The following is a 109869-nucleotide window of genomic DNA, read 5'->3' on the forward strand; positions in this document are numbered from 1 at the left end:
CTTATTGGCTAGCTCTTACATATTGTTCTAACCCATTTCTAATATTCTGTGTAGCCCATGAGCTGGCTTACCAGAGAGGATCTTAACCTGCGTCTGTCTGGAGTGGGAGCATCATGGCGACTCCCTCTCAGCCTCTCTTTCCCAGCATTCTCTTCTGTCTACTCCGCCTACCTAATTTTCTGTCCTATGAGGGCCGAGGCAGTTTCTTTATTATTACAAGACCCACCTCCATCAGTTTGGCCTATTGTTCAGATGTATTATTAACTAGCTCTTATAACTTAACTCATATTTTTTACCTATGTTTAGCAACATGGCTTGGTACCTTTTCTCAGTGAGGCATTTATATCTTGTTTGCCCTGTGTTTGGCTGGTGACTGTGTCTCTGTTTTTTCTCTTTTTGGAATTTTCCTAGTCTGATTACCCTGCCTATAATTCCTGCCTGACTGCTGGCCAATCAGTGTTTTATTAAATCAACATGAATGACCAATTGTTACAGTGTACAAAAACATTATCCCACAGCAATTTTCCTTTTTATTTCTTTTCAAAAACAAGACCCTGAATCTAATCTTATTTGTTGAGCCTTTTTCCTGACCATTGTCCATAACAACTTGTAACCAACACACTAAATAAATCCATTTTTTGGAATGTAAGAATAGTTTTTTAAACTACTTCCTGATGATTGGGGGGTGCTGGTAATATTATGGGGACCCAAAAAAAATTTAGGGTTATGATCAAGTCCTGACTAGAGTATTCTGTGAGGCTGGATCATCTTAGCGAGCAGTCTTGAAGCTGTTCTGAATGCTGAACTCAGAAGAAACCGCCGCAGAGGTGCTCTCAAACATTATATCATCTGGGACATCTGTTCCCACTGGAGATTTTTTTAGGTGGTCTTTTTCAATTAAATCTTCTTTTCTTAACCCAGAATGAATGGATACATAGCCAAAAAACAGCCAGACACAGAGGAAGCAAGATGAGAAAACCTCACTGAGAAAAGCTGCAGGACAGGGCGGGACAGAAACTTTTGTCTACATTTTTTATTTAATTTTATATTAAAATTTATTTTTTGTGCATGCGTGCATATGTGTGTGTGTGTGTGCATGAGAGCAGAAATGGAGGGCAACTTACAATTTTTTTTTCTCTCCTTCTACCATGTAAGACCTGGGGATTGAACTCAGGTCACTGGGCTCAGTGGCAGGCTCCTGGGTCTACTGAGTCATCTTGCTGGCTCTGCTTTTTTACTTTTCAGACAGTAAGGACATTAAGTTGCCCAGGCTGATCTTGAACTTGATCATCCTGACTCAGCCTTCTGAGTAGGTGGGATTATATGCCCAGGCATGCTCAGAAGGGGAAACGCTAGCAGGAACCACACCTGGAAACATAGATGAGGTATGTCAGTGGAAGGAATAGAAATTGAACTAGTGATGACCGATGGATTTTCAGTGGTAAATAGAAATTAACATCTTAAGTAGGCAAAAATTATAATTAGTGTGACATTATGAATCAGAGATTCATTTTGAGACTTTGAGACGATGGGGCTTTAAAATCTCCAGAAACTTGGAGGAACGATGGTCACCATCTCTCGGGGTGAGGAATCTTAGTTTGGTATGTGAGATGAGAACTGGAATAAGCTGGCGACCAGGAGACCGACAGGCAGAAAGCTGTGACGCAGGCCCTGCTATGTAGCCATAAAGCCATTTTGAAGGAGAAAAGGGCAAAGTAGAAATGATTTCAAAGGGAGAATCTGAAAGAGCCAAAAATTCCCATTGAAATCTCTTAGTTACAAGAAGTAAGTCACACTCATTAAACTCCCTGGACATGGTAACCGGGAGGAGAGCTATGTCACATCCACAGCTCTCTGACACTGCAATTAACATGCGTGAGGTGCAGCAAACTTGGACCGGGAATCCTGACTGAACGCCCTGGTCCCTGTGGACAGCACGTTTCTAGCTGTGCTAGCAACTAGAACATTCTTCTTTGCTTTCATCTGTCAGGCATATCCATGTCTAAGCCTCTGTTTCTTTTAGCTCAGTTGTAGTCTGTCCCCACAGATCCACATGTTGAAACTCTAACCCCGACTCCTCAAATATGACCACACTTAAAGTGGCTAAGGTACAAATACAGGTGGGCCCTCATCGGACAGATCTGGTAGTCTGTAAAGGGGGAGATTAGGGTACCAACATGGAGGGAAACTATGGGAAGACAGAAGGAGAAGAAAGTTGTGCTAGTTTTCCTTTCCTGTGACAAAATAACTGAGGTGGGCATCTTTTAAAATGGCAAGGCTTATTTTGGCTCATAATTTTGGAGTTCCAGACCATAGCTGATTGGCCCTACCGCTTTAGGTGTATGGTGAGGTAACAGATCATGGAAAAAGAGATTCGCCCACGGTAGTACTAATTTTCCTGTTGCTGTGATGAACCACGATGACTAATGCAACTTCCAGAAAAAGGGCTTTGTTAGACATCTGGTCCCAGAAGAACAAAAGTCCATCGTGGTAGGGAAGTGTGGCAGCAAGCAGCAGCATAGCCCATGGAGTGGAAGCTGAGGACTCACATCTTGAACCAAAAGTGCCAATCAGAGAGGGCACACTGGATGGTGGATCCATTCTTTTTACTCTCAAATCCCACCTCAAAGTGATGTAATTTTTCCAATAAGGTCACACCTCCTTAACCGCCTAAACAGTACCATCAACTGGGGACCAAATGTTCAAATGGCAGAGACTAGGATCATGTTATCTTATCCAGACCACCGCATCCTCCATGATGGAAAGCCATTCACATTATGGCCGACACCTGGAGAGAGAGGTGGGTTGGGGACAGGATACTACAACTTCCTCCTCTGTTGGCATTCTCCCAAGATTTAAACCTCCCCTCACAGTCCACACCTTAAAAGCTCCCATTCTCAACAGTACCAAGCTGGGGACTGAGCCTTTTTAGCACACGGGCCTTAGGGCAGCCTTCTGGATTTAAACTATCACAGCAACCATTTACAAGCTAAGGAGAAAGATAGACACAAAACACTCTGCTGTTATTTGGGTGTGAGACTTCTAGCTTCTAGAACTATGAGAAAACCAAGTTCCACTAAGCTACTGTGTGCAAGACACTTGGTTATACAGTCCTCGACGAAACAATAGACTGCCTCACTCACGGCCACTTCCGAGCCCGGTATTTCCAGGAGGCCTTCTGGATCCTCATTTTATGAGATTTTTGCCTGCAGCCAACTCATGACTCACTCTTTCAGTTTTTGCACATTTCTCTTATTCTGTTCTTCCCGGAGAAAAAGAAACCTTGCCATCTGAACACACCAGACCTCTAAACACGGAGCTCCTAGTTACCTATGTCAACCTAACAGAATTTAATGAAATGATGTTTGTTCTAGTCATATCTGATGTACGCCACGCGACAGTCTTTTGTGACGAGAGGTGGCTACCTTAATGGTCACAGCAAGTGCAGAGCATCTCCATCATATCTGCCAGAAGGTTCTAGTAGACAGCACTGCACAGGTGTAGAAGAAAGTATAAAATCCCCATAAAGCCCTTAGTGTTCAACCATGGTTGATTGTTAGGGGTTACATTTGTAAGCAGCATAAAGCCATTTTAGGTGGCATAATAAGAAAGGAAGTCATAGAAGAAGGGGTAGTGAGCCCTATTGGTATATCCTACAGGGTCTGCGGGGCTGGTGAGAGGTTCCAGAGCTTCAGCAGAAGCTCTCTGGGGACATTTCTCTTTGGACCTGCCAATGGTATGTACTTTAATTTATTATTATTATTTTTAAAGACATGGTCTCACTTTGTAGCTATGGCCAGCCTGGCACTTGCCGTGCAGAGACCTGGTTAGTCCTAAACTCACAGTGATCCTCCTGTCTCTGCCTCCCGAATGTAAGGGTAAATGGATAGCCCGTGACTTTTATATTTAAATTTTAAACTGAAGAAAGAGAACCCAACATGACTGACCCACGAAGAACTGCCTGGCCGTATGGGATGGAAGGAAAGGTGGCAGTTAGAGTCTCAGGAACAAACCGCCAGAGGTTTGCCTTCACAGAATCTTCCCAACGAAGAGTGACCATGAGTGGTCTACCTCTACAAGTTCCTCTGTTATGGCTAACGATGATGTTGCTTTGGTTGACCCAGAATGTTCCATTGAACAATAACCACTGAACATGTTTTTATCTTTACTTTTAGAGTGGCACAGCCAGCAAGTGCCTTTCTCTTTACTCACTAAAAAAGTTGTTCCTAAAGACTTCTTGGGTGTACAGATGCTGGTTCTAGACTCTGGCAGATGGTAGAAAAAAAGATCTACTCTGTTTACTGTACCCAGCCCCGTAATCAAGTCTGCCCTTCCAAAAGAGCAACCCGAGAACTGAAGACAGTGGAGTTCTCTAGATTCTGGATCCTTACTTTAGTCTTCTTAATACTTTTAGAAGATAATTTTCCCTGTTAGCATTAAAGAGGACAAAAAAAAAAAAAAAACCCAATAGCTTTCAAATTTGAGGCCCCCCTTCAAACCAGCCATCTTATTTTCTGTAACAAACTCTTACTGCCAAGATAAAATATGAACATGTCTTCTCATAGCCCCAAATATTATGTTACGGAGACAAATCCTGTAATTTTCCACTTTCATGAACAGTTCATCTAAAAGGAGTTTTCCAATTTCAATCTCGCACATTCTATTTGAGTCAGTGTGGATACACCTCAATCATCCCCTAACCCCAAGCTCTGGTGACTGAAGGTAAATGCCACACAAAGACCTGAAATCCCTTTCAAATCTTCCATCTCCCACAAAGAGGCCATTTTATCTCAGGAAACTCAGTTTCAATTAAAATCTCTTCTATGTTAAAATTTAAAAAGTTTCACAAATGAATAATTACAATGACCACTTTCGTGGCTAAAAACATAAGTTACCAATAGTCAGAAAATAAAGGGCAGAGTACATGGAGGGCATAAGAGTCTCAAATGAATCTCTTAGGCAACAGAAGAGTGCAGGTTTTAATTTGGCATTAAGCCCCACCCAGGTCTGCAGCAATGGCATGCATCCACCAAATTTCCAAAGGAGATGATGCGATGCGATGCAGGTTTAGCATGCCAGCTGAGCGCTGAGTGAGGCTAACAGTATGTTCCCACCAGATAGCGGGAACTGCAGCCACAGCATTGCCCCCTGGTCATCTCTAATTGCACTGACAAAGAGGTAAATGTTGCTTCAAAGAGAATCCGGTTCTTTAGTTATCTGCACAGTGCTTCAGAACCATTCCGTGATGCTAGGGCTATTTGAAGGCTGAACTTAAAAGCAGCAGCGCCATATTTAAAACTTGAGTTATTCCAAGAAAGCTTACGGTATGTGAGGCACTCAAAGAAAAAGAAATCTGCCAATCATTTTTTCTCATTGAGATTCCCTTTTCACTGGTTTAACCACCTGTATTTATTCTTGCATTTTTATCTCCCCAGTTCCATTCTTTTTTTGTGTGTGTCCTGTAAGAGTATTTATTTCTGCAGCTGAATTATGTCCTCTTGATTGCTCGGGAAGAGCAGCTTGCCTGTTATCCCGCATGGGTGGGAAAGTGCTCCCTTTTGAGTGGTTTCTGGCCGTGAGTATTAATGCAGCCCTCACAGGGATGGCATTATCGTCCACTGAAGCCACTTCGAGTTCATTTGCATTGTACAATATGCATTTCTGTATTTGTATGGATTTAAGACGAGCCGAAACTCATTAAAATTCAAACTGTACTCCATGCTTAAAACTTCAGAAAATTCATTTACTGTCTCAAGGGTGCTGTGGTGTCTTACCTGGAATGCATTGTCTGTGTTTCTGGAACTGGTGAGTAGCCGGACTGATGAAGTCAAAGGGGTTAAAATAAAATCTCTAACTACAAATAACAAATCAAAAATGTGACATTCGTATTTGTAGCGAGTAGATCTGTGCTTACAGATGCACAGTTAGGGCTTTGGGTAACTGAGTAGTTATGTGTTTGGGAATATTGATAACAAATAAAGGATGAAGCCATTTGTGGGGGGGAGAAGAAAGAGAGGGAGAGGGAGAGAGAATGAAAGGAGAGGGAGAAAGAAGTATGGGCACGCTCTTGATGGTGTGTGTGCATGCCTATGGAGGCCAGAGGCTCATGTCAGGGCCCCCTTTACTCTCCGTCTGTCTTAGTTTCCTTTCCTGTTCCGATGATACAATGCCCTAGAAAAAGCAAGATAGAGAAAGTGATTATTTTATTTAGTTTATTTTAGGGGTTTGTTCCAAGTTCAGTCCACCTTTGTAGAAAAATCGAAGTGGCAGGGACTTGAGGTGGCTGATCACATCTGCAGTCAAGAGCAGAGTGAATGGACTCACATATGCCTGTGCTCAGGTGATTCTCTCCTTTTAATTCAGTACTATGCCCAGCCTTGGAAACAATGCTGTCCATATTCAGAGTGAGTTTTCTCACCTTAATTGACCTACTTAAGAAAATGTCTTATGCGTATGCCCACAGATCCACACGATTCAGACAGTTCCTCACTGTCACTAGAGTCTAGATTCTACCAAATTGGCTATTGAAACTTACCATCATGGGCCTAGAGAGGTGCCTCAGCAGTTAAGAGCTTTTATTGCACTTCCAGAGGACCTGGGTTCAAGTCCTAGCACCCACATGGTTGCTCATAATCACATGTAACTATAGTTCCAGGGAATATGATGCCCCTTTCTGTCTTTTTTGGGTACCGGACACATGTGTGGTTCAGAAGCATATGCATATGCAAAAACACACATGCACATAAAATCATAAAATACTTTTTAAATAAAAGAAAGTCACCCCCATGTAATCTTAATGTTTTTGAATAAAACAAGAAGTCTCATTGAACCTGGGACTCACTAACTCACTAGGCAACCAGCTAAGGAGCCCCAGGGATCTACTGTCTCTATCCATTCTATGAGGTTAACATAGTACCAGGTCAACTTTTTCTTAAAACATATTTTTTATTGAATCTTTGGGAATTTCACATCATGCACCTTAATTCTGCTCACCTCCCAGTCCCTCATATCTTCCCCTATAAGTACCCACCCAAATGAAAAATTTAAAAATCAAAACAAAGTAAGCAAGCAAACAAACACAAAGAGGAAAACAAACAAAAGAACAAAAGCAAAACAACAGCAACAACAAAGACCTCTTCACTCCTTCTTCTTTCTGGCTCTCCAACACCTCTTTATTTGTCCTGGTGGCAGTGGAAGCTTTGTACCGCAGTGCTTGGGGGCAGGTCCTGGGGCTTCTGTAACAATCACTACCCACTGAGCAATCTCCCCAGCCCTTCCTTTCTGTTTTAAAAATTAGATATTTTGGTATGACCAGTTAGCATCTTATTTACTCCACATGAAAAACAAAAACAAAATACAAGTAGTAAGATACCCATACCTGTAGCGATTAGCAGGTTCAGATATTGCAGGCATGATATGGGAATAAACTTGCCAACGCTTTAACTGACTTCCTCCCTGCCTTCATTCCTAAAAGTTCAAACTTGACTTCCTTCTTTTTTCTCTCCTGTCTTCTACCACGGGATAATGCTGCAGGAAGACTTTCACTAGATGCCAACCAGATGGCAGCATCATACCTTGGCCTGCCAGCCTTTAGAGCTGCGATTAAATACATTTCTCTTCTCTATATCACCTAATATTTAGCATTCCTTTCTCATATCCTTTCTCACAGAGTGACAAAAACATGGCAGGAGGCCAGAGATCAAAAGACCTGGTGTGTCCCCAGGTCGCAGTGGAAGAGGACAAGGTTTGGAACAGAGCTCAGTGAGGACCACAGAACTAGAAATGCAGAGGAAGGGCCCGTGAGGGAAGGAGCCCAGGGCAACAGCAGAGTGAACAGGTACCCAGAGGAGGAGAAAGGAGAGGAAGGTGTTGAAAGGGTGTTCAAGAAAGCCTGGAAATGGTAAGGCTATTTCAGGAATGATTAGCTGATAATTGGCCAATGATGTGGAAGACAGGGCCAGTTATGCAAATCAAGCCTGGGAATTTAAAGAAGCTTTGCACCAGTCACTGAGGCTTAGGGACTTAGAATCTCTGACCTCAAGGACAACGAGGGAGCAAGTCCTCATTTCTGAACCGTGGCTGTAGGCGTTGAACAATTGCAGAAGGTGATGAGAAAAGACGGGTGGAGGGTGGCGTGGACCGTGTTCAGTTCTCTTCTCACATGTTTTATACTAAATTGAATTGAATTAAATGGAATGTAATAATGAGAAAATAATAGAACTGATTTGTCCAGAGAAGTCATTCTCACCAGTGCCGTCAAACACTGGATAAAACATTAGACTATGGCCTGAACCAGCTGGAATTTCAGAAGAAAAAGCCAACATGTTGTCCGGAAGCAACATGTAATTTTTTTTCCTGAGAAATATACTTTTGGTAAAATTCCTTTTAATTGGCACCTCCGCCTACCCTTTGTTCCATTCTAGGACTTTAAACCAAGAGGTATATGGACACCATGCTTGGTTATGGGACAATGGACAGGAAGGGCTAGTCAGTGGTCTATGTTGTCATGGCAGACGTATGCTCAATTCTAGGGGGGACATGCCCAATTATGGACCTCTGTCCATCTGTAAAAACAAATAAGATTAACTATAAAAATCACATATGTGTGTATATATATATGTATAAATGTTTGCATATTGATCTGTGTGATTAGAGAGTATATAATGGGAGCCATAAATAAATACATATTTATTTATGTATTTCTACTATTTATTACGTATAAATAATAGAAGCGACTGTGTAACAGACATGTTTAGACAACCCCTAATTTAGGAGATGATTTTAATAGTTTTTCACGGAAGCATCTATTGATGACACAAACTTCCGCCTCTTCCCTTGGGAAGTTGCTGTTTCACAGGAATGGTTTGAACATAGCAATAGCAAGCTAGAGAGAGCAAAAATAGGGCTTGGGAGATGCTTCATTGGGTTAAGTGCTTAGTACACAAGCTTTGGGAACCCTAGTTCAGATCCCCTAAACACACACAAAAACTGAAAGGGCATGGTGGCCCACCTGTAATCCCAGCAAAAAGGAAGCAGAAACAAGGAGATCTCTAAATAAGATGGCTAGATAGGCTAGACAAAATAGCAAGCTCTGAGTTCAGTCAGAAACTAATTCAATATATAAAAGAAGACACCATGTCAAGACTTCTGGCATCCAACACATGCACACAAGGTGCATATGAGCATGTTAATGCATGTATCCACATACATGCAAGCATGTACAGATATACATATACCGCACAGATACATATGCAAAACCAGACAGAAACACCTAGAACCATTTACATATCAGGTAAGGCTCATCCTGGAAGCCTAAGCTGCAGACATCTTGTTAGAAGTGTCCGAGTGAGATCCATTCTCTTCTGTGGCTACTGATCAAGGGAAGTTTATTTCCATTTTGTTCTTGAGTTAAAAGTAAAAAAAAGCAAAGAAAATCACAAAGTTGTGATTTAAGTATGATTCATATGGACTTTTTCCATAATTGAGAGCCTAAAATAGTTATTCATTAATTAATTGAATTATGAACTGTGTAACTACTTCCAATGGTAAATACCCCACTGAAGTTGTAACTGTTTATCTTGAAGGCAGAGATACTTACATGGGTCACTTTTGTACCCACTTTCCTCCACATCTTCTTAAAGTTCTAAAATACCTTGAATTATTTACGTATTTACTCAGGACCACAAGGGGTGCACCCACACACCTAGTCAATAGGGATGTTCTATTGGGAACTCACCAAGGCCAGCTGGCCTGGGTCTGAAAAAGCATGGGATAAAACCTGACTCGCTGAACATAGTGGACAATGAGGACTACTGAGAACTCAAGAACAATGGCAATGGGTTTTTGATCCTACTGCATGTACTAACTTTGTGGGAGCCTAGACAGTTTGGATGCTCACCTTACTAGACCTGGATGGAGGTGGGTGGTCCTTGGACTTCCCACAGGGCTGGGAACCCTGATTGCTCTTTGGGGGGATGAGGGAGGGGGACTTGATGGGGAGGGGGAGGGAAATGGGAGGAGGTGGCAGAGAGGAGGCAGAAATCTTTAATAAATAAATAAATAATAAAAAATACCTTGAAAATGTATGTTTTAAGACTGAGGTTTAAAAGTAGACCACTCGTGTATAGCTGAGAACTCTCCCTGTATTAGGAAAACCCATTATGTCTACTTGGCACATGGGTACTACCAAGCATGTCATCTGTTCACAGGTCATGTTGTTTGCATAGGAACATGCCTTGTTCACTCATGTAGGTGAGAAACTGAGTGCATCTGCCTTTGAAGTTCATACTTTCTCTGGGTTGACCACTCTTAGGACCAGATTCTAGAATATCAGCTGCTCTTACCATGATGGAGCTCTGTTGAAAGCCTTCTATGACCTCTCTTCCCAAAACGTACAGCATCCGTGGATTATTAAACAAAACAATAAGACCACTACAATTTTCATCGCTAGACCAGTCTGCGGATGCTATTTGTTTTTCCTGCTAGACAGTCAGCTAATTTTACTTTCTTGAATCTACCCCTTGTCTTTGGATGACTGTGTTCATGTGACCATGGCTTCAGAGGACATCTTAGTTGCTTTTGAATTGCTCAAATCAAAATACCTGAGAATAACAAAAGAGGAAGATTGATTTATTTTGCATCCTGGTTTCAGCCCAGCATAGCAGGGAAGGCATGACAGAGTGGCTCTGTCTGTGAACACAGAGGGATTGTGCGACAGAAGCTGTTCACATCCCATTGAGCCAGGGGGCAGAGGACAGGGAAATGGAGGTGCTATGCCGGCTTTATCCTTTTGCCACCTTTATTACTTCTGGGCTCATAATGCACAGGATGGTGCCACCTATGTTCAGGATTGATCTCTCCGCTCAGCTATTCTTTCTGCTAACACAGACACACCCAGAGATGTACCTTACCATATTCTCTGTGATTTTAAATCTAGCCAAGCCAACAATGAAAATCAGAAATCACAGAAGACTGATTCATACCTCAATCCTGGTAACTTGCCCTTTATTCTACATCATCAGGGCAATAGGGACCAAGCACAATGTTAATGACAAGCACAAAGCATCATACTCATCATGGAGATTGTATCCTTTATTGATGCAGTTATATCTGTTTAAATACATGTGTTACAGCCTAGTCTTCCGTAATGAACTGCTTACCACCTCCAGCCAGCCATTCACTAGCTTGCTCACAACTGATCTGCCCGACGACCTTCCACCCCATTCTCCTGTGCATTACAAATTCTCAACCTGATGATATGGTGCTGATGTAGAAGTCCTTCAAGTGACTGCTCTTCTGGCTAATGCACAGGCAGCCCCAGCGCTCACGTTTCCTTATTTGGGTGTGGTCATAAACAGTAGTTTCCAAATGACTACCTCAATTATTTTAAAGTATGACCATGCCATGTCAACTTCAGGGAGGCCCTTCCTATGGGGAAAAAGTACATCCTCTTTGATCCTCCATCTGAAATCTGCAATGAATCTAAATGACCTTGATGTGAAACTCTTTTTTCTTACCTTGGAGAAGTCATCCTAATTTTAAGTTGTTTAGCTTTTTCTTAGATCAGCAGTTCTCAACCTCCCTCGTGCTGTGACCCTTTAATACAGTTCCTCATACTGTGGTGATCCCTAATCATACAATTATTTTCATTGCTACTTCCTAACTTTAATTTTGCTACTGTTATGAATTGTAATATCAATATCTGATATACAGGGTATCTTATCTGTGACCCCTGTGAAAGGGTTGTTAGATGGCTAAGAGGTCATGACCCACATGTGAAGAGCCACTGTCTTAGATGATAGAAGTTGGCACATGAGAACCCTCCTGGACAGTTTTCATGTTCTGTCTATATCTAATTGTTTATTATATCCCACTTCTCTTAAGCTGCCTTTAAGTTCCACCCCACACTGTGTGTTCTACCACCCAGTTCATAGATGTGTGCACTGGTCAACAACCCTGCAATACATAGCATGCAAACCGATGCTCGTTAAACTCTCACAAACTGGGTACCACTGTGAATATCTGTATTAATTCTTCAATCTCTGCAACCCTGAAGCATGACTGATAAAAACTCAAAGAGCAATATTGGGGTTCATCTTGAACATCCGAAAAGCAAAGCAGCCAGCCACTGGTTCTTACCTCAACTTCAGTCTGAAATGGTGATTCCGCCTCCAGAAATCTCAGAATGAGACTGTGACTGTAAACTATCTCCTCCCGTTTTATAATCCTCTCTAGGGCTAGGATTAAAGTCATGCACCACCGGGATTAAAAAGTATGTACTGCCTGGTTTCTATGGCAACTAGTGTGGCTACTGGGACTAAAGGTGTGTGTTACCACTGCCTGATCTTTAAGACTGACCAGTGGGGCTGTTTAACTCTCTGATCTTCAGGCAAGCTTTAGTTATTAAAATATAAATGAAAAATCATTACATAACTCTGTGATGTAAATATCAGGGAGTTGAAGCTCAGAGCCACTAACCTCCCGTTACAGCTACAGAAGACATCTAGGGAACAAACTAAGAGCTGCCTACTTCTCAAACCATAAGGATATACTGTTTCCTCACATATTTCCAAACAGACCCTTTAAACCTAGAAACTTAATATTTTTCAGTCAAAAGAACATATGTTGTGAAACACACCCAAAGTAAACGGCTGATCTAGTCCCAAATTCAAACAATGATTTCTCATGCCTGCTTTTCCAGCTTGGATCTATTAATTTGTTATTTTTCCTTATTATCAGAAGTGCTATTTCTGTTTAAGTGCTGCTGATTTGGAAGTCATTCTTATGACTAAATATCTGTCCGCCTGTAAGAGCCCAGGCCAGGGCTCTGCTGCCAGTAGGTGCTCAGATTAATGGATGGCTGTGTAGGTCTATGTGGGAGTCTGGCACTTAGGTTCTGCCCAGCTCCTCGAAAGCAGCACAAAGGATTCGGAAAGATGAACATCGCAGATCACCACCCCACTACGACGATGGGTTTCCGGACTGCACTGTTAGCTGAAGCATCCCAAAGGCTCAGTTGCACCAGTGAGAATATCACTCATGTTTTTCCCTCTCTTCGGAAACAGTGCGGGATGTTGTGAGATGCCACAGCCATTTTGAAGACTAATATCAAATATCAGAGAAAATTTGCTTTCCTGATGAGCATTGGGGAAAGCTAAATATTTTTAATTGACACATTTCCTATTATTGCATATATATACATATACATATATATGTATATATATGATGAGTAATAAGCTACATCAGATTTTTTTTTCAAACTGTCAGAACGAGAGATGAAGCAGAAGTAGCTCTCCAGAGAAGCTGCTGTGAACTGGAGCAGTAGAAAATAACAGTAAGCAGCCATACGTTCATTTACTACCGAGACATCCCTGAAAATTGTGAAGAAACAAAAGCTGTTTTCTTCCAAAATGCATGGTGGGGGCATTTCTAGAAGAGAAGAAGGAGGACAATGACTTCAACTTACTTCACAAAGAAAAGGTCACATGCTCATGTGTTCACTCAGAAACATTCCTTTGGTAGAGTCTGTCCGCCTAGGGACTTAGGAGACCGTGCCTACATTCTGAATGAGCAGCACTGGACATCACGGGAAACCTCAGCCGAGTTCTAGGATGTCAGAGCACTTGCCTGCAATATCAAACTCTGCGTTGTCTTAAAAAGACAGTGGTAAAGGAATGCCCCTTGTTACCATCCTGCTCAGGCTGGGCTAGATGTACTAATAATTTGTAGAGATCATCCTAGTGAGCTCACCCAAAGGCCCTGACTCTGCACAGGTCTGGCTCTTCCCATCTGCAGGAGAAGATGAAGACTCTTTTCTCAGGGCTGATCTTGACTCTAGTATGCCACATTCTCCTTGGTGAATTCTCTTATGAAATGAGCATCTTTAATGGGAAAGCCCTTTGTGTCTCATCCCAGGCTTTTGATGAGCATTTCTTTATCTCTATCTTTTAAAAACTCCTTTTATTGTTTCAAACATCCTCTCTATCAAACTCCTTTGTTAATTAAGAAACTTGATGAATTGGGGATGTTTTGGAACATGAAAGAAGAGTTTGTTTCATTACTATATTTCTTTACACTGTGGACATGCATCATAGCTTACCAATTTCTCATCCCAGAGAAAGAGCTTTGAGAAAAAGCAACCAAAAAGGTGTTAGGGAGGTCGGTGTTGGTATTATGGCCTGGAGTGATTGGTCTCTGTGTTTGCTACTTAAAAAAATATAGAAATCGGGAAGCTCACATGAACAAAAACTTGCAGAATATATATGCCAAAAGTATTGATGCAAAATTATAAAAACCATTATCCTAAAATGAGAGTTGAAAAGACATTTCTCATTACCCGTGGCTAGAGCCCTATCGGCAGCCTGATTGGTGGTGAGAGAGCATGAGGAAGCCCTACCATGGGAAAGAAAGCCCAGTTCTTTAGTGTTGACTCTCCCAGGAAACCCTCAAGGAGCTGCTGACATTCCTCTCCAAGGAATCAATGAATCCGTTTCTATCTGTCTGTTCCCTTGACCTTACTTTGTTTTGAATCAGAGAAGGGAATTAACTGTTGCGATGGGGAGCATAAGGAGAGCCTGCAGAATCTTGAAGGAGATGCTGTGCTGGGGATCTACGTGCGAGACCACCATTTGCTGATAGACACCCCGGATGTATTACTTGTTTGTTATATTATTATTTGTGCCTGTTTCTCATTTCAGATTCTCACCCTGTTGTAATAAATAACTGTCTTCCCAGCCATCATTCCATATTGACAAGCAAATGTCACCCATGTTTGATTGACATCTATTGCTCCTGAATGCAGAAGTATGATTTAGGAATCAATTCAACTTATTTATTTAAAACCATTCTTATGTGTCAAATGTATTTGTTGGTCGTATACCCCTCCTAATACCCACTTTGGGGGTCTTCTATTGATATTCTAAATTCAGAAGGTTTCTTCATCCAGAGCTTTCACTGTTAGGGGTGATAGCCTTTCTTTGTCATAATTTTCTACTTCCCCTCCCCCAATTCACATCTGGGGAATGGCTATTGCACCTACAGAACTCTCTCTGTGTCTTCTGAAACCTGGCACTTTTGCAAACGCCATTCACTTTATTGTAAGACCTTCGAAGGCATATGGAAAGTGATTATTTCTCCTGCATATTGCATCTTTAGGCAAATGCAACTTCAAGTTCAATGACGGTTTGACGGAATATTCTGAAGGGCAGCTGCGATTGGAAGCCCTTAAGTCAAAACGCTCATTGTTTGTCACCTTTGTGTGGCACGCATAAGAAAAACCAGCCCTCCTCCCTTTGGGCGGTGGACATGTTCATTTAAATCAGGAAATGTCCCTTGGTTTTTAAATACATACTTTACTGTTCTCGGGGTAACATCTTATTTCATTTAGGATGCTGTGGAAGCAAATGCTAAGGTTAAAAAAAACCCCGCACATCTACTGTCTGGAAAAATTGGAAAGGGCCATCCTTATGTTAAAAGTGGCATTTGAAAAACACCTGAAGCACTGATTGTGGATGAGCCAGGAGAGAAATATTGTCACCAAACCTCCCTCCTTTCAACCTTCACTTCCATCTCCAACAAGGGCTGCAGGCTCTTGGGAAATAGATTTAGGTGTGACCCTTGAGTCCCGAGAGCTGTTGCCCAGCTGTCTCACTCCCTTAGTATGTCCAGCTAGGGCGCTGCCATCGCCTGGGTTAGATGAGGGAGTATTCAGGATTTCACTGTTCATCCCTTGCAGAGAGGGGGAAAAAAAAAGAGAGGCCGAAAAAAAAAATCCCACATTGTCAGAGTAATGCCAAACTCTGTGTGAGTGGGATGAGCAGAGCAGATGCTGCAGAGAGATGCCAAAGCGGCTCCCCTTCCTCTGTGCCTTGGGTTCCTATAAATTGCTCCGGCGCGCGTTTGTCAGCCTCCTCTTCTCCTGGCAGGTGGTACCCAGGCAGAATTCTGCGTTCAGCCTCTCTCGTTCGGCTCTCGCTGTTGCTGGCTAGCTCCTATCTCCAACCCTGAGCTTCTCTGAGCCGCTGATCGAGCACACCGGCACCGCTCCGCACATCTCGGGGGCGCCCGACCTGAGCTCCCTCAGCCCACTAGGGGCTTTGGGGTTGCACTTCTATTAGAGTTGTGGTGGCTGCAAAAGAGGAAGAAAAAAAGAAAGAAAAGAGGCAAGGGACAAACCCAGCCAGAGAAAGAAAAGAAACAAGGTCCAGGAAAAAAAAAGGCAACTTCAGACGGAAAGTTGGTGAGAACTGGCGCAGTCTGCAAAAAAGGAAAAGTCGATCACCGGCAACAGCACCATAAAAGTGTGAGACGCCCGGGGCGAGCTCAGGAGGCAGCGGCTGGCTCTGCCCTCCGGGTGGGGTGGCCGTGCCGGCACCCGCCGCAGCTACAGGTGCGAAGGGGCTGGCTGGAGGCGAGAGGGCGCCCTGAGCACCCCTCCCCCAGCCCTCACCCCCCGCTCGGGACTTCAGATCAAGTCACTTGGCGCCCCAGCTCCCTCCCCAGCCGCAGCCTCAGCGGGGGGAGCAAAAGCCGGAGAAGAGCGACCGGCGCGCGCCCGCCCAGGGGAGTTGGGGTTCGAAGGGGGATTGTTTTCGGCTCTGAGGAGGTCCCCGCCCAACCTTCAAAATTTTGTCCAAAAGCAGACAAGAGGATCGGCCCGCGCTGAGCCGGCTCGTGGGCAGCAGGAGGCGCCTAATCGCCGCCGGGGCGCTGGGGGTGGTGATGGTGCTTCTGCTGGTCATCCTCATCCCGGTGCTGGTGAGCTCGGCCGGCACGTCGGCGCACTACGAGATGCTGGGCACCTGCCGCATGGTCTGCGACCCTTACGGGGGCACCAAGGCTCCCAGCACCGCCGCCACTCCGGACCGCGGCCTCATGCAGTCCCTCCCCACCTTCATCCAGGGTCCCAAAGGCGAGGCCGGTAGGCCGGGGAAGGCAGGCCCGCGTGGGCCCCCCGGAGAGCCCGGACCACCGGGCCCTGTGGGCCCCCCGGGAGAGAAGGGCGAACCTGGCCGCCAAGGCCTGCCGGGCCCGCCTGGAGCGCCCGGCCTGAACGCGGCTGGAGCTATCAGCGCGGCCACCTACAGCACGGTGCCCAAGATCGCCTTCTACGCTGGCCTCAAAAGGCAACACGAAGGCTACGAGGTGCTCAAGTTCGACGACGTGGTCACAAACCTCGGAAACCACTATGATCCCACTACGGGCAAGTTCACCTGCTCTATCCCGGGTATCTACTTCTTCACCTACCACGTCCTGATGCGCGGAGGGGACGGCACCAGCATGTGGGCTGATCTCTGCAAAAACAACCAGGTGAGCGCGAGCAGGCAGTGGGGAGGGCGGGGAGCGAGTGCGGGAAGGTGCGAGCAAGAGGGAGGAGACCCCGGAAATGGGGGTGGGAGGCCGCTGAGGAAGGGCGCGGCAACCCGGCTCCTGGGAGCGAGGGCAAGGGAGACTCTGTGACAAGCTGGAGAGGTGGGGGTCGTACGTGAAGGAGCCCGAGGAGGGTGGTTCTAGGGTGTCAGATCCGTGCTCGGTGCGCGAAATTGTGAGCACGACCCTCGAAGGGTGAGAAACTGGGAACTTGTCTCTGGGACAGCTTGTGTAAAAGGGGAGTCCTGGAGCTGGGCAAAATTCCTGGCCGGTGAAATCCTCAGCGGCTTAGAGTGGCTTAGAGTCGTTTACAGCTTTCCCTGAGAATGTTGAAGGCTTTCGGAACCCGAAATGGGCGTGTCTGGGCTCCAGAGCCAGGGGAGATAGACCTGAACCCCAGGGAAAAAGGAAGGACCCCTTAGAGTGAGTCTGAGATAGCACTCCGGGGCTCAGACAGCACTTTGCCGCGCGCGCACAAAGGTTTGGTCCTCCGGAGCTCTTAGGCAATGAAACTCAGAGTCACTTTACACTCCAGTTAGTTTCCCAAGGAACGACTGCTGGGAAAAGGAAAAGTTGGGTTTACGCGGTACAAGTACAGCAGCTCGCACCCAGACACGAAAACCCCACTCCACTGTTTGGAGTAGGAAAATACACAGGAATATGGTTGGGAAGGTGGCGGGGCGCAACCTTTTTACTACCCTGGAGCCCCCGGGATACTCTGGTAGACGCTTTCTAACCCTAACCTTCTTGATCTCAGCTGCCTTGCCTTGGCTGTCAAATAGCATCAGATGAGCCCCAACCCGGAGCTGCTCTTCAGAGCTGGTGGGTGGTGGCACAGAGGCCACTGGTCTGCAGTGCCGGCCAAGAATACTCTGCCTTTGCTAGAGTCAAAGGCAAGTCAGTGCAAAACCGAAGCATTCTTGATCTTTTAGCCACAGGAGAAAAATACATTTCCATCTAAAAATGTAATCGGATTTTCTGCACAGTCCAAGTCGCTGACACCAGGGCGAGGCCTTGACACTTGTAAGCCTGCTGTGTGAACGTAGTTCCTGAGCCCTTAAACTTTGCTTCCCGACTGAGAGGAAGAAAGACCCCACCATAGCCCTCAAGATGCCTCATTTCAGGCAGTAATTTTAACTTAACAAGAACTGGTGTGCTGCAGGTCTTCAGTCCTCCGGAAACCCGAATTTTAGCTAAATCCCAGTCTTTTCCTGAGCACCTTGAGGACCGCTTGGTTTTGTTTGTTTGTTTGTTCATTTTATCCCTTCTCAAGACCCAATTTAGTGCCAGAAATTTTTCAAAAGTAAAAGATGAATGTCCTAAATGTACGATACACTTTTTAAAAGTCCCTTGCTTCCTCTTTCCTGCAAACCCCTTAAAGAACCCCCAAGATACTAGGAACAACAACAAAAAGAAACATGGCCACCAGGAGGCACTGACAGGGTTGTTCGTTCCAGCCATTATGCATGAGAATAACACGAAGATAAATAAAAATTGTTCCTGGACCAGTGAGCTCGGTAGTTGCAGGTATGTGGTTACAAAGATTACTATACCAAAATAGAAGTGTTGTATCTGGCTGACCAAAGGGCTTGCGAATGCCAACCCTCCTCACCCTCCAGCAGGTAGCCATAGGGCCCCCCCTTTTTTTATTTATAAATTGACTCTGTCTGACTTAAAAGTTGGATCCATAAAACACTACTCTATTGGGGAGATATTTTTAGAGTCACCCACTGAAATGTAGTAGAATCCCTGTTTGGTCAACAAATGTAGAAATGGTAATTTTTAAAATATCCGGAGATTGCAAAGGCAGGAAGTCCTAGGAAGAAGCACAATGGAGTTAGTTGAGACCCTGGTGCTTAGAGGGTAGAGTCTGGCATAGATCCATGAAGCAAAGGATAGCAGTCTGTATACGGATTCTCAAGTGAAAACACGCACATGTTTTGTTCTCTAAACCATTGGGGCATGAACTGCTCGCTGTGGCCCCCGAGCATACAGATTCTCTTGGGATCGGGAAAGCAAGGAGGTTGAGCACCTCTAATGCCCGTCATTGGCTGCTTATTCAGTTGCTGCTACTTCCAAAAGTGGGTACCAGGTACTTCAGAAAAGTATATGACTAATGGCATTCAGCATCCTTCTTAGGTCAGTGTGGGCCGTCTTAGAAAAAGGTTGTTGCAATATTACAGCCAAGGAGTTTTGTCTTTAGAATAAAACTGCTTTGTAAAAGTCTGGGCTGCAGCCAGGGCCAAGTGGGAAATCTTGTAAAATCTCCTTTTTATTAATTTTAAATAAATATTTTATTCTTGATTTTCAATTATAGTCTGTATGGTTGTTTCTTGCAACGACAGTACCCCCCTCTGAGTGGAACTCATTTGTTTTGATCAAAACAGAAACTTAGAGCTCCATGTCAGAGAGGTGTTCTGTGGATTGAGTGGGTTGTGAGAAGCACTGAGAGGCAGCACCACAGGAAGAAAGCGGTTTTTCACTGTAGGAGGGGGCAGTGTCTGGATCGTAGCCATACGAGGGCCGTCCTTATTTATGCTTTGTGCTGAATGTAGGGTCACAGATGGAAACATCAAAGGTCAATACATTAACCTGATGTACCACTTAACCTTTTGTTTATGGTTCCACGGGAGTGCAATGAAAATGAAATCACCAGAACATCAGTTGCAATTAATTAAATTAGCAAATGTTACTGTAAATATTTTGTATAATGATAATCCCTCCAGAATAAGACAATGCTAAAACTATACAGCCTATTAGATTCTCACAAGCCTATCACTCCCTATAAAGGACCATAGTTTTCATATTCCCCATGAAACCATTAGCTTACACTTAATGGTATCAATTGTTCAGAGGCCATCACATTGCCTATTAAAAGTAAAAAAATGGAACTTAAATAGCTTTATATAGATACAGGAAGAATTCTTAATGCTTGCATTCTTGTAGTTAAAGACCTGGAAAAAATAGTTTCTGAGTATAGTTACTACATGTCATTATCGTAAGCCACCATAATAAAAACTAAATTGGCAGAAGATTAGTCATATAAAATAATTAGAGATACGCCTTTCACTCACAAGAATTTATTAGTTATGGTAACAATGGACATGAACTACATCGGAAAGAGTGAATACTGTGTGGTTTTATACTCATTTGTCAGAAAGAGTGATGATATGCCATGCCAAATTTATTCTCTCTTGAGAAGCAGAGAAACACATACTAAAGATAAAGCCGAAATGATACAGTTAACATACTAAGAAAAAGATATTAAAGAGAATTTAGGAAGAAGTAGATATACCGGGCTGAGAAAAGGATGCATCATACTCCCTGATAAAATGCTGAAATAGGTGCACATTTCGGAATCCGAAAATAGCCTTCAGGGTGAACACATTACCTCCCTTAATAGTGTGATGGCTTCAAAGAAGAATTGCTGAAGTCAGTGGGATACATATCAGAGCTTGAAATTCCAAGTCCCATTATACTCTGAGAGTGTGACGGGTGGGCAGGCTTCCTGACATCACGGACACTGGCAGACGGTGGGTATTTAACTGAAAAAGTCCTTTAGCGCTGCATAGGTTAAATTCTAAGGGAATTGCTCTTTATTATGAAGCCACGATACTGGCCTTCTCCAACAAAGGAAATAAAATGTGCTAAGGATAACTTTCTTGTCTGTGGAATCACACTAATGCATTAGCAGGATTCTGTGGTTTTACCTACTGAATTAAAAATGGTAATGCTACTTGGTTTTGTGGCTATATTCTATAGAATAAAAACTGTATTGTATGTTTTTAAAAGATTACAGCCTCTAAATTAAAGAATTCAATGAGTCCTGGTTCCTAAAGTTTTCATGTAGACAACAATGATAATGGATAACATTCATAGAACATATTCTAAATATTCAAAATGCTGAACAAACCATATTCTCATTAATAATAGCTGAGAAGTATAATAGTTTGATGATTAATTAACATATTGCTAATACAGATAATTTATAGTTTGTATTTTAATTTTTCACAGTCATTAAAAGTCCCCATGTTCTAAAAGTCAAGCCATAATGATGATACTCTCATTGTGTAGTTTTTCTTCACTGGGATTTAATAACTAGATGAAATAAATGAACTAAAGCCTTCAGCTTCTACAAACTGAAGATTAATTCCTAGGAAATATTATGAACTCCAAATGCATTATTATGTAATGGTTAAAATGGATCACCTCACTAGTGGTGCACACATTTGAATCAAGGCTTTTTAGTATAATCATACAACATATTGGTTTCATTATATTAATGCCAGTTAGCATAGTGATAAGTAATTCTAAATCCTTTAAGCCCTTTTCTCCTTTTGCTATATGATACTCAGAAAGAAAAAAATTAGAGTACTGCTCAAATTACTTTCCAAGTTCAGTGGTGTCCAAGAGCCTTCTCCTCTTATGGCATTTCAGCATTGATGTGAGAACATATCGTCCCATGAAAATTTAATTTGAAAACCCATCAGTTAGATTTTGAAAGACATGCATGGAAATTCTTGACTTATGTCTCATTTCTCTCATTTCGCCAAGTGATAAAACCTCGCATATTATACCCCAAGTCATACATTATTACATAGTGCAGGTTTACAAAAACCACTAAATCACTTGCTATGTTATTCAGGGAAATACCATTATAGCAGAACCGAAACAAGCCACAGAGTAGAAGACGTGTTACTGAAATAAATCACACACAAGCCTGCCTTTTGAAAGATTTTTTCCCCCATGGTGGAATCAAAATATGTCTAAAGGAAGCCGAAGGACAGAGTGCGACAGAATGTCTGTTTGACATGATAGGATGGGCAATTTGACTTTTTGCTAATGTTGATCAACTCTCTAATGAGACTAAAGGCAGAACATAAGCAGATTATAGTCAGCTCCCAGCCTCAGAGCCAGATGCATTTACAGTCACACAGTTAGGAAAAGCTAGGCAGCAATACATACAGAAATCCTAGAGGACTGAGCAATTGTGGGTCACAAATTTAATTCTTTCTAAAACTTTTGGATCTCATGAGATTATATTATTGATTTAAAGGAATATGTAATTAAATGTCAAAAACATAAAAAATAAAAGGAAGTTTGGAAATGTGGGATATATGAACAAAGACATTTACATGAGCTAAGCTGCTCTTAGGAGCATGGTTAAAGGGGGCTTTGCTTGTATCAGATTTCCAAATCTCTAAACAAAAAAATTCTCCCCTGCCCCATCTATATAGCAACAGAGTGGCATTTCCCTAGGTCTTTTGCCACTTGAGATATCAGCTTTCTAATAATTGTGATGAACCATTGACGTATACAGCTGGTTGGAATGTTGTTACTTGGCTTAAATTAAAATGCAAAACAATACTGCCATTTCCATTTCAAAAAAATGACTGAAAGTGGAGAGTCAAGGAATTAGAAAAAGCAGTAATCAAAGAGAAAATTGGATTGGTATGCTTTATTTACAAGGATAGAAAAGATTGCTGCAATGTCCTTTATTAAAGCGACATTTTCTCTTCTCTAGTAACAGAGTTGATACATAACATAATTGTTACAGAAATTCCTTCTAAAGCCGTGGGACCAAAGGCAGCATCACTATTCTACATTCTATGCTATAGTAGCAAGTCTGCCGTTATGCAAAAGGGGCAACTTGAGGATTCTCTTTTGCAAACTCTAATTCTTGTCTGTTTCACATAGGTGCGTGCTAGTGCAATTGCCCAAGATGCTGATCAGAATTACGACTATGCCAGTAACAGTGTGGTCCTTCACCTGGAACCAGGAGATGAAGTCTATATCAAATTAGATGGTGGGAAAGCCCATGGAGGAAACAACAACAAATACAGCACATTTTCTGGATTTATTATTTATGCTGACTGATAATGCAGAAACTGAGCTTGCTGTTCTGAGTTTGGACGCTGGATTCGTGTGGCTAACGTCAGTGAATCAAGGATCCCGGGGGATGCCGACTGCAGGGCATCTCGGTTGTATAAATGTGGGGAGATCAAATGCTACCTGACTCACATCTGTATCACTCACACACATTATGTAAAAAAGTATTTAAGGCAAGATAAGCAGATGTGTGATCCACTACCGCCAAAGCAAATATTCCTTATTGTTAGTGTCCGTGTGAATGAAATCCTATAGAGACCACAAATTTTTATAGAAAAATCTAAGACACTGAGTTATTTCTTCGATATCTCTAATACTTTGGTGTACTGTGATCTTGCTGCCTTTATCCATGTGTCAGCTTTGGTTCTTGTGAGTTTACCTGCTTATTAAGATACCTGGAGTCTATCTGTAGTGTGGGGAGTCATTTTACCCTGCAGGAGAAGGTCTCATTGAAGTAATGCTGCTTGTCCCCAAAGATATTGTTTGCCTTGTACTCTCGTTAACTTTAGAGTTAGACCTGGGAATGATTCAACTTCAAGCCTTAACCTGGAATTTTCTGGATTTGTGGGAATTCCCAAGCCTGTGATCATTTTCACAGTTTTTCTTTTCATGTGAATTTTAATTTTTCTCTCTTCTGGTGATAGTCTTAAGAAAATAGAGATTGAAATTGTATCATAGGATTACCCTCTAAGTGTGAAAATGTGTAGTTATGTATGGTACTTTAGAAAATTCCACGTGTCCATTTCGTCGATAGAATACATTTAGACTCACTTGAACAGTCACAGAAATTTATTCTTTGGTATGAAGTCAGATAGAGGCTTTCGCCTTCTCTGGAACAAAGGATTGTTCGTAAGCTAAGGCATCAAGGTTTGATTTGAGCTGCTGCATGCGTCATCAAGGGGACAGTAAGTAAGGCCTCAAACAGTTACCGAAAAATCTGTGGCCTGAAGTTATTTCAAAATTAACAGTTTCACATAGAACCAACATGACAGTAAAGTGTATATATTTTATATAAATATCTGTCACACACTTATTTATATACATATGTGTTAGATGAAATATTATATATACATTGCTTCAGTCCACTAGGTACAGTGGCTGTACAGCTCAAAAAGCTAATTTAAAAAGTATATATGTATACACACAGAACCATGGACAAATTATTTGACTTATTTTAGATCGAACTATATTTTAGATGATACAAATATATAGAGTAGCAAAATAATAAAAGTGAGTTCTCTTTAAGAGTTATCCAGAAAATGAAATCTCAGTAGATTCAAATGTGCCCCCCTCCATGACACATGTGTGAGTTAGTTGATCCCATGATTACTGGATTCCATGTGCAATCGATATTTTAATGGCCTTCTCTGGCAGGCCATTAATAAGGGACTTCAGGAAGCAAGCAGAGCTCCTTCACGATGTTTATGGAACACACACATGTGAGCGGTCAGTTCTTTTCTTTCTGGAGGATTGAAGCTGCCAGTGTAGAGCAAACCCATTCTCTCTAGTTAAAACACACTGCCAAGCGCTAGCTCTTATCTAAGGAAAAGATAAAAATGCATGCGAATACTTCCTCCTAGCTCACAACTTCCCCTCGTAACATGGAAAATCTGTTTCCCTTTTCATTGCCTTTAAACACTCTTTGACAAGTAGATTTCAAAACCAGAGATTTGAAAGTCTGCTTGCTTTCCTGGTGAAGGACATTTGCATTTTTCCCTTAAAGGAATTGGGCTGCTCCCCTGACTCATCTCACTTCAGCACTTTTTGTTCTAATACACAGAGTGCTTGGTCAACTATGATCAACTAAATAGCTTTAGTTTAGCAAATCTCAACTTTCCAAGAGTTATGCATGGTGTTCCCATCTAAAGGCGGTGTTTGCTGTGTTTAAATGCCTTGGTCTGAGTAACTGTCATGATTTATATGATTAAAACAAACCACTTGGATCACTCATCGAGAGCAGTGACTAATTCGATTTGGCCCTTCTAATATGTATGGTAACTCACAAATGACTTGCCACAGTTTTAATTTCTATTTAACAGCATATATTTATCAAAGATGGATTGGCGGCAAGGGATTAGATTTGTCTTAGGTATCAAATCACAGAGCGAGGATTCAAGGGATAACTTACACACAACAGTGTACATCAATTAAGCATTTTAACTAACATTTTGAAAGGCTTCCTTTGCAAAGAACTTCATAGCTGGAGCTCTTCTAAAGAGGAGTATTTACAGACAGACTGTCATTTCCAATAGACCTGACCTTTCCTTAGATAAATAAGCATTATTTTCTCTGTTTAGGCCTGAGGAAAAAGAAATAAAAAGTAAATGAAATAAAGGGACTATATCTAAGGCAAGCATTTCTCTTTTTCTTTGCATTATACCTTATGAATTGATTAAATCGTGGCCTTTGTTATTATTACTGTAATGATCCATTAAAATATATTATGTAATATATTTTTATTTTTATGATTTCATTTTTATAACGCATTGTGGTTATGTATCCTCAGACAGACTTTGCAAAACACAACACAATTAACAGCAAAACTGGAGACGGGAAAGCCAGAGTCAGCAAAACTGATTTATTATAAGTTTACATAGATAGATGGAAACCACAGTTAACTTCTCAAAAATATTTTTATTGTTGTAAACTGGTAATTTCATTGCCATCTCCTCTGGGAAAGAGAGCCTCAGAATTTAACTTCCCCTGTTGCAAAAGTGATTTTAAAATGCCATATTATTCATTAAGCATTAATTAAAGAACAGCAGGATAATGAGTAGGATCATCAATATTACAAGAAACATTAGATTGCTCCAGAAGGGGGCAACTTAACTAGAAACACTTTAATTTTTCTCAAGTAGTGTAGTGAGAGTCGGGGGGGAGGGGGGAGATGGAAGACATCCACAATGACTCTTGGGATATATAGATGTTCGGGAACATAGTCTTTTGTATTTGTTTTATAAAGGTAAAGCAATAGGACTCACTTGAGCCCTGTAGCCCCCACCAGAGCTTTCCCTGTGATAGGTATCCAGTTTCTCATAGGAGGGAAGTGATCAGTCACTGGTCCCGTGGAGCTTGGATTAACGTCTCAGAGTAGATTTGAAATCACCGAATATCCACTGCAAATCTTACCCTGGAGGTCTGTGTTCAGAAACAGCCACCCTATTTAAAAGTTAGCCATCGCCTAGGGTTTTCTATGAGGATCTTATCGACAACCCTCTCAGCTACTCCTCTAAGGAGCATCTTAGGAACAATGTTGGTGAGAATATGTGAGTAGCCATGACCTCCGTACTTCATCAGTCGGTGCTTCGTGTGTATGTCATGCGCCATGAGAATCCGATCTTCATAGCCCTCATCCACCAGGAAGCGGACCCTAAGAAAAACACGTTAACTCGTGACAGGCCACCAGGCTCACATTTTAGACGATAACCTTTCACTCCGGAACACACTGTGCTTCGTAAAGATTCTGCCTTTCGCTGCGGCATATGGACCAGGAGATTCTAAATGAACACTGCGTGGCGAAGATGCAGGTGTTACTTCATGCCAACATGAATGAGATCCTTATTCTGAGCACACAGCCATTTCTACCCAATGAGATTTCTGACAGTGTCTGGCAATGCTGCACCGAAGAGAGCTTACAGTGGTCAGGCCGTTTGAATGAATGGCCACAATAGCAGTTCATTGAATAATTTTATATTCAGCTCTCCTCCCTCAAATGCTTGACTTAGTCTCAATTCTGAAATACCATTCTCTCTCTCCCCTTTTAAAGCCAGTGGGCGTTTGCGATTAAAATAGAGAAACAAAAGGATTCTTCATGTGAATAAAATCCTGCGAGTAAGATCAGCTGATTGTCAAGTGCAAGGCCCGTGCCATGTGGTTATGTAGTCAATGAAGACGGACTGGCAAAGTCCTCTGTATTCGAGCCATCTGGTCCTCCGAACACAGGAATTCTGACTTAGTGGTAGCCTCTGAGCGTTAGCAGAAACTGACCTAAAGTTTTTTAGTCTATCTTCCTTGTCAACAAGGAAGCTCAAATAACAAGCTGCCCCTTTAAATCCATAGTCGGTTGACTAAAAGACAGCTCCCTGACTGTAAAAAATAAATAATAAAATAAAAGTAATCCTCTTTGCCTAGTTAAGAGCTGTAATCTGCAGCATGAGTCACCCCCTGACAGCCACCATCTGTACGCGTCTGCACTCCGGGCAGTGTCTTTCCCTGACCGCAGTGGACCTTTGATGTCAGAGGTGCAACTTGTGAACAATGGCTTTTCTCTGGGATTCTGTGCAGTCTTGTGAGGATCGCCTATCAAATGGATGTAGGTGGATGGATCTCGCTCTTCCTCTGGGGCTTGGCTGAAAACTCTTGTTTTGATGGATAGATAGGATCATTTCTTGGCTTGCTCAGGCATGAGTCCTGTTTAATAACTACTGTGGTACTCAAGGGACACTACACACAAAAATCCATGGCACAAAAGCCTGCCCTCATAGAACCTTTAAAATAAGTTACAATTGAATCCTAGATCTATCTGAAGGTCAAAGGAATGTAGGCACCATAGTGAAGAACCAGTCTGGGTAGTCAGGGAAGAAACCAGCATTCAGCAGGCACAACCCATAATCTCATTTAGGCCACTAACGCTATTTGGCTTGCTAAAATTGGTCCTGAAGTCCTGATCTGCAGGTACTTTTTGAAAACAAAACAAAACAAAACTGTAGTTCAGGGGGATTCGCTAAGATCATTTGTATGGCCATTTATCATACACAGGGAGAAGTTTGATAGAATACACGTGCAATCCAGAGCCTAGGACGACACTGATCAGAATGGAATGTCGCAGTAATGGGGTCTTTTCGGGTGCACTTGCTGCCTGACTGATTTTCCTGAGCAGTTCTCAGGGTTGTACATATTTCCTTATTATCTGAGAACTGTATCTCCTGTTGCAGGTGTAGCAAGCTTAGGCCTAATGCATCACAGACTCTGGGCTCAGTCCCCAGCACTGCCTATAAGGATGGGGTAGAGACACACAGGTCTGTAATGGAATCCCACCCAGAGGCTGAAGTTGGGGGAGCTGGAGTGAGACTTCAGGATTACCTGGCCTTAGGCCACGTCAGGGTTGCACGCCTGACCTATTTCAGACTTTGGTTTCCCCAAAACAACAAAAGAAAAGCTGGGTCATTCCTCCTCAAGCTGAGGCTGTGATTCAGCAGTAGAGTCGTTGCTTCTCCGAGAATTTTGATGTGTCATTACTATGACAACATACAACGAAAAATTCCTATAACATACCTGTATCCCACCTTGAAACACAAGGTTCTTAAATGGAAAGTTATAAGAGAGAATAATAGATAGATTAAATGCATGTAATTAAAAATGAGAGCCATACAAAATTGTAACACCACCCCAGAAAAGGAGAAGAGAAACTTGGGGACCTTCTCTTCCTATTTTGGTTAAACTATGAATAAATTCATTTTCGGGGGCAGGGCAGAGGAAACGTGTAGAAAGCACAATGCAGTCACTGCGCCAGAGCTGTGTTATCTCATGGGCACAATAACGTTCTGGTTCCAGAAACACAATCATGCCGATCGGGAGCGGAATGCGCCTGGACATGCCTACCCTGAGAGTTCAACTCTGATGGTGCGGCACCGTGCAGAAGAACAGGCATGACAAAGAAGCTGCCAGAAGGGAGGAACCACTACAGATGAGAAGACAAAAAAAAAAATCGCAGTAATTATAGCAATACAAATGAGTCCATGTTTTGCAAACAAATATTAGAGAGAGACTACAAAGTGTGAAAAGGCAGAGATATAATAAGATTTGAGAAATGGAGCATAAGATTGAAAACAGGTGTTAGACACAAAATTTCTGGTTCTGAGAACCAGAGGTAGGCAGAAGCGTGTGCCGACATTCCTGCACTCAGGAAGCTCCAGATTCCCCCGGCTGGGAAAAGACTGTCTCTGAGTGTTGCAAAGCAAGTGCTCAGCCCATGGGGACAGTCAGGGCCGGGGATGCACACAACCCCAAAGGTCACCCAGTCATCATCACTAGCTGGGTAGACTGAACAAATACACAGTATTAATTTAAGAACAAATAAGCAAGAAATACACAAGCATACGTATAGCACATACAGATATTTTTACATGCACACATATACACATTATTCAATGTTTAATACATAAAGAATGCTTACACTGGCACAATAAGAGATAACCAAAATTAGATTTTTTGTTCTTGAATTAATAGCCCAACATAGTTAAGAAGGATTAATTGGGAAGTCAGTCATTATCATATCCCCCTTATCACCCCTCCCTTCTTGCTCTAAAAGGCCTGGGAACCTCACAGAAGGCACAGGCCACAACCCATTGGCCAAAGAGCTTTAGAAAGAAAAGTCAGATCAGAGTGGAAACCTCTCTTTCCAAACTGAATTTAAAATATGTTGACATTCATCATGAAAGAGTTATTGAAGATCTATTTGAAAAAGAATTTGTGTGTGTGTGTGTGTGTGTGTGTGTGTGTGTGTGTGAAGCACACCATATGCATGCAGGTGCCTGTGGAGGCTAAAAGGGGCATCAGATTCCTTGGAACTATAGTTACAGGTGGTTGTAAGTCCCTGAAATGGGTGCTGGGAACCAAACTCCAGCCCCACGAGACAGAAGTAGTGTTAATTGCTGAGTCATTTTGCTAGCCCCAAGTTTGTCTTGTCTTGAGATAATGCTGCATAAGAATGAAGATCACATAAGAAAATATGTGATATAGTAACCTACTTGTAATGCCAGCCGTGGCTTGTGGAGTCAGGGGATCCCTGGAGCATGTTGGCTAGCTAGACTAGCTGAGTCAGCAGACTTTGGGATCAACAAGAGACCTGTTTCAGTTCATAGGACCGAGAACCACGAGGAAGACACTTGCCATTAACCTCTGACTGCCACATACTCAGGCATATATGTTCATGTGTACCCTGTGCCTCAAAGGTGCATGCATGAGACACAGGCACACACACACACACACACACACACACACACACACACACACACACACAAAAAGAGGCCATGAATTTGTTTGCCAAAGAACTAATTGAGTATAAAAACAGAAATGACAGTTTCATTGATGCGGTTGCAGAAAGTACTTGACTCATGTGGAATAGTCTTCACTGTACACAACTATGTAAAACACATCAGCTAGCTGTCTCTACCTAATGATATTGAAATGGGAGCATATTTTACTGTTACTGGGATCACTGTAGACAAATGCCAATATACAATAGTCTAGGACCACTTTATGTAGACATAAAGGTTGGTCTCCTAAGAGAACAATCTTCAGCTTGTTTGGAATGAACATGGGGTTGAGATATTCTATTCAGCCCCATGGTGTACATGTTCAACTGTTGATATATCTCAGTTTATGGACATTACTTCTCACTTCTAGTTTTGCTCATTCCTTGATGTAGGTGGGTCATCTGTCTATCTTTTGCTTTCATTGGTTAATTAATAAAGAAAACTGCTTGGCCTGATAGGGCAGAATTTAGATAGGTGGAGTAGACTGAAGAGAATGCTGGGAAGAAGGGAAGTGAAGCAGATGCTATCCTCTCCAAGATGGACGCAGGTTAAGATCCTTCTTGGTAAGCCACCACCTCGTGGTGCTACACAGATTATTAGAAATGGGTTAATCAAGATGTGAGAATTAGTCAATAAGAGGCTAGAACTAATGGGCCAAGCAGTATTTAAAAGAATACAATTTGTTGTTATTTCAGGTATAAAGCTAGCCATGTGGGTGGCCAGGCACCGGGAACGCAGCCCGCCACTCCTTCTACATTTCCCATTCCAGCAGGTTTCTACTCAAAACCCATACTTTGGTCCTTGTTATCACAGGACCCCTCTCTCTCTCTGAATCTTAATCTTCAGCTTCCCATGCTGGCCATTCAGCCTCTTGGTACTGTCCCCACTTACCCTGCCCTACTGCATGTACTCACCCACTTCTTTAAAGTCTACAGCTTAACTTTTCTGTTACGTTATTTCTAAATATGTACACATTTCTTCATATCTTACCTCCAGCTTTGACTCCCTGCCCCTCATTTTTCAACCCTTCCTTTGCTACCAACTGCAGCTTTCAGAAAAAAATTCCAATCTAGATTTCTTTATGTGTGCACATTTAATGCTTCTACCCACAGTGCTCCACTCACACTATTATCAATATTAAAAACCTCATTTGGGAAAGCAATCAGCAAAACATGAGCACTTGTGCCAACACACAGTCATGCATCATGATTTCCAGGGTCGAATGGGTCTCAGAATATGCATGCAAACCAGTACCCATTCCTACTCTTCCCTGTGCCCCAGAGGACCTTGCCTTTAATCTACCCCTTCTTTCTCAGGAGAAAATCATGTCTGCCTCCCACCAAGATTGGAGAGCACAAAGGTTGTAGTAAAAGGAGTGACAGGTGGCTTCTCGCCCGGCTCCTAGCCGCCTGGCTAGCTTATACCCCAAAATAACAACACACAAATTGTATTCATTTAAACGCTGCCTGGCCCATTATCTCCAGCCCCTTATTGGCTAACTCTCACATATTAGTTTAACCCATCTCCATTAATGTGTATCGCCACTTGACTGTGGCTTACTGGCATGCGTCTAACCAGCGTCCATCTTGGAGAGGAGAGCCATGGCTCTCACAGCATTCTGTTCGGTCTACTCCACCTATCTGAATTCTGCCCTATCAAAAAGCCAAGGCAGTTTCTTTTTTTGACCAATGAAAGCAACACATAGAAAGAAGACCCTCATATACCAAAATGTATTTGGCTTCAGTTCTGGATATTCTTGCTAAGACACTATCTCATCAACATTATTGTTTGTGTCCTGTTTTTCCAATTCAGAGGAGAAATACTCTCTCAAGTAATGTTCACCTCACTCCCCAAATTCCACCTATTTGCCTCCTTAAGCACCTGACTCTACATTTCTTATCTTCCCAGACATTTTTGTGTGAACATTCACTGAATATTTCCATAAGCAGTACCAGGCGTTCATAGAAAAACTCTGTGTGTTGTATTATACGTAAAGTGTGTATTAATCTCTTAGAGTTACCATTCTTTCTTGGGCATATTCTTTCTGTCTCTGTCCCTCCCAACTTCTGATCTTAGCTTCATAAACTGTTCAGCTTTGGAAAATGTTTCCATGGCCCACCTCTTGTCTTCCAGTATTGATCCACCTTCCTGTTTCTCTCTGCTACTGCACTTTTGCAAAGAGTAGCTTCACGTTCCCTGCCTGCTTCCTTAGCACCTACTCATTTCTCAAGCCTTCTACTGAGACCACACTTCCTGACCATCAGAGTCTCCTAATTTGCAATCCGGTTGTTATCCTTCAGCCTTGATCCTTCTTGCTATCTGATGCCTATTGTAGGTGTCCAAGCTTTTGGCTTAAGCCTGTCTTCCCACTGAGATCCATTACATTTCCCCTGATGGTATCAGCTTGAGAACATGTCTTCCTACCTGTCCCTAAGATGCTGTTTCTGATTCCATCTATTCAGTACCTGTGCCCACAGGTCTCCGTCCTCTCCATGATCTTACGTATTCCCAAGATTTGAACAATTGATTATGCCTACTTTTATATCTCAGTCCAGATGCCAGATCTGAGCTTCACACGCTGATATGGATAACAATACTAAGATACTCCTAAAGTAAAGTCTTCTTTGTCAATCTCAGACATATTTCTCCTCTCTGACTCCCTATCTTGGCTCATTTAATCTTCAATCTTCATGCCACTCTGTGACCAACACCAAACAACGCAGCCATCTTCAACTTTATCAAAGAATGAATTCTGTCATGGTTTGCTTGATCACACATTAGACAAAGTTGGGACGGTGTGATGTATGGTGTTGACATGTGGCATTTTATCATTTAAGTTGTAATCCCCACCTTAATGGATACATCAAATAAAGCATTTAAAATGAGAGTTGCAGAAAATCTTGGCTTGAGGGAGATGAACCCGAGGAAGGAAGAACTGGTTCCACTATGGGTAAGAGGGGAATGGCTTTCATTCTCTCCTTGTCATGGCAAAGGTAGGGCATTGCCTGTCCCTTGTCAGCTGTCCATCTGCACTGAGCTTCTAAGGCTCTGATAGCTTTAGCCTACTTACTATGACTCATTTTCCTCTTGAAATAATATATAAAGATTTTCTCCCTGGAACAGCTCAGATCTATTTTTCTCTGCCAATGCTGCTTCAGCCTGCATACTATTTTCCACATCTTTGCTAATACTCACCCAGATATGACAAGCCCAAAGGACTGGCAGAAGAGAATGTGATGAGAGACTCCAGCATATTTACCTCTTAATTCTTTTGTTATCATCAGGCATATCGACATCTGGGCTCAACTGGTAATTAAGGAGCTCCGTACCAAAGAGATCATATTCCAAGTAGCAGCCAAGTTCAGCAAACTCCAGTAGCTCCTTCTTATTAAATATAGACCTAGAGACAATAAAACAGATATATTGCTAATGCTGTTATTAAAAACATATTCTCTACATGTATCATGTATATATATATACATATATATGTATATATATGTATATATATATACAGGATATATATATAATACTTTAGGGACTGGAAAGATGACTGAGTGGGTATCGTAAGCACTACCTGCCAAGCCTGATGACCCAAGTTCAACTCCTAGGATGCTCATGGTGTAATGAAAGAACTGATTCTTACAAGGAGCCCTCTGAACTCTGTACCCCCTGGATGAACATGCCCACACACATACATAAAATGAATGTTATAAAAACATGACCATTATGTTGTTCAAGTTCAATTAAACTAAGTTCAATTAATTACCAGAAATATGGAAACATACCTAGAAAATGAAGTTATGTTTCTACAGTCCTTAGAAACTAGTCCTTACATTAATTTTTCTGCTATTAGCCAAGCAGAATTTTATAACTCTCCTTCAGAATGGTTTTTAGGATATGTTCCATATCCTTCTAAAAACCTTTTTAGCCTGTATTTTCATCCTGTAGGACTGCCATAATCTATGAAAGCTATTAAATGTATTTGGTATCTGTTCTCACCTGACCAGTCAGGTTCATAATGCAAGTCTGGCTGAAACAGGAAACTCTTGCTGCATGGCGGCAGCAGGGTGATTTTCTTGAGAAATGACCCCGAAATTAACTCCAAAGCCTACGTGAGGTGAGTTTCATTGCAACAGTTTTGAAAGGGGAAATATCCATAAAAGTAATATATTTAGGGGACTGGGGAGATGACTCTGTCTGTGAAGTGCTTAAAGCAGAAGCATGGGGACCTGGGTTCAGATCCCCAGCAACAAAAATGCTGAGTGCAGACGCAGTAGATCTGTAACCCTAGAGCCGGACCAGGGGGCGGGGGTGAGGGGTAGTGGATTAGTAGACTTCGGGATCTCAGTGGCCAGCATGCCTGAATTGATGAGGTCCAGTTCCAATGGAAAAACAAAAATAAAACACATGACTCAACGTCAACCTCTGGCATCAGAGGCACATGTCCATACATGAGCTTACACACACATGTGCCCATACTCATGAACATGTATGACACGCAACATCAACCTCTGGCATCAGAGGCACATGTCCATACATGAGCTTACACACACATGTGCCCATACTCATGAACATGTATGACACGCAACATCAACCTCTGGCATCAGAGGCACATGTCCATACATGAGCTTACACAAACATGTGCCCATACTCATGAACATGTATGACACGCAACATCAACCTCTGGCATCAGAGGCACATGTCCATACATGAGCTTACACACACATGTGCCCATACTCATGAACATGTATGACACGCAACATCAACCTCTGGCATCAGAGGCACATGTCCATACATGAGCTTACACACACATGTGCCCGTACTCATGAACATGTATGACACGCAACATCAACCTCTGGCATCAGAGGCACATGCCCATGTATGAGCTTACACTTACATACTCATATGAACATGCAATATACCACTAATATACATTAGTATATTAGTATATACATATACTAATATGTATTCTTAAAATAAATTTTAATATTTATCAATATCTTGTCAGATTAATAGGTATATTAAAAGTCTTTTTATTTTAGGATACAACCATGTAAATGAATGGATAGGAAAAATTAAGATGATACAAACAGGGCAACAGAGGACAGAGCAAAAGATATCTAAAGAAATTTATTTAGTCTATAACCACTAAAAAGGAATAAATTATATTACCCCTGAATAACTCTGTAGACATTCAATCACATGGAGGAACAGGAAAGAATAAATAGACCCTGCCAGAATACAGTGTGGAAAACAATCCAGGGAGAGAAACTCAGACATGGCATGAAGGTCTAGAGGGGAAGTGATTGCTTGGGGCCCGAAATGAGCCTGGAGAAGAAATAGAAATGACAGCTCATTCTTACCTTGGAGGTTCTTACGCGCACTGATGCTGTACCACTTTGGCCACTTCAGGGGCCAAGGATTAGCGCATGATTACACGTCTGTGATTCTGCTACTAAGCATTCAGGAGTATTTCAAAGCTTTTCTCCTAAACAGTGGAGGACTAACTAGGCTCCCATGTGCTGTGGGGGTAAGGGGTGTCGGCTTCCAATGCTTCCGGGCCATCCTGAGCTATCATGGTATGACTGGTTCCTTTCTCTTTCACCAGTTTAACCTAACTTAGAGCTCAGGGTACTGTTTTAGGGGGAGGCTAAGGAGGCTTTTTTTTTTTTTTTCAGACTTTAAAACCCGAATCACCACTGTGCTAAGGTCTATTAACACCACTCCTTCTCTACCTTCTCACCATGGAGACAGACTTCTGCTTCCAAACTTACTGAGCTAAAAGGATGTGTTTTTCTGTAGTAAACATATTCTGTTTTTCCCAAAGAACCATGTTTAGAAACAAAATATATACAATTAAAATAACAGGAGGGAGAAGAGATTAAGATTAGTATTTTCTCTTTTGATTCAAATTTGAATTGTTGATTACCCAATACAGGCAAGCCACTAGACAAGGAAGCCAGGGAGGCTGGAGACACTGACAGGTCGGATTAGATTCTTTTCCTTTTTTTTTTCTGGCCCAAGCCCCCAAACTAAGTTTTCTACATTTAAATAATGTATTAAGGCATACACATTAGGCAACAAGATAAAATACAGTAGGTATCAGGCCACAGGAAAATCTTTAGTTTCAATTGAAAGAAAAACTAGGGACTGGGTGAGGGCAGCTCAAGCTGGTGAAGTGTCTGCTGCTCAAACATGAGAACCTGGGACCGATGCCCGACACCACATCAAAAACCAAGCACTGTGGCAGAAGCTGGTAATCTCAGTGCTGAGGGAGTGGATGGAGGCAGATACCTGGCCATCCAAGCAGCCTCGTCTATCTGGCAGGTCCCAAGTCCTGGTGAGAGACTAGTCTCAAAAAGCAAGGCAAGCAGCCCCTGAGGGCCAGCACCGAGGACTGACTTCTGGTCTCCACATGCATGTACATGCAAACCCACATGTGCACTTCTGGCCTCCACATGCATGTGCATGCAAACCCACACGCGCACTTCTGGCCATTGTGCTGTTTTATCATCTCATTGGATGTTTCCCACAATCCTACTGGTTCTTGATTTCATTGATGAACTAGAGAACTGATATCAACGTAATGTGCTAAACTCATTTTGAAGTTGGAAGCTGTTATTTTAATCATCACCACAGCACATAACTTTGTCCCGTTACCGTCTCTTAACTCAATGGAGAGACTACATGGACTGAATATAGGCATAGTGTATGTCATTTTAAAGCCTGGGACCTGATTCTCCTCCCGCACTATCCTGAAACTATGTGTGGAAAAAAATGGGGACCAAGTGGGAGTATATGGGTAAAGGAAGGGAAAACTCCAGAAGGACAAGACAAGATTAGCTTGTAGAGTGTTTTAATTCCTAAGTAGGTTTATAATTAATATGATAGGTATAATAGGTAATATTAAGACTTTCCAGTTATTTTAGACAAAATGAATAACGTGATCGAGGGAGGAGAAGGAACAGCCTTAGTCATGATGATTGCTTTCATTCTTGCATGAGCCTCACATTGCCCTATGTTCCTTATAAATGCTAAGGGGCACACAGGCATCTTCTTTCGCCAGGTCAGATGAGATGACTTGTTGATCTACCACCATATTAGCTGCCCCACACCCTTCTTTACCTCCTTTCATATCAACTATGCCATGTTTGGTTCGAAGGCATGCTCATCAAAGCCTTATGCGTCAAAGCCTGAGCTCCCAGCTCGCAGAACTATTAGCAGGTAGAATCCTAGAGAAGTAGAACACAGAAGAAGGTCTTCCAGGAACTGGGTGAAGCCTTTGAAAGGAGTGTATTTGGATGCCAGTGCCTTCTTTCTTTCTTTCTCAGCCTGGCCATGAATTGAAGATACTTGTCTTGCTAAATGATCTCACTATAGCATTCAGAATTTCTAACAGAAGGGTTTCAAGGTAATATATCTTCCGGGTCTCAGACTCCACCTCCACAACTATGACCCAAACCTACCTTCCTTCCTTCCTTCCTTCCTTCCTTCCTTCCTTCCTTCCTTCCTTCCTTCCTTCCTTCCTTCTTGACTTCCTATCCCTCTCTCTCCCTCTCCCTCCCTCATTCCTCTCTCTCCCCCTCTCCTCCTCCTCTTCCTCTCTTTTATTTTATTTTTGAGGCAGTGTCTCACTACATAGTTCTGGCTTTCCTGGAACTCACTAGACAGACCAGTCTGGCCTTGAACGCACAGAGATTTGCCTGCCTTTCCCTCCTCAGTGCTGGGATTAAAGATTTTCGCCACAACAACTGGCTGGTCCAAATTCTTTATAAGTTGATTCATTCCACAGTGTTGTTCTAGTCTGGCTATCATCATAGAATGAAGCAGAATGAGAATAATAATGGGTCTAGGGACAAGATAAACCCACCAAACTATTTCTTCAAACCAGGTACCACTTCCAGTCAGTCCATTCAGCTGTAAACTCATCAATAGATTATGGATGAAGTTGTTCCCCTGAAGACTCTATTACTTTCCAATGGCTTCAACAGCTGGCGATCGAGACTTCAACACATGAGCCCTTTGGGAGAACACTTGGTATTTAATAAAATATATATAATATGCATATCTCTATTTTTACAGATGGAAAAGGTAAATCTCAGAAGAAATAAATACCCAGCTCCCAGTGGTGTTGTCATGAAACACAGACTGGTCTGTGCTCAGGAGGCACCCACTTCTACCAGCCTCATCCATGCTGAGAATACCTGCTCACCAGAGAAGCTCTGTTCACTGCCATTGACTCTTACTCTGTGGAGAAACAGACTTCCTGACATTGACATCTAAAAGAATCACCCACCCACAGCTCCTTAAACTTTAACAGGATCATTGACCTATGTGAAACTGACACTCATTTGGATGATTTCTAGAGGCTGGAATCGGACTATTGTGGCTTTGTTTACACAAATGGCTTTGCTTTCACTCAGAGAATAGTTATTCTCAAATGTCAATATGAAAAAAAAAAGGACTCTACTTGAAGTCTGTCAGGTGAGATCTCAAATCATTGACTTCAGAGGACACCTTATAGAAGTGGAGGTGCTAACCTCAGAGTCCTCTTCCTTCCATATTTCATATCCATGAAGAACTCTATTCTTATCTACTCTAAGAATCCATAGATTTTAAGATAAAGGTTTTATCTATGACATATAAAAGAACTTCTGGTCTTCCAAGGTTGCTTCCTGGGTAGAGGCACTTATCACCAAGCCTGACAACCTCATACCAAGGACCCACATTATAGAAATGAGTGGCTCCCACAAATTATCCTCTAACCTACTCACATAGATCATGGTATGCACATGTCTATAAATATATACCTACATATGTACACGCACATATATATTTCTGTATATGAAAAATAAAAATTGTTAAAAGAGTTCTTAAATTCAATAGTCAATATCTTTTGATGAAAGAAATGACTACTTTGCCATTTATGAAGTATCTCAGGAATCCCAGCATGAAAATCAGACCTAAGTATTTGTTCTTGTCACCCCTATGATATAATTTCATATGCTGCCTGCTTTAAACTTTTGCTCTTCAGCTAGTAGATTGATACTATAAGTTACAAAATAACATATCTATAGAAGGAACACACATTAACTTAATGAAAATATATATTAAATAAAGAATGTATTGTCATCCTCCTAGGAGGTGGCATCTGGAGTGATCTGTCTTCATTTTCAGAACAGACTTACAGTTTACCTAGCCTTTCAAGGCTGGAGTCAACATGCATGTGAACACTGGTTTTGTTATTCTTTCTGTTCCCTCAGTATTCTAGTTTTTTGTCATGTCATGAGAGATTTAATTTAATGTCAAAATGTACCCTGCATAAAATGACAATTTGAACAAGGTTTTGGGCCTTCGTGTAGAAGAGCTAAGAGCCAGAGGAAAGGTTGTGATTCGTGAGTGCTACAAAGAAGGCAGCAGCACCTGCTCTTTGTCTGGAGGCTCCCGGGTCACGGAACTCCCAAGCACACTGTCATTTCATGGTCTAGCTATGCCCCATGAATTAACTTAGCAAACATTTACTGTCACCTGTCTTTTGTTATTCTTTATGCTGGGAATGCAAATATGAATAAAAGCCTTCAGTCCTCCATAGTAACAAAGTCTGTGGAAGAAGACAGATGTTTTAAAGTAATAATTATAATTAAATGTTCCAGAGATTTTTTTAGTGCAAATAAGTACAAGATATCATGAAAAAACCGTGAAAGAAGGGATTCGCTTGAGTCTTGAAGTATCTCATTTACACAAAGTTAGGTGGGATTCAGGTGTTGCATAAGAGGTACTCAATCCGGAGGAACACCTGTTGAGAGTTAAGAAAGGAGCGTGCTGCTCTTGAATGTAAGGCAATAGCTTATCAAAGATGAAGTACATGAGAGAGAAAACATCCATCCATTTATCCACTCACCCACCCATTCATATATCCATCCATCCATCCATCCATCCATCCATCCATCCATCCATCCATATGTCCAATAAAGCATCCACTCATCTCTCTAATTAGTAAAATATTGCTGGCCTTCTATTAGCATAACCCATGAGCTGAAAAACAAAAGACAAATAACACATAGTCCTGTCCTTCAGAAAACTTAGTATCTACTAAGGAAAAGAGACACCTAAACAGAATTACCAAGTATCATGATAAAAGTACTTCTAAAAATGAGGCTAGCAAATAGAAAAAGGCATCTTGACTGTTTAGGAAAAACTTTGGTGAGTTGCAAGTTGATGGAATACTCTTCCAAACAGACACAAGGAATAGAATAATATTACAGTAGAGTGTCACATTTGTATGAGAGCCTTGAGGCACAGGACGCCTGAAACAGTTTCTCGAGAATTATGGGAGATCAAGTAGAGCATGAAGTGGGCACTAAAGTATTTGAACCAAAGTATTTGGATTTTGTGTCTAAGCAGAGGGTACTAACTGAAGGGTTTGAGGTCAGAGAGAGGAATGTAGTGAGGGATGTATTTGGGAAGATGGGTCTAGTTGATTCTAGAGACCAGATTCTGCAGGAAGGCCAAGGAATCAAGTCCTTTTTGGGAGACTCACAGTAGTTCATTCAGGTGACAAGTGAAGGACTGGATTCAGGCAATAAGAGAAGAGTGGATAGGAAAAGCTGTGTTTGCAGATCTCTGTGAGGCGGGTTCCTGGTCGCATGCCTGGACTTCAAAGAGAGAAAGCCTTGGTGCGAATAGCACCGCCACCGGCGAGAATAAGGAGAGCAGCAAGCCGCTGGGGTGAACCATGGGGGCCCGTCAGTACAGTGACAGGGATGGGGGATGAACTCGGGGCAACTAATTAGCTGAAGTAAGTGATTCCAAGAACATGGGAGGAGCAGGTTCCAAAGCACACCATGCACTGAATATATAATTACGGCACACGAAATGTCATTACTGAAGTCGGAAGCCCAAGCATGGATCCTGCAAAGGAAGCATAGGCAAGCCTGGTCTTCCAGTACCTGGTCCAGTGTTCTCCCCTTCTGTTGTGCATAAGTCAGCAGGCATTTAGATCTATGAATTCCCGAGGTAGAGGCTAGGAACTGTGGAGAGAGAGCTCTGCCTCCCTCGCTCACTGAACCAGCACAGGAGGAAGTAAGGACTGCATTTCCCACAAAGTCGTATATTCTTGATCAAGTGAAATTTTAAAGGTTGGTGTACACGTGCAAAGATAGACATTCATACATGCATCTGAATTTTGATGAATGCCCACTATAAAAATTAAATACCAAAAAAGTATTTATTTATTCCCCTGATCCCTTGAATTTTTCACTTTAAAGTCAAGGAATGTTTGCACAGATAGAGTACGTGGAATGTTTAATTATGCAACAAAATTTTCAATAACTACTTTAAATTACTAAACTCAACTAGAATTCTTCATTTAATAACCTAAAATATATTTTTAACAACTTGGATGACATTTTACACAAATATATAACTCATTATAATCCAATGATAATATTCTACTAAACTAATACTGAAGTCAGGCCTGGTGGCTCATGTCTATAATTCCAGAACCCCGAAGGCTAAGGCAGGAGGTTCAGGATTTCAAGGCTGCTCTGGGATACACTGTTGATTTCAGGGTAGCTCGGGTGGGTTACAGCATGAGCCCTGTCTCAAGGAATGGAAATAATTACCAAATCCTCTCCTTATGTATGCTCTACACTGCTCACGGCAGCCTTACCTCAATAAAAAAGATTTAAAAAACCCTCTAATTTTGGACAAGGTTCTGGGTATTGAACCAAGGGCCTCACATGTGGTCTGTACTCTAATTTTGTAACCATGGGGATGGAAGATACTAGTTAATGAATTTTAATTAATTAAAAGTAAATGTCAAAAATATGAGGAGTAAATATTGTCAACAGATCTTAAGACAATTTTGTATTTCAATTAAATGTTTACCAAGAATTTGAGTTTCACTCGAGTTTATCACTTAGAATGGCACGTTATTAGAATATTTCTCATGACTATATTTGAGGTGTTTAAATATCAATGTACATATTTTGTAAGATTCTTTTTGACATCTTTTTATGGGCCAGCATTTCAATGTTAGTGATTAACTGGGAATAAAAGTTAAGAAGAAAATAATTTCACCTGCCATTTTTCTACATTTTGATAAACATCTTCCACACTTCCCACTTTTGGCTGGGCAAGTCCTTATTTGATGACATCATAGGCAGATCTGAGTCCCACTTTAAATATTATGACTTAAGGTTTCAGTAAAAGCAACAGAGGGCACAAGGAAGAAAAACACTTGTTTAAATTAGACTAAAACCAGAAGGTGGCTCCGAACTGCAAAGTGTAATTAAACCTTTATTTGAACAGTTTATACACCCCAAGAAGGCACTTCACAGTTTATACACCCCGGGAAGGGCTTTTTGCCATGAACTCTCCAGCTGTCATACAGCACAAAAGAGGCTACACTTTTCATGTTCGCCAGTCCACAGTTCAGGGGATGACAGTGTTGAGGACAGCGAAGATAAATCTCATAGACACGACAATCCTATTTGTTAAAATGTCACCTTTCATGTGAATGGTGTCAGAGTCATGACAAATTGCTTCAGGAAAAAAATTAATAGTGCAAGGTTTGGGTGGCTAGAATGGGCCGGGAAGAACATATGACCGGGGCAGCCTTTTGCTGTGATACCAGCAGTTCCACAAACAGCAATTTGGGGTGCCTGAAAATATCAAATACCATTATAGCATAATTTCATTTTATTGGACAGGATCTGTACATAGAAATTAAGTTGTCTTTCAGTTTGTGTGAGGCTTGGCTGGATTTCTTTCTTCTTTCCATCTCGGTTTCTGTCTTTTAAGTAGGCTCCATCTTACAAGGTAACCCATGGAAAGCAATAATAGAAGGACAGTTACATGGCACTTTAAGGGCTAGAAATATGTTTCTTGGCTGGGGAATTGGTTCAGTGGGAAAGAGCACACTTGCTGTGTGAGCAAGATGCCCGAGTTCAGATCCCCAGAACGAATGTAAAAGCGACGTGTGGCAACACACCTCTGTCTCTAGTGCTGTGGGAACTAGAGACAAGAGACTTGCTAAGATTTACTGGCCACCAACTCAGTGGCAGGCTGAATGAAAGACCCTGTCTCCAGGAGTACCTGATGTCTTCCTCAGGCCTCCATGTGCACACGGCATGTGCACATACACAAATGTTTTTCTTTAACCCCTTTGAACAAACAAATTTGGAGGCTTAAAAAAACTTTCAAAAGTCACAGCAAGTAAACAAAACATGAAACCAGGGAACCCAATTTCATCTCCTCTCTCCAGTTCCCATCTGTGCTGCATGAGTGAAAGGATCACTGTGGCCAATGTCATCACATAACTTTAACTCAAAATATATTCAAGGTTTGCATCAGTAGGACTCTATTAAAATGTATATTTTATATGAAATGCATTACCAAAATCCACATGTACACAAAAGCAACAAAGATGCCATGTTAAAAAGTACCTAGGTTATTATGTATGTGATGTACACATACTACACAGTTAATTAATTGTCTGTTCTAATGAAAACAGAGGCCATGCCAGTGAGCATTAGTCATTGTAGGAAAGAAAGAATTATTCATAAATATTTTCTATTAAAAGTTCTCACTTGCTCCTCCTTTGTTGCCTTCACCAATTTCTTTAATTTCTCACTCTGGTTGGATATCAGCCAAACAGACTGACATTGTTTTTCCTGTATATTAAATGCATGGGCTGCACATGCTACACAATGCACCCTCATTCGTCTGGATGCATTTTGTATGTCATGTCTGCAATGCATGTGCATGCCTCCTCCGAACTATAAACTGTTAAGAAATGGAGCCGTATTTACAGGCCTCGGAACACTGCACACCACCGTAGGTGCACAGCGCTCCAGTTATTCTTCTTCAAGAACGCTACTGTACTATTTAGCCATACAAAGATGTTTTGTTCAGTTCCTGTTTGCCAGACATTTGCTTGGAACTGGTTCTGAATGATTTCAAATTAATTCATTAGAATTTGTAGGAATTAAAAGGGTACAGCTCCAAGGATCCTGCAGAATTATTTTTGTGACTTTTCAAAGAAAATCTTAAGGTGAAAAGTCACCATAATTATAATTCAATAATCACTTTGACAGAACTGCAGCCCAATGTTTGATACATACATATGGTAATTAGTCACTCAAATATTTGCTGGATGGATGAAGTGATATTCCCCTCCTTTCATTTAATTAGCAGCATAGGAAAAAAGTGTCATATTTGTGTCCTTCCAAGGGTTCGGCCAATTTGGCGTGCATGATCAAAGGCAAAGAGAACGAAATGTTTTTGGAGCACTCCTGAGTTTTTCCTTCTGGTCTTTCAGATACCCTTGGGTCAAATTCCTTTCCCTTCCCCAGGGAGCAGTTTTCCAAGAGAGTGATGAGCTATCTGCCTACACTTAATTATCCAGCCCCTAATCAGACCCTGGACGTCCATCAACACTCTCCGGCTTGTTAAATAGACGTCCAAGATGAGCAAAGATTTAGGCATAGCACCTGTCTGTTGCCCTCCAGGAAGCTCAACATTTGAATTGGCAAATTGTTCCCACGTATTTGTTATTTGGACGATGTTTTTTTTTTTTTTATTTTTTCCCCATTGAGCTCTCTCTGGAAAAGAAATAATTCTGTTGCATATGCATGGTTACAAGCACTCTAATAGGGCACTGCCAGTCAATCCTGTTTGAACAGGCTTGACAAAGAGAAGAACTGTGGGGAGCATTCTTGAAACACACACAGCCCATATTAGACGTGTCCCATGGCGGTGCTGCTGATAGGCTCTACCTAAAAGTGTGGCTAGAGTTTCTGCAGGTGGTCAAATTATTATTAAATGTTTAATGGTGCAAAGAATTCCCCCATTAAAATCCCATACAAGAACACAGGAATACTGCTATTCTTTAATAGATGTTGACTTTGGCTAGCCACTGTCAAGGACAGCCCCTTTGATGTCCCTAAGGGTTAAATTCATAGCAGTCAAACTGCCCTTCCACAGACTCATGGGCCTTAGGGAAACAGATGGTTGGGGAGAACTTGGAACATGGCCAATTTATTTAATCAAGTTGTTGCCTGTTTAATGACCTTAAGCTGATAACCAATGGTCACATGGTAACAGAGTGGTTTGGAGGTCTTCAAGGAGATGGTCATCCACTAACTCTTTCTTGTCAGCATTTCAATTGCCCCCTTTGGATAACCACGAGAAGAGTTCTTATTGTTGCAGTGGTATGTGTGTGTGTGTATGTGTGTGTGCTCACAGACACACACGCTTCTCTGGCTGCCTGCCTTGGGTAAATTTTCATGCAGATTTCATAAAGCTTCAGGAAAATTTCACTGCTTCCATAGTTTTGCGAGCACACTAAAATATTTTATGTTTGTGCTCTCCCAAAGGAAATCTACATTTGAAGGGAAAACCTAAAGTAATTTTGTATGTAGTCAAGGCTGAAGATCACCCTGCTCAGTCCCAAACCCCTGTGTTCCTAAGTGAGGTAAAAGACACAGCGGCCACCCCAAGCTACCCCTTCCCAAACTTAACAGAGCACAGCTTTAGAACCTTCTCTATACTATGCCCAGAAACACGGTGGGAGAATGAAATGGCCTTAGGTTCGCTTTGGGAAGCTTTAAAGGCTGTGTTTCAGGAAATGCTCTCCTTTTTTATGTCTTCCACATTGTGTCCAGCTCTTTTGTGTGCTGTCCCCATTACAAAGAGCTGAAGTCCCTGCTCCTCCAGCACAGATCAGACTGTACGTACTGCCCAGCAGAGCTCAGGCAGCCTGTGGAAGCTGACCTAGCAAACTCCAGCCCAGCAACTGGTCTGCTGTGAGCAGTCACTTCAAATAGCCACCTCTTCCTACCTCTGCCTCCTGACTTTTTTCTGTTACTTTATTTGGTTTGTTTTCAAAAGCCATTTTCCCTGGTTGCTTCCCCATAGAAATATTCCCATGTATTTCTTTGTCTTGCACTAGAATCTCAGATTATCCATACCATGGGTGCAGAGTGGGTGACTGCTCTAGCAACTGCCTCAGGATGTGCCGGTTGCTTGGGGCTTGTGTGGTGTCAGGTCAACAATTCCATTCAGTCATGAGTCATCCAAGAAGGAAGTAATGAACTTGTAGCCAATGGAAATCAGTTCATACATCTTTATCATTATATATATTATATATAAATGTTATATGCTAGTAAAGAAACATAGTCCAACTACTAGGAAATAAATACTAGTAGTTTTTTTTATATTGTCTGATTTTTATGAACCAGGAAATATTGTGCTAGTTCAGGTTTATTTTGCAATTTACAATGAAAACTTATTTTCTATATGTGCCAAGCATAATTTTTCTAACTTAATGTCTAACTGTGAATGAAGAAGGATGGTAAGATCCTGCTTTAAGGAGAATCTTGATCTAGTTTCAAGCAGTGTGGCAGACTAAACGTTCACAGAAACCTTTCCAACAGAGTCCATGTAAAACACTGAAAAAAACTTAACAGAAAAAAAAGCCTCATGTTTTTAAATGCCTGGTTGGGGCTGCAGCAGAGCCAGGCCCTTTTCAGGGGCAGAAGCAACAAGGAGGTGAGAAAATGGTCAATAAGGTTGAGCAATGCAAGCTCTGTATGGCAGACTTGGGGAACTAGGGGAGCCAGGGCTGGGGACTGAACTGGCAGCAAGATCAGTCTGGAGCTGCAGGGAAAGCTGCCCCACCATCAGAAACAAGATCCCTCCCCACCAGGAATAGGGAGTTGGGAGAAACCTTGAGGCACAGAGTTCTCGGGAGTCCGTGCATGTCTTCTGAGTCTCAGCTGAAGAGTGGGAAAAATGGGAGAGGAATCCTGAGGATCTATAGCCACAGCTGTTGGGAGGGTGAGAACTCAAAGTGGCTGTGTCACGTGTGACAGGTTCTCCTGTCAGACACGCACACAACCATCAAAAGCTGTGTGTGTTTCCATCCATTTGAAGTATCTGGCATTCAGATTCATAGGAAGGGAAAGCAGAATCGGGGAGAAAGTGTCCTGAACACCACTGAACAGAATGCTTCAAATATTTAAGATGATCCATTTTATGTTCCGTGTATTTTATCATAATAAATAAAAGGAAACATCTTTAAATTTAATTTAAAGTTGACAACACCTAACTCCCTGCCAGAAACAATCAAAACAAACAAACAACAACAACAAAAGCAAAAAAAAAAAAAAAAAAAAAAAAAAAACACAGCAAAACCAAAAAAGAACGGCCAAGAATGGAGGTGCATACCTGCAGCCTAATGCTTGGAAGGTCAAGGTGGGAGGGTCTGGATTTAGGTCAGCCTAACTACACATTAAGACTCTGCCTCAAAAATAAGTAAATAAATAACACGCTTAAAGAAGAGGAAAGATGATTCACCTGTCATATTAATTTTCCAGGAGTGTGGGATATGCTCACAGTAAAACATTAGTACTTTAGGACACGCGAAAGCACTTCCTATGCAGGACCCTTCTATAGTGGGTCAATAGCAAACTACACCAATAAAAATCACAATAAACTGTGTTTATCAGTTATGAAAGAGATTTTGCAGGCTTAATTTTTTCTGAGACAGGATCTCACTGCATAGCCTTGACTGGCCTGCCACTTGTTATGTAGACCAGGCTGGCCATGAACACACAGAGATATGCCCACCTCTGCTAAGACTGAAGGCACACACCACCATACCTGGCTTGATGCTCATCATTAGTTTTCAACAAGAAGAAACTGAAAATGTGTTGAAGGAAATAAAAGTTCTTAAATTTAACCACACAGATTTGAAAGGTAATGAAGTGAAATTTAATAAGAAAACTTTATGTTAATATTATAAAGAAAATACACAAAGGAGAATGGATTCTTCTGGGAAGACCACAGTGAATAGATAAAACTGAAGAAATTATGGCTCAGAGAGAGAAGTGGAGGAACAATCAGAGAGTATCAGGGATAAGAAGGACAGGTATGAAGATCCTGCTGGTATTTGGTTGGAACTTACACTATGAACAATAAGCAATATTTGCAGAGACAATGTATGGAGCTTCTCAGGAGTAATGGAGATACAGCTTTATACTAAAAATATCAAGGACTTCTAAGTACACAATACGAAAAGACACAATGAAGCAGAGTAGTGGTGGTGCACACTCTAAACCCTTGCACTTGGGAGGCAGAAGCAGGTGAATTTCTGAGTTTGAGGACAGCCTGGGCTGTCGAATTCCAGGACAGCCAAGACTATACAGAGGAAAAAAAAAAACAAAAACAAACAAAAAAAAAAAACAAAAACAAAGTCAAATCAAACAAACAAGCAAAACCCACAATGAGTCAGGTCATAGAAAAAATGCAGAATAATAAAAACAACAGCTGTAAAAGATTTCAGCAAATAAGCAAAGGAACAAACAAACTAAAACCAAAGTATTTTAAAGGAAGAACACCTTGTTTCATCTGATTGTCAATAAAAGTGTACGATGGTTGAAAATGGATGATCATTGAGGGCTTAAGAAAGTAACTTGCAAGTAGAGTATTGGAAATGATTGATTCTATCATATTATCCATAACACACAAACACACACACGAAAACAGAATAAGGCTCTTTTTAGACAAACCAAAGCTAAACATTATAACACAGACATTTACTGGAGGAATTAAAAATAATGTCCTTGGTAGTGGGTGTTGGAGGGGGAGTGATCAAGATTGGCTGTAGACATGTATGGCATTTTCAAAGAAGAAATACAATAATTTAAAAAGAGGAAGAATTATATTATAAATCTTGTCAATCTAATGCTAATTTCAATACGGCTAATCTAAAGGTTTAGGATTAGCATTGGTTACATGTTTGTGTATTAACAGTGACCAAGCATCTGTTTATAAAGTCAAGCCTCTCATAAGATATGTAGTAGGTTGAGTAGCACATTCTGAAAACATGTCTGTGTTTTAACCCTAAGAATCTCTGAACGAACCTTATTTCAGAAAAAAAGGATTTGTAGATTATAATTAAGGATCTTAACTTGAGTTCATGCTATTACAAGTGGGTCCTAAATTCAATATCAAATGTCCTTAGAGATTGAAGAGAAAACATACATAAACCCAAGGCCTTGGGAAGGCAGAAGCAGAAACTAGGTTTCCAGCCACAAGCTGAGGAAGAGCAAGGTCTGCCAGACAATGGAATAAGCAAGTGAGGGTTCTTCCTGCAGCCTCTGAGCACACAGTCTGTGTGACACTGGGATTTCAGACTCTCTTCTTCAGAACCACGAATCAAAGCCCACCATCTTGGGTTGGTTGTTGTGTTATAATTGTTACAGCAGCCATAAATTCTAGTATGCCAAAATTAGAAACACCATATTTGACATTATCTTAATAATTTCAGTTTCCAAAATTCAGGTGTTGCAAAGAAAAAAACAGGCGGCAGAAACACTTTTGGTTTTCCTTTTAGGGCGAAACTATTTGTTTTCTCTTTATTTGTATTTATAGAGGCATTTATCACCCCAACTGTTGGCAAATACTGAACACGTCAAATTGGCATGTGCATGACATCGAATCATAAGAGAAAGAAATGGCGCAGTCAGTAGTGACCTGTTCTGAAGAGTTATGCAAGACCAAGGAAGTCTCTTTACAAAATGTCTCAGACAGAAGGTGGCACGCAAGAGGGATATGCACACTGCTACCCTTTTTAGTGTATGCTCATTACAAGACTTCATAAACACCGCCTTCCAGGGACTGTGGGTATGATTCAGTGCTAGCGTGTGTCACAGTTGTATGTGTGAGGCCCTATGCTCAATACTCAGAACTGGAATGAAAAAAACTTTCCAGGTAACCACTGCATCTCCTTATTAGTATTTCATTTATCGCATCACCGGTGATTTCTCTAATAGCCACTGAGTTGTACAGTGGTTTACAGCGATTTGTGAAGTACCCCACTTACCTGTCAAGGTGGGACATAACTGTTTTAGAGATGTCTGCACCTGCTTCTTGCAATATACGGATGATCTGAAATGGTGCGCCTGGGTTCCTTCCAGGGTGGATGATGACTGGACAGCCCAGCTGAGCCTGGGCATGAGCTGTAGCCTGAAGTACCTTTCTCTCGCTGTCCGTCAAAGGCCAGGAGCAGCCAATTTCCCCAATAACTCCACACTTGATACTGGTTCCATCAGCTCCGTGTAGAATTTCATTGACAAGGACATCTGTAAGCTGACGAAGAATGAGAATGAGCTTATTTTATAGACTGTGAAATACATCCAAACAAACTCATACTATATATATTTATTTTATATTTATATTTATATTTTATATTTTATATTTATTTAGAAATGTATTCTTTCAAAACTGTATTCAGAGTCAGGGAGCAGGGAGGATGGCTCAGTCAGAAAAGACTGTGTCTCACAATCATGAAGATCTGTGTTCCACCCCCACTCACATATGAAGGCTGGGTGAGGTGCTACATTCTTGTGACCCCAGCACTGGTGAGACAGAGATGGATGGATCCCAGAGGCTCACTGGCCAGCTGGTCTAGCCTAATATCACCAATTAGCTCCAGGTCAATGAGAAACCCAATCTCAAAGGAGAGGTACAGTTTTCTTAAGGATGACATCTGGTTGTCCTCCAAATTCCACACACATGTTCCCTGACATGTATTTGCATATATATTAACCTCTCTTTCTTTTCTTTTCTTTTCTTTTCTTTTCTTCTCTTTTCTTTTTTTCTTCCTTCCTTCCTTCCTTCCTTCCTTCCTTCCTTCCTTCCTTCCTTCCTTCCTTCTTCCCTCTCTCTCCTCTCTCTGTCTCTGTCTCCCCCCCCCCTCTCTCTCTCACACACACACACACACACACATTCTTTTGTGTGTGCACCAACATTCTTTTAGTTAAGATTGGGTAATGAATCACACATTTTTGACTAATTTGCAAATTCAACTAGTTATTCTAAGTGTCTTACTGAGACTATTGAGAAACTCATAGCTTAAACACTCTGTAGGGACAAGAAGAGAAAGACTGTTCAGCCTGAGAAGAAGCGTCCTTATTTTAATCTGGATACAACAGCTATGGATGCCATTGAATCTGTCAACTCTATCAAGTTCTTTAATACTCTCTTTTATTCCCACAATGTGTACTTTACTTGGTTCCTACGTCCAGTAGCATTTAAGCATTTAAGTCATTAGCTTAGTCTTCAACTATCATAAATGTAGACATTTAAAAGCTTATTGGAACATAATACACATGAAAATTTAAATTAAACCATTTTAAATATCAATAGATGTTTCACCAAGAGTCTACCTGACATTCTGTACAGGCTACGGAAAATATGCAGGATATATACTGTATGTAAACACATATAAACTGACACGTGTTTAACAAGAAAATACACACATGTACAACAGAGCCTTGCAAGCTTAGCTTTCTTCTATTCTGCCCATTCTTACTTAATATTATAAACAAGAGAACAGACCTTCTCCCACCCCTCCCGGCTTGTAATAAGAGAAGAAGCTGTATTTGCAAACGTACCAAGTCTATGCCTGCCAAGTCTCACCCTACTGTGAATTTTCATTGCTGGTTATTATAAAACCAGAGGGGAAAGCCAAAGCTGCACGACTGAAGCTTATGGAAAAATGAGGTTTACAAGCAGACTGAGGGGAACCACTGAGCTCTGCTAGAATTTGTACAAACCAAGCATTAGCTCATCAAAGCTGCCAATGACCAGTGTGTCGAGAGCCCCTTCCTCAACATTTGAAAGACATGGAATCTCACAAATTTGGGTCCTAGTCCGCAGCTGTCTTTGTGAGCTAACCATAGTCACATATCCAGTTCCTTCTGAGCCAATGGCATTTCCAGGGTTCAGACTGTCCTGAACTTACACAAAATGTCAAAGTAGTACTGTTTACCTGCTCCACTGACATGGCCCTGGTTGCTGCAGAGTGAGTTGCATCAACGTAGAACCCAGCTCCTGCTATGATGTGGACTCCAGTTTGCTCAGCTAGCCACTTCAGTGTCTGCACATCCCTGCTGAGCCCAGTGGTTGTGTTCTCCACCAAGGCTCCTCCTCCCTTAGCCTTGAAATACAACAGTTCTTCCTTTATGGCTTCTGTCTCTTGATTCAGCTGGAGGTTCTCTTGATGGGAATAAGGATTTTTCTGAATCCAAAATAAATTTTTCAGCATGATAGGCTCCTTGGAGGTAGCTTCACGGCATGGAGGGGGTGGGCAGTAAAAATTGTCGAAGGTCATTGTTAAATGCTCATGGGTCAAGGTGCGGCCCAGTTTGCTTGGTTCTACCAGGCCCAACACAGTTTGCACTTTCCCACTTAGGGAAGACATTCCTGACAGTTTCACAAGGATTTGCTCTAAAAAGGAAATAGGAAAACCGAATTAGAACATTTAACACAAACATGCAATCTGTCTGTAGAGGGCGGGGTTGTGAATGTGACTGTCTGGAGGATCAATGACAGGAGAGATAAGACCTCATTTATCATCTGCCCCAAGGGGGAATGGCTGGATTAGATGTATGTCCCCAGTGCTTCCGCCAGGTCTCCTCCGATAGAGCAATTCCAACTTTATTTACTGGAGAAATTTCTTGATATCCAGTTCATATATATATATTTTACTATTTTTGTCCCAGTTATAGCTATGCTTCTTGGATACATCAACAAAAACCATTCTCCTTCATAATTGATAACTTCCATTAAATTGAGCTATATATTAATTTTAATATTATGTCATCACTTTTAACGTGGATGAAATATACGGGGGCCTCTACTCATAGTGCTACCCATTTGTTACCATACTGGATGAACTACTGTTGACGACCTGCCGTGCGCCAGAAGCATGACATCAAATCCCTAACCCGCATGGCTTCATTGGGGATGACCCCAAAATAAGTGGGGGAGGGAGAAATACATAAGTGCCTTTTTAAAATATCAAAAGTAAGAAGAAACAAACCGTTTCACTTTCAAGAGTTTATTGTCTAGTGCACATAGACAGTAACCCTTTAACATACTTAAAAGCAAAACGTCATTGTTATAACGAAAGTGACTACAAGGTAATCTGTGATGGTTAGAAGCTAAATGTCAGCTTGACCCAACCTAGAATCACTTGGAAAGAGAGTCTCAAGGAGGAACTGTCTACACTGGCTTAGTCTGTGTGTTTGTCTGTAGGGAATTTTCTTAATTACGTCCATTGACATAGGAAGAGCCAGCCCATCATGAGTGGGAACATTCATTCCCCAGGCAGGGGAATCCTGAACCATAACAGAGTGGAGAAATTGAGGCAGGCACAAGCAAGCAACAAATGTGTATGTGTTCATTTCTCTCTGTGCTTGACCAGGTGTAATGTGACAACGATCTCAGTGCCCACCCCTGTGACTTCTCTGCAGTGATGGCCTGTCACCTGGAACCAGAGCTAAAGGAAGCTGCTGTGTGCCGAGGTATTTGTCACAGCAACAGACATGAAGCTAGAACACAACAGAAACAGAAATCAGCAGCCGTCCCTGAAAGAGCAAAGACAACTTTGTCCCCAACATACTTTCCTTTCGGACACAGATTAAGTATTCGCCCAAGCTGCTCTCAGTGACAGCAAGAACTTCAATTTCAGCACTTCTGTGTTCTGTGTACATCCCTAATGGAAGGAACTGGATGAAGAGGAAGAAGGCACTGACATTGGTGAACAGTGACCCCACAGCTGAGGGCAGGAGCAATGCGGCACTGCCTAAAGTGAAGCTCCAATCAGAGGATGGGCCAGCCATGCTCACCGGACTCGAAGAAACAGGCTGAAAACTGAGAACAGACTAGCTTTTAAAGCTTTCAAGGTGTTTCAACAGACATTCTAAAATTATCCCCCACCCCCACCATATCTTTGGCAGCCTTCTCTGTATGGGTGGAGGTAGTACAGAAGTTTGAGCCTGTGGAGGTCAGAGGTCAAACTCAAGCGTCATTCCTCTGAAGCCATGCGCCATGTTTATAAAGACAGAGTCTCTCCCTGGCCTGGAGCTCACATAAGAACTAGATAGTAAGCTCCAGCGATCCTCCTATGACAAAGCCTGACTATAAGATCACTAAGGCCTACTAACACACCGGGATACTTTATGTGGGCTCTGGAGATTGAACTTGGGTCTTCATGTCTACAAGGAAAGGACTTTATCCACTGAAGCATCTTCTAGATCCATTCTATGACTATCTGGGAGTCTTGCTTCTCATAAGTAAATCAGAGACTCCGCATTGCACAGGAATCAAGTCAGATGCTACCGGAGATGTGACAGGATACTACACACGAAACACCGGGACAAGGGCCACGCAGTCTGTGGTCAGCAAAGAGTCGAGTTATTTTGCACTTTGACTGGATAACTTCTTTCTGCAGCAGAAAGGGTATGGATCTGGTTGTGGGGACAGACAGAGCTGGGTGGGAGCAGTTGGGGGAGGGGAAACCATAATCAGAATATATTTTATGATATGAAAAAAACGTATTTTCAATAAAAGAAGAAAACTTTAAAAATATAATGGGTACAGGGCAGACTTTGAAGATAAAGTCAGAGGTCAGAGGAAAAGGTTTACAAATAATGGGTCAGTTTTTATCTAGGCACCTCAGTGACCTTGAAACACGGCAGATGAACTCAAACACTTGGGAAAATTTGCTGACAGCCATAAGTGACTAATTTAAACTTTTCACAGGGAACTTCAGGGCTGTGACCAATGTGACTGATGAGTTTTGTCTGACAGTGTTCTTGTGCAAGCCATGCTTCCAACATTAGAATGCACACATGGAGGCCATGAGGAACGTGTGGTATCTGCTCAGAGATTCACTATTCGATGGCCAGTCTCCACACAGGCCGTGTTTCTCATTGGTGATCTCACTGTTCTGAAGAGAGGTGCATGGAAGGTGGTTTGACTATAGACTGGAAGTTACTGTTCAAAGCCTTATTCTTTGCTTCTAAAAATAAACAGTACATAATTACTCCTTTGGTTGATGAGATCACGGCACCATTAATAATACATTCAGTCCTCCATATGGGTTCATTTTCTGGGTCCTTCCTTCTGGCTGACAGCATTACAGATAGTTTGGGAGCATCACAGAGGGGGCAGGAATTAGGCTAAACTGATAAAACACTACCACGTCTACTAGAAAAGGACCAAATTCCATGCTTAATTGATGCGTCTTTGAAAGAGCAACTTGGTATGCTTCAAGTTTACAAGCTGTGAGTCTTTGTAAAAAAAAAAAAAAAGTGACTTAAGAAATGTCATCCCCTCTGGGAAACTCCTCTAATGCTCTCAAACAGAGCTGGCTGCTGCTTCTGTGATCACACACAATGGAACACACTCGCTGAGGATAAGAAAAGATTAAGGAACAAAAAGGAGGCAGCAGTGCTTTAAGCAGGGATGCGGCTTTGAATGGAGCAAGGCACGGACTAGGAATTCATGGTTCTAGTGTGGCCAAGCCCCTTTTCGCCTGTGTTCTGTCTGGATGTCACTCCCAGCACACAGGCAGAGGGCTCTCAGGGTCTTTCATCATAAGGACGAGCACTCAGCACTCGTAGAAGCAGGAATGGCAGATAAAGGCTGGTAGTGGCAGTGCACATCTGTGCAGAGGGGAATGACCGCCCACACCAAAGGAGGCTTCCAGCATTTTCCAGAGCTTCCCACAGGGAAGTTCAGTATCGCACACACCTGCACTGCAAACGGATAGCTGCATCTATAAACGCACTTGACAAAAGCTCTGTTCCACATCACCTGTGAGATCTGAATATCTGTGAAAGGATAGTCTGCAAGGATGAACCAACGGCCTATGAGAGTTCATACCGCTCTTCACCTTGACAGGATCTGGAATCATGGAAGTGTCGAGGTCCAGGCATGCAGCTAAAGCATTACCTAGATTAGGTTAGCTGAGGTGAGAAGCCCAAGCCCAGATAAGAGCAGCCACATGCCATGGGCCGGGCTAGCACATGGGACAGAGGACAGCTACTGGACACCACCATTCATCTTTATCTCCTTGGCTGGGGATGCACAGCCCAGGTGCTTCTGCCTTGATGAATGGTGTCACTCTAACCCCAAATAAGTCCTTCCTTCCTCAGATCGCTTTCAACATGTCCTTGGTCTGAGCAACACGACAAGTAACTAATACAGAACCCGTTCAACCATTCTAATACTTTGTTTTTGTTTTCTGAGACCAGGTCTCACTCTGTAGCTTACATAAGCCTGAACTCATGATGGTCTTCCTGCCTCAGATGCCTACATCCTGGAAATACAGCTGTGAGCCACCATGTTTGTCAACCCATCTAGTCTCGCTGGGCATTGAATAAAAAGAGAACATCAAGCAAAAAATGAACACAAGAAGAGAGTAAGAGAATGGAACAAAACTGCCATACCACAGCTGAAACCAGAGACAGTACGTGGAATTTAATTTCTTAGAAATATATGCATGCACTACCTTTTATAAGATATATAAAAATTTACTTCATGACCAACGATCTGGTGGGGAGGAAGAAGTCTGGACATAACTTAGGTATCCATTCAGTTTTACTGGAATTTTGACCATTATTTTGATCTGGCCACTATGATTAAGCATATTCTGTTTATCTAAGTTGAATATCATTTTCAGTTGCTGTAATGGTCAATGACTCTAATTGGACTTCAATGCACCGAGGATATTGGCAAGTCACACACCTGGGTGTGTCTGTGAGGACGTTTCAGAGCCAATTAGATCATAAGGGTTTTGACCCAGTGAACAGATTAAGCCCTGAAGGATTCATAAATGACGGCATTTGGGGGAGTTGGTGGAGGTGGGGCCAACATGGAAGAAGCAGGTTACTGCCTATATGTTCTTCAAGGCCATAGCTTATCCTGTCCCCATAACTGGACCTGTGTGCTTCCCAGACACAATAAGACGAACAGCCTCCTCTGGCACGCTTTTTCCCTCAGCCATGATGGTGAGCACTACTTTGGAGCCAAATCAAGAGTCCAGAGGCTATGTGGATTGAGCTCTCTGAAGCAATGAGTCACAACTAATGCTCTCCTTTGCCCTTTTGGGTGACTTATGCCTTAGTTTGCCACATTGGTGTGAAAAGTCATGAGCACTGGTAATCTCACACTTCAGAGGAGAAAGGACATCCAGAAGTCTGGAAACTTCGTACAGACAAGTGGGAACTCTTAAGCACACATCCTCTGCACGCCGTAGGCATCATACCTTGCCCTGTTTTTACACTGGTGTGCCGGCCCTAGAGCTGACTGAAGCCACTAGTACTTCAACTGAGATAGAATGGTCAAATTGGCAAACTGACTTTTTTACTGAGATGATTTAAAACTTCCTGTCCCGAGTTCCCCCACAACAGTGAAAGGTCTAGTGCCTTTTATAAACCCCTTTGCTGCATTTCCCTCATTTTTCTCCATGAATAAACCCTTACTGATGAGGTAGAAGAGATGGAACCAAGGCCATGTCCCTGAAGAGACCTGTATGTATTGCTATAATGCTGAAAGAAAAAAATCAGACGGTGGCTCGGTCTGACGTGACACCAGTTGAGATGGCAAAAAAGCAGAAGAGCAGATGGGACTTTCTAACTGGACTTGCTGGGACTAAAAAAAATACCCTGCAAATAAATGGCCCAAATATATCAACACTTCTATTTTTTATGTGTTACATCACAGTACAGCAGTACTCTATAAACACTGCACTTAAAGCTGACATTTGATTTGTGATAAAAATATTTTAACAGCTATATAATATTTTTTAAAGCTTGTTTGAATACTTCCATCATTTAAAGGTTCAGATCTGTGACACAGCCTCTCCCAAACAGCGTGGATCTGGCTGTTGTATAATGGCGACCCCAGGAGTCCATCTTGCACATAACCTCTGCCTTTTCTCTAGCCCACGTACTGATGCTCGAATAAGGAGAGATGGAGCAGGGCATGGAGACACGAGCCTGCTATCTCAGCTACTCAGGAGGCTGAGGCAAGAGGATCCTAAGTTCAAGGCCTGTCTGGACTGCAGCGTGAGTTCGAGGCCAGCTTGTTTAGTGAGACTCTGTCTCAAACTAACAATCAAAAAAGGGCGAGAGAGGTAGCTCAATGGTAGGGCCCTTGCTTAACATGCAGAAGAATGGAGCCTGGGTATCACGTTCAGTATGGAAGGCAGGGGGTTGGGAAGGGAAAGAGATGCTATCAGACATATAAGGATGTAAGTGGAAGTCAGTACATTCTTCAGCCTATGAGACACATGAAACAAAATGGTTCAGGGACAAAAGGACATCGCATATGTAATAACTGGGCAAAAATGATTTCACTCACGAGCTCATCTTTCGGCAACCTTTAGACTTTAAAACATTGACAAACAATGTAGAAATATTTGAAAGCTGGAACCATATCAGGGTGCATGGCTGAGGATGTGGCTTGGGGCCTCATTGACCCCACTGGGCCAACTGTTCCTATCACAGTCTGTGCAGACTCTGGTAACTGCCTTGTTTTTGTTAGCTTGCTGCTTAGTGACACAACTAAAGCCATGCTCTTATTATGAAGAAGACAAAATGAAAAGGGGAGAAGTGGGGCGGGGAGGGCAATAGAAGAGGAGAGGAGGAAGTGGTGTCTTTACTTAATTCAAAACGAAGTGTAATGTGCACCAGCGACATCCTAGAATCTGGGGAGATGGAACGGTCCATACCGCCTAGCAGTTTCAACTTATGGCATTCCTTCAGAAGCAGGCCCCACCATGGATGCTGGGAGGACACTGGGGAAATGCTTGGATTTCAGTACTAACCAGAGTCCTGAAAGCAAAACATACACCAGTTACCAGACAGGCCAGTTACACCTTTATTTACATCACGGAGCATATTTCATACTGGGAGCTGCACACAGAAGGCCATAAGGCCCTTGCTGTGCTTCCCTAGTGTGTGTGCACACCCGTGCACGTGCATGCGGGCGCACTATACACACACACAAAAGAAGGAAGGAAAAAAATCTCTGCATTAAATTTAGCCCTCAGATTTTTATATATAGAGGTGCCTTCTGCAGCAAGAGGTTGTTGCCCAGAAGTTGAAATAATCTGAATAAATATTAAAGCCAGTTCTGACCTGTATTCAGTCAACAGAGAACTAAAGTGTTTATATTTAATTCCTGGAAACCACAAATTAGTATCTGAAATGTGTTAATATCTATCTATCTATCTATCTATCTATCTATCTATCTATCTATCTATCTATCTCTCCCTTCTTCCTCCCTTGCTTTCTTTTTTGCTCTTCTTTCGTTTGTTTTCCAAGACAGAATCCTAGTACCCCAGGCTTGCCTGAAACCTGAAACTCATTATGAAACCTAGGCTGCTCCTGAGCTCTTGGGTATCTTCCTGTCTCAGTGTTCTGAGTGCTAGGATCACAGAAATTATCCATCACACCCAGCATCTTCCCACAATTTTACTGAGAAATCTATCCTTGAAGGGCACAAATGAAGTTGGAAGAAGAGCAGGTCTCAGAGTCTGCCGTTCTCGGCTGTTCCACTAAGTAATGGTATCACTTTAGGTTAGCGGTGTGACCAATCTGAATCTGTTTCTCTAACTGTAAAATGAAGTGTTAAAAAGATGGATTCCCAATGCAGTTCAAGTTTCAGTTTATTCATTAAGGGGAAATACCTTAAAATATATGTATTTACACACACACACACACACACACAGTGTAGGAAGATGGGTTCAGGTTCAGGCCCTTCATCATTTAAGAGAACACCAGGAGAATGGGGCCCGGCTCTGATGTTTCTTCTCTGAGGAACAGATGAGCTTCTGATGAGCTATTTTCCTCCCTTGAAAACTCCACCATTCCCCTGAATACCACAAAAATCAAAAGGGAAAGACAAGGAAGCGAATACCCCAAAGCACTGTCCAGACTATAAAGCACCGTCTAAATGTTTGGAATTATTACAAACTTCGAATTATTTCCCAAATATTTGCTTAGTACCCACAGCCAAATGAACCTGAACTTGTTCTTTTTAAAAACTAACAATAGGGGGTTGAAGTTTATGAATCAAAGCGAGGCTCTAATTTGCTTATAAATGAATCCCTGCACTCGAGACCCGAGATTGTTAAAAGTAGATTGACTACTGCGATTGACATCAGAGCTCGTTAGGTTTTTTGAAATGCCCACCAAAGCGATTAAAGCCGCGGGGGGTCCTCATTAGCCACCGGGAACTGCGACTAGAAACGCCGCTTAAAATGAATGGACGTAATACAGTATGTTAGTCTTCACAGATGGCCTTCAGTGAGCATGCCTTTCGACGTCACCACTCCTGTGCGGTCCCCAGGCCCCATGAACCAGAGCTCACCTGCCACCCACTGCAACCAAAACAATGTGGCGAAGTGATGGACCAATGGGATGGCAATCTGAGACAAAATCTTCCGAAGCAGCCGCTCCCTTTGGGCTTTGGGGACCCGAGCTCCAGCGTAAGGAGTCTATGCTTGTATGTAAAGGAGCGGTCCTGAGAGTATGTGGAAAGAGGAGGTTCCCAGTCATGCAGTCCCTGTGAACTCAGCCCTGTGGAGGTACCAGGAAGCTGCATGGCCACCTTCAATGTTTTCGTTCCACAGAGATCCCAAAGGACTGCAAGCTCAGCTCCACGTGATTCAGTAGGGCACGGTACACCTAGAGAGTTGTGGGAGATTATAAAGCGGCTGTTGTTTGAAGCCTCTGGTTTAAGGTATCACTGTGGACCGAACCTTGCATCTTTCCCCAGGCTCTATCGATAAAATGGAATCCTCGTCACTAGTGGTGGTGGTAAGAAATTGTGAGCTTTGGAGAAACTGTGAGATCATGGCAGCAGAGCCCTCTTCAATGAGACCAGTTGATTTCCGAGCCTAGTTGCCCCGTTACCATGTAGAGACAGAACAAGATGACAGGCCTTTTATGTTCCACAAAGAAGATAAAAATCCGCAAGGACTGTTTTATACTTTAGGCTTCTAGTACTATGAAGTCGCATGTGAGACTACATGTCTGTCGTATAATACAGAAAGTCTGTGGTACTTTGTTCCTGTACACCACACAGTTGGAGACAGGCAGTATATCATTCTGCAAGAGATAACATATGTAAAGGGCAATGTTGAATGAGTAAATTTTAAAAAGGTTTAATCAAGCTACATATGCAGAATTCCAGCTCTGGGGAGACTAAGGACAACCTGGGTTGCACAGCAAAAGCTTGTTGGAAAAACCGAAGCAAATCAACGAAAGAGTTGAAAAATATTTCAAATCAGAAGAATAAAAATGTTAGTCATAATTATAAATTTTTCCTACTAATAAAGAAGATTAGTTGAATGCTGGATGTGAAAAAGGGGTGGGGTATCTTTTCTGGTAAGTATTTTTGATATTCAATTCTTATGCCATCCCGTTGATGGAAAAGGTTAGCTTCGTACAGTTTTGCTTGTGTTATATCAATTTTAAATATTGCAAATTATATTAAAAATAAAAATGGGGGACTGCAAACATATTTCAGCAATTAAGACCACTTTATTCTTTCAGAGAGCCTGGGTTTAGTTCTTAGCACCTGTATGATGCTTATGACCATCTGTAACTCTACTTCCAGGAGATTTGGTGCCCTCTTCTGACCTTCTTGGGCACCAGGTACACATACATCCATGCAGGCAAAACACTCATATACATAAAATATTTTTAAAATTAAAAAAAACCACAAAGTACAGACATCAATGCAGTGCCATATAAGAATTTGAGAGATACGTCCATTGTATACTATCTAAATCAGTTTAGTATCTAAATCAGTAACACTTTCTAATTTCTTTATGGTGAAAATGCCAAGATCCTTTTTTCAAGTTCTTAAAACACACATTAGATCCCGCAGTCTCAATCACACTGTTATGCAATGGCACCCACAGCTTCTGGATCTCATCTCACTGTGGCCTAGACTTCAGTATCAGTGTGTTTCCCGTCTCTCTCCTCCCCTCTAGTCTCCCCAGTCTATGGTGACCACCCTTCTAATCTCAACTCCTTTATATCCTATATACAAGTGAGCTCTAGTGGCATTTGTCTTTGCTCTTGGCGTTAACATAATGATTCCACCTCTGTTGACACAAAGGACAGGAATTGGCTCCTTTCGATGCCTGGCTAGCACTCTGATTTTTCTGGGCTTGCGTGTGTGTTTCACTGAGTGTCCACATACATCTGTGTACTTAGGACTTTCCTTCACCCACTGATCACTTAGGTTGTTTCTGTATCTCATTTATTACAAATAGTGCTGCCATAAAGATGGGGTCCTGAGATGGCTCTGATATCTTGACTTAACTTTCATTGAATATGTGCCCAATAGTAGGATGAATGTTTATTCTAGTCTTGGGTTTACTCGGGTGTTTTCCATATGGTTGACTAATTTCTATTTCACCAACAGTAAACAAGAGTCCCCTTTCCTCCCCATCCTTGTCAGCTCTTGTTCTGTCTTTTTGATAACAGATATTCTCATTGGAGAGAGGTAGTACTTTATTATAATGCACTTGCATTTCCCTGATGATTAGTAATTAGGAGACATTTTCCATGTATCTATTAGCAACTTGCACATCATGTTTTGAGAAACACCAGTTGAGTTCTAGCACACACTTTATCAATCAAATCTTTTCCATCTTCAGTTCCTTATAATTCTGGGCATCAACCCCTATCAGACACACAGTTTTCAAATATGTTCTCCTTTTTGGAAATCTTTCTCTTCCTTATGCTGATAAGTTTCCTTTGCTATGAAATGTCACCCCACTCATAAATGTTTGAGTATGTTCTGTGCTTTTGGAGCGTCATAAAAAATGCCCTCCTATTTCAGTATCCTAAAGAATTTCCCTGTATTTCCTAATTTCAGGCCTTCCATTTCCGGGTGCTCTTTGAATGAGGGGGAGAGAGGGATCCACTCTGACTCCTCTACATGGGCATCTGGTTCTCACAGCACCGTTTTCAGAAGACTTTCCTTTCCCCAGTACACACTCTCAGCAGCCTTGAGGAAGAGCAGCTGGCTGTGGACGCGTGGGCTTCCAGGCAGGCTCAGAGTGGTCTGTTTGCTGTATGCTCATGCATACATGCCACTGTAACTACTGTGGTTTTGTACTGTATGAAACCAAGCAGTGTAATGCCTCCTGCTTTGTCCTTTTTGTTCAGGACTGTTTTGGTAATTGGTCTTTTTTTAGAGACGCCTTTTTAAAGATCCATGTCTATTTTGAAAGGGGTTGCACTGACTGGACAATTTTGAATAGTATGAACATATAAAAATATTGTTATAGGTTTTAAGAGACATGGTATATTACAAACAACTTTCAAGGAGGGGTACAACACTATGTAAATCCCCCTCTTTATTTCAAATAGCTGTCCCAATGTTCCATTGACAGATAAGGACATTTATTTGGGATTGTCGCCACCAGATAAGACTCCAAAACATGACAGGAGGAAAGGCTATGCCACTTCAGTTTGCTGTGAACATTTCTAAAGATACAGATCACTGAGAAGGCTCAGCAAGGAAAGCCACTTGCTGCCAAGCCCCATGACCGCCAGCTGATCCCTGGGACTCATGACATAGGAGATAGCAGATTTCTAAACGCTGTCCTCTGAACTCTACTTGTGTGCTGTGATGCATGTATGTACACACAAAGAAATAAAACGTACTGTGTGACATACAAAGTTGTTTAAAAGTCTGTCATTGTAAGACCCTAACTTACATCAGCAGCAGCAGCAGCGCCAAATGACCGCCAGTGGTTTCCATGGTAGAATCTCGCTCCACTCATCGGGGAAAAGCTGTATATTGGAAATGGTAACTCGGTCCTTATGAGTTGGCAGAAGTGCGGACGCTGCAGGGTTCCTTCAAAAAAGTCCCCTTGGGTGACAGTCACAACAAATCTGCCGTTTCATTGAGTAGTTTATGAAGATAAACACCACCAAAACGAAGGCAGAAATACCACGGTCCCGCTTTCTGAATGCCTCAGAAGTGAAAGCTCCTCAGCTTCAAAGAAAAGCACTTCAGCAATATTAGCTAAATCATGGTCCGAAATGTGTTACTCTGATGTTAGGAATCTGTTTTAAGGAGATGTCTAGGCATATGCAAAACATTGACATACAAAGATTTCATTCTATCATCATCTAGAACAGCACCAAGGTCTTGGGAGCGGAGGAGATGAAGTAGTGGTTAAGTGCTCTGGTGATTCTTGCAGAAGACCCTGCTGAGTTCCCAGCTCCAGCCTAGGGAGACTCACAACTGCTTGTAGCTTCTAAGCCTCTTCTTGCCTCTCTAGGCACTGAGTGAACATTAGACACATAGTCAGGCACACATACACATTAAATAAATGTATTTTTTTTAAAGCAACAAAAACACCTTAGAAGAGAATGGCGATATATACTATGGAGCTTTATATAATCAGTGAAAAAAATTTTCAAACAATATTTTCCGTGTGTGTGTGTGTTTGGTATGGTATGTGCATGGGTATGCATATGTTGTGGCACAAGTGTGTGAGTGCACACTCGTGTAATGTATGTGCATGTACATGTGTAGGCTCAATGCCAATAGTCATTTTCTATTACTCTTCTACCTTATTTCCTAAGACAATGTCTCCCAGTCAGACACAGAGCCCACAGAAATAGCTAGTCTCACTAACTAACTTGCTCCATCTTTTTTTTTTTTTCTGAGACCAGAATTAAAAAGTGGGCCACCATGCTTACCCCGCATTCACACAGGGCTTAGGGATCTGAACGCTGAGCCTCACACTTGTACAGCCAGCTGTGTCATCACGGAGACGTCTCCTCAGTCCACATTTCCAAAGAACAGTTAATCACTTAGAAAGATGATGGTACTGTAATATGAAAGGGCAAGACGAACGGTACTAAGTATGATAAATGCAAGCCCAGTATATGCATCTGCGTGAGAACTTAAAACTAGACATACTGAAATACTGTGCTGATTGTAGGTTGGTAGAATAAACAAAGATAGTTCATATTTTTCTCAAAACAACAAAATTTTCCCTAGCTTTTTATGTTTATCTTTTATATTTATAATCAGTAAAAGAAAATAAAACGGGAAAAGATCAACACCTGTACTAAAATCACATGTAAAAATCAAACAGTTTAACTGCCAACATAAACCAAAGGCCGACAGTGATAAATGATCCCAAGAGCCATTCTTGCCTGATGTTCTGTATTGTCTCGTATGCAATATTTCACACCAAATCCAGACCTTTCCAGTGGCTGTGGGTCAGTCTGATTAAACTCAAGTGGTTTCACTGAGTATTCCAAGGTCAGTGGACTGACCTTGGAATCAGCTTGACGTGAAAGTCTGAGACGCAGGGTAAAAATTCTGGAGCCTGATCACAAATTTGGAAAATATCCAAGGCTGTAAGAATTCTTTCTTTTTCTTCTAAAGGACAGATGATAAAAAATAGTTTTAACTTGTTTATCACACAGTTTAATCAATTTCTGACTCTAATACAGACCACCATCACTCTTCTGAATCTATTTTTTAATTTCCATATTATTTTTTTCTTATATCACAATTAACTCAATCAGGAGCCAAGATTCTACTTGAATACACTCCTGTGTGGGCCTAACAGTAGAAATGGGGGCTGTCGACGAGATATTTTTGAACAAAATTATTAGAAAAGATCAAGTGTAAATGAAAAAGAGAAACCAGGCAAGAGAAATCTCAAGTCAAGACAAGGACCACAGAGAGCACCATACCTAAGGATGGTGAATCCTTGGTAGAGCAGCAGAAAAACAAAAAGGATGACAAAGGGACAGTTGTTGGAGAGTTGATAAAGATATATTTATCATCTATTATGTGCTATGCAGACAGAGAACGGGAGATTTGATGAAATGCAAGAGGGGCTTCTACCCTCACGCAGATGCCAAGAGACAACAGCAGTGCCTCTTCTCCATTTTCCCTGCCATGTTTACAGAGTTCCTTCCAAGAGTCAAGCACCCTTACGAGCTCATTACTTCTCTTCTCTTTAATTAACTATTGCTAATGCTTCCGGGTTGGTGTGACAAGAGGAAACTGAGGCCAAAGAAATTTAAGAAATTTGCTGAAGGGCTGGCCAGATGGATTAGGGCCTATTTTGAAGAATGGCGGTATTAGTTCTGAAGAGTAGTTCACAGAAGGTTTGCTCATAGTTAACCAGAGGTTAACCTATGATGAACACCATAGCAGCCTTACCAAATTCTGTGTCAAATGCAGCCTTTGGTACTTACGTGGTCATCAAATTTAGTCCCCTCACAGTTTACATGTCTACAACCTCTCTGATACCATGCCTATGAAGGCACAGGTAACTGGTTTTAGTTTGTCCTTTCCTCCTAACCTTGCCGTAGGAAACCTATCCCAGTGGGAGCCAGCATCACGTCACATTAGGCATGGACTAAGGTGAGAGCTTTTGATGGCTTTCCCATCTTTGTGGCCCATCTCGTTAAGCTTTCTGGAATGCAAACACATACCATTCTCTGCCTGAGTCCTACTAACTTTAAAAACAAGTCTCTTAAAATAGACTTTCTTTACTCTATGTGTGTGTGTGTGCATGTGTGTGTGTGTGTGTGTGTGCATGTGTGTGTGTGTGCAGTTGTTTACAGAAGTCAGAAAAGGACACCAGATCCCCTAGACTAGAGTTAGAGACAGCTGTGTTGTTTAATATGGGTGCTGGGAGTTAAACTCTGGTCCCATGAAAGAACAGCAAGTGTTCTTAACCACTGATCCATCTCTCCCGGCCCCTAAATAAATCCCAACCTAGAGTTTGATAGTTTCCCCACCTGCAGCACATATCTATGCTCTGGACACTAACCTTAAACTCACTAAGCTACCTGCTTGCCTCTGGACTTCACAAATTCTCACCTGGTTCGATGTTTTGAGTGGTTGTCTCCCTCTTTCAAATCAATTTGTTAACTCAGCTCATTCATATCCATCACCCTTCCTGGTTAGCCTGCCTGACCTTTACAACAGGGGTTGGGCGTTGTTTCTAATCAAAAGCTTCTCTGATATTTCTTTACAATGTTCAAGCAATCTGGGTAGTGTGCTGATTTTAGGTACTAGGATAGCATCTAGACAATGTACTTCTGTTTTATTTTCTATTGTACTTTGACCTCTGCATGCATGTCTATATCTTATCTGTCCTCGGCTCTCTTCAGTGCCTGCACACAGGAGCAATTGGTATCAAGATGCTTTTGCTATAACCAAGTTGTAGTCTAGAAATGGCTTACATTAAGGAAACATAAGGAAGAAAATTTTATTAAAGCCCAAATAAGAAAATTATGAATAGATGTAGACTTAGGATCAGAAAATAGGTGTTGTAAGCTGACTGTGATGGTTTTTAATCCCAACACTTAGGTGAAGCAAGGGGACTATCTGGAGTTTGAGACCAGCTTTGGCAACATCATCAGCTCTAGGTCAGCCTGAGCTACACCTGCACCAAATATACCCTATCTCAAGATAAAGAAGACAAAACAAAACAAAAGCACCAAATAAACAAAAACTCCAACATAAATATATAGTCCTCAGATGTTAAAAGCTGTTAATAAAACATCACACTTTTTCCTAGGATGAGTATTTAACATAACTCGAACAATAGAGAAATCTCAGGTAATAGATTCTCTTTGTTGAGAATTACATTATTTCTCTGAATCATAATGTCAAAAATTATTTAAAAGTGAGGAAAATGTTTTCCATCAGTTTCTGGGTGAGAGATTTGAAAACCAGGTTTGTTTCTTCGATTTGCCTGTATCTTCACACTCCAGGCTCTTGGAAGACAGTAAACACAACTTCCTAGCTTCTTCTTCTGTGCCCCACACAATACTATATAGGGATACATGACTTTTGTACACTTAAAAATAACAGTAAGTGACTTCATCCTGATTCCCAACTAAGTTGGTGAAAGCCAACTGTAAACCAGAAAAGCACGAAGACCAAGCAAAGTCACAGCAGCAAGGTCTGGCCACTGTGATGACTTTACCGAGAGAAAAATGAAGCAGTGACTCAGACTTATGTTCCTTGGGTGGATGTGGATGGGGTAGGTATGTGCACACGGGAGTGGGTATGTGCACAAGGGGGAGGGTATGTGCACATAGGGGTGGGTAATATGCACAAGGGGGTGGGTATGTGCACACATGCATTCGGAGGCAGTGGTTGATGCTGCTGGTCTTCATTATGTTTTACCTTTGTCTTTGAGATGGAATATCTCACTGAAGCGGAGGCTCACTGGCTCACTGAGGCAAGACTGGCTGGCAAGTATGCCTTGGGGGTCTGTCTGTCCCCACATCTCCAGTACTGTGACTACATGTCTATGCTACTGCCTGACTTTTTTATGTGGGTGCTTGGGTGTGAACTTGGGACCTCGTGTTTGCACGTCAAGCACTTTACTGACTGAGCCATCTCCCAAATGCCCCTCAATTCATGTTTTTTCAACATATTGAGCCTAGACCATCCACAGTAGTATCTTTTTAAAGACAGTTTAATTTTTAAAGTCTTCCTTGAAGCACAGCTTCAATTGCACAACTGTGTATTAAGAGATACTTCCTATAAATTCTTCCCACATCCTTTAATTTGAAGTAGAGATTAAAAAGGCTTGAGATTTGCTACTCTGCTTAGCTAATTTAGAGTTTAATAAGCAACCAGTGACAGCTACATGGTTTTAGAGAGTTAGGCTGAGCTTATCTAGTATAAAAAGGAAAAAAAAAATACAAAGACAAACAAAACAAAACAAAACAACACCAGGGTAGTTATACAGAAAAAGGTCCAAGAGACAGAGCAGGGTACATTAGAGATGGTGCCAGCCTTCTTCTGGCCCTCGTCCTCTTGATCTGGTAGCCTGGCTACTTCCTAACTGGACAATTGTGTGACAACCAACATAGCAAGCTTGAAGAAGGCGAGAAACTAGCTTTACTATTAACCACAAGAGTTGATTTCTGCTCTCAGAGATGTAGATGCCAACGCTGAGCTGTTACTGTGATTGACAGTTAACAGGCACTCAATAACCAAAGAACTAATATTTCGTCTCGGTTTTCCATCCTTCAGTTCCATTACAATGGAATGCATTTTAGGCATATGCTCTCTTTAGTTCTGTGCTGCCATGTAGCCTTGGAACCCATCATCACTAGTCTTAAGACAGGAAATTGTGCTATAACTTATATCAGATACCTTGACATCGAAATTCAGAAGATATGGGAAGACAACATGAGGAAGCCAAGATTTCCAGGGCCATACAATTTTTAACCTGAATACATTTCAACTCAATGTAGTTGATGTTTGCCAAGGATTTGCCACGTTCAGTGGATGATATTAAACAAAATAAAGATGAAAAGGTGACAAACTAGGAAGCCACAGAACCCATGGCACAGTGCTAGCACGTGGTGAACACCAATGAGACGTCAGTTGGTTTTCCATATTGACAAGATATTCATGAGATCATGGATAATGGTGACACCAGGACAGAGGTGCAAGGCAGACATCCTGTTGGGCATGCCTGGGCAACAATCGCCAACATGAAAGACACCAAGAAGGCTTCCTGGAGTAGGAGAAGGAACCTGGCATGGGCAAGAAAAGGCATATTAGGACTTGCAAGCACCCTGGAAGGCCTCATGCATGGACTGCATGACTAGATCATTATGAAACACAATGACACATGCGCATGGCCCAAAATGAGCCCTGCGTTACAGTGATAACTGACCGGGCAGTGCAGGGCATGGGCCAAACGCTGGAGAGAGGAACTCAAGAGTGAAGAGTTAGGAAAAGAAACAAAAGGATCAGTCTTTGTACCTCAAGGGACATTTCAGGGTACATACCAACTTGGACAAGCACCCTCTTCCATTTCCTGTAGTATGGAAAAGTGTTAAAAAGATTACCATATGAGAATAAACTGCTAAGTCTTGCAAGCTGACTCAAACCAGCATTACTTGAATACTTAGCCAATCTCTGAAACATGTCACTTAGTGATGACAAAAGTTAAATCACTTAGAAAGACCAAAAAGATCCCAGCAATCCAACTCTGAATTCTTAAAACCCAGTCATTAATATAGCACTGTCCAAATGAATGGATTTTCATAAAACCCTGGACTCCAGTTTTCTATAGAGCTAGTTTCATTACCTTCAAGAGATCACTGAGCATCAAAATAGTTATTTATAATAATAATAATTTTGGGTGTTTCCCTGAAGACCTTAAGACACTCTGCACACTTTAATTAAGTCTCCTAATGGCCAGGACAAGCAGGCAAGGGACGGAGGTGAGTCATCGAAAAGGACCCAGCAGTGGAAGACTGACTAGCCCACAGGATGTGCTCTGAGATGAAATCCACTGATTATTGCTCCCATTTCAGCAATGAGGGAATGGAGCTCTTGTTCAGACAAGGGTGAGGAACTACGGTCCATTTTCACTGAAGGCAGAACACACTGCTGTGGCCTCTGGAAGCATCCCCTGGGAGACCTTCAAAAATAGTATCACACCCATGACCTCTGAGGTTTGTCTTTTCAGAGTCAACCAACATTTATTTAAAAAAAAAAAAAAGACCCAAAATGTGTGCCAAAGAAAATATACATCATTTCACTCTTGGAAAAGAAATAGAGGAAATGAATCCCAACATGTTGTGGTACATGACATGTAACTGCTTATGGAAGGGTCTTAAATACCCCTTTTTCCTATAACAAAATACCAAACGGAAAAGAATATACAGGAATGGAGATTCATTTTGACTCCTGATTTCAGAAAACTCCCTTCATGGCTTCTTGGTCCTGTATGCTTGGGTAGATCATCAAGGCGGCAGAAGTACGTGGCAGAGAGTACTTCACCACAGTGCATTGATGGTGGTGGTGGTGGTGGGGGGGGCTGGAGGAGGCAGGGCCAACTTTAACTTCAAGTTACTTCTCACTCAGTTTCACTTCCTACATTTTCCCACCACCCTTTAGTAGCATTACATTATGAATCCTACAAGGGATTAATCCGCTCATTGTGCCAAGGCACGTAAGACGTACTGTCTCCAGGAAGGCCCTCACAGACACCCCCAGCAGTGTGTTCCATCAATCACCTATGCAATACTTAATCCAGTCAAGTTGTCAACCAGGACTAACCAGCATAAGCAGCTTGTGTGACTTCCCTGTCTAGAGTAGTTCTTATAATCCCTCTATCTCTTGTTAACTTCAGCTCAGAGAGATGAGTGAGTACTCTCTAGTCGTTAGGGGCTATGTTAGGAGTGGGATTGATTATGTTGTTGATACGGTGCCCATTATAGGACTAGATATTGAAAAACCTATGGCATTGTTTGGTTGTGGCTTAAATGTACATCCCTAGGATTGGGAGCCTGGTCCTTACTATGGAAATGTGAGGAGTGGTAAGGCTTTTAAGAGATGGAATCTAGTGAAAAGAATTGGCTTATTGTGGATTCTGCCCTTGGGCCAAGTGAGGAGTTCTCTTGGGATCCAGGTTAATCTGTATATGATGGTTATGTCACCAAGTAAGTCTGGCCCCTTCCTAGTCTCTCCCGCTTTCTCTCTGACTACGGATCTTTCCCTGTTAGAATGATGTCATGTCACCCATAATGATGTAACCATCATGGACATTCATGCCCAAACTAATTGGATATGTTGTCATGCTCCCGAACCTCTAAAACTACGAGCTATGTAGATTTACTTCTTTTACAAATCACCCAGTTTCAGTTGTTTTGCTATAGTAACAGGAAAATGGTTTATTGCAGACTAGAAAATGGAACAAGTCCTTTCTTTTACTTCTTCCCTTGCTATACTGGTATAGACCCTCATTCGGTCTATAAAGAGCAAACTTATGTGCACTGTCATATACAATCTTGTATAAATCAACTGATTTCTCATAAAGAAACTTAAGAACTGCTACTGCTTCATCAGACTGAGAGCATTCACTCAATCCAACTCCCCCTGATGTCCCAGGAGAAAATTGTGGCTTCCAGGGAAAGAAAGACCTCAGTCAAAAAGAAAACAAACGTTATTGTTTTGTGACAATATTTTTTTTTCACCATCAGGGTCTTTAAAAAAAAAAACCAGAGATACAGGCAATGAAACTTTATGACACCATTTTGACATCAAATGGATGCAGCGTCCTAAAGACTGACTGCTTGTACAGTTATCACAACAATGAGAACACAGAACCCAAAACCTGCCAGGGAATTTGTGGAACCACAAGCTTAAATAAGATCTTCTTCCAGAAGGATGCTACCAACTGTACAGGAAAGAAATTAGGTGGCAGAATCTGCTTATCCTAAGAGAACATGGCACCTGATACAGGAATGGATTTGGAGGAAAGACAAGCATTTGATGTACTACAAGTGTTTGTTTTATCAAGAAAGCGAGAAAGAAAGGAAATGGAGCTGGGTAGGTGGGTAGGTGGGAAGGATCTTGGAGAAGCTGAGGGAGGAGAAACCAGAGTTAGGGCTTTCCAGGGATTACAGATGGCCCAGCAGAATGCATCCTGATTCTAAAGAAAACCCAGCCCCTGAGCCTGGGGACTCACAACCACCTGTACCTCAGTCCAGCTCAGGGAATCCAACACCCCCTTCTGGTCTCCCTGCATGTGCACGCACGCGTGCGCGCGCGCGCGCGCGCACACACACACACACACACACACACACACACACCTTTAAAAGAAATTATTTTATCTTGTGCATTTCTATTACTGTCTCCTAAGTTCCTGTAAATCCTATATTCAGTTATTAATATTACTGGACATAATTATTTAGCTTCATTTTTAAACAATTATAAAACAGAAAGTTTCTTTAATTACAGATTAAAATACAGTTTATCAAAATTGACAAAATACCCAAGGACTATAATTTTAATCTCTTTTTTGAGATTTGATTTATGTCTGTAACTTTAAGAATTTTACTCAGTTTCTTGAATAAAAAGTCATTTTAAGTCAAATCACAAATCTACTGCCAAAACATGTCAGATGCTGAAATGCCATCCAAGCAAAGTATGGTTTTGAATTTAGATCAATGATTTTAAAGCAACTAAAAATATTGGATATTTTTATTAAATATTTAAAAAGTTGTGTTTACAATGAAGATGTTTAAGTTTCAATTAATGTTAAGTGATATGTGCCCAAGAGCTTTTAAGCTGAAAGGAACCATGAGGGTCCTTCAATTCCATCTTTGTTTTACAGATGTGAAAACTGAATCCTCTCTCTTTCAAAGGTCCAGGAATCTAAACCAGAACCGAGTCTCTTAACTTCTCAACTTCATGATTGCTTTATTAAGCCACATGAATATCACAATGAGTTCCCATGGTCTTCTTTAATATGGAAGTGCTACTCCAAAGAACATACAATTTATTATTTTAGAAACACTGTTACAACAATCTAATCCCAGCTGCACTGTTCTTGGGGCGACACAAAGTGGCCACTGGATTGCAGTGTATCCCTTTTCCTAATTACAAAAACAAGGACTTTAGTAATTTAGAGTCACCTACTTAATTTGGTTGTTGCAAGAAGCAATAATAAAAATAACCCTAAAGCATACAGCATAGCTAAATGCAAACTAGATGCTTAATAACAAAAACCCATCTCGACTATATTTAAACCAAGAAGCAATAACCACTTGGAGTCATAATTAGGAATGAGCAAAGAGGAGCAACTCCGTGTCCCTGTAACACCCGAGCAAGCCAACACGGCTGCATATCTAAGAGGCTCTGTGGCTCCTAAATGTTCCTACTTTTCCATAATCCAGTTTTGTGTTTACCTAAGCCACGTAACAATTATGGATTGAGACCGAATTTAGAAGTCAGCGCCTCCTCACAGGAGCCACAGTTCCTAAGCAGGAGGCAGGGTTAAGTAAGTATCTTTGTGGTCGCTGATACACCCTGAAGAATCCACCTGCACGTCTCCTGCAACAAAGCAAGCGCAGTCAAGCATCATTTGCTAACAGTAAAATATGACTTCCCAGGTGACATGCAAGATTGTCTAGCCTGAGCTGACCTTTAAAAAAAAGACAAACAAAAATTTACCAACTAGATTGTCTTGGATAAGAAATTGATTCTGCAAAGGGAAAGAGTAGGGAGTATCAATAATTATAAAAGTGTTATAAATGCAAATTTTGAGCAAAGGTGAGTATAGAAAATAGGGCTATGAGGGAAGGTCTGTGATAAAATGCATGTCTAACATGCAAAACTCTCTGGTTCCATCTCCAGCACCAGGGTGGGTGGGGGGGTCATCTCTGGGGATAGGATTTTCCTGTAAAAGCAATTTCTTAGAAACTCCTTTTTTTTCCCCCTTTGTTCTTATCTTTTTCAAACATGGATCATTTTGGGGTTAGGGGTATTCTATCTAGTATGCCTGAGATTCTGGGTTCAATCCACAGAACTTCAAAATAAGAAAAAAACGTATAAGCAAACACGATTTCTTTTGATTTCCTATACACATGAATATATGCAAGTGTGCAATTTTTATGGGAGAAATAGTTTGCTTCAGTCTCTTCTACTTGGCAAAGTAAAGTATGACGTTCGTAAGAGAAATGAAACAAGAGAGTTGGGAACGTGAGTTGGTGGCAGTGACAGCATAGGAACCGGAGCCAGGACTTTAGATTGGATTCTTGATCCCACTTCTTGGAGATGCTCTCGGGGTGGAGGGGGGGGCATTCCATGCAGTTGGCACTAAAAGGCAGGGTTGAAATGGGCTTCTAACCCTTTTTAAGCTTATACTCAACATGCATTCTTTCTTAAAGCCTGGTTTTCCTTTCTGAATTGCATGTCTCCATCTCAAATTTAAACAAGCATTGCTCTCAGTGTTTAATTACAATTTAATGGAAATAGTACTTGCATTCCAATTAGCTTTTAGTTTTCACATCACGAATATGCATCCAAGTTATTGTGTCATTATAATCTCATGTTATAATGGCTTCATAATGCAAGTCCCTGCAGGGTTGAATTAGTAGTTTCCTATGGTAATCGCCCATCACTATAATATCATAATCACATAAGCGCAGTCCCCTCCTGCTCCGCCGCAATCATTCTGACATTGTAAGAGCATTTTAATAGTATTAGCATAGATTCTCTGGAGAAATCATCTCATTGTCACTGCATTGCCACACAAGATTAATTGTGATGGAGCCAAGTCGTTGTGGTATACGAGCTTCAAAAGGGAAGAGTGACGCTCAGCAATAGGGAGCTCACCTCCTCCAAAGGTCAGGGCTTTCTGCAATAGGTCACCAGACAGACCTTGACTCAATATTTGTCCTTTCCTAAGATGTTAGGGTTGGGGTTTGTTTGTGAGGATTCAAACAATAGTGACGCACTGGGTCAGCGCCTTTCTGGCAGTCAAAGTGAAAATAGACATGGTTCCTATCTGACTGGGTGTGCGTTGAATGCTTTCATGAAAATTAATGTACTCTGAAGAGAGTGGCAATACCTAGAGGCTGGGTACTACTGAAGAACTGATTGTTGTTTGCAGTGTTGAGGATGAAGCCCAAGGCCTTCTGCATGCTAGGCAACTGCTCCACCACTAGCTACATCCCAAACTAGAAGGAATATCTAATAACTAGGAAAGGAGTTGAATAGAGTAAACAGGACCATTTTGGCAGAAATGGAATAGGTGCAATAAGCATCGGGATGGTTTCTTTGTATTCACTAACTCTGGGAAGAGAAGAGAACTCTGGCAGAATACATGGCCCCAGTAGCACCTAAGCACAGACTAGAAGCAGTGCTGTGGGTTGAAGACTCACGTTGGGGCATAGTCCCTCATTTAAAAATATGGAAATGGGTTTAAGATGGATGAATTGCATCTCCCAGAAGTAGGTTAGTGTCTATGAAAGTGGGTTATTTAAAAGGGGTGAGCAGGAGCTGGAGAGATGGCCCAATAGTGAAAAGCACTATTCTTGGAGAGGGCCCAGGTTTGGGTCTCAGCACCCACATGGAAGCTCACAACTGACAGTAACTTCTACTGCAAGAGTATCTAATGCCCTCTTCCGACCTCCACAGGCTTCTGCACACATGCGGTGCACATACAAACACTCCCAGTCACACAATCCACATTAAGTCAATCAATCAATCAATAAACAAAACAAGCAAGCTAATATTCCCCTAACTCTTCACTTTTATATTACACACACACACACACACACACACACACACACACACACACACACACACAAACAGTAACATAGCCCTCTCCAGATTCTGCATCCATGCTGTTTGGGCTTTCTAGTTACCAGTGTCACAATCCAAATAAACTTTTTTTTAAAAAAAATTATCTTTATGCTCTTTTAGTATTTTCCACGCAGAGAACGGAAGCTGCATTGTTCTGGATTGATTGCTCGATCAAGAAAGGGCACAGTTTTCCTCATGCCGCTTCAGATCAAGCACCAGGAGGAAAAGAGTCCAATAGAGAAAAACGCTGCCCACCCCCCCGTAGTTTCCTTGGTTTCCTGAGTTGAAACCACAGTGTAAAATGACTATCATCTTGCCAATGACAAATGGCACACATGGCAGGGACTGGCAGGATATTGTGTTCATTGGAGGGGCCTCTAATCTCCCAGTATTCTCGGGGGACCCCACAGGAGAATTGCAAACAGATTCTCATAACTCATGAGGAATTTTCCCTGCTCAATGTTGAAGTGGGAACAACGTCACAGCGGCACTTAGCGCCATGCCTGGCCCAAAGGAGACATTCTATAAATGTTTATGGATGGATGAATAAATTAACTTGACTGGAAAGAATGTGCGGGTTTCAGAGCCACTGTGGGTCTGAAAACAGAGGGAACAGATTTGAGATATGTAGTCTCTGGTGACATTAACAGTAGAATAGTTACCAACTGGCAATGCTTCTTAGATTATTGCTTGTCTTCTTGGTCATGGCACATTTCAGCCTTCTGAGGGACAGTGATTGCAGCATTCTGAGGGATGGTGGTGGCTAATTTCCCTTTCTACGATTGTGTGCACCCAGAAGACCCCAGAATCACTCTAAGACTCCAGTTTCCAAAAACAAAAAAAAAGCAGTAACACTTTTTTAATTGGAACACAGTAAGGATAAAGATATATTCTCTAAGTACTCAAAGTTACTTTTACCAACAAGCTGCAGAGCAATATAAACCGATTACATAAACAGAATTAGCTGTCCTTCCTTTGAAGCTATTTTTAACTTCATAGGTAGTCTTTATAGCCCTTGCAACTCTATTCTGCTTTGGGTTCTTGTATAGGCATCCTGTGAAATTTAATCTCATTTCCTGGCTAATTCTTTCCAGTAAATTCATCTCATGCATTTTTCATAATGTACTGGTATAAAAATGTACTTTTATTACACTTGGTTATCAATTTTTAGCATTTGCTCTATTACTAGATATGTTAGCAAGTTAAAAAAATCAGTAATTTGGAGGGACTCATGAGATGGCTCAATGAGTAAAGGTCCTTGCCCCCAAACCTGAGGACCTGAATCTGACCCCTAGAATCCACATAGTGGGGCAGCACTGACCATGGGAAGCTATCCTCTGATATCCACATGCATGCCATGCAATGTTCATACCCACAAATATACACACATGACAAATAAATACATGCAATTTTCTTAAATCAATAATTTAGGATGTTTAAACCCATAAATAGTCAATGGAAGAACAGAAATCACATTTATTATGTATAATATATCTTGCCATTTAGAATGGAAATAATTCCTGATTTATTAGATTAATTTACCAATTCAATAAATTAAGGTATATAAGATATATTAAATGATAGTGATGAAATATCTTGAATGCTAGCAAAAGCTACTGTCAACTTAATATACTTAATCAATATCTTAGTCAGGGTTTCAATCCCTGTGATGAAACATCCTGATCAAAGTCAGATGAAGAGAAAAGAATTTATTTGGCTTGTTCATCACCAAAGGAAGTCAAGACAGGAACTCAAGACAGGGCAGAAACTTGAAGGCTGGAGCTGATGCAGAGGTCATGGAGGGGTGCTGCTTACTGACTTGCTCAGGTTGCTTTCTTATAAAGACCAGGACCACGCGAGGTGGCACCACCCACAATGGGCAGGTCAGTACAACATCAATCACTAACTAAGAGAATGCGCTATAGGCCTGCCCACAGCCCAATCCTATGGAGATATCTCAATTGGGGCTCCTCTCCAGTAACTAACTTGTGTCAAGCTGACATAAAACACAAGCACAACCAATCAATATGAGAAAACAGACACAGATTGCGAACATGATGGTCTTCTGAATACATCATAATTTCTCCCAAGAAGAATAAAATCTGGAACTTTAACAACTCCATAAATATTATAAAGAAAGTTACTATGCTAAATGAGGTCCTTGTCTCTGGACCTCAGTCTGTGGACCTCAGTTTTCTCATTAACAAAACGCAAAAGTTTAACAAGGTGATTCCCTTGTATCTTCCATATTCAAGTTCTAAGGTGGTATCTGAAGAGGAATTGTGTATGTGCCTTCTATAGCTTTTCTGCAACTTTAATATTTAGACATTAAGAGAATTGGAATAGGAATATTACCAGGTGTGGTGAACCACACCTTTAATCTTAGCACTCAGGAGGTAGACAAGCAGGCAGACCTCTGCAAATTTAAGGTCAGCCTGATTTACACAGAGTTCCAGGTCAGCCATTGAACCCTGGAGAGATTATGGCTTCCACAGCCCTCAAATAAATGTTCCATTGAAGCAGCTCAACACTATCATTTGTCAAGTAACTGTGAGAGTGACCTAGGATCTGCCTACATACATGATATGTGTGTATACACATAAATGAACAGAAATTTCCAATCACTATAGTAGAAACACAGAAACTATTCTGAAGAGTTGGTGTCAACCAAACAACCAATATACACTTGATTATTTAGTGGACACTGACGTACAGTTTTAAAAAGCCAATAATCCACCTTGGTTTTGTTAAGTTTTTAAAAGTGTTGACATATTTCTCATTGCTCTTTCAAATTAATCTTAGGTGGTACATGGGCATTTTACAATGTTTTAATCAAGTACTTATTTTACTCTGTTCTAGGAAAAATATAATAAAGACCATTGTGTTTCAAGTTCATATATAGTAAGGTAAAGCTTAAGTTAAATAGTGGGTTGTCTGAAAAACAGCATATAAGAATAGCAAATACTCTTGAAGATGATGGGACAGTGAACCGAGTTTCACTGGGATGGGTAAAACTTACATTGTTCGTGAGAATGGAAAGGATTGTCAACTGTCTACAACATCTTATAGGCTTCATTTTCAAGCTTGTTAAAGAAGTAACTACTAGCCTTGCTCCTAATTCATCAGAAATATAATCTTGACTTCTTGCTAGGCAGAGAAAGCTATTATCCAATTTCAACTCTCAGACCTGCTTATCGATCCTATAATTGTGGACATTATTTTAAACAATGTTTGTTTAAAGACACATATATGATATATGATTTAAAGAATATGGATGCAGGCATTATTGTCAGACACACTAAGCTACTTTGTAAGCTTTGCAATATTTGTAGACTAAAAGTCCAGTGTTTTGTGCATCATTCTCTGTATAGAAACAACATTTAAGAATTCCCCATAATGTCTGAGGGTGGGAGTTTAGCACATTGGTAGCTGTCGTCCTGAACTTGATCCCTAGCACTAAAAACAAAATCAAACAGAAAAAAATCAAACAAAAATTGCTGTGTAGCTATTTCATTAAAAACAATAAATAATATAAACTTATTTTGGTTAGATGTTACAAACAAAAATGTAATAAAATGAAAACAATCTTATACATACACATACATGTACCCTGCAATGCCATTCATTACACTGTTTTGTATTTTTCAATAATACACTGCAAAATCCCATGTATTCTTTGAGCATACTACAGAGAGAACGAGTGGGAGCATAGATTCATGAACAGCTGTACTGCAACAAAATTGAGGATGCTCGTATATCTGGCACACATCTAACAATGAAAAATATAAACTAACAGAACTGCATAGACCCTTCAAGAAGAGCGTTCTATACCTGGAACTGTAACTTTGAAATATTTCCCTCTGTCTACCCCAAAACTTTTATAAATAAAAAGTGGAAAAGTCCTGCAGAGAAGAAATAAAGGGCAACTAAGATGGCCATTGCTACACCGAACAAAAGAGCCTTCCCTTTGTGCCTCATGGCCACCATGAATATCAAGGCAAAGTCTCAGTGACGTCACTGTTTGAGGTAGAAGATGTTGTACTACTGGAGAACAGAGTCACTACAAGATATTTCCATAAGAGGAGAAAGAAAAATGCGCTTGGCTGAGTGCTGTTGAGTCCAGTTCAAGGCAGCATAGAAATCAATGGAAACCTACACTGGACCCAAGAGTTGCGAGACTAGTGAAGTCCAGTGGGGTTTTCCGCCCTACACATGGGAGAAATGAACAGGCACTGCCAAGGGCAGAAGGAGACTGGGCTTTAGAAAATCAACGTTCTTGCCTAATATCAATCTCTAAGACTGCTCCCGGGACAGCAGAGGACAGTTTTTAGACACAGCATTGGGCAGGAAGTTCAATGCTTAGTGTACTGGTAAATTAACAGGCTCCCAAATAAAAGGCTTAATTCAAGAAACCATATCCCAAGAGTCCAAAAAATTGGTAGAAAAGCGCTGAGTTGTGGAAGTAACAGACATATCATACGACAGAAAATAAGCAAACGCATTTAGCAAGGAAAGCCATTCCCATAGAAGTCTTGCATAAGGGTTTCAGTAATACTTTTGCAGTGGATCAACTAGTAGTTTGTATTCGTAACATTCTTCATTGCTGAGGTCTGCTCAGAAACAATATAAAAGAGAAAGAAGCTGTTCAGGGCCATGGTTTGAGGGTACAGTGCATGGCAGTGGAGCCGGCATACCAGGGGAAGTGAACGTGGCTGGTCACGTGGCATCACAATCAGGAAGCAGAGAGAGATGAATGCCGCGGTCAGTTCACTTACTCCCTTTCCTCTTTTTATCCAGTTCAGGACCCCAGGGTGAGCCCTCCTCATTTAAACATTTTTAGGAAATTCCCTCAGCGAAAAGCTTATATGCAAGTCTACTAGGTGACCCCAAATTCAATCAAGCTCAAAACAAAAACTGGCAATCATACAACCAAAACGATTCTTCGTACATAAAATTTACTGAACATGTGCATGCAAACTTCATCTCCTTCAGGCCCTTAAGCATCAAATGTTGCATCACTATAGGCTGTATATATCATTCATTTCTTCTTACCTCTTTTTCTTTTCTATTTATTTGTTTAATTTCAGCCCAACCTGGCCTAGAATTTACTATACAGACAAAAGTATATTTTTGATTTAGAGAATATTCTTGGATAAAAATGGTGCAAATTACTAGGATATTTGAATGGTTGCAGTTTGGATAGTAAGGTATAAAGTTGACTATGCATATTTTGGTTGTTTCATAAATCCTGCCTCATTCACTGAATGATGTCACTTCATTTTTAATTTAATTATTTCAATGTTAAGTCACAGGCACAAAGTTCCTTTAATATTCCAGAGAAATTCTTGAATAAAGCAGACTCCGGGGACTGGCATCCATGACGTAGCAGCTCATATTTGATAAAGAAAATTACTAGCCAAGTGATCATTTTGAGAGACCATTATCATAGTACACTGGAATTATCCTGTCCCATGCTTTTAGATTCCTAACAACACATCAGAAGGGAACTGCTTCTTGAAAGGGTCTTACAGAAGAACTTTGTTAAAATGAGGTTGCCAAGGTAGCACTAACACACAGGACTGGGTGGTTTTGTAAGCAGAGGAGGTTAGGGCAAGGACACACAAAGGGAGGACAAAGGACCACATAGGAAGAAGATGGCCAGCTGCCAGCCAAAGGGAGGAGCCTCAGGAAGAGACAGCCTGGGTAGCTGACACTTCCGTCTTAAACTTTAAATCTCTTGGCTATGAGAGAGTTCATTTCTGGTTTTTAAGTCACCCAGTTTGTGGTATTTTGTTACAGTAACGGAGGCCATCTAAACTAAGCCCCAGAAATGCCCCTTAGTCTCAGGGTTCTATACATGGAATGACAGCTATAGGAAAGACAGGCCAGGCATGTGCAGTTCAACAGAACACAATGGGACAGATTTTGATGACATCAGATAACAGTTGAGGGCACAGCCTTAGACCAAGTAAACCAGGGAGCTAATTGAAAAATTAAACAAAGTCACCCAGGGTATGCAGAAACAGTATGAGAACTATCCCTGAATTGGGGTGCGGACTTGTAGGATTCTAGAGACCAAGACTGACAGCCTTTAACTTTTCAGATATGGGAGCCATGTAGCGGAGAGGACATGTAGCAGTGTGATGGGGAAAACAAGAGATAGGTTTAAGAGTTAATGAAAATATTTAGAATATTTTAAAGATCAATACATGTATAGTTTGCATAATAGTAACCAATAACAGGATAGCAGCCCTTTCAATAATACTGAAGACTTTGTGGAGACAAAAGAGCATTAAATTAACAATAATATTTACCAATATTCTGTTCAAAATGCTTTTCAAACACCGAATAATTACCCAATTAAGCCACTGTAAGATAAGCTGTTATTACTGTGGATTTAGTGAAAAAGACTAATAATAATTATTATAGCAGTTACTGAAAAGTAAGACAGTGTTTACTGTGTATAACTGAGCACACCTCACACAGTCTTAATGAGGAGGGAGCAGAAGAAACAAAAGGCTGACTATCTACATGAACTCAGCAGAACACAGAGCTGCCTAAGAGCCAAGAGTCACGGCCTGTCGACAGAGAATTTAATATGCAAAGCAGAGATCAAAATTGGCAGAAGGCTATTTATGAATATTGTCAATACTGAGTATCACAGACTGACAATCGAGAATCTTTGGTCATGCCCTGAACAACATAATTCATCACACCAGTGCTCGGGGCAGTCATGCCCAAGCGATTTATCATCATCATATTACTCGTCTGAGTACAAGGAGGGGGAGACTGTTGATTGTTAACCTCTAGGGAGGCTGGATTTATAGCTGGCGCCCCTCAGAACGTATCCTGGTTCTGCCCAAAGCAAAATGTTCCTTGCTTCCCTTCTGTTTAAGTCACCATCAAAGAGAGCACGATGCCTACAGGATTCACTGAGCAAAGCCCAAATCTGATTCTCTGATAGCCAAGTAAGATAGTCAGGAAATTGTATTTTAAATGCCCTTTAAGCCGTATGAAAAAAATATTAGTCAATGGTAAATAGGCATGATTCATTTCAAACGTCCTTTGGTGACAAATCAATTCTGGAAATGCATTCACTGATAACTACATTTGGGAAGGAATGTCTTTTCACAACTCATCCATGATCATTTTTCCATATTGGAAAAGTTGGCAGCATGCAATACACATGCACACACACACACACACACACACACACACACACACACACACGTGCGCACATACGCACACGCCCTTTTTATCCAAATAAAAATGGGAATCTTGATTGCCACCCTTTCTGGGTATTGAGTCTGCATGTATTTGACCCTGGCTGTGCTTGCAGACTGTAATTAAGCATCTGAAACAGTGGTTCTCAACCTTGTTAATGCTGTGATAATGCTTTAACAGGGTTTATCATGTTGTGGTGACCTCAACTATAAAACCACTTTCACTGCTACTTCAAAACTGTAATTTTGCTACTGTTATGAATCGTAATGTAAATATCGGTGTTTTCTGATGGTCTTAGATGACCCCTGTGACCCAAAGGGGTTGCGACACCTCAGGTTGAAAATCGTCTATCTAACTGCTATTCTTTTTATCTTTGTTTAAAATCGTGAAGCTGACTGGGGCACTGTGGGATACAGTGTGCCTGTCATCCCCCCAACAGCAAAATGGATACTAGTTAAAAAAAATTATAAAAACCCTGTACAGCACCTTCCACGCGGCTCTCAGATTAATCTGGTGAATAGGACGCAGAAATTCCTGGACACATGGTACTCAGACCTCCTAGAGTCTGTAAGGCAGCCCACGTGAGGAGGTGCCAACAAATTCTCCAGTCTCTGAAATAAAGGCAACCAAAGTGTATTCCTAGGCCACTTCATATGTCCACACCATGTTATGGTTTGTGTGATTGTCATCTTGACAAGAATGGAGACTTGGTTAGAAGGCAAGGCTTCAGGAACACCTAGAAGGAATTATTTTGATCCAATTAGTCGTCTGCCATGCCTGTACGGGATTATTTGGATTAGGTAAACTGAGGCGGGATGATTCACCTTACAAGTGTTACCACTCCCTTGACTGGGATGCTGGCTATATAAGAAGGAAGCTGGTTGAGCACCGACATCATTGTCTGCTTCCTGACTGTAGTTGCGGTGTAACCTGCTGCCTTAGGCTCCGGCTGCCATGACTGCTTCACCAGGATAGAAAAAAAAAAAAATTATCCTAAACTCTGAGCCAAAAGAACCCCAGCTATCCTTGCCACGGTGTCTTATTGCAGCAACGGTAAAATTAACTCCTTCTCAGAAGGCAAAATGGAGCTTAATTAATCTCCTTCATCTTAATCTTGCTCTGGGATGGTGTCTCCACAGGAGAGTAACTGATGGGAAAGCCTGCCCCAAGTGTGGGCAGCAGCATCTCATGGGCTATGATCCTGGACTGTGTGGGTAAAAGGAAGAAAGGGGAGAGCCAGCTGACACCAGCATTCATCTTCCTACTTCCTCACAGTGACCACAACATAACCAGTTACCTCTTGCTCCTACGGCCATGCCTTCGCTGTCATGATCGACTGGACCCACAAACCGTGAGCCCCCACCCACTCGCAAAAAGCATCATCCTTTACATTGCTTCTTGTCAGGTATTTGGACAAACAAGAAAAGATGAAACCCACATATTACCACAAAGAACTTCTATCTTTTCCCCAATTGGTCCTGCTTTTTTAGTAATTCCTAGCCCGACTTCTCAGTTTTCAAGCTAGCAAACTGAGACTCACCTTTGATTCTCCCCTTTTCTGTCATGCCCACATTCAACAGCAAGGTCAATGGAATCCAGCTCTGAGGTACTCAAAAAGCCCAGCCCTTCAGCAAATCCTGAAGAGCCTAATTCACTTACAGCAGAGCATCAGCCCTGGGGGAAACAGCCACAGAGGCAACAGGCAAAAGACCCAGTGCCTTGGCTCCCTGTGGTGGCACATACCTGAAATTCCAGCTCATAGAACACAGGAAGGAGACTGAAGCTTGAGGCTAGCTTGGGCTACATAAGCGAAGTGCCAAACCATCAGTGGCTACATATGGAGATCCTGTCTCTCTGACACATTTCAGTCCTCAAGTACAAGACATTCTTATAAGAGGGAATAAATAACAAAGTTATAAATACAGTGTGCTGTCTGGGAGTTAGCAATGGGGGGAAAAGAGTAGGAATACAACGAATACTAAGTCAAATGGTACACATCGGAAAGATGCGCTGATTATGTGATATTGTCAACCTTGCTTTCTCTGCCTCCACTGCCCCTGATGTCACAGCCCTGTTCTCAGCTTGTGATTGGGTTTCATCACACCCACCTTTGTGTTACTCCTGCTTCCTGCACTGGAAGCCACAGTCCTTTCCAAGTGGCACACATCCCAACATACCTCTCCCAACCAGATCTCCAACTTCATCTTGAACTGGACACTGAAACCTTCCAGAAGTCCCTATAATACATCAAGTTCTTTCATGTCTCCTCTGCCCTACAAGGTGCCAGCGAAAGGAATATCTTTAGGTTCTTCTTATCTTCCTACATCAGGATTTAAATTGGTGAGCCAACTCCATCACCAAATCCAGCCAGCACTCTCTCCACCAGTATCTATCCCAGCCTCCTCCCCCACTTGTAAGTTGTATCTGTAGATTAATTTGCTGGCTGGCTCCTTCACTCTCAAACAAAACATAATCTTAAGAATCTGGTGTCTTTATTTATCTTGCTCTCATTACAGTTCCCGAGAGTACTCAAGTGCAGAGTACATATTTATTGATCGAATAAAGTAACCCTTCCTGACCACCTTGTAATTTCAACACCAGATGTGACCAAAATATCATTAACTAAAAGCAGTGTCTTATTTTCATAAATCCATGGATTGTTAGATTGAGTCAAGACTCAGAGATCAATGACCTCGATGTCCCTACGAAACCTAAGTAACTTCTACAAAGCTTTGGAACTAGAGAGCTGGAGACAGACTTATTCTAGGCCCAAGTTCTTCCAACCCGCAGCCACTTTCTCTCTCTTTGAAATGAATTTATTTTTCTTATTATTGTTGAGGGTTGGACAAAAGGCCTTGTGCATGCCAGGCAAGCACTGTGTCACTGAGCTTAAGTCCCAGTCCCTTTTTAGTTTTTCTATTTTAACACAGGTCCTTACTCTGTAGCCCAAGCTGGACATCCTTTCTCTCTATGTAAACTGTAAAGGAATGAACCAAATGACTGTCTAGTCCCGGACCTTTTCTTACACAGGTTCCTTTTCTGTAGCAACGAATAAATAAAACTTAAGGCCAGGTATTAAGCGCTTCTCAACTTCCTCTATGTCGGTAGAGATTTGAAGATGTTCTCCCTGGCAGGTATCACTATACCCAAGGCATCATTATAACCACCACTCAATAGCAGGGCTGCATAAACGTCGCTAAGAGATTTAAGGAGACGCACTTAAGTGCTGGAATATATGTACAAGAAGGTAAAGGCTCCAGGCTGAGGGTTCTGATGTCAAAGCTTGTTAAAGAAACCCAAGCAAGGAACGGAGGCCTCCAGCTTCCATTTCCCCCTCCCTTTCCGGCACAGCTGCCCCAGCAGGTCCCTAGAGCACAGCAGTCAACTCCGAACCGAGCAAGCAAAGAGCAGGACCCGCCGAGGGTCGCGAGCTTCCAAATAAGACTTTGGGAGACTTGAAAATTGGGGAGATCAGCGCCCTCTAAGTCCAGGCCATCTCCCCAAGGTCGGGGCGCCTGAAGTCAGGCCCCCTAGTCTTTGAACCTCTCAGGAGACCTTCAGAGAAAAGTGGCGAAGCCACCGAGCAGCTTTTCTGCCCGGGACTCCACGTGTCTCCTTTCAAGGCGAGTCCTGACTTCCAGGCCTCCGTCCCCACCTTTTTTACACGGCCCACAGCTCCTGCACCAGCTCCGAAGTTTCCTTTCTTCTGCCGTGCGTTGCCTGCTCCCCTGGGAACTTGAGCTAGATCGGCTTTCCCCTCCCCCTTAATTGTCCCCCCTCCCTCCCGCTTCGCCTTTTCCGCTAGCCTTTTCCCCGCCCATTGACCCTAAGTCACGCCCCACTGCCTTCCAAAGCCACTCCCAGTGAGCGCTTGCCTGCCCTGAGAACACGCCCATTAGGTTCCTGCTTTACCAAGCAGGAATTTAGGTCTAGGTAGGGCTCCCTCGGCTGGAGGGCAGGTTTGCAGCTAAGGAGCTGCTCTGGAAGGCTGGGCTAGGAGCCCACCCACCCAAGGGGGAGAGAGAAAGCAGCAGAACTTTCCCCAAGTCTCAGTTCTTCATAAAAGAGCCTGGAAGATGAACTTCTTGAGTTCATCTTTGTGTCCTCCAAAACTACTTAAGAGAGCCTGAGCATTTCCAATTTGGTGTCATGTTGCATTTTGTATCCCCTGCTTGACATAGAGCTCTGATTTTGTTATGTTTTTCTTTGTCCTTGCTTTTTTTTAAATTTTTTTTTTTATCCTGGACTTGCTTGCTGTCTTCAAGTTCAAGGCCAAGAGTAAAATCTAGTTTAGTTGATATCAACTGATATCAATCACAGTATCACCTCTTCATAGGGACCCCCTGATTGGAGGGCAGGAAATAAACTTACTCAAGTCAGAAGGCACAGAAGAAGAGGTTACAGAGTCTCTTTTGCTTCTGTCCCCATTCACTTTTGAAAGCAGTGTTACAGTAAGAGAAGCCCTTGAGGAAGGGATAGTGAGGGACGGACATTGAGAACAATGTGGCTGGGGAAATTCTAGAAGGAGGGATGAGAAAAAACACAGGGCCTCAAAATAAGAGTGACAAAAATAAATGTGGAGGTAAGGAAATGTAGGGTGCCCTCCTGTGAGTACTGGGAGGGCTGGCCATTGCTGGAATGAGCTGGGCTCACACTGAGCCGCTGGAATGAATAGATGGACCCAGGGAGCCTTCTGGAGTGATTGCAATGCTGGCTGCCACTTTCATTGCCTGCTCTGTAACTATGAAGCCAAATACGTACCTGACCCTGGTTGTTAAAGAGAAGCCTAAAAGCCCATTATTTTTTAATGTTATGTGTTTTATCAGCCCATGCTGCCAGAGATGAAATTATGCATGAAGTTCATGTTAAAAACTGGCTTTTTTTTTTCTCTCTATGAAAGTTACTAAATTCTCCGCTGCCCACATACACCATAGAGCAGCATTCATGTTGGGGCTCACAGGCAGACTCCTACTTCTGTGCCTTCCCCTCCATAAAAAGAGAGTTTTAAAGAAAAGTGACCATGTACTTTATTTATCTTTGAAGGAAACAACAACAAAGAGATTTCCAACTAATACGTAAAATATTTACTTACTTTAAAACATTCCCCCAGCAAAGTGAGACCATGGGCAATAGGGACACACTCTTAGCATGTTTGTGTCAAGATGTATATTGTTATCCTGCTGTATATTACAAGTGGTTTGTATACTGATGCTAGCTAAATAACAAATACCATTAGATTTTACAAATACATAAAGTAGGGGCTGCAGAGATGGTTCACCTATCGCTCTTGCAGAGGACCCCAGTTCAGTTTCTAACACCCATGTTGGACAACTCACAACACCATGTAAGTTCAGTTTCCGAGGATCCAAGATTTTTCTCTGGCTTCCACAGGCACCTGTACTCACTTTCACAGACCCACACATGGACATACACATGGATCCAAAAGTGATGAAATACTGATTTTTATTTATTGCAATTTCATATGTAAGTATTGTATTTGCATTACTTCCCCCTTCTTGTCCTTCCCTACAACTTCTCCTGTGTCTATCGCTGCTGTAGCCTCTAGCAGCTCAGGGAGAAGTTGCAGAGCCATGTAGTTTGAATTTTCTATATGAGGGAGTTAAACTTAATTCTCTGGTGCTGGTGAAAAGGGGGGAAACAACACACACACACCCCTTCAACATGTCAGGAACTTACCTCGGGTGCTGAGGAATGGCAAGTCTTTAGCAGGTCAGAGAAACTGAAGAGATGCAGAGCAGGTGAACTACTGGACAGACAAACAGACACAGGAGGACTTTACTGAGGGCCAAACTTTAGTTCTTCATTCTACTATTCTATTTTTTATTGATTTTTATTGAGTGCTACATTTTGCTCCCCTCCCTGCCTTTCCCATCCCCTTCCATCCTCTCTCATATCCTCCATGCCCCCAGTTTACTCAGGAGATCTTGTCTTTTTCTACTTTCCATGTAGATAAGATCCATGTATGTCTCTTTTAAGGTACTCTTTGTTGTTTAAGTTCTCTGGGATTCTGAATTGCAGGCTGATTTTCTTTGATTTATGTCTAAAAGCCACTTAAGAGTGAGTACATATGATATTTGTCTTTCTGAGTCAGGGTTACCTCACTCAATATGAAGTTTTCTAGGTCCATCCATTTGCCTGCAAATTTCAAAATGCCATTTTTTTCTGCTGTGTAGTACTCCATTGTGTAAATGTACCACATTTGCCTTATCCAGTCTTCAGTCAAGGGCATTTGTTTCCAAGTTTTGGCTATGACAAACAATGCAGCTATGAACATGTGGTTCTTGTGGTATGATTGAGCATCCTTTGGATATATACCCCAAAGCGGTATTGCTGGGTCTTGAGGAAGGTTGTTTCCCAATTTTCTGAGAAATCACCAGTTTTTTGACATCCATAGGGGCTGTACCAGTTTTCACTCCTGCCAGCAGTGCAGAAGTGTTCCCTTTTCCCCACAACCTCTCCAGCATAAGTTGTCATCCGTGTTTTTGATCTTGGCCATTATTACAGGTGTAAGATGGAATCTCAGAGGTGTTTTGATTTGCATTTCTTTGATAATTAAGGCTACTGAGTATTTCCTTAAGTATCTTTTAGCCATTTTAGATTCCTCTGTTGAGAGTTCCCTGTTTAGGTCTGTACTTCATTTTTTTTATTGGATTATTTGTTCTTTTGATGAGGAATGTCTTGAGTTCTTTGTATATTTTGGAGATTAGACCTCTGTTTGATGTGGGGTTAGTGAAGATCTTTACCCATTCTGTAGGCTGTTGTTTTGTCTTGTTGACTATGCCCTTTGCTTTGCAGTTTCAGGAAGTCCCATTTATTAATTGTTTCTCTCAGTGTCTCTGCTACAGGGGTTACAGATAGGAGGTGCTCTCCTGTGCCAATATGTTCAAGTGTACTTCCCACTTTCTCTTCTATGACGTTCAGTGTGGCTGGCTTTATGTTGAGGTCTTTGGTCCATTTGCACTTAAATTCTGTGCATGGTGATAGATCTATTTTCATTCTTCTTCATGTTGATATCAAGTTATACCAATACCATTGGTTGAATATGCTTTCTCTTTTCCATTTTATATTTTTTGCTATTTTGTCAAAAATTAAGTGTTTGTTGGTTTGTGGACTGATATCTGGGACTTCCATACAGTTCCATTGGTCCTCCTGTCTGTTTTTATGCCAATACTAGGCTGTTTTCAGTACTGTAGCTCTGTAGTAGAGCTTGAAGTCAGGGATTATGATGTCTCCAGAAGTTCCTTTATTGTATTGTATTGTATTGTATTGTATTGGATTGGATTGGATTGGATTGGATTGTTTTGGCTATCCTGGGTTTTTTGTTTTTCCATATGAAGTTGAGTATTATTCTTTTGAGGTCTGTGAAGAATTTTGTTTGGATTTTGCTGGGCATTGCATTGAATTTGTAGATTGCTTTTAGTAAGATTGCCATTTTTACTATGTTAATTCTACCTACCCAAGAGCATGGAAAATCTTTCCATTTTCTACTGTCCTCTTCACTTTCTTTCTTCAAAGATTTAAAATTCTTGTCATACAGGTCTTCCACTTGTTTGGTTAGAGTTACTCTGATCAAATATTTTGTGCTATTTGTGACTATTGTGAAGGGTGATGTTTCTTTGAATTTTTCTTAACCCATTTAGTATCTGTGTAAATAGGGCTACTGATTTTTTGAGCTAATCTTGTATCCTGTTATATTACTGAAAACATTTATGAGTTGTAGACGTTGCTTCATAGAATTTTTGGAATCACTTATCTAATTGACATGGTAAGTGATATTTATTCAGAAAGTTACCATTTCCTTTAAGTTTTCCAATTTTGTGGAGTACAGGTTTTTGAAATATGACCTGATTATTCTCTGGATTTCCTCCATGTCTGTTGTTATGTCCCCCTATTCATTTCTGATTTTGTTAATTTGGATACTCTCTCTCTGCTTTTGGTTAGTGTGGATAATGGTTTGTCTATTTTGTTGATTTTTCTCAAAGAACCAACTCTATGTCTCATTGATTCTTTGTATTTCTTTGTTTCTATTTTGTTGATTTCAGCTCTCAATTTGATTATTTCCTGTTGTCTAGTTCTCCTGAGTAAGTTTGCTTCTTTTTGTTCTAAAGTTTTAAAATGTTCTGTTAATTCACTAGTGTGGGATTTTTTTTTAGCTTTTTTATGTAGGTATTTAGTGCTAATGGACTTGCCTCTTAAGACTGCTTTCATTGTGTCCCATAAATTTGAGTATGTTGTGTGGTCATTTTCATTGAATTTTAGAAAGTCTTTAGTTTTTTCCTTTACTTCTACCTTGACCCATTGATGTTTCAGGTGAGCATTGTTTAATTTCATGTATTTATGTTTGAACGCTAATTGTTAAAATTAGCGTTTTGTTGAATTTTACTTTTAAGGTACGGTGTTCTGATAAGATACATGTGATTATTCCTAATTTTTTGTATCTTTTGAAATTTGTTTTGTTACTTAGTATGTGGTCAGTTTTTGAGAAGGTTCCATGACATGCTGAGAAGAAGCTATATTCTTTTATGTTTGGATGAAATGTTCTATAGATGTCTATTAAGTCCATTTGAGTCATAACATCTGTTAGTTCTCTTACTTCACCGTTAATTTTTTTGTCTGACAGACCTGTCCAGTGGTGAGAGTGGAGAGCTGAAGTCTCCCACTATTAGTGTGTGTAGTTTAATGTGTGCTTTAAACTTCAGAAGTGTTTCTTTTACATACGAGGATGCCTTTGTATTTGGGGCATAAATGTTCACTATTGAGATTTAGTCTTGATGGATTTTTCCTGTGACTAACATGTATCCTTCTTTGCCTCTTTTGATTGATTTTAATTTGAAGTCTATTTTGTTAGATATTAGAATAGCTACACCAGCTTGTTTCTTAAGTCCATTTGATTAGAAAATTTTTTCCCAACCCTTTACTCTGAGGTGATGTCTGTCTTTGAGGTTGAGGTGTGTTTCTTGTATAAAGAAGAAGGATGGATTCTGTTTTAATATCCAATCTGTTAGCCTGTGTCTCTTTATAGGTGAGTTGAGTCCATTTATAGTAAGGGATATTAATGACCAGTGATTGCTATCTCCTGTTATCTTAGTTTATGTTGTTGGTATGTTATTTTGTGTGTTTTTTCCCTTCTTTGGGATTTGCTGCTGTGAGATCATCTATTGTCTGTGTTTTTGTGGATATAGCCAACTTCCTTGGGTTGGAGTTTTCCTTCTATTACTTTGTGTAGGGCTGGGTTTTTGGCTAGGTATTCATTAAATCTGGTTCTGTCATGGAATATCTTGTTTTGTCTGTCTATGATGATTGAAAATTTTGTTGGGTATAGTAGTCTGGGTTGGCATCCATGATCTCTTAATGTCCACATAACTCTTGACCAGGACCTTTTGGCTTTCATTGTCTCCACTGAGAAGTCAGGTGTAATTATGATAGGTATGCCTTTATATGTTACTTGGCTTTTTTCCTTTGCAGCCCTCAATATTCTTTATTTATTCCGTATGTTTATTGTTTTGATTATTATGTGGTGAGGGGACTTTTTTTTTGATCCAGTCTATCTGGTGTTCTATAAGCTTCTAGTATCTTCATAGGCATATCTTTCTTTAGGTTGACAAAGTTTTCTTCTATGATTTTGTTAAATATATTTTCTGTGCTTTTGAGTTGAACTTCTCCTTCTATATACATTATTCTTAGGTTTGGTCTTTTCGTGGTGATATTTTGTGTTAAGCTTTTGTTAGATTTGATGTTTTCTTTGACTGTTTCTGTAGTTGTCTCTGGTCTGGGCCCACTCCCACGGAGGTCCCTGGGTTGGGCTTGGTCCTGCAAAGGTCTCTGGCTCTGGTCTACACCTTCGGTGTCCCAGACTCACACCTATTATTTTATTTGTTTCTTGTTCTACTCTGTTCCTTTTCAGTTTGTTTTTCCTACCTGGTGTTTTCCTTTTGTCTCTCTTGATGTTTCTTTCTATTTTTTCCCTTACATCTTATATAAGTCAGTAAAATATTTCAAGTAGTATGAAAATTACAGTGAGGGCTGAGTGATGGTGGCACACACCTTTAATCCTAGCACTTGAGAGGCAGAGGCAGGTGTATCTCTGTGAGTTGGAAGCCAGCTTAATCTACAGAGCGAGGGCCAAGACAGGCTCCAGAGAAACCCTGTCTTGAAAAACAAAAGACAAAATAACAACAACAAAAAAGTTACAATGTAGTTACAATCTAATTTTTAAGTGAATGATTACAGTTAATACAAGTAAAAAAATCAACCTGTTTTCCATATCCCTTACATGATTAAACATTTTACATATTACAGGTGGAAAACAAGTTGTTCCAAGAACTCACATGCTTTCACACCCAAGCAACTTGTTACAGATTAACAAAGTGCAAGCAAGCAAGGTGTTTTACTCAGCTAGTTATTTTACAGACAGGCTGCATTTGTGGTTACAAAGAAAGGACCAATCATTTAAAAATATATCTTAAAAGGTAATCTTATAAGAAATCTTAAAAGAATTTATATATGAAAAAGTGTCAGCTCCATGTTAATTCCTCAGGGTACATTACCCACTCATAAACAGGTTTTTTTTTTTTTTCAGGAAGCTTAGGGCAGAAATAGGTTCAAGTAATTAATCATCACCCTTGATCACCAACCCACTGACAAGAAAGAGGCCTCTGTCAGCAATAGCCAGACTACCATCGTTCCTGCTCCCTGACCTCAACAAGTTGCTCAGCTATTAAAAGCATGCCTTCAAATTGTTTTCCAAGATTTTTTTTTTTTTTTTTAACCTCAAAGTTACTGAAAGGCCAGAAAGGCCGGGAAGAATTCCATGTCTGTGCTGAGTTCTTTTGGAACTTTTAAAATGCATCCTAGCCCCCAGGATAAGCTGAAGGCCGCGGAACCCTTGCTTGGGCTGGGGGGGGGGGTATTAGCTAATTGAAAGCCTAGGTTACACAAGGTTTCTGACTATAGCCCATTCCCCCACCCGTAGTTATACATAGATTGTTGGCCATCTAACTTCCCCTGCTGATTGAGTAATTATGGACCAATCAGATCAGTCTCCAAGCAGACCCTATATTTGCAAGGGGTCAACAGATGTCCTGAGTACATGACCAGGGACAGTCTCTGGGGGCAAAGAAACCCGCCTAAGCAGCAACAGCCTATCAGAGAACAACAGCTAAGCTTTACGAACCTTTAGCCAATTATGATAAAGGATAAGTAATTTTGTACTTTGAAACTATAACCTTGTGACTGCTTTGTGGGTTTTGTTTTTATAAACCCTTTACAAAAGTAGATGGGGTCCTTCTCCCTCCATCTGCTGTGTCAGACTGTGAGGCAGAGGACCAGTGCTAGCCTGAACTTAATAAACAAAACCTTGCTTTTGCATTTGGAAGTGTGGCTCTGTGGTGGTCTTCTTGGGGGTCTCAGGACTCAGACACAACAGTTACTAACAAAGACATCTTAACCTAACCTTAAGTCATTATTTAAAGCTTTGTTTTAGCTGCGGTGCATACTAAATCGTGTGAACATACCTTTCAACATTAAGATGAAAAGAATTTGAGCACTGAGTAGTGGTGGCACACACCTTTAATCCCAGCACTTTGGAGGCAGAAGCAGGCGGATCTTTGTGAGTTCGAGGCTAACCTGGCCTACAAGAGCTAGTTCCAGGACAGCCTCCAAAGCAAAACAAAGAAATCCTGTCTCGAGAAACCAATAAATAAATAAATAAATAAATAAATAAATAAATAAACGAACGTGAGCTAATTTAGCTTCTGGGACACAATTATTTTTTCTTAATCATTAACCAAAGCCACAGTCTAATCAGCTCCTCAAGAGAAACTAGCTGTGTGTCGTTTCCTTGTTCTTATTTTCTATCTTCTGCGGCCCCTGCTTTATCAGGGGTGGAGGCAACAGCATATCTTGCTTTTACCTATATTGTTTTTTTCCACTAAACTAAGCTCTATCATAATCCCTTAGTATATTTATTAAAGACCCTCAATCATCAAAATCCTATTTAAACGAACACTATTATTGTAGAAAATCATTGCACCATTTAAACAGTATAACTTAGGAGGAAATCATCTTCATAATAATCCACAGGTAAAAATGCTCAGTGGAATGGGATATTTCCACGAGATAATCACACTACATTAAAGGTGGTGAGGATCTCCACACGCCTGTTCACATCATGCCAGATACCAGAGAAAAATGGCAGCAGCAAACGTTGTAAAGGCCTAGCATTAACAAGAGGTGTACTGGGACAGAAGCACTCCCACCTCGTCTATCCAAGATTCACCCACCAGTGCCTTTCATGAAAGCCAAACTAAAAATACAGAGATGAGAAAAGCAGAGTCAGAAGATGCAAGGCAGTTGCTAGAAGAACAAGATGCGCTAGAGAACAGGTAAAGCCACAAAGTCAGGTGACAAAATGTAGATGAACAGAAATGGGTTAACTTAAGCTAAAAGAGCTAGTTAATACTAAGCCTGAGCTATAGCCCAAACATTCTGTAATTAATATAAGCTTCTATGTGATTATTTGAGACCAGTGGTCAGGACAAAAGAAAAACTCTGCCTCTGCTTACAGTTTCTCCCATCTTCTTTGACACGTCAGTTGGTAGTATCTGTTTTGGATCTTGTTTAGGCAGCCATATTGTTGAGATTTAGTGGGTACAACTTCCCTATCATGTGTAGAAGGCACTATGTCACAGCAGATGCCCTAAATCTTTTTTAAAATCTCAAATTACAAAACAAAAATCAACTTTCTTGCTGATCTACTAGCTCTGTATATAACTAAACAAGAGCATGACTGAAAAGGTGATGTTGTGATATTTAACAGACAGAAATACTACTCTAGCATCAGGATTGTGCTCCACCTCACTGTTAAATCTTTCTGGGGAAACTTAGTTTGGTGATATATTTAACTCTTGGGGTAACAATGCCAATGGCGAAAAGCTGAACTTGAAAATCACATTATTAAGAAACCAAAGGTTTTTAAATCAACCGCCCAGATAAGGATTTAGTTCAAACACACTCTGAGTTCCACAGCGTGCGTCTGCTTTCCGTCCTCACAGGGTCTTTGAACTTCAATTGTACCTGTACTCAGACATGCTAAATTGGCAGAGAGAGAATGAAATCAAACCCAGACCTTCATAGCCCCTTGCTGTTTGGGTTAAAATGCAAAAAAAAAAAAAATGCGCAGGTTTTCCACAGTCCTAGCTAGCTATTTAAATTACACACACATGCAGTTTATAGAAATGGTCTAGAGGATGAAACCCAGAGTAATCCAGAAAAGCATCAGGTTGGTAACAATGCGAAGCACAACCAGCAACATCAGAGCTTTACATGATGTTACTGCGGGATTAATTGTTAATTGGATGCCAGTATTTACAGGGGTCTTGGGACGTTCTTAGTTCTAATCTGGTCATAGTGTGGTGCACTATTCCTATCATTTTTAGGACGCATACTAGAGACCACTTCATAAAAGAACCTGACCCTCAAATCTCAGTGTGTCATTTTTTAGTTACATTCCTATCCATTCTATAACCCCCTCCCAAAGTAACGGTTCAACATATTTTATCTTCCTTTCTAATAATGAAGTAAGGCTGTGTGTGCAGGGCCCTGAGTTCAATCACCATCACTTAAAATAATAATACTCATAGTAATGAAAATAAATTAAAATTATTTTGATTATTAAAAATTAAATTGAAAACATATAAACTTACAGTTGAATGAAACTTTTACTGAGCAAAATATACAGGTAATTATACAATCTTTCTTAGGGATCAGTGACAAGTTTGTCTTAAAAGATATTTTGGCCTCTCATCCAAGTACTAACCAGGCCTGACCTTGCTTAGCTTCCGAGGTCAGATGAGACTGGGCCTGTTCACACGGTAGATAGCAAACTGTTAAGTACACACAGTGAACAGCAAACTGCTATGTACACAGCGAGTAACAAAGTGTTATGTATGTACACACTGTAGATAGAAACTGTTATGTTACACAGTGGCTAGCAAACTGCTATGCACACACAGTGGATATCTGTTATGTATACACAGTGGATAGAAAACTATTATGTGCACGCAGTGGATAGCTAATGTTATGTGCACACAGTGGATAGCTGTTATGTATACACAGTGAATAGCTAACTGCTATGTGCACACAGTGGATAGCTAACTGCTATGTGCACACAGTGGATAGCTAACTGCTATGTGCACACAGTGGATAGCTAACTGCTACGTACATACAGTGGATAGCTAACTGCTGTGTGCGCACAGTGAATAGCTAACTGTTATGTACACACAGTGGGTAACAAATTATTATATTTATACAGTGGATAGCTAACTGTTATGTACAAACAGTGAAATGTTAATTACACTTAGATTAAACCTTGAGCTATGAAAATATTGTTCAAGCTGAAGTAAGCTAGACACACAAGGACAGATATTACATGTATGATTTTCTTGGAATAGCTAAAATCATAGGGACAGAAGGTAGGATGGTGGCTGCCAGGTGATAGGATAAAAGGAATGAGAGAGGCAGAAATACTTTGGGCATAGAGTTTCAGTTTGGATGATGAGAAACCCAGAGAGATGAGCAGGGTTGATAGCTGCTCAGCAGCATAAATGCTGTTACTGCCACTGAACGTACACTTCAAAAAGTTATAGTGGTGAAATACTGTCTCATTTCAGCAAAAAATACTAGACCCCAAACAGCTGTTTGCAGATAACCCGTAAGCGAGTGAATTAGAACACTTCCCCTAACTTATCTCTACTGGCAGAGATAGGTCAGCCATTGAGCATGTGCCATTCTTGTAGAAGACCTGGGTTATGTGCCCAGCATGCCCAAGAAAGCTTCTGACTCAAGTTCTAGGGTTCTAGACTCCCTTCTCTGGTCTCCAAGGATAATACATGCTTCTGGTGTACATACATTCACACAAACAAACATTACACACATAAAATTTCAAAATATGTATTTTAAATATCATGATCTTAAATTGTGTCTCATTATTTATAAATATGTTTGCTAACTAAATGAATTTAATTTTTTGTCTAAAAACTTCTGGAGTTTGTAAGAATGGTGCAATTTTTATCAGATGACTACCTGACTGCTAAATTTATTTTTCCCTCTCCTCCTAAACATTGCTGTACTACAGTAGCCAATATGGTTTCAGGACAGTGGGATCTACATTATAACAATAATAGTAACAAAAATAATTGTCATTTATTGATGGTATGCCACTCCCTATTCTAATAGCCATAGCCTTTGTAGGTATAGTATAAAATACTTTTAAGATCTGCATTTTATACTTAACCAGCAGTATAAAACATTGGTTAGTGAAAAGTCATAAATGAGACTACATGAAATGCTAGAAATGTCTACAGAAGTTTTGAATCCTGGAGAAATCTTGCTGTAATCATCTTTATCAAGCACAAAATCATCACCGTGGACTTCATTCACCAAAAGAGAAGTAACTCATTGAGAAAGCCAAAAGTAAGATGAGTATAGTTTTTCTTTATCTAATATCTTTAGTTTGGATTTTTATTTTATTATTGATTAATGTTTGGTTACTTAGGTCTTGCATCAACATTATATTTTTTCCAGAAAAATCACATAGATTTTCAAAATAAATGTATGAGTCAAATAAAAAAATCTGCATTTTACAGATTCTCAGAAATGTGAAAAGTTTTTTTCTTAAAATCTCGTAATTAAATTGAGGTTCAAATCTGGGATTTGCTGAAGCCACAATTAAAACCACGAGAGCTAGTCAGCAACTCTAATAATGTGCTCAGCCCAATGCACAGCAGAGGGTTCAGGAAAAATGTGTTAGTGTTTAGACAAGCGGTTGAATATCTGGTAGGGAAGATGAGACGAAAGATAAGAGCTGAGTTAACCTGGAGACAGTGAGGCCAGGCTCCTGAAACACAGTGTGTGGAGTGGCAGATGTGTAGAGGAAGGAGGGAGGCAAAGGCCGGGGGGGGGGGGGGGGGGGGAGGGGGGGGGGGGGGGGGGGGGGGGGGGCGGGGGGGGGGGGGGAGTGATCCATCAGTGAGTGAGGTTGACTCACATTTAAGAAGTGCAAGGTCAAGGGGCCAAGACATTCAGAATCCCAAGGATTCTTCTTCCTCTCCACTGGTGTAGAGAAAAATCTGGAGGCTTTGATAACAAGGGTGTTGGGAAGGCAAGCTAGCACTTTCCTTGATTGTTCCAGATTTGGTCACTTTCAGAGCCAGGAGATGATTTTAAGAAGAGGGCAAAAGAAAACCCTAGTGTCTGGGCCTCTCCTCATGTCAGTAGGCAAAGGACATCTCTGAGATGAAAAAGAAAAAAAATCACCAGCTGCTGAGAAACAAGCAAACTCTACAGGGCTTTTAGCTCAAAGAGCCAGGAGTCTCAGGGAAAGGTTTTGACCTTGGAGAAGCAGGGGGAGCTAGGAGGCACTTCATAATCAGGACGTGTGTGCAGGAGTGAGCTTAGATTCCTGCCAGGGTAACCAGAGTGCTGGAGAAACTGGGAGATTTTTAAATTATTTTTCTTAAGATTTTTTAAACATTTTTTTTGCTATTGTGATATTTAGATAGTAATTTAATCTGAGGATGGTTTGGAAATTTTCATAAAATTTTGTTTTTTAATATAAGACATATAATAAGTAAATGCTTTAACATTCAATCATGTATGAATATTGGAAATCCTGTTTCTGAAATGAGACAGAATGATATATCAAATGCCCAGGAAATAGGTTACAAATCCCAGTATTAAATTGAAACATGAAACTTCTGCCAAATTTATTGTCCCCAACCTGCCTTACTCTGTTCTCATCCTCTTTCCCCCTCTTATTTAACTTCCCTTTAAAATCTGTTAATGGGGCTAAGAAGACAGTCTGGTGGGTAACTGACCCAGCCTGTGAGTGTAGGACCTGAGTTGTTGAAATTCTCAGGTGTGACCACAGACATGATGTGAAAGCTTTGCCCTGCGCAGGGGACAGAGACAGGGGGACAGGGACTTGCTAATCGCTATCTTTCATAGTCTGTTTTCTATTGTTGTAATAAAAACCATGACTGAAATCAGCTTGGGGAGGAAAGGGTTTATTCTGTCTTAGAGCCTGCAGTCCAACACTGAAGGGAAATCGGGGGCTGAATTCAAGGCAGGAATCTGGAAGCAGAAACTGAAGCAGAGGCTACAGGAAGAACACTGCTTAATGGTGTGCTCCTCTTGGCTCATTCAGTTCACTTTCTTCTACACCCCAGGGCCTCCAGCCTAGGGATGGCACCGCCCACAGATGTATGGACCCCTTTACATTAATCATCTATCAATACAATGCCCCAGTGGCCAATTTGATTTGGGCGTTTCCTCAATTGAGTTTCCTCCTTCTTATCTCTCTCTTGTGTCAAGTTGACAAGAAGGAAAAAAGAAAAAGAAAACAACCTCCAAACACCCCACCAGCCTAGCTCCAGGTTCAGCGAGAAATCCTGTCTCAAAGAAGCAAGTAAGAGGGTCATGGCGCAGGACACAGGTCACCCTCCTCTAGCCCTGTATTGTACACACACACTCACCAGCTAATAGTATTTTCCATACACATGAAAACTAAGGCTGAGATAACTCTGTCACGTGGCCTTTAGTGCCTCTGTTATTTCTGAGGAACGCAGGAATTCTGTTGGTATCAGATCCTCCACCGGCAGGATTTAAGTTCTCCCAAGGAAATGTGCTGACATCAGTCATGGGTAGTGGAGACCTGCTGGAGCCAATCACATTTCATGATAAGAAGATTGGTGACTTTGTCAGAGCATGAAATGGGGATGAAATAGATAAAAGGATGAAGGAAGGGAATGCTGCCTTTGTCTTTCCTTCTTTAAACTAAGTAAAGAAAGACAACAGTGTTAAATAACTCATCTTACTCTTTTGAGGGGAGCAAGGTTTTGACATCCAGGGTCTGAAAGCAATGTCTCTGGTTTTACAGCTGAATTTGACACATCGTTCTCAGTCTCTGCTTGTGTGTTCTAGACTCAGAACTTCAGAGTAGACATCTGGCGGCTGTTCTGTATCTGTTCCAACAAGATACATCATGATTTGTGTTAAAGAAGTCGTGTGTTCATGGCTACCGCTGTCTCCTACCTGCCCAGCAGGATGGATAAAAGTCTCTTGCCTTGCTTGAGCACAGGCTCCTGTGTAGAGCTGCAGCATGACCTTAGGTGTCTGTTCATTGTCCATGCCTGACCACAGGGTCACACTTGCACTGAAAGACAAAGAGGGAAAAAAGGTTGAAAAGACAACAGTTGAGATGAATCAGGGGCTTATTAAGAAGGGCAAGCTTCCTCCCCCCGCATCATTGGTTAGAGTAATAAAGACCCTACTTTCTACTTTCTGAACACCCGGGCAACTTCAAGATCTTACAATAATAAGATCTCACCAGACACCTCAGAAATAGGGTTGTTGCTTCCTTTTGGCAAGGGTAGACTCTTGGAAATGTTCATTTCCCTGACTTTTTTACTTGCCTCCTTTCCTCCTTCTGATAACAAGACAGCCTGACTTATCAGCATAAAAAAATATTTCTGTCAGCATCCAGAGAACATGGAGTAAATGTAAAAGGAGGACAGCTATGTCAGCCTATGCTTTTAACCTTAGCCCAAACACCAGTAGCTTCAGTGAATTAAAAGAAGTTGCTGAGAGCTGCCGTATTAATTAACACTTGATGAGGTGCAAATATTTTAGCGCATCCTTAGAGGGGCAGACTGAGCCTTTTGACAGGTAGTGGAAACTCCTTGTGAAGATATTTCATTGAATGTGAGTGTTAGGGCAGAAAACATGGCTGTGGCTGGGAAGAAGGAAAACAAAACACAAATCTGGTTAGAACAGGACCCATTGTCCCCTCAGTCAGAAAGGTACGCGCTGCAATGTCACAGGGGTCTTTGTCGGATTACCGTGCTTTACCCTCGGAGAGGACCTGCTGCTGCTCCCGTTCTAGAGAAAGGGGATGCTGGTGGTGTTCTTAGCATCCAGGGAACCCCTGGAACCCCTGGCGGCTGTTCCATGTCTGCTCAAAAAAAGATACATCATGATTTGTGTTAAAGAAGTCGTGTGTTCACTGAAAAACAGTGCATTTTAAAATGACAGTGGTATTTGTACATATGCCGCCAGTCTTCACTGAAGCTTTACTTAGCAGAGCAAATCACTGCTCCACAGTGGGGACCACTAAGGGTGCTCCTCAGAGGGTGCTCCTCAGAGGAAAACTCTTCAACTCCCATTAAAAGAATAAACTCCAGACAGAGAATCTAAACATGTGTGCTTTCGAGCAATGGTTTTAAAAACCGGAAAAAAGGAATCTGTTTTCTGGTGAAAAGGGAAACAATACTGTTTGATGTGGGGCCTGGGGAGATAGCTTAGCACATAAGTGTATTCTCTGCAACGTGAGGGCCTGAGTTCGAGAACCCAAGCATCCACTTAAAAATTGGGCTTGGCTATGTGTACCTGTCACCCCAGCATGAGGATAGACAGAGACAATCAGCTGCAGCATCTGGTTAGAAGCATAGCCAAAATAGCAACCAAAATAGCAAGCTTGTGGTCCATAGAGAGACCCTGCCTCAAGGTCATAAATGTGGACATTTGTAATAGGCAGGCCGCTTGTTGGTTATAATCACACGGAAACTGTACTAATTAAATCACTGCTTGGTCTATTAGCTCTAGCTTCTTCTTTTTTTTTTTTTTGATTTTTTTTTCTTTCTTTCTTTCTTTATTTATTAAATATTTCAGTCTCTTCCCCACCTCCGCCTCCCCTTTCCCTCCCCCTCCCCCAATACGTTCCCCCTCCCTCTTCAGCCCAAAGAGCAATCAGGGCTCTCCGTCCCGTGGGAAGTCCGAGGAAAACCCTCCTCCATCCAGGTCTCGTAAGGTGAGCATCCAAACTGCCTAGGCTCCCACAAAGCCACTACATGCAGTAGGATCAAAGACCCATTGCCACTGTTCTTGATGTCTTAGTAGTCCTCATTGTCCGCTATGTTCAGTGAGACCGGTTTTAACCCAGGCTTTTTCAGACCCAGGTCAGCTGGCCTTGGTGAGTTCCCGATAGAGCATCTCCATTGTCTCAGTGTGTGGGTGCACCCCTCGCGGTCCTGAGTTCCTTGCTCATGTTCGCTCTCCTTCTGCTCCTGATTTGGACCTTGAGATTTCAGTCCGGTGCTCCAATGTGGGTCTCTGTCTCTGTCTCCTTTCATCGCCTGATGAAGGTTAATATTCAGGAGGATGCCTATATGTTTTTCTTTGGGTTCTCCTTCTTCTTTAGCTTCTCTAAGAACCCGAATTGTAGGCTCAATGTCCTTTATTTATGGCTAGAAACCAAATATGAGTGAGAACATCCCATGTTCCTCTTTTTGGGTCTGGCTTACCTCACTCAGGATAGTGTTTTCTATTTCCATCCATTTGCCTGCAAACTTCAAGAAGTCCTTGTTTTTTACTGCTGAGTAGTACTCTAATATGTATATATTCCATACTTTCTTCATCCATTCTTCAATTGAGGGGCATCTAGGTTGTTTCCAGGTTCTGGCTATTACAAACAATGCTGCTATGAACATAGTAGAGCATATATTTTTGTTGCATGATAAGGCCTCTCTTGGGTATATTCCCAAGAGTGGTATTGCTGGGTCCATGGGTAGGTTGATCCCAAATTTTCTGAGAAACCGCCACACTGCTTTCCAGAGTGGTTGTACAAGTTTGCATTCCCACCAGCAATGGATAAGTGTACCCCTTTCTCCACAACCTCTCCAGCATAGGCTATCATTGGTGTTTTTGATTTTAGCCATTCTGACAGGTGTAAGATGGTATCTTAAAGTTGTCTTGATTTGCATTTCCCTGATCGCTAAGGAAGTTGAGCATGACCTTAGGTGTCTTTTGGCCATTTGAACTTCTTCTGTTGAGAGATCTCTGTTCAGCTCAGTGCCCCATTTTATAATTGGGTTGATTAGCCTTTTACAGTCTAGTTTCTTAAGTTCTTTATATATTTTGGAGATCAGACCTTTGTCAGTTGCGGGGTTGGTGAAGATCTTCTCCCAGTCAGTGGGTTGCCTTTCTGTCTTAGCGACAGTGTCCTTTGCTTTACAGAAGCTTCTCAGTCTCATGAGGTCCCATTTATTCAATGAGGCCCTTACTGTCTGTGCTGCTGATGTTATACGTAGGAAGCGGTCTCCTGTGCCCACTTGTTGTAGTGTAGTTCCCACTTTCTCTCCTATCAGGTTTAGCTCTAGCTTCTTATTAGCTAACTCTTACATATTAATTTAAACTCTCTCCGTTAATCTGTGTATCGCAACGTGGCTGCAGCTTACCGGGTAATGTCTCCAGTGTCTCCAGCAGGCAACATGGCTTCTCTCTGACTCCACCCTTCTTCCTCTCAGCATTTAGCTTAGTTTTCTCTGCCTAGCTAAGTTCTGCCCTGCTATAGGTCCAAAGCAGTTTTTTTTTAAAATTCATTGATGATAATCACAGCATACAGAGGGGGAATGCCTTATCAGACATTAATGGATGATACTGAGCATCCCTGTTCTGACTTCCACATGGGCATGCAAGGAGGTGCACACCTGCATATGTACGCATATGAAACACACACACGCACACACACAAGTACACTTGTGGAGAGTCACGGAGCATCTGTGATAGGCACTGACTCTTTTCTTCAAAATCTCTACTATTTTATTCCTTGAAATTATGCCCACTTACATTGGACTTGAGGAAGAAATATTTTATGTAACTCTCCATGAATAAGTGAGGGATTTAATGGCCCACAGAAATAATAGGTATTGGAATTTTTCTTTCCTGGCTAGGCTGTTCAGAGGCAAAAGGTCTCTGTGAACTAAATTCGCCGTTACTGCCTCCTGCCTTTCATGCTTTTCACCCCATCTTGGTCTTCGTCTCATGAACCATCTTGGGAATCCCTATTATATACTGTCCCCTTAATATAAGATTTAGTTTTTAAAAAATTTAAATTATTTTATGCAAATGGATGGTTTGCCTACATGTTTGTCTGTGCACCACACAGGTGTTAGATCCCCTGCAACCATAGTTACAGATGTTGTGAGCCACCTTGGGGCTCCTGGGAATTTAACCAGGTCCTTCAGAAAAACAGCCGGTGCTCTTAACTGCTATTTTAACTGCTAAGTCGTCAGTCCAGACCCACTGGGAGATTTCTCATAACTGACTGAACAGTGCTGCTTTTGAGCTCATTCGCCCAACCGTACTCCACCCAGCCTCTGCACACGCAGTACTCCGCCATCCTCTGCACACCAGTACTCCGCCATCCTCTGCACACCCAGTACTCCGCCAGCCTCTGCACACCCAGTACTCCGCCATCCTCTGCACACCAGTACTCCGCCATCCTCTGCACACCCAGTACTCCGTCATCCTCTGCACACCAGTACTCTGCCAGCCTCTGCACACCCAGTACTCCGCCAGCCTCTGCACACCTAGGACTCCGCCAGCCTCTGCACACCCAGTACTCCGCCAGCCTCTGCACACCCAGTACTCTGCCATCCTCTGCACACCCAGTACTCTGCCATCTTCTGCACACCCAGTACTCTGCCATCCTCTGCACACCCATGTGTCATTCAGTGTTCCAGTAAGCCAAAATGAAAACCCCCATTGCTTCAAGTTTGTGTTCTTTAAAACCATTTATTTTTATTAAAAAAAAATAAAATCCACACTCAAGTGTTCTTGCACAATCATGGACTCACACTTATTCTGTGATATTTGTACTCCCCCCATCACACACAAGCTTGCACAAAGGTATTTGTGAATTTTTATGATTTGAGTATTTGTGTCTACGGGATGCGGTTAAGCCACGAGGAACCCCTTGAAAAGATTTAGTGGTTTTTGTAACAGAAGCTACAGCAAGCTAGTTTGTCCCTTCCACCATGTGAAGACAGTCAGTGCCACTTATGAGCCTGTCACCAGGGGCCAGTTGTTCAAACACATGAGCCTGTAAGGAGCACTTCACATGAAAACCACAAAAACTGAGAAAAAAACCTGATGCATTACACAAAGGTATTCATCAGTAAGGATGGTAATAAAAAGAGTCTTCTCCCTGATCAATAATTTATTGTTAAAAATTACCAAGGCCATTCAGCAGAACTTTGAACTGGTGAATATTTATCCAGAGGAGCAATGGACTTTGAGAAGAGGCTGTCAAGTTTCTAAACCTTTGCTTCTTGGATGTGAGGTGCACAGTGCTCTTTCATTGTGTTATCCTCTGCCATCTAGAAATAAGCTTTTGATGAACCGCAAAGTGGGACAGAAACAGCCATGGAATGGAGGTTTTTTACAGAAACATTGAAATTTCTCAGGAAAAAAAATTATTTATCCAAAGCTATTTACCAAGAAGAGAAAGAAAGGAACTTCCTAGCTGATCTAAGCTTTAGCCTACACAAGTCTGTCATTAAGTCTTCTGATTTAGCAAATTAGCAATGTCTGTAGCACCTGTGTTGTGCAAGGAAGGCTAAGGAATTTGTCGAAGCTAAGCAGCAAAGCATCAGTTTACATAAATAAACATCAAGTAGGTTGGTCTGTTTGGAAGAATGGGAGAAAGAGGATGATAGGGGAACAGAAGGAAGACCATACAGTGGCAGGACCTCAGCACAAGTTTGGAGCAGGAATCACTGATATGACTGCTTCTGGGACAAGCTACCTTTCTATCCTTGATGCCCCCTGTATCTAGGCCAGAGTGCTGGGTCCTGCTCTTTAGAGGGATCCACATGCATATACATTGGGACATGTTTGATATTTGGGATCTGGCACCCAGTGCTGGCATAGTATGATATGTGATCATATATATCATGCTTTTGACCATAAGCATCTGTTTCAGAGACAAACACATTCAAGCCCCAGAAAAACATCTCTCCTTCTCTCTTGCTGCTCAGTGTCTTTGAAAGGAGAAGGTAACAAGAGCTAATGTTTTGATTATCTGTGGGAAACATCCTTGCCAACCCTAGAAATGGATAGTACTTCTAAGCACAGAGAATTTTGGCAGCAACTGGATAAATAAAAGAGAAGAATTAGTTTATGGATCCATGCTAGATACTATCTATCAATGCATTCTTCCATAGAGAAATTACTTTCCTTGTCAATGCTGAGCATCTCTTTGGATGCTTGGTTTTATCTTCTTACTGATGTTCATTAAGGTTCTATGCCTATGGCTTCATGTGGTATTTGCTACAATTACACATGAAAAGTAAGGAAAACTGTGTGTTCTGAATTCATTGCTTTTGTATTTTTGTATGTGTTGTTCTACTCATACAATATTGTTTCTGGAAGCTAGATGTTGTTGCTCCTTCCAATTCTAATCAAGATTGTATGTACTCATAGATGCATATGACCAGTTCCTAGCTGCAAGGGAGGCTATGAGGTTAAGTATTTCATATTTTGAACTTCAGTAGTAAAAGGTAGACTTGGATTTGCACCAATTTCCACTGGCTGAATATTGTCTAAATACAAGAAAAGGTTGAGATGCTGGTAAGTTAAAAGCAAGCCAAAGCAAGATGTAAAGACAATTCTCCTGTAGTCACCTACATTTCTAAAAATAGAACTGGATATGTGAGTTATTGGTTTGTATTTCCATATTGAATAATTTTCTTTTAACACTCTTATCAGAAGACTTGGGTTTGTTATCACTGAAAGCATATTTAACATTTTGTAATGTTTGACTATTTTCTATCCTCAGCACATTTGTTGGTCATATCATTCCTTTTCTGTATTTTGAGTAAAATTTTCTTGCTCTTTATTAATTTTTTGCTTTATTACTAAATATGAGTGTTTGTGTATGCCTGTGTGTATGTGTGTGTGTGTGTGTGTGTGTGTGTGTGTGTGTGGTTATGAACACAGAAGTGCAGATATTTATGGAGGACAGAGGGGTTGGATCCCCCTGGAGCTGGAACACAGGTGATTGTGAGCAACCAAGTATGGACTCTAGGAACCAAATTTGGGTCCTCTGGAAGAACCACAAGTGCTCTTAACTACTGAGCCATCTCTCCAATCCCTTATTTCCAAAATTTTCTTATTTTCCTTTGCTCTTCTCTCTCTTTCTCCCTTTCTTTCCTTCTTTCTCTAACACCTTCTTTCTTGTTCTTGAACCCTTTATCGCCCCTACTCACTCACTCTAGCCCTCACTCCCCCCTCTTTTTTTCTTTATTGAGACAGAGTCTTGATATATAATTCCGGGTGACTGAATTCACTATGTAGACCAGGCTGTTCCTGAGCTCTCAATATTCCTTCCTCAGTCTTATAAGTGCCCAGATCACAGGCATGTACAAAAACACTTGGATCTTGTTTTTTTTTTTTTTAAAAAAACATATTTATGGCTTCTAAGAACAGTCTTGGACATCAGTGTCTGATGATAATGTTACAAAATAACTTTATTTTCTTTGTATTTTTCCACCAAGAAGGTGACTAAATAATTGGTTCCCCTCTGTCGTGTAGTTGTTGGAAGTACTGACGCTGACCCCTTCAGAACCCTTCTAAGTCAGTCTCCCAGAAGGTCTGCTTTCCAAGTCTGGATTTTTTGGAGATTTTTATGCAATACCACTTTTTCTTTCTTTAACTAGCTTTTACCACTAGTTTATTTCAGAGAAAAGGAACAAGAAAACGTTGGAAATCCACAACAATGATAGAATGAAGTAACTAACTTCAAGCACGAAAACACATCATGCAGTGAAGATTCCCATGTTGTTGTTTTCCCTAAGACTTGGGACTTGAAGCGGCTAGACAGTGCTTCTCTGTTACTTCTGAAAAATAAAGAAGGTGCCAGGGACTGGCAGAATGTGAGCTCTTCTTTCCTTTGAGGTTCTCTGGAATGGGGGCTTGGAGATGCTCCAGAGTTTATTTGTTCTGGGCCTTCTCTGAGTCTTTCCAGGGACCAGGGCATTCGTTAGCACACATGGGGAAAACCAGTGAGCAAAGCTATCTCTGAATTTCCTTTTAATACTGATAATAAACACGTGTTGTGTCTTCTAGTGGAAGCATACAATTAAGTCAGAAGCTAAAGTGAAAACAAATGAAGTTAGGGACTTTGGAAAACAACAGTGGAGACACAGCCAATCTCTCTCATTTTGTCAATTTGTCTTTTAAAACAGAATACACAATTTTTATTATTTTTGAAAATTTTATGCATGCATACCATGTTTTTTGATCATATTAATTTTCCGCTGCTCCCCTAACTCCTCTCAGATGAACTGCTCTCTCCTTGGTCCCTCCAACCTTCATGTGCTTTCTCTTTTTCTTTATATATCTACTGCTTCCAATTAAATGTTTTTTTTCTTATTTTTTATTTATTTTATTTTATTTTTTTTATTTATTTACTAAAGATTTCTGTCTC

The 109869-nt window shown here is 41.4% G+C and overlaps 2 protein-coding genes across 4 annotated transcripts; one reads left to right on the plus strand and one right to left on the minus strand.

Moving 5' to 3' along the window:
* Positions 1-5939: 5939 nt before the first annotated feature.
* Positions 5940-87299, minus strand: Pter (phosphotriesterase related). Of its 3 annotated transcripts, none has more exons than XM_050144771.1 (6): positions 87181-87293; positions 53770-54020; positions 52135-52592; positions 50185-50450; positions 33553-33693; positions 5940-6171 (listed from the first exon to the last, which is right to left on the minus strand). In XM_050144771.1, the coding sequence occupies exons 2-6, from the start codon at positions 53987-53989 to the stop codon at positions 6138-6140; spliced, it is 1119 nt and encodes a 372-aa protein (XP_050000728.1). In that variant the 5' UTR covers positions 53990-54020; positions 87181-87293; the 3' UTR covers positions 5940-6137. The 3 variants fall into 3 exon arrangements, with proteins under 3 accessions (XP_050000728.1, XP_050000727.1, XP_050000729.1); XM_050144770.1 differs by lacking the exon at positions 5940-6171 and adding an exon at positions 25988-26626 and having other exon boundaries at positions 87181-87291; XM_050144772.1 differs by lacking the exons at positions 5940-6171; positions 53770-54020 and adding an exon at positions 25988-26626 and having other exon boundaries at positions 87181-87299.
* C1ql3 (complement C1q like 3) lies at positions 16146-25142 on the plus strand. The gene is made up of 2 exons (XM_050144773.1): positions 16146-17307; positions 23065-25142. Exons 1-2 carry the CDS (start codon positions 16720-16722, stop codon positions 23242-23244), a joined length of 768 nt encoding a protein of 255 aa, XP_050000730.1. The 5' UTR covers positions 16146-16719; the 3' UTR covers positions 23245-25142.
* Positions 87300-109869: the final 22570 nt, after the last annotated feature.

Source organism: Alexandromys fortis, unplaced genomic scaffold, assembly GCF_014885135.2.
Source record: "Alexandromys fortis isolate MF-2015 unplaced genomic scaffold, M_Fortis_MF-2015_v1.1 scaffold_52, whole genome shotgun sequence".
Classification (NCBI taxonomy): Eukaryota; Metazoa; Chordata; class Mammalia; order Rodentia; family Cricetidae; genus Alexandromys; species Alexandromys fortis.

Bases quoted from the DNA above. Each gene is read 5' to 3' on its own strand.
- C1ql3 (XM_050144773.1), top strand. From the start codon at position 16,720: ATGGTGCTTCTGCTGGTCATCCTCATCCCGGTGCTGGTGAGCTCGGCC. The intron at 17,308-23,064 runs GTGAGCGCGAGC...TGTTTCACATAG, and splicing joins ATCTCTGCAAAAACAACCAG to GTGCGTGCTAGTGCAATTGC.
- Pter (XM_050144770.1), bottom strand. From the start codon at position 53,989: ATGGCTGGCCCATCCTCTGATTGGAGCTTCACTTTAGGCAGTGCCGCA. The intron at 50,451-52,134 runs GTAAACAGTACT...ATTCTTCGTCAG, and splicing joins GGGCCATGTCAGTGGAGCAG to CTTACAGATGTCCTTGTCAA. The intron at 33,694-50,184 runs GTAAGTGGGGTA...TATTGTCTCTAG, and splicing joins GTTATGTCCCACCTTGACAG to GTCTATATTTAATAAGAAGG.